This window comes from Nuphar pumila, chromosome 15, assembly GCF_984573655.1.
Source record: "Nuphar pumila chromosome 15, dmNupPumi1.hap1.1, whole genome shotgun sequence".
NCBI lineage: Eukaryota > Viridiplantae > Streptophyta > Magnoliopsida > Nymphaeales > Nymphaeaceae > Nuphar > Nuphar pumila.
In genome coordinates, this window is record NC_143263.1 from 27143812 (window position 1) to 27287990 (window position 144179).

The window sequence follows — 144179 nt, forward strand, 5'->3', positions numbered from 1 at the left end:
TTTATTCATGAATGGTGGGGGGAGGCACCGTCATCGGGTAGATGGGTGGCTGAACGCATGATATCCAAGTTGATGAACATAAATAGACCGATAGAGATACTAAAATAAACAGATATCTAATTCCTACGCCCAAGAGGGCTTAAAACATTGAAATAATGTTATTAATTTTGTAAACCTATAAAATGAAAACCTACAAAATGGGTCGGTTGTTAAATTAAACATGCTAATAGATTTTTGATATTTTTTTTAAATTCTGACCCTATAAATGTGTTTAGCATCATCAACACTTGGATAATGCTTTTGAATGAAATAATTGGTATTTAGAGCCTCAAAAATTTATAAAAATTATATGTCGTTGATTTTTGAAACCTTATAAAAATCTATCTATGCATTTAAATCAAATGCTTAAAGAAATTATTTCTAAATAATTGTTTGTGAGCAATTTTTTGTTTAAACTTTCATATGCAATACACCATCACATCATATTTATACACATCACGAGGATATTTACAAATTTGAAATCAAATTACATAGAACGATACATTCATTTGAACAAAAAATTCATGATACAATTTCACATGGAAGGCATAATCAAATGAAAAATAACTTCATGCAAGCATGAATACAGACACATCAAACATTGCAATACATTCAAATCATTTATATCAAAACAATATCAAACATGTACCTACAACAAACACACTTCAATATTCCGTTAACTACTACCATCCTATCATGGAATTCGTACTTCAAAAATAAGAATATTTTTATTCTCATATATTAAAATCATGCTCGGCATGATCTCCAAAATTTATCAAAACATGTACCTACAACAAATACACTCCAATATCCTGCTAACTACTACAATGCCTAGCATGTAATCTGTACTCCAAAAATAAGAACACTTATATTCTCATACATTAAAATCATGCTCAGCATGATCTCCAAACTCCATCAAAGCAGTCCTAGATATCAACAATTAAGTGAGTGTGTGAACAATAAAGTGTTGCATCCAATAAATTAAATAACATGTGATGCGCTTGCATCACTTACTCACCATGGGTATTTACCCAATTTGCATTATTTTTGTCACTTACTTACCACGGGTGACGAGGCACAAGCGGGATCGGTTGAGAAATCTGCAAGAGACATTGTGTTAAAATGAAGCCACCCTCTGTAAAAAAAAAAATCAATCAACAAGGCAATTAATCGTGCACCAACAACTTATCTAGAGCTCAAAGCTATAAACTAAATATTGAATAGGATTCACAAGCAAACCAACATACTATATCGGGCCCTTGGTTCTTGTAATACTTTATCAAAACAACAACCAGTCAACCATTCAATGAAGAATAATTTAAATATCACAAAATTTTGATGTTGTGTGAGGAAACTTTCATAAGAATATCGTTTGAACATCAACATAACATTAAACAAGTCTGAACTTAGTAATATAGAAAATTAATAGCATATTTACCTTTTTATCCATTTAAATTCAAATACTTTCTTATTTGTGAAAAATCAAAATACTTCACCCCTGAATTGGTTTGGTGCCAACACGAGTCAATTAATTAACTCAAGTCACAAGTTGACTCACTAAGTTTTCCAACTATGCTTGCAGGTGTGGTCACCATGGTTTGCTTAGTAGAAAAGGACCTTTCAATGATCTAATTACAACATATGAGCAGGTTTTTATAAAGCTTCAAAAATCAATGGTCCAAAATTTTTATAAATTTCAAGACTTATAACAAAATCATATTTTTTTCATAAAAAATACATAATTCAATAATCAGTTCCTAGCAAATAGACCATGTTAAACACATATATTGGGGTCTGATTTAAAAAAACATAACCTAAAACATAAAGAATTAGCATCTTATGATACTCTAAATATAATTAGTCATTAAGATAATAAATACGTAAATGGTAAATGATTAACTTTTAATCCTATTTATTTTCAGGAAATACGTTGGTGGCTCGAAGAAAAGAAAGGTAGATTTGAGCTTTAAGGTGGGATTTAGGACAATGTCTGAGGTCGAAGTAATGGACGATGGCTACAGATGGAGGAAATATGGAAAGAAGTCTGCAAATATGGAATTTAGTAACACCAAAAAAATCACAAAACATAGACGAAAAACCAAAACCTACGAGAAATTCTCATGTAAATAAATCACGATTAGGCTTCTTACCTTATGCAAATCGTCAGTAATTCCACCACCACAGACACCTATCAGCCTCAGACTCAGGAATGAACTCTGCACCTCTCTTCCCGACACAACACCCTAACAGGCACCCAATACAGGAGTCAAAATAAAACCCAACCTTAAAACCAAAAAAAGAAAAAAAAAACTAAACAGAAGGCGGAGCCATCTTCTGGAACCAATCGTTGCCGCCATCGTCCCTGCCGGAGTCATCTTCTGCAACTGAGAAGGCGACGGCTCTATTTTTACAACATCAAAAGGGGATTTCTTCCCTTTTGCTTCTGCCAGGAGGCCAATGGTGGCTGACGGTGGTCATGGTCGCTACTGACCGACCGTCAGGGCCAACTTCCCAAGTTGACGACCGACAACCATGATCAATTGTCGGTGGAGGGAGCAACCCCGACGAAAACAAAAAAAATGTGTTAACCCTTACCTTTGCTGGGGTTTCCGTCCTAGGTCGTCCTCCGGACAGGGGGTGACCTTCGTCGGGGATCACTGATTCACTAGCAGCCTAGCATTTCGACGGAGAGAGGGAGGGGGCAGTAGTCGGAGAGAGGGAGGGGGCGGTCGATGGAGAGCGGCGTGGGTGAGAGAGAGAGAGTGGCACGGGTGAGAGCCAAAAAAAATGAATTTGTGCCTTAGGGTGTTTTACATCGACATTTAGTGATGGATGGGTGGCGGATTGTTTCCGTCATAAACGTCATCGCTAACTAGCGACGAAAAACAATTTGTCGCTATATTCATCGCTAAGTGCACCAGGTTTTGCGACATAAAACATTGGTCGCTACTTAGCAACACATTTGGCGATGGAATGTTTTTCGTCGCTAATTTCGTAAATATTTACGCAATTAGCGACGAATGGTTTGCTCTCGCTAATCGGTCGAAACGTTGCGACGGAAAAAATCTGCCATAAAGTTCCGTCGTTAATTAGCATTTTTCTTTAATTGTACGACATTATTACATTTTTTATGCATGGTAACTCGAGTATATGTGATGTTTCTCACTTTGAGTTTAAAAGAAAATTTGTTTGCACTTATTTTAAGTGAATTTGGTAAATTTTTAATATGTGATAACTTGGGTATTTGTGAGGTTTTGAGGTACGAGTTTCCATCAGAAAACCTAAGTCATTCTCTATCGTCAAGTGGTGGTTCCTCCAATCATGATAGAATCCACTGCATTGCCAATGGATTCATCGGAGACTGTTTTTTGACAGGGTGATGGAGATTAGGTGTTGACTACGACAGCGACTAAGACATTTTCATTTGAGATGAATAAAATTTTTATATGAAGAAAACTTGCACCGAAATTGATAGGTGGGAAGGCTAAAAAGGTCCTGAAAGCAACAATGCTTGTGATTTTGGGCAGGGATTTTTTGAAATTTCAAGGTCTTTCAAAAAACATATCATTTTTGTCGTACAATACAATCATTTTTTGTATTTTTTTTCAATTGATTTATATGTGAACTATATAATAATGACATCATGTAAGCACAACAATCCGATTAGCATCCAACCTCGCTAAAAATGAGAGCATTATAAACCCAACCTGTTTTCTACGCAAACTTTAGAAACCTTGATCCGGTATATATCATGTGTTAATACACAATGAAACAGAGCACGATGCAATTTGGTTTAGGTGAGGATTTGAAAATTCTCCAAGGGCGTGTTTGATTATGCATCCCACGCATCACATGGATGCTAGCACAATCAAACTCGGGATGTGCAGATGCACATGATGCTATTTATTTATTTTGAAACCCTAGAATAATGTAGATGGGAACCTCGTGGAGGGGAGACAATATTATAAATAAATAACAAATAAATAAAAATGTCCCATCAGGCAATGTATCTTGAACAAGAACAATGTCATGTTAGTACTCGATAGTGTGTTCTGTCCAAGTTGGAAAAGCAGTCAGACGGCCCCTACACAACCCAAACCTTAAATGAACATACCTACATAAACCTAAAGACATTGTGGGCATCATGGAGCTGGCTACTTTTGAGATAGGTCCCAGAGCGGGTGCCTACACACAAGATGGACCATAGTTGTCTGAATTTGAAATCAAACAATTGTTTTCACATTATAAGTCCCATTTGTTCTATGCACTTTTTTTTTTGGATTGACCAGTTGGGGTTAGGCAGACCCTTACCAGTTACATGAAGTCAATTACATTCCGATGTCATTACCGGAAGGAAACTAGTCTAGTGGTTTATCCTTCCAAACCTGATCATAACCAAGGATTTTGAAACTAGCAAGATTCTTGAGAACAATGTTACACTCCTTAGGAATCCATTTACATCAACACATTTCTCTTTCTGCAAATAATTGTATAATGAAAATATCAATTCTTTTGTTAATTGTTCGCCCTTCGATAGCCAGATTAAACACATTTACTATATCATGTCTAGAAGGTTTTGCGCATTCACATCATCGGGCAAGGATCTCCACCATTTCTATTCTCTCTTTCCTGTTGAGTGCTTTCTCACTGTCCATCCTATGCAAAAATACCTCTTCCTGTTATCCCTGACAGCAAAGCCAATTCTCCATCAGATATTAATCACACTATAAATGGACAACATGATCCAACCTTCTTTAGGTGACCTCCATCTGTTAGCAAAGGCCTAGTTACCTTTAATAGGTTGGTTAGACTTCTCTATCATAGGTAGCAAGTGGTCCCGAATACCATTCAAAAATTCAGTTATCATCCTCTCAAAAGTCAGATGCTCTTGATTGAAGAGGATATAATTCTGCACTTCCCAGATCTTCCTCACAACCAACTGGAACACCAGCCTCTTTTGACAACTTATCACTGAAATTGTAAGAGCTCCATCGAATGAGTGCTTGATCCATTGAATTGTATGCTCTAATATTTTTACCAAACAAAAATCCAACCCATTTTCAAACTTTTCAAGCCAATCTACATTTTAAAAATGAACAGTACACTGATTCATCTTCCTCCATACAAATTGGACAGTAGCTAGCAAGTTGAAATCCCACCACTTGCAAACAGTTTTGTGTTAGCAGTCTGTCATCCACAACCCATCGCATGGTAATTTCTGCCCTCAGGATGCAGCTCTTAGTCCCGATGGTTTTGTAGGTGGGGCGACAATCCCTTTCTTCAATGAATTTTTCAAGCTGTCTTTGTGTGACTCTCTCTAACTGGTACCACAATAGTTGGTCCTTTCCAGACCCCGCCATGCCACCTGCATGCCTCTAAAAGAAAATCAGGAACTTGATCTATGGAATAAGAAGGGTATTGCAATGAATTGCCACAAACCTCAATGATGTCTTTCAGTGATATCCTTTTTATCCACCTAATCCCCAAGTAAACTAAAGAGAGAGAAGTGTTGGATATTACGGGTCTGGGTTCAACCCATAAGGTGACTCAGTTTGACACTGTTAGTGGGGTAGAAGCTACATAAATGTGGGTGGAGAGACCACCTTCACGTGACCACCCCTTATTTCTCAGGGTTGGGTTGTACGATGAGAGTAGTTAAGCTAAGCAAAGCCCATATCGGGGAACGCGGAGCACCCACACCCGCACTTCATGGTGTCTACATGTATGCATTTACCTTTCGGATTCTGTTTATGCGAATATGCCAACATTACGTAATGGGCTCACTTACCGTGCAATTCTGCTGCGGGTGTGGGTGTGTCGGAGCCTGTTAACGCAGACTCGGGCTTGCTATCAAAAAAAAATTTCTCGATCGCTGGCGATTCAGGTGCCGCTTCCCTGTTACTGTTCGTTTACAGAACAGCAAGGGAAGTTTTCGCCTCCCCCTTCGCAAAAATGGCTTTCGCCGGAAAGGAAAGGGGGAGACGCAGTCGGCCTTCGCTGTAGCATTCACCAGCGAGTCCAAAGCCCCGGTGGTTGCGTAGTGTCCGGAGAACCTTTCGGTTTCCAAGTGAAACCGAAAGACTCAAATCGGCAAGGCCGATCACTAAAAAAACAAAATCAGAGATCGGCAACCGATTACCTGCCAAAGGTTTTTAGCCGGAGTGATGAGGGCCGATGATCGCCGGACCTCTGCCATTTTTGGTCACTGGCGGCAACGATCATCCCTAATGGCATTTACTCATCGGAATCGCTGTCTGTCGCCATTATCGCCAGAGATGTCGCCGGCTGCCATCGCTAATCCACCCTCTGTATCGTCGCTGCTGAAACACCGATAGCATCATCGGCATCTCTATAGGTATTTTCGACCAGCATCACAGGTGAATGGTCGCTGACGGAACCCCTTCGTTGGAAGGGGGTTTCCGTCAGGGTCATCGCTAGTAGGTAATGAAGGTCGCCGCCTTATCGGCAGCTTCGTCGCCGATGTCCCCTGTCACCGGACGCCAGAACACCGAAGGGGCATCAGCCCTCTTCGGCGACAATCGGATTCTGAGAAACCGATCGGTCTTTTCTTTTTCTCTTAGCTCCGACCGGCAATCTGGCTGCCGTCACCAGGGAGCAAGGGGGCTTTTTTTTCGCAAGGCGTCACCGTATCACCGACAGCATCGCCGACGACTCTTCCTACAACTGAAAGGCCGAAAGGGCATATGCCCTAATCGGTGGCCACCCATCTGGATAGCCGGCGGCCATGCCGGCGTTGCTGGCTGCTCTGTATGCGTCGCCAGGGAGGGGAGGTGTTCCGTCTGGTGGCCGCCGGTGTTTGTCACCGTGGAGCGATGTGTAGGGGTGGCAATCGGGTGGGGTTGGCGGGTCGACACGACGGGTTGGCGGGTCGGGTGTGGCAAACACGAACCCGACCCATTTATTAAACGGGTAACCCGACACGACATGGTTAACCCGTTTAATAAACGGGTCGGGTCGAGTAAACAGGTTGGTGGGTCGGTTTCGGGTAAGCAGGTAAACTGGTTGGCGGGTGGGTCGGTGTCGGGTAAACGGGTTGGTAGGCGGGTTGGCGGGTCGGGTCGGGTCGACGAGCCACTACCGAGCCGTGCTCCAGTCCCTGCCATCCATCTTCGTCGGAAAAGCCGACCGACTCCACCAGATCGTCACCATCATCTTCGAGGCCGCAAAGCAGTCGCTGAAGAGGAAGGGGCTCCACTTCCCACCCTGGCGGAAGCCCGAGTACATGCACGCCAAATGGCTCTTCCTCTACGAGCGGACGAAGCTAAGTCAGGGCGAAGAGGAGAAGAAGGCCGCCACCACCATCGCCATGAAACCCTCCGGCCTCTCTACCACCAGATTTTTTGACGAGTTCGAGTTGCGCTTTAGAGACAATCTCAGCCGGGGAAAGGACGCCACCGGTGGTGGTGGTCAGATGAGGGTGGTGGTGACGAAGTGGACGCCACCGGCGATCAAGCCGAAGAGTGCCCACAAGGAAGGCAAGATCGTCGACGGATTAGCCTCTGTTCTCCGAGAGAAACCCTAAATCCCTAATCAAGTATTCAAAAGAAAAAAGGACCCAAAGGTAAATGGGTAAAAGGGTTGGCGGGTCGGGTTCGAGTAAACGGGTTGACCCGCCCGCCTAACCCGTTTATTAAACGGGTCAGACGGGTTGGCGAGTTGGCATACCCCTAACACGAACCCGACCCGTTTAATAAACAGGTTAGGTGGGTCGACCTGTTTACGACGCAAACCTGTTTAAGCCGAACTCGAACCCGCCTAAGAAGCGGGTCGGGTTGGCGGGTCGTGTCAGAAATTGCCACCCCTAGATGTGGTTCACCGGTGGGCAACGTGGGTCGTCGTTTGGGCGATTGGGGCTTGTTTCTCAGAAACCGCAAAGGAGAGATATCATGTGGTTACTATACTTGTGAGGGTCGGGTGCGAACCCGACCCGTCCGTTGGTCCAATCCAAACCCGATTCTTGTAGATCGGGTTTTGGATCTAAGACTAGGTGACTCAATCCCTTCAACCCGATCTGTCTTGATCGGTATCAGATTTGAGTCCAGTCTGACCTGATCCATTCTGGACCGGGTGGATCAGGTCTGGAGCCATTGTATGGGTCAGATTCATACTTGGAGGACAGGATCTGACCCATGCCCATTTTAGTTTTGGGGTTGGGTCTAATCCGTACTAGTAGAAATTGGATCCAATTGGCTTTCAGTCTTGGATCGGACCCAGAACCATGTCGGTTCTCGATCTGGGTCTGATCAGGTTTTACCGGATCTATTAACTATCGGATTGACCCAAGTAATGTATGGACCAGGTTTGATCTGGATCCAGTTTGGATCGGGTTTGCCCAAATCTTAATGGGTCGGTCCTGACCTAGGACCATACCCAAACCCATTAGGAATCCGAGGCTAGGTCTGATCTGGAAGACCCAGATCCTTTTTTGGATCAGGTCCGACCCACATCTTATTTGGATAAGATCTGAATACTGTTATGGATCAGATTTGGAATCGAATTGAATTGGATAGGATTCGTAACAAGGTTCAGACACTATTTACACCTGAACCAGATCAGTGTCTCATACAGCCCTTTTCAGAATCGGTTAGAGCCATTTTTACTGGTTTCTTTTGATTTTTCATCGATTCTGAGATAGAGAGACCCTATTTTTATGAATTCATAAAAATACAAAGATTTTTTCATTCGTTTATAGGGTTTTATGAGCATTTGTTCATGTTTTTGCACTGGTTCATAACCAGTTCAGACCCTTAAATGACCGGTTTGAGGCTGTTTCAGACCGGTTTAGGGTGTTTTTAGACCGGTTCTAACTTGAGAACCTCGAGTTTTATTCATATAAGTGTATTTTTGTTATTTTTCATGTCTTATAAGTGTTTATTCTCAAGAAAGCATGACTTATGCATGTTAATTCATGTGTTTTATATTGGTTAAGTTATGCATAATATTTTTAAGCATGAATTATGACTAAATTTATGATATTTTAGCATCAAAATTAGTTTATGCATATAAGTTGAAGCATAAACTTTTATTTTGATGATATAAAGTATATTTTTTCATGAATATACATGCATTAATATGTGTGCATGGGCATGCTTCATAATACGAATATGATTTCGGTAAAAGATCTTAATTGATCGACTTATTCAATCACCAAAATGATCTGAGTTGCGTTGATTAAGGATTCTTTAGATTATGTTAAGATTTGTTATTATGAATGTATATGACTTTATGAAACATCGATTCTACCCAAAGGTAGGTCATTGTATTTCAAATTTACACAGGATATAATAATAGATGTGTATTCTACAACCCATGAAGCATATTCGTACCCAAATGTACAATGTTGAATTGCCTTTGATTACATGATCTACTAGTTTTACCAACTGGAGTCAATTCCTTGAAAATTGAAGAGACAGAGCAACTATAAGTATTGTCGTTTCCACCAAAGTGGAACACTAATGGCTCAACTATGCTTGTCTCAGAAAAGGTGAAAATAAAGAGTCTCACTTTTATCTTTTCATCACAAGTCTCGTCTGAGCAATAATAATATCTTTTTGTTTCGTTCTTTGTTGTATCAGGTTCTTTCTTTATCGACGATTCTAGTAACATTCTCCTTTTAGACAGATCTAATTTTTCAGATTAAAAAGAAATAGTGTTATTTACTCTGGGTTATATGAACCTTGATTTGACCTTTAGAACCGACGAACCTCCTACTCTTATAGAGCAAAGCACAACCGAACAGAAGGTTGCCTCTGAGAAGTGTGAGCGCTCGAATAAACTTAGCCTATTATTTTTGCAATCTCAAGTGGCTAAGAACATTTGAGGTGTTATTCCTCATTGCTGGACAATGAAGGAATTTCTTGGCTCAATTCATCATTTTTAATAAGGCAAGGGCCAATACACTCATGTTTAAATTGGTATCTATAAAATATACTGGTAACAGTCGCATCCAACAACATATTTTGAAAATGAGAAACATTACATCTCAAGTAAATGACATAAAGTTTTCTATTTTTTATTCTTTTTTGGTGTATTTGATTTTGGCCTCATTGCTTACTGAGTATGAACCCTTCAAAATTTCTTATAATACACGTAACAATGAGTGATCTTTTAATGACCTCTTAACTAAGTGTGTTGAAGAGGAGGAGAGACTGAAGGGTGAGAGGGTGTCAAGTGCATATATGGCCTCTCATAAGAAAAAATAGAGGTTGAGGCCAAAGAAAAACTTCTTCAAAAGGAAGAATAAGAAGAAATCTTCTGTGAAGAGTTTCAACTCTCAAGCAAAAGCCAAATCTCAGGTAGAAGGATTTTCTATAAAGTATTTTTTCTGCAAGAAAAAAAGGTATAAGAAGATAGACTGCTTGAAGCATAAGAAATTGCTAAAAAATAAAGGCAATAAGGCATTCATTTCTCATGAGTGCAATTTGATTCATGTTCCATTGCATAGTTGATGTATTGATTCTAGTGTCACGGTGCACATTGCCAAGTCTTTGCAAGCATTTTTGAACAAAAGAGAACCAACAAAGCATGAAAGAATCATCTTCTCAGGAAATAAGATGTGTTTGCATGTCAAGAACGTTGGGACCTACAGAATTGTGTAGGAGTCAGGATTCATTTTGGATTTAGTTAATATATTTTATGTTTCATCCTATAGTTAGAATCTGATTTCAATTTTGAAACTTGATAATTTTGGTTTTATTTTTAAATTTGAAAATTTCAAGCTTATTATAAAAAAATTCAATGAATGTAGGTTCTGTATATGTGTATGATGGTTTGTATCGGTTAAAAGCTAAATTTCAAATTCAAGAATCTCACTCCATTGAAAACATAATGATTGGCAATAAATGTGGTTTAAAGAAAGTTCAATCATATTTGCGTTGGCATCAAAGGTTAGGACATATCTCGTAAGAGAGAGTCTAAAGACTTATGAAAGAAGCAATTCTTGGATTCCTTGATTTTACAAATATAGAACCATGTGTTGATTGTATAAAGGCTAAGCAGTTTAACACGTATAAGAAAGATGTCAAATACAATAATGAAAAGTTGAAGATAGTGCATATAGATGTTTGTGACCCTTTTTCACCATGTTATAAGGGTGAAAAGTATTTTGTCATCTTTATAGATGATTACTTACAGATAGATACAAGGATAGGCTTGTTGCAAAATGTTTCACACAGATAGAGGGCATTGATTATAATGAGACTTTTTCTCCCATCCCAACTAAAAAATTATTGAGAATAATAATGACCGTCGTAGCTCATTTTGATTTAGAGCTACATCAGATGGATGTGAAAACTGCCTTCTTAGATGGAGATCTGGATGAGGAGGTATACACACAACTTCCTGGTTTTAGTGTAGATAACTTGAATAATTTAGTTTGCAAATTAAAGAAGTTAATTTATGGACTTAAACTGGCCTCCTACCAGTGGTATAAAAAATTCAATCAGGTAATTATGAACTTTGGATTCACTAAAAACATTGTTGATCAGTGTATTTACATTAAGACAAGTGAGAGTAAGTTCATAATTTTAGTTTTATATGTTAATGATATTCTTCTTGCAACTAATTATTTGAGTCTACTACATGAGACAAAATATTTTCTTTTCTCTCGTTTTGATATGAAGGACATGGGTGATGCCACATATGTTCTTAAAATTGAGAACCATCGTGATAGAACTAAGGGTGTCCTTGGCCTCTCTAAAAAATCCTATATCGTTAAGGTTCTTAAAAGATATGGGATGGAAAATTGTTCTCCTGATTCGGCACTCATAATCAAAGGAGATAAATTAAGCCTAAAGGACTTTCATCAAGATGATATTGAAAATGCTCAAATGACAACTATTCCATATGCTTCAGCAGTTGGGAGTTTGCAGTACGCGCAGACTTGCACACGACCTGATATAACATTTGCTATGGGAAATATGAGTCAAATCTAGGTATTGTGCACTAGAAGGCAGCGAAGAAGGTCATGCATTATTTATAAAGAACGAAGGACTACATGTTGACCTAAAGAAAAGTTGACCACTTAGAGGTTATTGGATACTCTAATGCGGATTTAGGAGGATGTCTCGACAGTAAAAAATTCACTATTGGATACATCTTCCTACTAGCAAGTGATGTTGTCTCATAGAGAAGTGAAAAGTGGTCTACTACTATTATTCATACCATAGATGCGAAATTTATTGCTCTATACGGGACTTCGTCTCAGACTATTTGGATAAGAAACTTTATTATGGGTCTTGGTATTGTGGACTTAATTGAGAGACCACTAAAGATTTTTTGTGATAATGAAGCAATCGTATTCTTCTCAAATAATATTAAGAGCTCAATTTAGTGTTGACACATGGAGTTAAAATACTTTGTTGTTAAAAAAGGAGTGAGAATCATTTGATATGTATTGATACAATTTGTACGAAAGAAATGACTGCAGATCCCCTTACTAAAGGGCTAGCATCGGGATTGTATTATCAACATGTAAAGGGGATATGTTTTTTTTATTTCTTTTAATGTATGATAATATATTATGTGATCACATTTGTGAAAATGAATTAATTCTCTATTGTTTGTGTATTGTTGATTTTACATAAATGATCTCTCATTTGTTTAGAGAGAATAACATAATAACATTATTAAAGGACCAATAGAATAGATAAGAGACCAACCTATTCATAAAAGTAATCTTAACATGCTAAAGCATTAAAAACAGATTGCATTATAGTATATAAAAATATGATATTTAATAAAGAAGTGTTCATCTCCATGACTTATATGAGTCATTCTTTAGGATAGCATGTGAACCCACATAAAGAATTAAATCGAGATGATGATATAAACCTCAATTTAATGCACTTTTAGTATCAAGGAGTCAAGTGAGAGAATATTGGACATTACGGTTCTAGGTCCAACCCATAAAGTGACCCGGTTTGACATTGTTAGTATGCTAATAGTGGGGTAGAAGTTACGTGAATGTGGAGAGACCACATTCATGTAACCACCCCTATCTTCCCATTATATACGGGGTTGGGTTGTATGATGAGAGAAGTGATCAAGCAAAGCTAAGCCCATATTCAACATTGGGTTCAGGGTCCTACTCACCATCGACCTAAGGCCTGGACTCATCGTGGGTATCAATAGGATAAGAAGAACGCCTAGCACCCACACCCGTACTTTATGGCGTCTATAGGTACACATTTACATTTCGGATTCTGTTTATGCGAATACGCCAACAATAAGAGCTTCATGTCCAAGAGGCAAACCAAAACTCCACCAAACTGCCCTTCCCCACCTTTCACCTAGCACCCTCTTTAATTAATGATGAAAAACACAACTTTAATCGATTTCCACCCCCAAGATCCAAGTTGCTGTCTCCACTCGTACCTAATCGAATTGCGGAAAATATATTTATGGCTAATAAGATTTTGGCCAAGGGTTGGACATCTTTGCTGCCACATAAAAACCCATTTCTGCCAATAAAGCCATGTTCACGTCTTACGGATTCTCAAACCACCTTCTTCCTGTGGTAGACAAATAGAGTTCCAATTAAGGAGGAATAAGGGATCTATTAATTCCATTCCACAAAAAAATCTGCATTGTCTTTCCCAATTGCATAGTGATGGGCTTCAAAAGTTTGAAGCATAACATCAAGTACGTAGGGAAGGGTGCAAACACCACGTTTCTTAGGATCACCCTACCTGACATCGATAGCAAATGGTCATTCCATCCTTTCACCTGATTCTAAAATTTAACCACCAAGGAGGGCATACATCTCCTTCTTGAGTCATCCCACAAAAATTGAAAACCCTAAATATTTAATAAGGAGCTTATATACCTCCCAATGAAAAACTTGAGACTTGAGCAACTTTCTCTAGTCTCACTTGAAATGAGATCATAATAGATTTTTCAGCACTCGCTAGCAAGCCAAGCTTGGCTTCAAATTCCTTAATAACTTCAAAAAGGTTTACCACCGAGTGACCTTTGTCTTTAAGAAAAAATAATGCATCATCGACATAAAAGGAGTGGTTTCACTTTAAAGATCGAACATGAGAAGAAATTATATACTCTCTATCCTCCTCCATCATAAGCCTTCTAGACAACCACTCCATAGCTATAAGAAATAAATAAGGTGACATAGGGTCACCCTGCCTTATCTCCCTTGAGCTCCTAAACTTGGACCCTAGTGACCATTGATAAGCATATAAAACTTAAGAGTTCTCACACGCCATGACTGACTATCCATTTACTGGTAAAGCAAAAAAAATATAGCAACCTCTCCAAAAAAATCTCAACTAACATTGTCATAAGCCTCAACCAAGACTGTTTTGAAAAGGAATGTAGGAATTTTGCCATTGTATATGGTATCTACCATCTCATAGGTGATCAATACACTCTCTTAAATATTCTAGCACTTAAAAAGGGCTCTCTAGTTGTGGGAGATGAAATTCTTGAAGATCCTATTGACAATCACCTTGAAAATAATCTAATAAATAAAATTACACAAACTTATGGGTCTAAAATCTACAAGTTTAGAGGCCTCCAATTTTCTCTCGATCAAAATAATTAATGTTAGTGGAATTAAACATTCTAAGAAATCTCCCTGAATAAAAATAATAATAATCAATGCCTTGGTAACATCATAACAAACCATATCCCCAACACTTTAGAGTCCAGCAATTCACTGTCCTCGAAGCTCACTTGCGGGAAAGGATGACCCTCAAATTCCTCCTCCTCCCCCACGCCACAAGTGAAAAGCTATTTTGTAGAAACCAGTCATCTCTTCCATAATTGATTCAAGATCGACCCACCACTTTGCTGCCTTTATCCCAAATGAGGAACTTAATACTAATCCTCGTGACATTATTGTGAAACTGAGCATGAAAGAAAGTAGCATTTTTATTGCCATCATGGATCTATTTGCTTTGGATTTTTTTGTGCCATAGAGACTCTTAACATCTTCATAAGTCAAACAATATGTCCCTAATCTTAGCTTCCTCCTTTATCATGGATATGTTCTCCGGGTCGATGGAGATTTGGACTTCTAATTCACCGAAGCATTTCATAATGCTTTCTTGCACATTCCCGAAACTGCATCGGTTTCACTCTTTGAGTCTAGTCTTCACAATATCAAGTTTCGATGTGACTTCGAACATAGGACATTTGAATATACGTTGCTGCCATGGCTCATATACAATGTCCTTAGATTTGATCCCCATGTTAAAAAATTTGGAGGGGGGTTTACATCATGCTTTCCTCGATTCATAGTGGAGCACAATCCCATTATGATCAAAGCAACCCTTCGGAGTTAGCTCTAGCTATGACTTAGGGAATTGGTTAATCCATTGTGTGTTCACCAGCAGCACACAGTCCAGTTTGGACACCCAGAAGTTACAACCACTTTGCTGGTTATGCCAAGTGAATCTAGCTTATGGCATCAGTACTTCAAACAAAACACAATATGAAATCATATTATTAAACTCGTTGCTAGCGAGCTAATTAATGTTCCCACCCCATCTCTCCTCTTGATTGCACACCACATTCCAATTGTTTGCAATCACCGGGAGCCCATTGCACACGCAGATTTTCAAACTATCTTAAACTTGCGTTCGATGTAGTCGTAGTTATAGCCATCCACACCTGACACCATCATACCCCCGATGAGTCCTCTGCATAGACCGTGATAATCTGGTTTGTAATAGAGATTATTTATCTTCACTTGATGTAGGTCCCAAAGAAACTATTTGGCATAACGGGGAGCAAACAAAATTCCACACAAACTTATAATTACAGAAGCATTTCAGCATCTTGTCTACAACTCAATCTTCACTTCAACTAGAAAAGCCAAGCCTATCTTATGCTTAGCAAGAACTGATTTAATTTCTTGACGTGCCCAGGATCTATCCAAGCCTCTTACGCACCAAACTAATATCTTCGTGAGGAACAATTAGTGTGGATAGCCAAGGACATAGAAATGTCCTCTTTTTGCACTTGAGTAATCACACAATCACCATGGATGTGTTGGCCAAACATTGCCTTTACCTCGGACATGAATCTTCTAAATCTAGATTTGGATCCAATTCCTGTCAACTTCTACTCCCCTTCGAACACTTCAGCTATTTTAAGCACCTTGGATCAAGGTACCACATTCTCCATGTTACCATCCGAGTTTCGGTCCATCTTGGATAAGTCCAAATTGGGACCTGGACTTGGACCTGAACGATTTGTTAAGAGTTAATAATCATCTTGAAATCCAACCCTATTTGATGACCCAGATGTAGTAACTACATCTCAAAACCTTGGTTTTCCTCAATGTTTGGCATCTCTAGCAAAGGAATTTAAATTGGGCTGCCACCATTAGGAGTTTACTTTCCTAAATCTGACGCAATAGTTGTATCTTTACATGCATTTCATTCCATGCAAACTGTAGGAGCCACTAACAAGGAAGCGTCTTTATCTATTGGGATTTGCACAACAATGTGTTTATCCCGAACCACTGCCCTTAACATCTCACCAAAATGTAGTGACTATTGATCATAATCTGACACAAGGTTGTCATACTAGGAAGCGAAAGCGAGAAGCGATGTATTTTGAAATGTATAGGAAGCAGGAAGCAAGAAATATAAGAATTGAATGAGAGTCAAAATGAAACACAAATAAAAACTAAAATAAAAGCGACACATTAAATTTCATGATTTTTTTAGTGTAAGAATTAAAATTTTAACAAAATCTAAAAATGATGACTACCAATTTAGAGAAAACACATGAAAGTGAATGAGAAGAGTGAGAAAACATATAAAAAGTTGAGTAAGAGAACATATAAGAATAATAGATGAAGCATGTGGAAAGCATAGAAGAAGCGTGGGAGAATCAAGGTTCTCATCAAGTTTCGAAAGCGGCCGAAACGAGTTTCCGGGAAGCGAGCTTCCCACCTATTTAAGAAGCTTCCTCTGACAACACCGATGATTTCTGGTCGTTTTCCTATGACACCTCCATCACCACTTCAGCCACAACTGGAAATTCCTCATGCCTCTCCAAATGAGGTCTCTAAGATCTCTTTCATAAAATCTTTTCTCAAAACGTCGAAGGGATTTTTATCTACCTTCTATTCTTCATTCTTCTTACTCCAAACTTTCTTATGTTTAACCTATTGCCAACAATCTTCAGATTTCCTGTTATTCAGAACTGGTTGAGTAGATCTTCTCATGCATTTCCATCCACATGATACTAGGATCCTCTTGATTCGTATTTCACAACTAGACTGAAAACCACGGTTCTTGTCAAGCATAACCTCGATCTCGTTAACAGGAGAGAAGCACAATGGAACCTCAATGCAGATTCTAGCATAGTGCATACGGTTCAATCTTTTGGTGCACTCATCGATCTTCAACAATTTTGCTCCCGAGTGCTCTGCCACTCTCCAAAAGAAATCCTCTCTCCAGCATTCTATCGAAAAATCCGGAAGATGAATCCACCTTGGCACAGATGAAATCCTGACATACCCAGGTGCCATTTATGGGCTATAAGCGTTCGTCCTGCTAACCTCCACGCACCCCTCCACAAAACAATACATAGGTCCTCTTCCTTCGTCACAAACAGCCCATCACGTCCTGCAATATTGAATTGCAGATCCTCGATGCTTGCCCACCTCCTCTTCAAGTTATATGAATTTAAGTTTCATTCTTTTCTTCTTCTCCTCTCTTGCAAAGCCAGCAATTAACGTGAGTGAAAAATCTTTCACACATTCATCATGACTATCGGGCACGTAGATGACGTTCCGATTCTCAACCATCCTCGATCGGATAGGTTCTCCCTTCTGTTGGGTTTTCCTGGAAGGGCCACCCACTACCTCCGACCAGGTTTTGAAGCCCTGGTTCCTCTTGGCTACTGATTCAGAAGACTCCCCTATGGTGGGGTCCCTCATATCAGGGTGGCTCACGATGGTCCTTAGATGCCTCTCCCATCCATCTACTCTCGAGAATTGTGTTGGCTTCCAGAAGGTGACGGTTCTATGCACTTTGTTACTGCTAAACTGATGAGAATTTAAAGCATTTTTCCATTATAATTTATGTGCGTTTGCTTTGACAATTGTTTGGTATGTGAATTGGGTCGTTTTCTCTTGAAGATCATGGAGATTATCTTTATGATTTATTTGTGGTAATGCCTAAGATATATAGGCAGTACCAAGGAATTGAGCAATCAGTTACATAGAGCAATATGGGTGGCTTTGCTATATATAGGTGATCTCACTATTTTCTTATCTTTGTCTTATGCATGATTGGTTTATTTTACTTGAAAATCATAGAGATTATATTCATAATTAGTTTGTGACATTAATTAAAACATGTAGATGGCATCAAGGAGTTGAGTTGAGTTATCAGTCATATAGTATGGTGTGGGTGGTTTTCTTCTATTTAGACGCTCTCTCTTTAGAGGCCTGCATTTGTGTTTCCAAGATTTTTGACGAGCTTCAATTTTCTAATCGTGCAATACTGAGCTTTTTTTTCTTTACTTGTGTAATAGCATATTTTTCGTTTCATTTTAATGAAAATACATTTATATTTATGTGTGTGTATGTGTGCGTGCAAGTATGCATGTATGTGACCCGTTAGTAAGAACCAGCCATTTTCTAGTTTTTTAAATCCGACTGCATGGCTGTGATCTACATTCTTCAATTTCATAGGAATCGGATCTTGGATTGTCAAATTACATGATGTGAGAAGGGTTTTTTTGAAAAATTGAAAAACAATATAGCACACAATTTTTGTAACTATTCAAGCATCTGAAATGTTTGTACATTGAAAAATCAAGATGCAACATTTAATTCTTAGCTATTAGCAATGGACCATGTCGAACACATCTGCAAGGTTGGATTTGCAAAAAAAAAAAATGATCAGAGACGCATTCAGGCGAAGTTCACACGTTCATGGTCACATACTTTAGTGAGCCGTACGTCGCATTAGTTAAGCTGCTGAAATAACTAGCATTATAACAAAAACATACAAGTTTATTAAGAAATTAAAACATACTTAAAAGATATAGGATCCAGAGTCCAGAGTCTCCAGACTCTCCAAGACCTGGTCATACTTGTACCAAATCCGTCAAAGCAGATCCAGTGATCGGGCCTAAGTAAATATTGAGGACACGAGCGGCAGTTAATGAGTCGAGTTTGTATCGGGTACCCAAACTGAACTCAATTTTTTGGGTTTAGGCATGAAAAGCACTAACCCCAATGATATTCAGGTCAATCCGAACCCGAGCAGAGTTTATTATATGCATCTTCAGTAGAAGTAAAAATTTGAAATTATGCGGGACCCGGTTTGAGATTCAATTTCTGTGAGCCGGAAAAACCCAAACCCGAACCTGCACCTGAACCCGGCAATTTGTTATGTGGCGGGTTTGGGTATACCCTGATGTGTCGAGTACCCGACCCGTTGACAGCTTAAGAGGAGCTAACCACAAATATATTTCGATTCTGGGTTTGGGTAAGATCCGTTACACTTATGCAGGTTACTCCGGTCTCCGGCGTCGTGGCAAAGTCATTATTTTCTCATCATCTCTCTCGGAGTCACTATAAATAGCGATCCTGGAGCCTTTCATTCGTCTCTCTCTCTCTGGCTGCGTCAGCCATGGCGCTCCTACTCAGGATGGCCCGTCTTGCCCTAAATTCTACTGAGAGGGCGATCCATACCATCGTCACCTCCCTCGCGGCCGCCACCTCCTCGTCGCCAGCCGCTTACGCTCCGTGGCAGCCTCCGGCGATGCGATCCGCCCCAACCGGCCTCTCGAAGGCGGCCGAGCATGTCATCTCGAAGGTCGCGATGACCTCATGAACTGGGTTCGCCGAGGCTCTATCTGGCCCATGACCTTCGGCCTCACCTGCTGCGCCGTCGAGATGACGCACACCGGCGCTGCGCGCTACGACTTCGACCGGTTCGGCGTCATCCTCCGGCCGAGCCCCCGCCAGTCCGACTGCATGATCGTCGCTGGAACCCTCACCAACAAGATGGCTCCGTCCCTCCGAAAGTAACCCCCCTTCTCCCTCTTTTCCCAAGCTGTTTTCCCTTGCAGGATTTCCGGATTTGGTGGACTAGGATGCCTAATAGTGGATATTCTTTTTTTTGCATTAACCTCGTTCCCCAAACTGCTATTTTTCTTTTTGAGTTTTCATTCAATTTCTTTCTTTTCTTTTTTGCTGCTTGTGGTTGGTATTCCATGTTTACGGTTTCCTTTTAGTGTAGGATCTTGTTTATACTATTTGTGAAATCTGGGTTGTCATTCTTTAAGACGGATATTCGCGCGTTTATGGATGTTTTAAGTTTCTCTTTTGATAATTCGAAGATGGTGATAATTTTCGAGTCAATGTTGTGATAGAAGGGCTGGTGATCAATGTCTCAACGTATTCCCTTATCCATGAATCTTTGTCTGTTGCTTCATTTGAAGGGAGGATAATTGGCCGTGCTCTATAACGATATGAAGGTCATTATGTTAAGTAGTTGCTAGCTTTAAACCTTTTATCACAGCTCTGACTGATGGGTGTTGCAAGGTTGCAAAAACCAAGTTCAACGTTTTTGTTCTTATTCAACTGAATTGAATACAACACCATTCTCCATGAAAGTCTTGTCCAGTTAACTGGTCCATTCCATGAAAGTCTTATTCAGTTAATTGAGTTAGTATCCTCTTAGAATGATCTTGTTTACAAACTGTCTATTTGAATCTTCACCCTTCTAAGCTCCTAAGGTTGTTGTTCAGCCTAAGTCGTATGAGACTAGCCTATTGTGGGTATGCATACGCCATGAACTACATCATTCACCAAACCATTCACATCCATATGTATGTGGAAATTCTCATTATCTTCTGAGACAATCTGATTCTCACAGGTGGGTTTTACAGTGACGGAGAACAACCTTTCCGCATGACTGTTAGAGCCAAATTTTGAGATTCGGTCACGAAAGAAGATTATGTTATAAGAGGTTTTTCATAGTTGTTTTTGTGTCTCCTACCCCATCTCTCTCAATATAGTGTTATTCTGCCTTTTCCAATTTTGGGAAATTCTATGTTATATGTAACTAAGGATTTCTTGGAAGTTTTGGACATTATATGAACTGGTCATATCATCCTGGGAGTGAAGTTTGCCATCTTATATAGCTGATGTCTCAAATTTGGGCAGAACATTATTCATCTCCTTCGTGGGACTCTTATCACTATTACATATATCATAGGGTTTTATGAATATTAGACTTGGACTCCCACTCATGTCATCTTTATTAAGATTCTTGATGCTTGCAGAAGGGCCTGGGAGCTGGATGCTCTAATTCGGGTATCTCAATGAAGTGGATTTTGGTTGTGTCTGACTGACAAGTAACTAATGCACTAAGCCTTTTCCAGAATTGATCTGCTAAACTTGAGTCTGGTTTAAAAATTTCATATCTAAACCCTGATTAAAATCCAACAGAGCAAGACCTATTAATCCATTAAAAATGTAAGTCTATTTGAATATGGAACTGGTAATAATCTTCTAATCAAGTTCCAATATTAATTTGATTATGCTCTATCTGATTACGTATTGCTCAGTACTTATATCCTAACATCTTACATCTATCTATCTATCAATCTATCTATCTATCTATCTATATATATATATATATATATATATATATATATATATATATATATATAAGAGTTTGGGTATGGGTCTGGGTCTGGATAATATATCAATCCATTATACTCGGATCCATATATAAGAGTTGTAATGAAATATGCGGAAAAGAAAAATATGTCCTACAATGGACATTCACACATAGAAGACAAAGAACAAGTCCAAAAGAGGACATACACAAAAAGCCAATAATGGCTTGAAAGCATAAAATCTTATAAAGGCACAAGAAAGCTTGAAGAAGCCACACGTTACAAAGGGGGAGACCCCACTTATTTATAGGCAAGAGAGGAGTGAGAGAGAGTTAGAGAAGGGAGAGAGAGAGGCACCATTGGGAGTCCCAACAAGGTGTCGTTGGGCTCCCAACGGTCACAATTGTGACCGTTGGGGGCCCAACGACTCTTTTTTGGGACCCCCAATGAGTTGTGCATTTAATGCACAAAAAATAAAAAAAGAAATAAGGAAATAAGGAAAAAAGAAAAATAAAAAGAAAAGAAAAGGAAAAAATAAAGAAAGATTACAATGCCCCTATTGGGCGAATTTACAGAAATACCCCTTATCGGGTATGTGGATGAATATTTATATATATATATATACTTATATATATATATATAAATATATTGATTACATATATTTTAACACCCTCCCTCAAGCTTTACGGGGATACAACCGAAAGCTTGTTGAGAAAAAACATGAAACGAGGAGCAGCAAGGGCTTTAGTGAAGAAGTCTGCCAACTGGTACTCGGATGTGACGTAGGGCAGTGCTATGGTTCCTTTTAGGTATTCATCTCGAACATAGTGACAGTCCATCTCTATGTGTTTAGTACGCTCATGGAAGGTGTGATTGCTTGCAATATAAATGACACTCTTGTTATCACAACACATCTTCGAAGGAGTAGATGTGATTATGCTCATATCACTGAGGAGATTTCTAAGCCACACAAGCTCCATGGTTGTAGTGGTCATTGCACGATACTCCGCTTCTATTGAGGACAATGACACTTTGTGCTGCTTCTTGCATCTTCAAGAAATCATAGAATCACCTAAGAAAACACAGAAACCAGTAGTTGAGACTCTATCATTGGGATTTCCTCCCCAATCAGCATCAATATAAGCAATTAAATCAAGAGATGATGAAGAAAAAAGAAAAACTCCCTTAGTTATGGTGTTTTTAATGTATCTGACTATTCTTAAGATTGCACTCATGTGCACAGTTGTAGGTGCATGTTGAAACTGATTGACGGAGTGAACTGCATGAGCTATGTCTGGCCGAGTGATGGATAAGTATGTCAGAGACCCAACAAGTTGACGGTAGGGAGTAGGATTCTCGAGAAGTGTTCCATCTTCCAATCTTAACTTTGCATTGATAACTCCAGGGGTTTCTGTCTTCTTATCATCCGAAATTCTAGACTTGGAGCAAATGTCAGCAGCAAATTTCATCTGAGAGAGAATATACCCTCGAGGAGAGTATGCTACTTCAATACCTAAAAAATATCTTAAGAAACCAAGGTCAGACATGTGAAAATTTTCTTAATATCATGGATTCCTTGCTCATCATTTCCAGTGATGATCATATCATCAACATACAGTAGTAGAATAACTACTGAAGATCCTGCACTTTTCACAAATAACGCAGTGTCAGTATAACATGAACGAATATTTAAGTTAGTCATTACATTGCTAAATCTGTCATGCCAAGCCTTTGGAGCTTGCTTTAAACCATACAGTGCCTTTTTAAGTTTGAGAATTTTATTTTCACCAATAGATACTCCTGGTAGAGGATCCATATAAACCTCTTCGCTTAAATCACCATTAAGAAATGCGTTTTTAACGTCTAATTGATAGATAGGTCATTTTTTAACGGATGCAACCGCAATAAGAGTCCTAACACTAGTCATTCTAGCTACGGGAGCGAAAGTTTCTTCATAGTTTATACCGTATTCTTGAGCATATCCTTTGGCTACCAATCTAACTTTATAACGTTCTAATGACCCATCACTTTTAGTTTTAATTTTGAAGACCCATCTACATCCAATAGATTTCTTTTCAGTGGGTAATGAGGTTATTTCCCAGGTTTTAGCCTTTTCAAGGGCACTAAGTTCTAGTTTCATGGCTTCAACCCACTGGGGAATGTTTTTGGCTTCATTATAGTGTGATGGTTCATGATAAGAGTGTAATGCAATTAGACATGCCCTATACTTAGGTGTTAGGGACTCATAGGAAACAAACCTATTAGGAGGATTGGAGATTCGGCTGGATCTCCTTAAAGAGGTTTCTTCTATGTTGGAATCTTGGGAATATTTTTCTAGAGCACTTATGGGGACTTGTTGACCACGCCTAGCATAGGTTTGAATTGATCTATTTTCAAAATTATTACCTTCATTTTCAATATTATCAAGAGGAATATCCTCTAAATCATTCGAAACTTCCTCTTCGTGAGGAGTCACATCTTCTTGAGAGAGAAGATCAAATAAGAAAGCATATTCGCTTTCATCAATATCTTTATTTTTCTCAAAGCCGTTTTCATTTTCTAAAAAAGTAACGTCTTTGGATATATATAGTTTGTTGCTTTTAAGGTCGAAGCATCTAAAGCCTTTTTTATTTTCTTCGTATCCTAAGAACACACATTCGATAGCTTTAGGAGACAACTTATCTCTTTTATGTGTAAGGACAAAGCATTTACACCCAAAAATTCTTAATCTATTAAAATCGGGTGTTCTTTTAAATAGTTTTTCATATGGAGATATATTTTGTAGGGATTAGGATATCATTCTATTTATCAAATAGGTGGAAGTTAAGGCGGCTTCGGCCCAATAATACTTGGGAATTTCTTTGGAAATGAGAAGAGTCCTAGTGGTTTCCAAAATGTGTCTATGCTTTCTTTCGGCTAGACCGTTTTGTTGAGGAGTCCTAGGACATGACCTTTGATGACAAATGTCATTTGTTTCTAAGTACTCTTAAAATTCATTTGACAAATATTCTCCACCGGAATCGGATCGAAGAGTGGAGATATTACTTGAAAATTGATTTTTGACAATCATATGAATTTTTTTGAAGAAATTAAAGACTTCAGATTTTAGATTGAGAAAATAGATCCACACATATCGAGTGTAGTCATCAATGAAAGTAACATAATAGGAGTATCCTCCTTTTGATATGACCGGAGAAGGACCCCAAACATCTGAATCGACTAATTCAAAAGGTCTTTTGGACACAAATGTTCTATTTGGAAAAAGAGTGGATTTCATTTTTCCAAAAATACAATTCTTGCAAACAAAATGTTTCTCATTACAAATTTTTTTTCCAAAGGGAAATGAGTACATTTTTGAGAAACTTGGATGTCCAAGTCTTTGATGCCAAGTTTCAATATTTTTATCTTGGACATGATTACAAAATGAGTTAGTGGGAAGTTTCAAGTTGCTCATGTAGTAGAGATCTCCCCTCCTATGGCCTTGCTCAATCCGCTTCCCGGACTGGAGATCCTGTATAGAGCAATCCTTGGTTGAGAAGGAGATTTCACATCCATGATCACATATTTGAGAGACAGACAAGAGGTTTAAATTAAGTTGAGGTACCACCCTTACGTTTGGCACAAAGAAATCTTTTGAAAAGTCTAAAGTTCCAAAACTTTTAACTTGTAAAGATGTACCATCGGCGGTGGAAACAAAAGAATTTTTGGAGTTGTTACATAAATTGGATAGCCCATTTTCAATAGGAGTCATATGAAAGGATGTTCCAGAATCAAGAATCCACGAAGACATACCTGGAGGAGAAGAAGAGGCAATGGCGGCTCTCGAAGTTGATGGCGATTTGAGTAGAATTTGAAGTGCTTCGGATAGTTGAGTAAGGGAAAATGACTCCTTTCCTTTCATTGGCTCCTCCTTCTTTTGAGTGGTTTCTTCAATAATTGCAACCTTACCTTTTAAAGGTTCATTTATCTTAGGATAATTAGGTCTTATATGACCCGGTTCTTGGCAATGATGGCAAATGGCTTTTCTATAATTGCCATTATAGTTATTTTGTCTCCCAAAGCGTGGAGGCTTATAAGCTTTCATATGATTGCCGGGTTTAGACACGACAAGAACTTCATCTCCTCCTTTAATCATGCCAAGACGCGTTTCTTCTTGGCATATTTCGGCTATGGCATCTTCCAATGGAAGAGGTTTAGATCTATGAAGAAGGGAGGATCTAACTTGTTCATATTCGGGCCTAAGCCCATGTAAAAATTGGAAAAAGTGTTCTTTTTCCATTTGTTCTCTTCTCATTTTCACATCTTTATTAGAGACCCATTTTGGTTCTAGTAGGGATAGTTCATCCCATAAAGGTCCAAGAGTGCTATAGTAATCTCTTACACTCATTTCACCTTGCTTAATGGTACGAATTTTCTCTTGGAGAAAGAATTGACGAGCAAGGTCCTTTTGGGTATACATATCTTTCATAAAGAACCATGCTTCATTTGCTAGGCGGAATTTAGCAATGTTGGCGCAAATTTTGAGCTCCACGTTGTTCATGAACCATGCAAGAATTTTTGCATGCTTACTTTCCCAATCTTCGACCTTAGCTTGGTAATCTTCAATAGCCTTCATGCGAGCATTTCCTTCTAGATCTTTTTCTTGATCACCATCCATCTTTGTAAGTTGAAGTTGGGGTTCTCTAATGGTGCCCATAACATATCCCCAAAGCTTTTTTACCCTTGAGGTTGTTTTCCATGGCGGCGGCACACATCATATAGTTGGTACCATTAAGCTTGAAGGAGAGATCAATCTTTTGTTCTCCTTCCATCATAAACTCAAGAATGGAGGATAAATCAAAAGAGAGGTAAAGCTAGTCAACTAGCTATAAGAATCAAGAGCATAAACCAAAGCTCTGATACCATGTAATGAAATATGCGGAAAAGAAAAATATGTCCTACAATGGACATTCACACATAGAAGACAAAGAACAAGTCCAAAAAAGGACATACACAAAAAGCCAATAATGGCTTGAAAGCATAAAATCTTATAAAGGCACAAGAAGGCTTGAAGAAGCCACATGTTACAAAGGGGGAGACCCCACTTATTTATAGGCAAGAGAGGAGTGAGAGAGAGTTAGAGAAGGGAGAGAGAGAGGCACCATTGGGAGTCCCAACAAGGTTTCGTTGGGCTCCCAACTGTCACAATTGTGACCGTTAGGGGCCCAACGACTCTTTGTTGGGACCCCCAATGAGTTGTGCATTTAATGCACAAAAAATAAAAAAAGAAAAAAGGAAATAAGGAAAAAAGAAAAAGAAAAAGAAAAGAAAAGGAAAAAATAAAGAAAGATTACAATGCCCCTATTAGGCGAATTTATAGAAATACCCCTTATCGGGTATGTGGATGAATATTTATATATATATACTTATATATATATATACTTATATATATATACTTATATATATATATACTTATATATATATATATACTTATATATACATATATATATATAAATATATTGATTACATGTATTTTAACAAGAGTATCTAAAAAGGGGAAGAGTCCTTTCTTAGAAAATATCTCAAAAGAGATAATGTGCACTACAAGTACAAACTCCACAAAGGGATATGTGCACAAAGGCACAAGAACACTTGAATAAATGTACACAAAGGTACAAAAGAAAACCAGAATTGCTTCTCCTAGCTCAGTAATTTTTCGTTGATGTTTAATGGGCTAAACATATTTTGTTTAACGTCTAAGAAATTTATTGTTGTAATTGTCTTAGGAAGCTCGCTCTCCTTGATCTCAGTACCCTCTTATGTTTTCTTGTGACAGTAGGAGGCTAGATTCTAAGCTCTTGAAGCCTCAATATGAAATATAGAGTATTTCTGTCACATGGGTATGGGTACGGGTGCGGGTATAAAGGGTACAACACGGGAATTTCAAAAAATGCAGGTACGGGGGACACAACTATATATCTATCTATCTATATATGTATATATAAGAGTTTGGGTATGGGTCTGGATAATATATCAATCCATTATACTCGGATCCATATATAAGAGTATCTAAAAAGGGTGTCCTTTCTTAGAAAATATCTCAAAAGAGATAATGTGCACTACAAGCACAAACTCCACAAAGCGATATGTGCACAAAGGCACAAGAACACTTGAATAAATATACACAAAGGTACAAAAGAAAACCCAAATGCAAAAGTATATTGAATCTATATTGAACAATGGAGAACATAAGCTCCAAGCTTATACAGAGCGCGGGGGTCACCCAGAGTTACCGGAAGCGCCTAGGTAAGTGGGAAAGCGCGCTTCCCCGAAGTGCGTTTTGGAAGCATGAAATGTCGTGCTTTCGAAACACGTGGGGAAGCACCATTCTTTTTTGGGATGGGAAGTGCGCTTCGCATCGTGCTTCCCCGCGCTTCCTCTATTTTTTATATATATTTTTTATTTTTATTTATTTTTTGCTTCTCCTTTTCTTTCCTCTCGCTTCCCCCTCGCTTCATAGGTCGCTTCCGGTTCGCTTCCTAGGTCGCTTTCGAGAGGATTCCTGATTCGCTCCTAAGTCGTCCTACACTTCTCGCTTCCTAAAATTTTGAAAGTGCCTCACTTCCCGCTTCCGCTTCCCACTCCCGCTTCCTCAACTGGAAACCATGGTTTCACCCCTATTTATAATACAAGGTGGAGCCTTGGAGGAGCTCCACTAGACGTTGGAGCCCTTCCAATGGTTAGAAATCTAACTGTTGCATGTAGTGTTGCCCCCCCCCCCCAAGGTTGACTAAGTCAACAAGAAAGAAAGGAAAAAGAAAAAAAGAAAAGGGAAAAAGAAAGAAGAAAAAAATGGAAAAGGAAAAGAAAGAAAATAAAATAAATTACAATCATAGACATAAGTATGAATATGCGCAAAAGATAAAAAGACAAAAATACCCCTGGGGGTTTTACAAGAGGGGAGTAAAAGAATATATATATATATATATATATATATATATATATATATATATATATATATATATATATATAAAGATACAATTTAACACCCTCCCTCAAACTTAGGGCGCAATGACCAAAAGTTTGCCGAGGAGAAAGTTGAATCTTGTTGAGCAGAGTGCCTTGGTGAAGAAATCTGTCAACTGATATTCTGAACTCACATAAGGAAGGTCTATGCCTTTTTGCAAGTATGCTTCTCTAACGTAGTGACAGTCCATCTCAATATGCTTTGTGCGCTCATGAAATGTGTGATTTTTAGCAATATAGATTGCACTCTTATTATCACAACACAACTTTGTGGGTCCTTGAACCTGAATCCCCATGTCTTGTAGGAACTGATGAATCTAGACAATTTCTATGGTTGTAGAGGCTATGACTCGATATTCTGCTTCTATAGATGATAGAGACACATTTTGTTCTTTCTTGCATTTCTATGAGACCAGGGATTCTCTTAAAAAAATACAAAAGCCTTTGGTGGAGTGACGATTATTTGGGTCACCTCCCCAATCAGAGTCAGTATAAGCAATTAGATTTAATTCAAAAGATGAGGAAAGAAACACTCCCTTATTTATGGTCTCCCTTATGTATCTGACAACTCGGAGAATGACACCCATATGGATGGATGTAGGGGCATGCTGAAATTGGCTTAGCATATGAGATGTTTAGCCTTGTGAAGCTAAGGTACATTAGTGACCCCACAAGTTGCCGATAGGGAGGAGGATCGTTCAAAGGTATCCTATCATTAATCTTCATTTTTGATCCCACAACTTCAGGAGTCCCATAGATTTTATTGTCTATAATGCCTGATCTGTCAATAATCTCGCATGCAAGTTTAGTGTGTGACAAAAAATAGCCCCTGTGAGAATAGACAACCTCAATGCCTAGAAAGTATGTCAAATACCCTAAGTCTGACATTTCAAATCTTTTTTTTAGTGCGATTTTGATACTTTTGATTCCCTTGATATCACTAGTGATCAACATATCGTCAATATATAGCAGCAAAATTAGAATTCCTGCATTAGACTTTTTTGACAAACAAAGCAATGTCAGTATACCATGAAGTAAATCCATCTTGAACCATTACTTCGTTAAATCGATCATATCAAGCTTTGGGGTCTTTTTTTAAACCATAGAGCGCCTTTTGTAGACGAAGGACTTTTCCCTTTAGTATATCCATGCTCGGAGGAGCATCCATGTAAACTTATTCATTTAGATCCTCATTTAGGAATGCATTTTTAATATATATTTGGTATATGTTCCATTTTTTAACAGATGCAATAGTGATCAAACACCTGACAGTGACCATTCACACAATAGGAGCAAAGGTTTTCTCGTAATCTATACCGTATTCTTGACTATAATATTCTTTTGCAACAAGATGGGCTTTGTATCTTTCAAGTGTCCCATCACTCTTGGTTTTGACCTTGAAAACCCATCTACATTTTATTGTTTTCTTTCCTTTTGGTAGATATTGAAAATCCCAAGTTTTGGCTTTGTTGAGTGCTCTAAGTTCGTTATCCATTATATCCCTCTATTCTATCATTTTCTTAGCTTCTTCAAAGTTTTTAGGTTCTTCATATGAATGAATGACACTAAGACATGCCTTATATTTTGGTGAAAAAGACTCATAGGATATAAATTTAGAAGGATTTCTTCTAGATCTTTCGGTTCTACGTGAGTGGTTGGTTTGGGAAGGTTCATTAAGTTCATTATATTTTCCTATTCCACTTCTAAAGGTATTTCTACCTCTATGTGTATATGTAATTGGTTCATTAGTTATCTCTTCTTTATGTTGAATGTGTAGTGGAATACTTTCACTTATTCGCCTATCATCATTCATTTCATCATCACTGGAAAGATCCTCATTTCTAGATAATAATTCAAACAAGGAGTAATCAGCATTATCTTTATGAGATTTATGTTCTTTAAAACCACTTGTATTTTTCAAAAAATGAGTGTAGCTGAGATGCGGATGCTTAGATGGATGTGTGGAAATACAATAAAAGATAAGATTCGGAACGAAGAGATACGTAAGAAGGTAGGTGTTGCACCAATTGAAAATAAGATGCGAGAGAATCGTTTACGGTGGTTTGGACATATTCGGCGAAGGCCTAATGATGCTCCAGTTAGAAGGTTGGAGAAATGGGAAAATATATTAGTTAAAAGAGGTCGGGGTAGGCCTAGGAAGACTTGGATGGAGATGATAGGAAAGGATATGAATGCTTTGAACCTCACCGAGGACATGGCGTTGGATAGAAATGATTGGAGGAAAAGGATTCATGTGGAAGACCCAAAATGAATTTCTTTTTTGGTTCATATCGCTGACCCCAATTGTTTTGGGATGAAGGCGTAGTTGTTGTTGTTGTTGTTGTTGTTGTATTTTTCAAAAAGGTCACATTTCTTGAAACATATAGTTTGTCATTTTGAATATCATAACACCTAAATCACTTTTGTGTTTCCGAATATCCAAGAAATGCACAAGGGATGGCTTTGGGAGATAGTTTATCATTTTTGTCGGTGAAGACAAAATATTTACAACAAAAAATTCTTAGTCTATTATAATCAGGTTCTTTTTTATGTAAAGTTTCAAAAGGAGATATTTGATTTAAATTTTTAAATGGAAGACGATTTATGAGGTAAACTGATGCAATGGCCGCTTCAAACCAAAATCTTTTTGGAATTTTTTGAGAAATAAGCTCTTAGTAGTTTCAATTATATGTTTATGTTTTCGTTCGGCTAAAACATTTTGTTGTGGCATTTTGGGATAAGATCTTTGATGAATAATCTCATTATTTTCAATATAACTTTTAAATTCATTTGAAAGGTATTCTCTTCTGGAATCGGTCCTAAGGATTTGTAGTTTACTATTGAATTGATTTTGTATCATATGATAGACCTTAAAGGTAGAGAAAACTTCATGTTTATGTTTAAGAAAATATATTCAACAATATCTTGAATAATCATCAACATAAATAACATAATAGGAAAAACCTCTCTTAGATACTACGGGTGTTGGTCCCCATACATCCGAATGCACAATTTCAAAAGGCTTAGTTGAAAACATGGTTCTTTGTCCAAAAGGTAAGCTTCTCATTTTTTCAAGAATACAATCATTACAATTGAAGTTGTCTTTACATAGATTTTTAGCAAAATGTAAATAAGAAAGCTTAACAATATTTAGATGCCCAAGGCGTTTATGCCTAACATTTATATCTTTATGTTGGGCAATATTATAAAAAAATGTTTTGGAATTTGGAGAAACTCCATATAATATAAATCTTTTTTCCTAGAGCCTTCTCCAATCAACTTCTCGGACTAGTGATCCTGTATCCAACATTTATTTGATGAAAATTTGATATCACACCCATGATTCGATAGTTGAGAGACCGAAAGCAAATTTAAGTTTATCTGTGGAATAAATCTAACTTTAGGAATAAAAAACATTGTTTTTCAAAATCTCCAATTCGTTTTATTTCAAGAGAAACACCATTCGCGGTAGAGACAAAGGAAGATGATAATTTTTTTGAGTATTTAAAAAGAGCAAAAACATTTGGAGACATATGAAAGGGTGCACCCAAGTCTAAAAGCCAAAGAGTCTTACTAGGAGGAGAGAAAGTTGTCATGGTGGCTCCCAAAATGGATCCCTTAAGGAGAGGTTGAAGAGCTTCCATGATTTGATTTAGAGATAATGTATCATTGTTGAAAGTTGATGGTTCCTCTTCCTTGGTCGGTTGGAATGTTGTAGACATAACCACAGAGTTACCAGTCGAGGAAGCGGGAGCGGGAAGCGATACGGGAAGCGGGAGCGGGAAGCGAGGCAATTTAAAAAATTTAGGAAGCGGGGAAGCGTGGGACCACTTAGAAGAAAATTCTAAACCGTCTCGGAAACGACCTAGGAAGCGAACCGGAAGCGACCTAGGAAGCGAACCGGAAGCGAGGGGAAGCGAAAAAATGAAAAAAATGGGGAAGCGAGGGGGAAGCGAGGGGGAAGCGTGGGGGAAGCGTGGGGGAAACGTGGGGGAAGCGTGGGGAAGCGCGCTTCCCATTTATGGGAAGCGCGTTTCCCATAAAAGGGGGACGCGCTTCCCATAAAAGGGAAGCGCGCTTCCCAAAAAAGGGGGACGCTTCCCCTCACGCTTCGGAAGCGCGACGTTTCGCGCTTCCGAAGCGCGCTTCCCCTTTTGCCTAGGCGCTTCCGGTAACTCTGCATAACCACCATTTTTTTTCATTTAGGGCATATCGCTTTAATGTGTCTCGGTTATTTGCAAAAGTGATATATGATTTTGCTATAATCTCTTCTTCTATATTACTCACCATTTTCTCTTCCTCCTTGGTTTTTGTTGAAATGAGGGGGTTTATATGTTTTTACATTATTCCTCGGTCTAGAAATGGCATAAGCTCCCTCATCCTCATCTTTAGAGGGAATGACCAACACTTTGATTGGTTTTATTCATTCTCAATCTAGTTTCTCTCCACTTAATTTGGTAAGCACATCTTTTAGAGGATGATATGAAAAAGAAGGCAAGAGAAATGATCTAGTTTGCTCAAACTCGTGTCAGCCCATTTAAAAAGTTGAAGAAGTGATCATCTTCTAATTGCTTATGCCTCAACTCACTCGCCTCTTCGCTCCATTTGGGTTCTTAAAGCGCAAGTTCATCCCAAATGGTGAACAATTCGGCAAAATATTCTCTAACGGACATTTTCCCATGTTAAAGGGTTAATGCCTTTTTTTGAAGATAGTATTTATGGGACAAGTCTCTTGAAATGTATATTCTTTCAAGATACTCTCATACTTGAAATGCTTTCTTGAATTTCAATATATTTGCATTTATTCTTGTTTCAACGGAAGAGAAAAACCACGAAAGAATTTTATAGTTTTTCATCTTTCATTCTTCATGCCTTTTGTTGTATTCTTTAAAGGCTTTTTCTCTCTCTTCACCATCAAGAACCTTAATTTCACCCTTTTCAAAGATGGTGATTTTAGGTTCGGGTTCGGCAATGCTGCCTTTGACATATCCCGAAAGACTTTTCCCTTTAATGTGAGCCTCCATATTGCCGGCCCAAACGTGGTAGTTGGACCCATTTAATTTAAAACCAAGAGAGAAATGAGAGTCCTTTTCCCCTATATAAGCAACTTTGAGAGAGAGAAAATCTTCAAAAAAGATGAGAATCGTACCACCAAGGATCTTCTTTGAGCTTTTTCTCACCAATCGAGCAAGATAAGGAATCGGCACGTTCTTTGAGGCAACCCCCAAGAATATAAAAAAAACCGAGCTCTTCTATAAGCCTTGCTCTGATACCATGTGAAAATATCTCAAAAGAGATAATGTGCACTACAAGCACAAATTCCACATAGGGATATGTGCATAAAGGCACAAGACGACTTGAATAAATATACACAAAGGTACAAAAGAAAACCCAAATGCAAAAATATATTAAATCTATATTGAACAATGGAGAACAGATGCTCCAAGCTTGAATACATAGTTGGGGGGGGGGGGGGGGGTTCACCCCCCCTATTTATAATACAAGGTGAAGCCTTGGAGGGGCTCCACTAGACGCAATTAGAAATCTAACCATTGGAGGGGCCCAACATCTAGTGTTGGGCTCCCTTCAAGGTTGACTAAGTCAACAAGAAAGAAAGAAGAAAAAAGGAAAAGAAAATAAATTACAGGCAATCATAAGTATGAATATGCACAAAAGATAAAAAGCCAAAAATACCCCTGGGGTTTTACAAGAGGAGAGTAAAAGAATATATTTATATATATATAAAGATAGATACATATACATATATATATATCATATATATATATATATATGTATATGTATCTCTCTTTATATATATATATATATACACAAAAAGAGATACAATTTAACACCTTCCCCCCTTTTGCTCTCTCTCTCTCTCTCGGATTGTTGCAGGAAGAAGAGGAAGAATTACACACACACTCTCTTGCTCTTGGTGTCTCTCTCTCTCTCTCCGGTCAATGAGAGGGGGAAATCAAGAGAGAGAATTAGAAGAAGAAGACATAGGTGTGCAACTAGAAGAAGAGAAGGAGGAGGAGGAGGTGGGACCAGGGATCTCTCTCTCTCTGGCAGGTTGGAAGAAGGAGAAGGAGGAGAGGCCCAACCCTATCGGTATGCCCTCTCTCTCTATTTCTTTCTCCTCTTTCCTTTTTTTTTGTTCTTCTCTTTCTTTTTCTTCCTTCTCTTACTTTTTTTTTCTTCTTCTTCTGCTTCCTCCTCCCTGTTTTTCTCTTGAGAAACCCCCCAAAAAAATTGGGTTGGGTCAGTGTTGGAACTGACCTGACCTGGACCAGCATGTACCTGTGCTGCATTCGGTACCAGCACCCATGTCGAGCCATGTCAACACGGGTACGACTGGCAAACAGCCTTGTCTATGTGACATAGGAGTATTGGCTATAAAATTGTGTTCGTTTTATTTTGTGCATGAAAGTACTGTGACAAAATTATTGCTGCTTGCAAGAAAGCAAGAGGAAGAAAATAGGAGACATAAGTTATAGAAATGATAATCATTTTAGATGATTAGGTATTGATAATCCGTCTATCTCACTAAATAACATGTGGTTGTGGTTAGAAACTATGGAAAGGCCCAATGTGAGTACATATTGCATGAAGTAGTGACAAGAAATATTATAGGAATGACATTTTAACATCCCCCCCACCCCAACCCCAAATTGTGCATGGTTGATCATTGTGGGACACTGGTGTCTTTTAGAGTCCAATGTTGCACTAAGGTGAGGAGCGTTTGTGAACATATTTGCCACCTTTCAATTAATGCCCATGATTTATGGGTGAATCTCTTATTCTTTAACCTTGATCAACTGTCAATGCTTCATTTTATCCTGTTGGATGGATCTATTGAGAAGCGATAGTGTTGTGAATGTCAAAATACAAAATAACATTTGGATAGCTGATGAAGTGAAACAAATACTAAATCTGAGATACCTCATTGTTTTTAGTTGTACTTCTATATGCAGCAACCCTTTGCTACATGAGCAAAAGATTAAGTGGAGTTCGAGAGAAATGCTGTATCTTGTAATCAACCCTTTTGCAGTAGGATCTACCTGATTTTCATCAAATAAGCAATGATCACAAGATATTTGTTTTGTGATTCTCTAAAGGCTGCTTGTAAACCGATCCACATATTGTGGTCCTTTTGTAATAAGATATCCTACTAATCTTCATCAAATAAGCAACAATAGCAAGAGACTTGTCTGATGATTCTTTAAAGGCTGCTAGTAAGCCGATCCCTGTGTCATGGACCTTTTCAAGTAACATGAAATTTCCTTCGCAACAAACATCACTTGGGTCAACATGTTCATTGGAATATTTTCTTGATTAGCAAAACTGAATCCAATCTTGAAAACATTCAGTATTGGAATACCCTTACTGTATTGAGATTTTTATGGTTACATTTTGATTGGATCTTTCTGACCACTATCATATAGTCGAGGATCAACAGAAATGATTGTCTTTGTTCGTTTTCAGTGATGTTAAGGTCTAAAGCATTCTTATTTGTGCCATAAATCCATAACTAAAGTGCCACCTTGCTTCTCAATTTCTACTTTAAGAAAGCATCTGACAAGTTAGAGTTCTGCACCTAAATTTTTGTGCATTACACCCTTTAACAATTCAATTCTCTCTTCATTGTTTCTCATAATGGCTATTTCATCTACCTATGTAAACATATATTTAAATCTGTAATGACAGTAATTTGTTTGCCTTTAAGATATCCAAGATTTCTATCAACTCTGCTGAATGTTAGCAAAACAATGCTTTTGAAGCTTGCTTTAACTTGTATACTATCTTTATGAATTGCCATCTCCTTATTTATAATGTGAAGGTTACTTGTTACTAAACTGTTCAAATATATGTAAAATAGAAAAGTGGTTTTAATATCTAATTGATGTAATTTTCATTTAAAAGCAACATACTTAGTAAAGTACAAAAAAGAATGTATATTTATGAATTGCCAATCTCCTTATTTATAATGAGGTTACTTGATACTAAACTGTTCAAATAGATGTAAAATAGAAAGGCAGTTTTAATATCTAATTGATGTAATTTCCATCTAAAAGTGGCATACTTAGCAAAGTAGAAAAAGTGTATATATATATATATATATTTGTTTTGATGATAGCAAGTATTGGTTTTATCTTGATGACCGAAGCTTGCCTTTGAGCGTATCTCCTCATGACAAATCTAGGCTTCAACCTCTCTAAACCAAATCTTCTCTGTACTTGATTTTGTAGATCCATTTGCATCCAAACTGCAATTTTCTTTTCTGGTTTGTCAACAATAACCCATCTGTCACATTCATATAATACTTCAAATTCCGTCTTCATGATTGATTGGTTTCAGGATGTTTCATGTTTTATTGAAATGATATAGTTTATTTTGTTGATGAGAAAGTTGCATAAAAGCCTTTTGCAATATTGTGGGCTCATCACATGATCATAGAAACTATGTGGATGCTTTTTTCCTCCATCATGCCATTGTGGTCTAGGATGTGCATCCACGCTTTAATAAAAAAGGGGGATTTGCATTCGTAAATGTTCACATATAAAAAAAAGGGAGGGACCCGATGATATGAATCACGAGCTTGTTCAGGAGATCACGAAAGGCATCTCAACCATCATCCTTCGTCCTACAAGTTCTGTGCTTTAGGCCTTTGCTGTTGGTATTCTTCCTCCTGCTCAAATTCGCCATTTTTGCCCATTCTTCCTTTTCTTTTCATCTTCTTCACCTTAAAAAAAACATCTTTAGACGAACTTGCTTCACTTTGCATCTTCTTCTTTCTCAAAAATGCAGTTTTTATTTTCTCCTCCACTCTATTAAGTATCGTGAAATGGATTGGACCAGTTTGGGTCTGATCCAGACCCAAACTGGGATTGCGTGATTGACACTAGGGCAGGTTTGTAATATCGTGTTTGTTGTAGGACAGTCATGTCCATAATCAAGTTTCTTTGTAACCTAATACATAAATACAAAGAATCAGGTCACGTGTGGATTAAGGAAAATTGTGAACCTGTGCAGCCAAAAAACGACTCAGCGTCTCCTTTTTCTTCTACCTTTTTTATTCTCACTTTTTCTCCTTTTGCAGATCAGATTTGGTGAAAACTCAAGTTCTAACATGGTATCAGATCAAGGTTGAATCTAGGGCTCGGTATTGCTTCCAAGGTATGACCATAGAGAATATCTGATTTCGATCAGGAAAATATTCTTTCCCCTCTTCCGCAATCTGTGTTATCGTATTTACTCTCAAAAGTACGATCTCTTCTCATCCACATCCTTTCTTGAAAGTACTTTCGTGTTTTCATCTGAAACACGTCTTTTTCTCTTAAAAGTCTGTTATCTATTGCATTCTTACCTTGAAACCCTTTCTTGAAACTCGTGAATTCTATGTTTAAATTCTTATCGTGACCCATCTCTTGAATCACTACTATATTTCAAGCAAAACTCATGATTCCTTTTTTCTTCTTTCTCTAGAAGTTGTTTTCTTATTCCTTTATCTGAAAATTGATCGTTGATTAATATGAAAACACGATTAATCAATGTGATCTGATATCTGTTCACGTGATCTGATAACTTGAATATTCCCAACGTTGATTAATCGTGCTTTGGCTTGATTCATGAATATTGAATTGATAATTTGAATACTCACGTGATCTGTTAAAAAAAAGGATAGCAGATCTGAATTCTGTTATAACCAATTCTCTTTTGGACTGAATTTAAACACTGATATTATCTTAAAGTTTAAGTAGTCATTCAATTGCTTCCTTCTTAGAGTGTTTTCCATTTTATATTCTCGTATCTCATAATCATGGATTCTTCTTCAACCCAGTCTGGTTTGTCATCAAACTTCCTTAGCCAACTTGTCTCTGAAAAATTAAATAATTCCAATTTCCTGACTTGGAAGAGACAAATAGTTCCTTTTATCAGGAACCAAGATCTCTTTGGTCATCTGGATGGATTAATTTCAGTCCCACCCGAGTTCATCGCAAAGGAGGAAACAAACACTCATGAGGCTGCATCTACCAAGCTTGTTCGCAACCCGGATTATGTCTCTTGGATGAGAAAATATCAAGCATTAATTGCCTACATCATGTCTACCTTGTCTCAGGAAGTACTGGTTGCTATTCCCGACGACTACACAACGATAAAATTGTGGAACAGGTTGACACATACTCTCAGATATCTGAAGCCAGGGTTTTGTTCCTCAAGCATGAATTCCAACTTCTCAAAAAGGGCAGTCTATCTATCATGGATTATTTGAATAAGATGAAGACTGTTACAGGTCAACTAGCCATTATTGGATGTGAAGTGCCAGACAAGGATAAAGTGCAACAGACATTGAATGGTTTGGGCCCAGATTATCATGTATTGGTGACATCATTGTTGTGCTTGCCCATGCTTTCCACATTTGAGGACCTCCAGACAAAACTTCTACAATACAAAATGTCGTTGAAAGGCATTGCTGAAGATTCTGGTGCTCAATCTGATTCCCAAGATGTTTTAGCTATTGGGTTCTCATTTGGTTGTGGTCGTGAAGGAAATAACTTTAGAGGAGGAAGAGGTCGTGATAGATTTGCAGGTCCAGGTTTGCTTTCCACACCCAATATGTTATTCAACTCCAATGCAAAGAACCAAAATCAAAGAGTTATCCTGACATGTACCTGTGCAATAAAAATGGGCATATTAAGGCAAATTGCTGGTTTAATCCTCAAAATAAAGGAAAGTTGCAAAACACTGAGAGCAAGAAGGCAAATAATGTTACCAAAACTGATTGGGAGGCGGCATAACTTTTGTTGGCAGCATTGTTTGGGTTGCACTTGAAGCAGAATGATCAAGGATTATGGTATGTTGATTTAGGAGCAGTGACCCATGTTACGGGGGATGTTGGTAAGCTCTCGAATTCGGTTCCTTACTTTGGCAAAAATAGTATTGTTACTAGAGATGGATCTCACCATCATATTTCTCATATTGGTGATGCAATCATTCCTTTGTCAAAAATCATCTATCAATTTGGCAAATGTCATTCATGCTCCTAACATAAAAAGAACATTATTTCTGTGTTCAAACTTGTTGATGATACACATTCTTATTTGAATTCACTCCCTCTTCTGTGTATGTCAAGGATCTTCAAACGAAGGAGACATTCGCTGATGTGGAGCGAAAAAGAAATATGTACATCTTCAAGGAAGATCCATTTGTGGATACTAGTTCCGTCTTGAAGCCCTTATTGAAGTCTAAGTCTTTTTAGTCTGAGTCATCTATGTCAGTTCCTGAGTCTGTTTTTAGTCTTTCTAAATGTAATAAGCCAAGTCTTTGGCATGATTGTCTTAGTCATTGCAGTTATTTTTTTCTTGGGAAACTTGTTTCAAGTAAATTAATCCCTAAATCAAGTTTGACTCTTGAGGAAAATAATAAAAAGTGCTCCAGTTGTCAAATGCGTAAGAGTCATGTACTTCCTTTTGATTCTATAAATAAAAGAGCTTCAAGACCTTTTGAAATTGTGTATTCAGATGTTTGGGGTCCTGCGCCTGTCTGTTCTTCTTCTGGCATCAGATATCACCTCATCTTTATTGACAGTTATTCTCGTTATACTTGGATATTCTTTATAAAACATAAGTCTGAAACTTTTCACAACTTTCATGCTTTTGTTCGAAACCATTTCTCTACCAATATTCTGCATTTTCATTGTGATGGAGGTGGTGAGTATACATCAAAGGATTTTACTGATTTTCTCCAAAGTAATAGAATAAAGCATAGAGTGTCTTGTCCACATACGCCACAACAAAATAGGATTGTTCAAAGCATCAGCATATTGTTGAAACAGCCATGAGCATGATGCATGATAGTAATTTTTCCTATAGTCTGTGGACAGAAGCATTCTATTCAGCAGTCTATATTATAAATCATCTGCCTATAATAGCTTTACAAAATAGTTCACCATACTTTTCTTTTTTCGGCATTCAACCTAATTATGATGTTGTGTGTGTGTTTGGATGCACTTGCTATGTTCATATTGATGATTCTCTCAGGAATAAATTCTAACCAAAGGCTTCCAAGTGCAGATTCGTGGGATATGCCGATGATTACAAAGGTTATCGGTGTTATGACCCTATGACTAAACGTGTTAAAATTTCCAGGAATGTTGTGTTTGATGAGAATAATCTTGGGGATGTATCGTTTAATACATGTCAAAGAATTTTCAGAGAAGAGGTTTATCATCCATGGATAAGTGCAAAATTATTTGCAGGTGTTTATGGTGATTGCTCACCTCATCAGTGTACTCAGGAAACACAGTCGGTTGACGAAGATGACATTGACTCAGGGCAAGCATGCTTACCTTAATCTGGTGATCAGGTTGGTGGAGCATCATATGCTAAAGAAGGGGCAGGCCCACAACGATATCCTATTGATAAATTTAAAGGGTATGTGTATGTGCGAAGAGAAAAAGGTGCTCCTCCTGCTCCTCATATTGAACCAGATAATTATGTGCCTGTTGGAAACCTGAGGAGTTCAAATAGAATCAGACACCCTATTGATATCGAAGTACCCTTCTATGGATCTCCAACTCTTTTTATCTCAGGTTGATAAGCATGATAAACCCATAGGGTTTAATCAAGCCGTGAAATCAAACAAATGGATTGAAGTCATGAATGAAGAAGTGGAAGCACTTCATGAATGTCAGACGTGGGAAATTGTTTTCAGGCCTCCTAACAAAAATGTTGTTGATTCCAAGTGGGTTTATAAAATTAAGAACAAACCTGATGGCACCATAAAACAATATAAAGCAAAACTTGTTGCAAAGGGGTTTACACAGGAATATGACCAGGATTATGATGAGACATTTAGTTCTGTGGTCAAAATGGGGACAATAAGAATTATATTGTCTTTAGGTGTCAAACATGAATGGACGTTAAGTCAATTAGATGTCAAAAATGTCTTCCTTCACGGAGACTTGAAGGAAGAAGTTGACATGGAACAACCTCCAAGATATGCTGAGGGAGACCCAAGCACACATTCATGCAGACTACCATATATGGTTTGAAGCAGGCCTCACGCTCGTGGTTTGAAAGTTTCTCCTTAAAAATACAAAAACATGAGTTCTGTCGACCTCTCTTGGACCACTCATTGTTTATATTCAAGGGTAAAGGCATCACCACCATGTTGTTGATATATGTATTGTTACAGAGAACTCAATGAGCCACATTGAAGAAATAAAGAGACTCTTAAGTCAAAGGTTTGAGATGAAAGACTTAGGAGATTTGCGTTATTTCCTTTGAGTTGAGGTAGACATGAAGGATGGTTGCCTGACATTGACACAACATAAATACACACTAGATTTATTGAAGAAATTTGGTATGCAAGATTGCAAGCCTTTTGTCTACATCAAGTGTCTTACATCAAAAGCTTAGTTCACAGGATGGATATTTGTACCCAGATCCTACAAGATATCAAAGTGTAGTCGGTATGCTTCAATATCTTACCTTTACTCATCCCGACATTGTTTATTCTGTCAATCAAGTGTCGCAGTTCATGCATGAGCCAAGAACAAGACACATGGATGCAGTCAAGAGAGTGTTGAGGTATTTAAAAGGTACCATCAGAGATGGGTTGATATATAAGAAAAGTTGAAAAGGAAGGGGCATGCATGATGTCACGGTCTACAGTGATGCGGACTGGGCAGGAGATCCTGATGAAAGGAGGTTAGTTTCTGGGTATTGCATCTTTCTTGGGGAAAACCTGATATCTTGGAGCATAGAAAACAAAAGGCAATAGCTAGATCAAGTACTGAGGTTGAATATCGATCAATGGTTGCTGCAACTACTGAAGCTACTTAGACAAGGCATTTGTTGAATGAATTGGAGGAACGGATCTCGAAATCTATCTTACTATGTAATAATCAAAGTGCCATTAAAATATCTTTTAATCCTATTTTTCACAGTAATACAAAACATATTGAGATAGATCAGCACTTCATTCGACAGAAGGGAGATTGAACTTCATTTCATACCTACGGAAGACTAGGTGGCAGATTTATTTACAAAGGGTTTGATGAAAAACAGATTCTTGTTCTTGAAGAACAAGTTGCCCATGGTACATGACCATGCACAACTTGAGGGAGGGTATTAAGTATCGTGAAATGGACTGGACCAGTTTGGGTCTGATCCAAACCCAAAATGGGATTGCGTGATTGACGTGCCTACTAGGGCACATTTGTAATATCGTGTTTGTTGTAGGACAGTCATATCCATAATCAAGTTTCTTTGTAACCTAATACATAAATACAAAGAATCAGGTCACGTATGCATTAAGGAAAATCGTGAACCTGTGCAACCAAAAAACGACTCAGCGTCTCCTTTTTCTTATCACTTTTTCTTCTTTTGCAGATCAGATTTGGTGAAAACTCAAGTTCTAACACACTCCTCGTCATCTTCTTCTTTGAGTTCCTTATTAGCGCCCGTCCCTTGGATGACGTGTTCTACTAGATCACATAATTCAAAATTCAATAACAACTAACAAATTAACAAGCACATTAACATCACAATTCTAATTTCAAATAACGCCTAATGAATTAATAAGTTCACAAATGTTATACTAAACTAAAATTAATATAACAACTAACAACTTAACAACATAATTACTGAACAAGTATGGAATTCCTAAAAAAACAACAAAAAGCCATGGCTCGGTTCTTTCTTCTTTATGAACCGTACCAATAGATGAAGAAGAATCTTAGTTGTCAAAAGCTGCACTTAGTTTCCACCTAGGCCGCCTGGGGGTAGGGCCATCACCTAAGCTTATGGTTATGGGTTTATGTGGTAGGGCCCTGTTTTTCGACCTAGGTTGTCCCTGTAATGAAGTATGCATAATTATAAAACAAGGTGCAAAATCACATATACAAGTCCAAGAAAGGACAATACAAAGGCACAACACAAGCACAAAAGTGCACACAAAGAGTGGAGAACATGAACACAATCAATATAAAAATATAACTTTTATTGCTCAAACATGCTTAGAAGAAACATTAATAAATAGAGACAAAAGGTCCCATATTTATAGAATACAAGAGGGAAGAGAGCTCCCAAATAGAGTTGTTGGGAGCTCCAAATGCTCATATTTATGACCATTGGAGCTCTCAACAACTCTTTGGTTCAAAAGACCAAGGAGCCCCTTCCTTGATATAAAAGGACAAAATTATAAAAAGAAGTACAAAACTGTCCCTAGTGGACAATACTTACTACAATGAAGTAAAAAGACAAAAATTCTTCAAATAAAAAAAAACATTTGGTTTTAAATTAAGGAAGTAGACCCATGCATATCTTATGAAGTCATCAATGAAAACAATATAGTACAAGTAACCACCCTTTAATACCGGAGATGGTCCTCATACATCTGATGCACCAACTCAAAAGGTCTTTCTGAAGCAAAAGTTCTTTGAGGAAAGGGAATATATTTCATTTTGCCAAAGATACAATCTTTACAAGTAATATCATTTTCATTCCAACAAGTTTCTGCAAATGAGAATAGATGCATCTTGAAAAAGCTTGGGAGTCCAAGTCTTTTATGTCATATTTCAATATCTTTTTCTTGGACATAATAACAAAATGACTTAGAGGGAATAAACAAAAAATCCATGTAATAAAGATCGCCTTTTCTAGTTCCTTGCCTAATTTGTTTCTCGGACCGAAGATCCTGCACGGTGCAACCTTTTGATAAGAAAGATTTCACATCCATAATTGGATATTTGAGAAACAGAGAAAATATTTAAATTAAGTTTAGGAACAATTCTTATTTTTGGAACAAAGAATTTTTGGGAGAAATTTGAATTTAAATTCCCAATGCATTCAATTTTTAAAGAGGCCTCATCAACACTTGAAACAAATGATAAATTTGGGTTGGTGCCATAGGCGAAGCTGGGGGGGGGCAAAATTGGGTTGTAGCCCAGTCCTGCCTCCCGGCCCAGTTAAAAAAAAATAAAAATTTAAAAGCCCAGTCCTAGCCCAGCCTTGATTCCATATGAAATAGATTTTTATCCATTTTTGTAGCCCAGTCCTAGCCCAGCCCTAACTGCAGCAAATAGTTTGATTTGTCCATATGAAATATATTTTTATTAATAATTGTAGCCATTTTTTATTTTATCTCAAAAAAAAAAATCCGGGGGTGCTGCCCCCGAACCCCCAGACTATTACACAATTTTTTTTACTACACCCCTGTTTGCACCCCCCCTCACATGAATCCTAGCTACGCCCCTGATTGGTGCATATATCAAAAAAAGAATCCTTATAAGAGGTCATATGAAAAGATGTCACCCTAAGTCACAGGGACTCGGCAAAGCAGGTGCCGCACCCACGTCGACACGATGCGGGTGCGGCACCGGGTGCAGTCAACACGACCTTGGGTGCGGTCAACGCACCCAGGGTCATTTAGGTCCAATTTTTAGACTATTTTTTTTTTCGCTCGATGAAAAGCGAGTGAGAGAAGGAGGATTAGGGCAAAATCCTCCTGAAGCCGATGCCGACGATCTCCGACTCCTTCCGGCCGCTCCTCCTCAGTTCTCAGGTATGTCTCCTTCTGACTTGCTCTCTCTCTCACTCTCACGGTCTCTCTTCTCTCTGTCACTCTCACTGTCTCTCTCATGGTCTCTCTTCTCTCCGTCACTCTCACTGTCTCTCTCATGGTCTCTCTTCTCTCTGTCACTCTCACTGTCTCTCACTCTCACTCGCTCTTCGTCACTCTCATTGTCTCTCTTCTCTCTGATTGTATTATATGTGGGTCATTAGCATCTAGGGTTTTTAACTTTTTATTTATAGGATTTTTGGACATTTCGAAAATTTTTCAATAATATTATTTGGGGGTTTTGGGCATTCCGAAATTTTTTTAATAATGTTATTTGGTGGGTTTGGGCATTCCGAAATTTTTCGATGAATTGATGATGCTATAGAGGTATATAGTTAATGAAATTTGTATTTATTTTTTGGGGATCTTTGACTATTTGATTTTGGGGCTTTTGATTCTATGCTAAAATGGGTTTTGTGGAGCTTCTTGATTTTTTATTTCGTTTATAATCTATTTTATTAGTTGCTTATGCTTGATGACTTTAGGTCAAATGTTACTTTCATATTTTTTGAAAAGTCGTTCTATCAACCATTGCTTAAAATATGTTGCTATGTTATGGGCATGTAATGGGTTTAATTTATTTTTTTTGGGATTGATTCATTATCTAAGTTCAGTTCATAGGATTATAAGATCTACCAAGTTACATAAGTTATTGATTTGTCAATATTTTAAGGTGCAGTTGCTCACTTTCCTGTTTCAAGAAACACAAGGTATTCTCTTCATTCAAGTTCTTTTGCTGGTTGCTCTTCGTACAGGTGTATGCTTATATGTGTTTGTACTCGATTTGAGTTTCTGTTGCGTGGTCATAATTCTGCTGCAGTTCGTTTCATAACTCATTTAATGACACATGCCGCGGAAGGTTTAATGTTAGAAATATGAAGTTACATTGAATCACTCAAGCATGTATATGTTCATATAACCTGGTTAATGTACCCATGTTTTGACCAGTCCAAGACATATAGTTGACTAAGAAAATGGTCTATCTGACTATGCCAACCTTGAAACCGTCAAGGTTTCTCTTATATATATATATAAATATATATATATATATATATATATATATATATATATATATATATATATATATTAGTGTTACTGTTGCTAACTGTTAAAACTTCAAAATTATATATATATAATTTTTTTTACATTTTTGCCCCTGTTGCACCCCCACACCCTAGGTTTTTGAAAGTGCCGCACCCCCGCACCCGCACCCCTGTGACATAGATGTCACCTAATCAAGAATCCACAAAGACATACCTAGAGGGGAAGAAGAGGCAATAGTGACACGAGATGTAATGATGTTTTGAGAATTCGTTAAAGCACCTCTGATAGTTGGGAAAGAGAAAAATTATCTCCTTTTTTGCTTGTCTCCTTAGGTGTGAATTCTTATGAAAGCCACCTTGTTCTTGAAATTACCATTGAGCTTAGGACAATTAGGCCTTATGTGTCTTGGTTCATTACAATAGTGGTAAATACCTTCTCTTCCACCATAGTTTTCACCATTATAGTTACCTCCACTATAATTACCATTACTATAGTTAGTATTGTTGCTTTGCCTCACAAAGTGTGGAGATTTGTAAGATTTCACATGGTTGTTGGGCTTAAATACTGTCAACACTTCATTTTCTCCTCTTTTAGTCATGCCAAGGTGAGTTTCCTCATGACATATTTCAGCAACAACATCCTTTAGTGGAAGAACAGTAAATCTATGAAGAAGGAAATATCTCACTTGCTCATACTCGGGACAGAGACCATATAAAAATTGAAAGCATTGCTCTCTTTCCATTTGTTAACGCCTAAGCTCCACATCTTCAATGGCAACCTATTCTGATTCCAAAAGTACCAACTTATCCCATAAAGCAGATAGAACACTAAAAGTTTTCAATTTTGGAACATCACTTCAAAACCTGGTCCACCACGTCTGAAAAAAAATAAGAAAATGAAAAATCAATAAGACAATAAAAGATACAATAATACAAAACATCATATTGAGGAAATGAATAATCATTACCTAAACTACATTGTTTTTCATAGTATATGTTGTCTTCCTATGTTTTTTCAGAGATAAAAATGTATTTTCTAATTGAAGCACCGTTCCAACATACAATCATAACATGGACTCAGTGAGAGCATTTGGCCACGGAATGACATGAATCCTAAACTGAGTGCAGAATCTGTCATCTTAAATGATGTTCCCTGTTGTAATTGTATTACTTAATTCCACCAAGCCCTTTATATTTAATAACAAACAACTTCAAGATTTTGATCCTCTTGATTTTCCTATAAGAGATTCAAGGTAGATATTTTATCAAGAAGTTTTCAACATTTTTTAATTTTGATATAAGATATATCTCATGTTAATATTCAGATTTTTGGCATTGCTTTCATTTCAACTGATGTCTACCTGAATTTTAAAGAAACACTGAGAACAGTTTCTGTTTTCCCATCTTCTTTGAGATTTTTCTGGGAAAACGTAATTGGTTGATATCTTCTGAAGAGTTCCCTTTCTAAGGAAATTTGAATAACAGATTGATCGTAGGTCATAACCTAGAAGCCACAAGACTGTTCTCTGTTCTGTTTATGTAATTTGATATTAATGTGATTGCATTTCTTGGTATGTATTTCCAGGGTATTATTTTTGTGGAGGAAATTGATTTGATCTCTGTTGAGATGATTGCTCATTGTATGGATTTGATGGTGTCAGCTTTTATATGTTCAAGCTTTAAGATGTCTTAGGCTCTACTATCCTTTAGTTAGAAAATAATTGGGTATTGAATGTTGATCATATGCTCTGAATCTTGCAGTGCATACAATATGATCTCTGATTACATAAACTTAGCATCTTACTTTCTGGGAATTTTTGATTTTTTATTTCTTTTGTACTCTTTAATTTATGTATGCTTGTGGGGTGGAATACCTTTCCATGTCTCTTATTGGCATTTCAGACCTCTTTACCAAGGCCTTGATCAGCCAACAGTTTTCTCTATTTAAGACCAAGTTGGGCATGTTAGATTCACATGCTCCAACTTGAGGTGGAGTATCAGAAGTTACCATTCACGTCTTACTTTTTACCATTCACGTCTTTTACCTTTTACTATTAATATTTATCGTACTAATTCATTTCATTTGATGTATATCAGGAAATATACGTTTCCTGAACGTCTTCACATTTTTTAGGAAACAGCTTTAGCTTGAATCCAGGAGATAACATCCCAGCGTTATCAAGAGATGGGGCGCTTGTATTATATATTGTATTCATTTTTTCTGTTTTGATATCGCAATACGAGACTGTTTCAACATCTCTTTCATTTATATTTCGGATGGACATCAGAATGGCTTAAATGAACAGCTCACGATGAGTGTATTCACTGTTTTGATGGGTGTCGACATGCAAGGCGCCTCCTTTGATGTGATTCTCTCTTTTTTTTTTTGGTGACGAGGAACCTGCCTAGGAACAGAGATCACTTAGTGTTTTGTGGCTTTTAGTCTTGATGTAATGGTCTGACATGGACACTTGATCTCACGATTCTCACATTAAGGTGCTGTCAGTTTCATGCCTTGTCAGAGCTTGCTTGGAAAAAACCATGTGTCATGGCTGGAAAGGTAAGAACCAGAGAGAAGCTAGCTGGGCTCGAACTCGTTAGAAAAAAATAATTGAGCCCAGCTTGAACAATGCTTCAGGCTTGGTACATGTAAACGATCTGAGATTGAACACAGTTCAGCTCGGGTAAGCTTGATAAGCCTGATTAAGCTGGATCGCACACTTATATAAACAAATTAGATTTTATATACGTATGCACTTTGTTCATAACATGAGATCAACCTTTGAAAGCGGTGCGGGTTCAAATGCACCATTTTTTTCTCTTTCAGAGAAGTGTTTTACACAAATTTCAAAAACTTCTAAAACATTTTTAAGTTAAAGGTGTTCAGCTGGAGCCGATCTCACCCTGGACAAAGGTTGTTCAAGCTTTGCTCCAGCCAATCCCCGGCAAAGGTTGTATGCTTCTGTATGTGCTTAGCATTTTCCGAGTAATGGATGTTCACTTATTCCATAATTATTGTTGGTATATTTCTATCACTATCTCGGTTGGAGTGGACCTAGAATGTAGAAGGATGGTATCTGGATATAACAATAGTTAGGCAAAGGATAAGAATCAGCAAATGTTGTATTCATCCTTTTGTATCTAGATATAACCAAAATTAGCCAAAGGTTAAGCATCAGCAATGATGTACTCATCCTTTTAAGCAAAGCTATGATAGTTCCATTCTTACTGGATGCAAGATTTTTTTTGAAATTGTCGAAAATACTGTTGCTTTTGAACAGACTTTGAATCACAAAATTTTGCATCGCAGGTTGTTACAGGCCTATTTCCTTGAATAGGCCAGTGTGGTGCGACAGTCTTTCTTCACCGCCGCAAGCCTTTTTTATTGTTTGCGAAAGCTTGATTAATTAAAGTGTAAGAGAGCGAGAGAGAATAGAGGAAAATAAATTGCAATTACTTGGATGTAATCACAATAAGAGTAAACAAAAAAAGCTTAATGCATTTGCATTCATTCACTATTCACGGGTTTATTACAGTTGAGATATATGGGCTGCAGAGTATTGATCAACCTGACTGGGTAGCTTACATCAAGATTCAACTAAAGCAGAACATACTCTAGACACAATTGTACAAAGTAGGTCACAAGAGAATAGACTCTTCTCTTCAAATCATGCATCGTCCTTGGTGCCATCTGCTTTGTAGTATGCTCTGACTTTAGCCAGATAGCAGTTGTTCTTCCAGAATGTTGGCTTTCACGTCGGCTTCGCTATGTTGGCTCCTCTCACTGCACCAAGTACTTCTTCACTTCGCCCAAGTAATTAACCTTGTGACGAAGGATCTGACTGAAATGCTTCTCGATCTGTTGTGCTGTCGGAGCCCTTTACAAGATAGGAGCGTGTTGTGGAACGTTATGTTCCAGATCTTCCTTATCCGCATGGAACAATTTTAGGTTGTAGACGTGAAACATCGAGTGCACCTTAAAGTCTGGGGGCAAGTCCAGCTTGTAAGCTAGGTTGCTCACTTTCTTGGTGATGGTGAATGGTCTCTCATACTTTTTTATCAGTCTGCAGTGCCACCCATGGAATATATCTATGCGACCTAAATAGAGCTTCACAAACACTTGGCTCCCAATATGGAACCTAGCGGGACGACGATGCTTTTCTGCTTACTTTTTCATCCTCTTTGTCGCCTTGTACAAAAATGTCTTCGCCAACTCTGTCTTCTCATGCCAGTCTCAAACAAACTGATAGGCAAAGGATGGTCTTTCTTTCTCTTATGCGGCTGAAGATTTGCTCTTCTAAATATTATAGAAGAATTGGGCCACATCTCAGAGCTTTACCTAGTCTTTTTTATTGGCACTAACAAAGTGCCTGAGATATTATTTTAATATCTCGTTGATGCGCTCTGTCTGCCTATCAGTCTGTGGTTGAAAACTTATCAAAAATAGTAGATCAGAGCCAAATAGCTGAAATATTTCATGCTAGAATTTTCTCGTGAAGCAAGCATCGCGATTGCTCACAATGCTCTTTAGTATACCCCAATGTTTCACCACATGCTTTAAGAACAACTCCATAGTCTTCTCTGTAGGGCACTTCTTGGAAGTTGTGATGAAGGTGGCGTACTTAGATAAACGATCCACCACCACTATGATGGAGTTGAGGCCATCTACCTTCAGTAGGCTGACAATGAAGTCGATATAAATACTTTTTCAAGGACGTTCTGAAATTGGTAGAGGCTCAAGAAGACCGACAATCTTCTGGTTTGTTCCCTTGTCTTGTTGGCAGACAAGGCACGTTTGCACGTACCTCTCCACATCGTCTCTCATCTGTGGCCAATAGTAACCACGCTAATGGAGTACTAAGGTCCACTCCTGACCTAGATGATTAACCCATAAAATATTATGGCACTCGTTAAGCAGTTCGCAGCGCAGGCTTCTCCCACACGGCATGAAGACGCATCCCCCTTTTGTCACAATGAGGCCGTCTTATAGCCAAAATCACCGAGTCTTTCTCGCCTGTACTAGAGAGACAAGGTGTTGTGTTGTTGGGTCCTGCTGCATTCTTTCGTGGATGCGGTCCAACAATGTGCTCTCCAAGTGAATTTTGGAAGGCTCCTCTCGCACCACTGTCAGTTCAGCCTTGCGACCTAAGATGTTCGTAATAACGTTGGTCTTCTTCACATTATACTACAAAGCGAAGACGAACTCAGTTAGAAATATTTGTCATCGAGCTTGCATGGGCGTCAACTTCTTCTGCATCTAAAAATAACTCATGGCGACATTGTCCGTCTTGACGACGAACTGAGCACCTAGAAGATAGTATCGTCATGTCCTGAGACAGTACACCATGGTCATCATCTCACGCTCATACATTGTGTAGCACCTCTCTGTGTCCTTTAGCTTTCGATTCTCATATGCAATTAGATGGTCATCATGTATAATAACTTCACCGATGGCAAAGTTTGAGGTATCAATGTGAACTTCGAAGGGTTTGGAGTGATCTTACAATTGCAAAACTGACTCCCTCACTAAGGCTTTCTTCAAGCCATCTAAGGCATCTTGGCAAGCTCCTGTCCAGAGTCATACCTGATTCTTCTTCAATAAGTCCGTAAGGGGCGCAACAATGAAGGAGTAGCCTTCGATGAACTGCCGATAATAATTTGCCAAGCCAAGGAATGATCACAACTCTAACACTTTGCTAAAAGAGTCAACTCTATCTTGTGATCGACCTCGCGTTTTGGCAGTAGACGCTTCAGCAGTTCTTGAGGCATCACTCTCCGAAACTCTGCCAATAGTGGGGCAAGGGTCGACAACACTACTGCTTCCACATTCTCTTTTTTGGTGCACACGATAACTAGAAATGTCTGCTCCCCTCGCTTGACACCCTTCTTCAATTACATTATAGATAACATTGAAGACTTGCCTCCAAGAGGGAGGCACTGTACAGTGTGTGAAAGGTTCAACCCCATGATTGTCAATGAATTGAACTTCAACAACAACATCATATTTTGGTTGTGAATAAACTTCATACCCAAAATTATTTTGAAGTCGTCCAGGGACACCACTGAGAAGTTAGCTTTGCCGACCCAATTCCCTATTTGGATAACTACATCCCTTACTTCACCAAAGATCGACTTGGCCTCAGAGTTCACCATCTTGATGGTCCTCTACTTTGGCCCATGCTTTATGCCTAACTGCTCTGCCTCTTACTGTGAGACGAAGTTATGCATAGACCTGAAGTCTACCATTGTCGAAGTAGACTTCTCATTTGTAATGACTTTGAAATACATGAGCTCTTTACTAATCGACATGTTCTTGGTTGCACAACTTCTAAATGCGTTGATCGACTGCATGACCTCCATCCTAGGTTGCATGGTCTTGGTGTCACTACACTTTGTCTGCGCTGCATTGGCTTGTCCATCGTCCTTTACGAGGCACTTTGGACATTGCCTTGTGATATGCCTATCGTCACAGAACCAACAAGTCATAATTATTCCCTGGTTGTTGTTGTTGTACTTTTTGTAATTCTATTTTTTATTTGCATGATGTTGGGTCGATGCCTTACCTTTATTGTCGTGTCGATCTTTCTTCTTGACTCTATGGTCCAACTTTTTTCCCACTTTGGTTGATAGAGTGAAGGGCTTGCGTTGTGTATCCACTAGATGCTCGATCGTCATATACACATCTTCTAAAATATTGAGACTACTCTTTTTACTTTGAACTATGCCCACGGTTGTAGTCCCATAATAAATCAGTTGAGTTTGTCTTCATCTAGCATATTAGGTACCTCTAGCATGAGCTTCTGGAATGTTTTGACATAGTCTTATAATGTTCTAGTATGTTTAAGTTCTGCCACCATCCGATAAGCTTGTCTTTGCGCATTTTTTAACATGAAGTAGTTGCGTAGTTTCATTTTGAAGGCTTCAAAGATGTCAATTACACATTGACCTTTTTTCATATCACTACACTTCCGTCTCCCTTAGGCTATAGCATCTCCATCGAGCAGAGTTGTTGCAGCCTTTACCTTGAGGTCATCAATCGATACATTTTGGATATTCAAGTAGTCTTCCACCTGAAACAAAAATTTTTCAATGACCTTGCTGTCTCGAGAACCATTGAATTTTGCTAGCCTAGGCACATTTATCCTTGATAGCCTATCTCCATTTTTATCATTTAAGGTCATTGTTTGCTGCAATGTGTGGTTCTTCAACTGAAGCTCCCCAACTTTAGTCTGCAGGTCGGTCACTGTCATAGACAATGAAGTAACATGTTCCATCAGCAAGTTAACTTACTCTCGCAGGTTTGTCACCTCATCGTCCAGTCCTCTGAACAACTCAATCGCGCGTGAAATCGCTTCTTCATGCGAAGCCAAATCTTTCACCAGTCTATTGATAGTTGTAGCCATTTGCTCTAGGCCCCTAGGTGAACCTATCTCCTCAGCTTCGACAACTGTCTTACCTTTGGTGCTATACAGGTTGTATTAGGGTGCCACAATGTCTTGCTCACAAATCGTTGTCTGTCGGTGTGTCTCTTGACACCGACTCTTGAGTCACTTTTTCAGCACGAGAACGGACTTTGGTACCACTTGTCACATGCTTATTTTCTTGAATAGGCCAATACGCCGCAATAATCCTTTCTTATCACAACAAGTCTTCTAATCGCTCGCTTGCCGTTTGCAGAAGCTTGATAAATCAAAGTGCAAGAGAACAAGAGAGAATAGAAGAAGAGAAATTGTAATCACTTGAATGTAATCACACGAGGGTGAACAAAAGGAAGCTTAATACATTTGCATTTATTCATTATTTTGCCCTCAAACTCATTACAGTTCAAATATATAGGCTGACCCTTTAGAGTATTGATAAAACTGATCAGGACAACTTACATCAAGACTCAACCAAAGCAAAACAGACTCTAAGCACAACACACAACTATAGAGGCATTGATGTGTATTAATTCTGTAACAACAAAGTTGTATTGCATATTCATTCCAGTTCAATTATTTGAAATAAAATTCATTTACTAGGACCCACAACATTGTTATGTATTCCTTTAAGCTTAGGAACTGAAACGGAAGGATTAAAATTCTTTAATTCAAAAAGAACCTTTTAATTTCTGCGATAGTCCTTTTATAGTTTCTGAAGGTTACTATGTTTCTCTCTCTTCGTTTTCCATCTCAAGGAAATTTCCATGTTCCCACAATGATACCTCTAGACTGACTTTTACACCCTTCATCTTATTATAACAATGAGTATTATTTTGCAATCTTGCTAACGAGGTTATGCTTTAAAATTTTAGTTCTGTAGATAAAATCAATTCATATGTAAACACAGAAAAACCATGTGATCATAATTAAATCAAACAGCCATCCTATTCACATACTAATACAATTTGATTTAATGACGCAAAAACAAACTTAAAAAATGAGAATCATGACGGATTTATGGATATGTGCTTTTTAATTGAATCCCACCCAAAAAAATATGGGTGCAGACCAAAAAGAAAAAGAAGACCGTTGAATACAATTATTTAAAAACAAAACCCTATTGAAGACGTTTTCCTTTCTTTACAAAGATGAAGTGGGCACGGAGGATCCAATGAAATCGTATTGCACAGGAGTTATGAATCGGTAATCTAAGCCCTGATTCCTTCACTCGAATTTGAGCACCCCTGAACTGTTGTTCATGGTCCAAAGGGTAATATTGCATATTTTTTCATGATTGTTAAAATAAAAAATATAATTTTTAAATTATGTATTAAATTAAATTGATAAATTTGTTGAAAATTAGTTATTTTATAAGTGGCATCAGTTGGGTTTGTGAGTGGCCCAAAGCCCACTGACAAGACCTAGTTGACAAGAGTAGCAACAATAAGGATTGTTCTAATACTTCCTGATTTTATGACGAGAGAATATCTCATAGAAATCTATTCCTTTGATTTGAGTGAAGCCGCTCGTGATAAGGCGAACATTGATCCAAAATCATACTTGTGTTTTCTGTCTGGTGTCATGAAAAAGTTCAAGCATCATTTACTGTTGCTGAACTTCTTTGAAAGTTCTAATCTGGATCTTGGTTATGTTTCACTTCATGTGAAGCATGATTAAGATCAACAATGCTCATTGCAAACATTTCCTACTCTACTAATGAAGAGGCTGGAGTTCATTGGCATCACTTTTGGCACCATTCTGTTTTTTGGCTGAGATAAAAAAAATATGACAAACATGGACAATTCACAGTTCAAACTATGACAAATCTGGGCAATTGATTTTTTTTGACAGTTACTCTTTTATCACCTGAAAAATTAAGTGCTTTGTCAAACCACTTGTCTAAGTTGTCGCCTCAAAAATTCAGGTGCCATGTAAGTTGGCCTGAAAAACTCAAGCACCATGATTTCAACCAAACAAAAGAGCAAAACTGCCAAAAAATAGTAAATTGGCCAAGTGTGTTATATTTTTTAGTTCGCAGTTATGATATTCTGTTAAGAATTAGTGCCATCTACTTTACTGTCCGTATTTACAATGGTAAAATTTCTTGATCTAACGAACATTAACTGAATGACGCGCTTACATGGCTGGGTGGGTTGGCTTAAAATGTTCAAGTTGAATGACTTTGCAAGTTCGATAAGGAGGGTGTGCTACCCTTGTAGCAAAGCTAAAGCAAGAACCTCCCAACCTGATGTGGGTTCCCCCATGTAATTGATAAAAAGAAGAAGACTGATTGATGCATGTCATGCATAGCTTTGTGCCCTTTAGCATATGCAAACCTTTATATGATACCATCCAATTATGTGGTCCAATCACACCAAATAGGCACTCATTTTAAATGGGAAAACATGTACATTTCATATAATACAGAAAACAAACCACACGAAGTTAGCTTTCACACTTTTGTATAGAATTACTAAAAGGCATGTTGGGCATCAGTTGAAACATGAACAATCCATAAACTTCTATGTTGCCACTAGTAGTAGGAGCAACATGGGTTCATGAACATGGTCATGTGTCACATAATGGCAAATAGACCTTTTTATAGTGACAAACTTAACAATATTCTCTTGTTCAAAATTGTTAGCTGAACTCTTTCTCCTAGTTATGCAGGAAAAGGCAAACCGCAGAACAGTCGTCCATCTTTGAAGACGGAAACCTGCGCCTCCATTCACGAACAGCTGAGTCCACTACAATTTTTGCAGCAATTTCTTTGCTTGATGCAGACCAAACAATGGATGCTACTTGCTTGTTACTTAGAACATCCCATACCTGCAAACATAAGACACTCAATTGATACCATATTGCTAAATATGAAAGAGTAACAAGTATACCTTGTTCTAGAAGTTGATCTATGTATTTTACATCTAGCCACAATATTTCTATTTTTTGAACAAAATTCCAAGAGATGAGCTAAAACTTGAGAACTATTCAAAACATTCCATAATTGGTGATTTGTTTTTCTTTTTATTCTTTTGCAAAAACTCGTCAATTTTATCTACTATTGTTCACGAGTTTGAAAGTATAAATATATAAATACTTGTTTGTTGGTAAATTTTACATGATCTGAAGTGCAACCTTGGAGATGTTGAGATCCAAATTAGCTTGAAGGCACACAACATGGCACTCTCTTAAAATCAATAGCCTGGTTACAGAAGGTGAACTGCAATTTCACTTTTAGGATACAGCCAAGCCCTCACCTACTCGTGTTATACCGATTACTTTGTACACTAAGGTAATCTTCCATCACGACATGATTACCCAAAGCAGCACCAAAGAGAGAAGAAGAGGGTTGTGGGAAAAGAGAAAAGAAGAGGTTGCAATAACTAAAGGAAAGGGACTTGAGCTATAGAGATCAGACTAAGGGTCGCCCAGGGTATAAATAAACCCTGGTTAACAGGACCAAAAACGTTCAGACCCCAACTTCCATGCATGAGTAAATGATGGTCTAGCATGCACCCATAAAATTAATAGCCTTAATGAACCCACTAATGTCCAAAACATTGGGCTAGCTGTTTGGGCCAGGTGGTATGCTCAAATTGGGTAAAAAATAGACCTTGGTTAAAGGTCAACCTCAAAAACAGTTTTAGAATAAAGGTTTAAGGTTTTAAAACTTTTTTAAAGGGGTTTTATGACGTAGAAAAAGGTAAAAAATGAGTGATAAAAAGAATGGTCAAAGTCAAACCAAGACTAAGATCAAATCAAACTGAGCCGAATCTGAATCCTAATCCGTATATGAATCCAACTCTAAATCTAAACCTCGAAGTTAAAAGTTTAAAGTTCAATTGACAAGCTCCTAAAGAGCCTTGCCGTCAAAGTTAACTCTACACGTTTTAAACTCATTGTGTTTTTAAAAAATGATTAAGGTGTGAGTAAAGAAATTTCATGTGAAATTTTCCTCCAAAATTCATTTCCCAAAAACAGCTAAGCAAAGAGAGGGTTATATGGCCAATAAGCATGGTTCAAACGGCTAATAATTTTGAGCCAAAATAACAACAAAGCTTGGATGCCACAAAAGATTGATTATGAGGTTATCAAAAATACTGGAACTTATTAAATTCCACGAAGTTTTGGTGTTTGGCAGCATTTGGAATATTCTTCACCCAAACCAATCATGGATCTGGTTTTTCAGTCTCTAAATATTTGAAAATCAGGAAGTTCTAAATCTTTCTGATTCCCAAACTCCAATTGACGTAAAACAGATAAATCTACAGAATGAATATGACAGTTATTATTGTATCTAGGACCACAAGCACTTATTATCCAAGTGCAGTGTACCTGTAATTTCCTCAAAATGATGAAATACTTTTTGTTATTTTAGAAGATGGGATTATGTTCTTTTGTGATATTTTTAGATTTCTGAAGTATGCTGACATATTTGAAATTCTGAACAAATTCATAATTTCCAGTGATCTCATTTGAGCAGATTTTTCTGCTCATATATGCAAGAGTTGTGACTTACCCCATCAGTTGCAAGGATGATAAATTGATCACTGGTGGAGAGTCCCCGGTAAGAGATCTGTGGGACTGCAATTATCCCAAAGTTTTTCAGTCGAAAATCTCCAAATGCTCTAGCCATGGCCAATCCTGGGTAGTTGTCATTAGGTAGCCAAACTCTTTGCACCTTTGGTTCATCTGGCAAAGCAAATATACGGCCATTGCACCGTTTGATGCGTTCTGCTTCTTCTGTAAGTACATATATGCATACATGTACATGCATTTATGCATATCTATTGTTAGACTGGTTTACGAAAACAGTTGCATGCAGTGAAAATTGAAAAGCAGAATCAAGATCCTGAAAATTTACCACTTGACATGGTATATTGCTTTTGCTAGTGGCAAGTTTTAGCTCCCAAGAGTATATTGAGAAAACATTAATTTATCAGCCATGAAATTCTCATGAGAACATTGGAATTTTCATTTTCCCCTAGTTTTTTAGGGGAAAAACTAGCTAGAAAAAATATTCAAAATTTTCCAAATAAAAAAAAGGATTAAAAATTACAAAATGTTAAATACCTAACAGAAGTTTCTTCTTGAAAGATTTTGCTAGTGTATATATATATATATATATATATATATATATATATATATAGAGAGAGAGAGAGAGAGAGAGAGACTACCACTTTTTTCTTTAGGTGTCTAGGACTTTCTGAAAATCATACTTTCAAGTATTTTTGCTCGATTTGTACTACATATTTTTATCATTGTTTACTCAATAGGGAACATGCATTTTAAAGAGGTAAAAAAAAACAATGGTTGATATTTAGTAAAATTTAATGATAAAATATTTATATTTTTACATCAAATCAATTTGAAAGAAAGCTTGTTTCTTACTAGATAAGTAATGATAAACACGGTTCATAATAAGCAAAAAATATACTTGAAAGTATGCTTTTTAGAGGGTCCTAATAGGACCTAACGAAAAAAAGGGGTAGGACCATCCTCCTCTCTCTCTCTCTCCATATATATAATGAGTAATGTGTTCCATAGGCTCCTTTTTTGTGAGGACTCCTTGGGCCCCTTCAAAACTCATAGTTTCAAGTATTTTTTTCTCACGTCTAACACTGTAGATGTGATCTATAGATTTTGTTTAGTAGGAACTGACTTTTGGATTGTCGAAATCTGACCTGTATACAGATTTTTCCGCTGACCCAAAATCAATGGCTATGAAGGTACCAGTTTTTTCCAGCTCATAAAAACATGGTTTTCATCAAAAAAACATGATCTAAGAGTCGATTCCCACTAAATCGAACATGCTAAACACATCTAACAGTTCAGATCTATCATAAAACACTTAAAACCTATGGAGCAGAACGAGAAATGCGTCCTAACATGTTCAGTTCTAATATATAATTGTAATGCATTCAGTTGAATGATAAAATCTCCACACTTTGAAAATACCATTATTCTGTTAACTTTTCTAATGTTTACCACAACGTTGTGTTTTTTTGTGATATTTTTCCAAAATATAGTGATAATTGTTACTAAGGGGTGCGTATCTTTTTACATGTTTTACATGTTTTTGATTAAAATGGTTAGGGCAGTTTTTAGCCAGCACAAGTTGGGTTTTTTCACAAAGCCTGCTACAACGGATCCAACGCGACTCAATGACGGATGGCAAACTTGCATGAGGCAATCTCACAAAACATTTTTGCTGGACCCGGACAGTAAATCGTGAAATCCGCCCAGTTTCATCTACATCCAGATCCAGATATGTGACAAAAAATATGGCCGAAACAATTTGAACACAAATTGGTTTGCATTGCGGTCCAGCATCACTCTGTAAAGCTGGGTCCAAACAAACAAAGTATCTTAGTTGGGCCCACCCTCATGTGATGTATACTTACTGCCTGGGCTCAACCAGTACTTTGGTCTATGGCACCCGTATAATCATTATGGTGCTGGGCCCATTGCCACATGGATACCCATTTAACAAATAGGCATATTCTAATTAAGGGATCTTAGGGCTTACGTGGCACACTTGGCTTGAGGTCAATGGTCAACTGTATGGCGGTCAAAGCACCATCTTCCGAAATTGTCCCCAGCACAGCTCTTGAATCTCCAAGATTAGCAATCACTAGGTCATCACCCTGATATTTTATTTTCAAAACCATGCATATGTCAGGATCGATGTCTCAAATTCTTTCTTGGGAAAATGTCGGGGTATTATGAACATTTTTTGTTTTTCTCGAGAAAATATCAGCATATACAAAACTATGAAAGGTATTAAAAGTGTAAGTTTTAAATAATGTAACAGTACCAAGAAACTGACTATATCATATTAATATCGGATCGTTTTGAAAAAATCATGATATTCTCAAAATATCAGCGATATTTGTGACATAAGACAAGGTGCAGCATGATCAAGGGGTTTGTCTCCCATTTTCTCAAGGGATTCCCTCATTGGTTTATTGGCTTGAAGACTCATTATTGAATTTCTCAAGAAAAAAGTTTTTCATAATGACAATATTCCCTTGATTATAGACCAACCAGTCAAATAGGAATCCCCTCTTCTAGCATAGGCCAGTATGAGAACTTGGTCAAACTGGGACTTGACTAGGCCTTAGCCTAGTGAGCCTTGAGTAATTGGCTCTGCAACCAAATAGTTGTCACGAGAAGCATAGATACCATAATGGACCTGGGACAGATTCTTGGTCTCTATCATTTTTTTCTCAAATTTCTTATAGACCTTGAAGGATTCAGGGCATGGAAAGTTGGCAACCATAATGGTGATCCTAGACCTAGGGGTGCAAGTGGGTCCGATCCGGATCAGATATATGATCTGATTGAAGGCATTTCAGGCAGATACACTCTATAAAATAGCGTCCACTTTATAACCCGGTTGGATTTGGAACAAATAATATCAGTTTCAGTAAGATCCGTGTGAAAAATAGGTAAATAAATAGGTTCAAAACTGGAACAGAATAGGATCATTACCGGGTTTAAATCAACCCATTTTTTATCTACTGAAAATCGGCTGGACCCACTTATTGAAAATCGGATCCAGTGTCAGGTCAACCGTGATCCGAACCATATTGCAACCATTTAGGCCTAAGCCATTGAGTATCTAAAATTTTTTTAATGAGAAAAATCCCCAAGCCATTGAAAAGTTAACTGGAGTGGTTCATGGTAAAGTTGGGTTTTTTGGTGAAGAAAGGAATAACCTGTTTAATAATGGTGACTGCAGTTGTCCCACTACATGAGAAGTCCATGGCCTGTTGAAGCTTGAGCTCTTTATCCATCATCATAAACGCCTTAAAACATGACTCTTTCCACCCATCGAAGACCTTGGATGAATCCAAAACAACCTTCTTCCCCTCCACAATTCCATCTTGGGCAAGCCAGTGGTTCCATTGCCTTAGCAGCACTGCAGGCAAGCAGTCTCTCACTCTTCTACTCACATAGTGACCATTTTGGCCGTGCCCATCAAATACCCCACAGAATGCACCCTCTCCAACTCCATAGTCCTTCATGAAAATATAAAAAAAAATTGCTCTTTTCAGAATAACACGCACTTGTTTTTTATTCTCATAAAATGATAAGGAAAAGAAACAGTTCTGTTTTAAAAGCATCTATCTTTAGCTTGAAGCCTATCCTTACTATTTGAATTGGCTGTAAAGAAAAATACTCAATCTCTCTCTCACTTGAACCCAGAAAAGGGATTTACAGAAGTGTATTTTGTGGATATAAGGATTCTTAAGAACTGGGAATGGGTGGTGGTTTCAATTGATCTAGAGTAAGTTGGTTGTAATTGAACATGGAAGACCAAAATGCTGCAGAAGGTCAGTTTGGAATTCAAGCCTACTAATATATGCACACTTCTGTGAGGATGCATCTAAACAGAATAGAAAAATCAAGAAATATCTAAACATTTCCATTACTTGGTGTTCATCATATGCAAAAAGTTTTTCATGTGATAATAATTATTTGGGAATTGATATTTTTTCAATAGTCTCTGTTTGCGTTTTCTTTCAACAAGGTTTATTTATTAAGCAAAGTTCTTCGACCTTCTAGTAGTCGCCATTCTTCACCAATATTAATTTGAGAGCCTTTTCGCTAAACAAAAAAATTGAGAACCTAAAACAATTTTTTGAAAAACAAATTCCAAAAAAGTATTGTGAACCTACAAAACCCTCAAGTTGGAGGATGCAACATGCTTTGAGAGAGAGAGAGAGAGAGAGAGAGAGAGAGAGAGAACCTGGCAGAACACTACTGCGTCTTGGTTGGGGCCTTTCTTCCCTTGTTGAGAATAGAGGGATACATTCTTAGGCGGTTGATTGCAATAGAACCTCCTTCCTTCTTCTGCATTGTCCAGATCTCCTTTCTCAACTTCTCCTTGGTTAGCCAACAAAGCATTATCTTTTAGCACTCCATCACCACAACCGTTAAACTTTGTTGTAGAGATGCAAGCACCCATATCAACTTCATTCAATATCTACCAACCATCTCAAACATGAGATTGTGCTCAAAACAAAGGCAATTTATGGAGACCAACAGTGATTCAACTGGCTGGTGCAGTTAGGAAAGGTGCACACAGCCCATTGCGTACTGTTCTACAATTGCCCTAAGCAAGAGGCCAAAAGATACTAAAATATAGAAGAAGAGAGAAAAAAGCAATAGTATAAAAAATAATCAATCTAGAGGTGCTAAATGTAAGCCCTTCTGTCCTGATGTTTTCACATGTTTGCCAAAAATCCCTTGAGTTGAAAGACTTTTTCAACATCAGCCATGATTATATGCATTACTTGGCCAGGTAGTATTAGGATGAGCCCACCATTTCCGCTATCAACCTTGAAAACTGGAAAACTTGACACTTGGGGGGCCTTCATTGCAAACTGATCTACGGCTGCGGATAAAGTAACATATCAGGGCCTTCAAATTTCCGAGGTATATAGTTTACATCATGGGCTCATTCAACATTAATGTGCAAAGTGTCCATGAAACCCTACTTCTTTCTTATCATCACCCACCAGTGCATCATGTTCTCAAAAAGCAGCAATTATTATCTTTATTTATTTCATGAAAGTTCCCTTGGGCCCCACCATAACTTTAAGGAGAGCAGTCGTTATCTAAAGGCATATCTCATTATTTATATAACGGAATTGTTATTATGAAGCTGCATCTGATTGTATGACCATACGGTTATAACATGTAAGAAAGTGATTTATTTCGGACAATAAGACGCCACGGCTCCAAGCCATTCAGCCATCACATTCGATCCTTATCTTGGAGATATGTTACCCATGAGAGGGGTCCAAACATCAGCAATTACAAGGACAAATCACATGGCAGCATTGCTTGATCCCAGCAGCACCAGTGTTCAGGCCTCACTCAATTCAAAACCATGTGATAGGAGTCATGTGGTTGCTTATGAGATTGCTCATGTTGGGATCCTTGGCCATTGCCAACGGATACATCCGAGAAACAAAATCACTTTCTTGGGAGTGGCATCCAAGGCATAGGTAGCATGCATACTCTCTCTCTCTCTCTCTCTCTCTCTCTCTCTCTCTCTCTCTCTCTGGCGAATTGGGTTAGTCAGGAGAAGCCTGACCTGATTGTTATTTGTGAAACTAAGATGGATGAAGTTTCTCGCTCTGTTGCCTCTAGTATATGGAGGGGTGCTGACTATTTTTTTAAGCCTGCGGTCAACCATGCCGGTGGCATCCTTATTTTGGGGAAGCAATCTTTAAATATTTCTCAACTGGACATGAGTCTGTTTTCTTTGTCTGTTGCCTTCACTTTGCAAGACAGTGGCAGGAGGGTTGTGGTCACTGTTGTATATGGCCCTAATCACGCTGTCATGAGGCCTGCTTTCTTGAACGACTTAAATAGGATCGTCGTCTCAAACGGGGAGTACCATTTTCTTATGGGAGACTTTAATTGCCTTTTGTCTATTCAGGATTCTAATAACCCCGTTCTTCCAAATCCATCTATGCGAGGTTTTCAAGATTTTGTTCATCGGCATCATCTGTACCCAATCCCTTTTAGTGGGGAGCGTTACTCTTGGTCGAATAGGCGAATCCGCCCATGCTGCAGAGCTCTTGACAGGGTTTTTGTCACTCCAAATTTGTTGGATCTCATTCCAGATGTCAAATGTGTCTTGCTGGCTCCTTCTATCTCGGACCATGGTCAGTTAATCACTACTTGGGGGGGTGGTTTTAATTCCGCCAGGAGTTTTGTGTTTGAACAATGGTGGCTCCAGGAGCCAGATTTTCATACTATTATTTCAGACTCTTGGAACAAGCCCTCCAATGAGCAGTGGGCAGCTATTCGGTGTCATGAGAAGTTGTCTCGTCTCGCTAAGGATATCAAAGCTTGGCTCCATAATCGAGACGTGGTTAAATTTCAGCAAATGACTGCTTGGGAGCAAGAGATTTCAGCATTGTATCAAACTATGTCTTCCCCGGAGTCTCTATCTGATTCACACTTGCAAAGTTTGCAGGCCAGATCTATTGAGTTATCAACGCTTTTGAAGAACTGGAGGGTCAAAGAGGAAATTAGATGGAAGCAACGGGCAAGGGTGAAATGGCTTGCGGCCGGAGACGGTAATACTAAATTTTTTCACTCATATGCTTCTCATCGTCATAGGAGAAATGTCATCCCATCAATCACTATTGGGAATGTTTCGTTCCTTAATCAACACGTTATTTCAGCTGTCACTCAGTATTTCAAAGATTTATATTCTGTTTCACTTACTGCGAATGGTGTCATTGGTCCTGTTTCTGTTGGTTCGATTCGGCAAGATCAAGCTAGAATTATGCAAATGAAGTTCTCTAAAGATGAGATTTTTAGGGCAATCAAAGGTTTGTCAGGGTGGAAAGCTCCAGGTTATGATGGGTTTCATGTGGATTTCTTCAGAATTTTTTGGCCTTGTGTGAAGCTTGATGTTATTAACATGTTTGATGAGTTCTATCGCAACTCCAGATTGCCTATTCAAACCCACTTGGCAATTATCTCTTTAATTCCGAAAGATGATGCTGCTACTGATATCTCTAGGTTTCGTCCGATTTCTGTTATGAGTGCCCTTTATCGGATGATTGCCAAGGTGTTGGCTAATAGGTTGAAGGTCGTGGCTCACCAAATTTTTTCTAACTCTCAGTTTGCCTTTATCCACAATAAGAGGATTCAACATTCATTCATCTTGGCCTCTGAAGTCATTCACTCCTTACATCTTAGTGGTCAGGCCTATTTTTCTCTTAAATTAGATTTTCATAAAGCCTTTGATTCTGTGCATTGGCCCTTCTTATTTCAAATGTTATCCAATTTTGGCATTGGTCGTCGTTTTTCTGGGTGGGTGAGGGAATTGGTCTCTAATGCTCAAGCCATGATTAAGATTAACGGCACTAGAGGTGGTCAGATCAAATTGGGGCGTGGACTAAGGCAAGGCTGCCCTCTATCGCCTTTGTTGTTCAATGTCATTGCTGAGGGTCTCGTGGTGTTGCTCAAGCGTGCTGCGGAGAAGCGCCTGATAGATCCTCTAGATCTTCCAGATTTTTCAGACCATATTCTTATTTATGCTGATGATATGATTATTTTTGGGCGAGCAAACGTGCAACAAATGCTTAGATTCAAGCTTATTCTCCAGTTTTTTCTTTCTCTTTCTGGGCTTTCCCTAAATGATAGCAAATGCTCTATTTCTATGTTCAATGTTCAGTATCCTATGCTTGCAGCGGGTCAACGGATTTTCAATTGTGCAATCTCTGAGTTGCCGATGACGTATTTGGGCCTGCCGTTACAAGTGAAGCGCCTATCTTCCGCTGCTTGGGCTCCAACTATTCAAAAAGTGAAAAACAAGCTTTTTTCGTGGCAGGCGTCTTATCTCTCCATTGCTGGCCGTCTGACTTTAATCAGACATGTTCTTTCTTCTATCCCTGAATTCTTCATGTCAATGTTCGTGATGTCGGTGGGCGTGGAGAAGCAGATTTGTCGTTTAATGACGGATTTTCTTTGGTCTGGGTGTCAGCTTAAGAGTAAGCGCCATTTGGTTGGTTGGCGAACGTTGGTGTTACCTAAGCGTATGGCTGGCTTAGGTGTTTTTGCTCCAAGACAGAGGATAATTGCTCTTGTGGCCAAGCAATGTTGGATGGCCCATCAACCAGGTTCTCCTTGTGCTCGTTTGCTTCATGCTAAATATGGTGCTCCTGATTTATCTAACTCTCGTCATGGAACCCGGGGGCTGGCGATCTCGCACTTGCGAAGCATGTGGCTGAGAGCCTTATCGTCCTTCAGAGATCAAATTGGGGATACAAGTAATTATGATCAGTGGTTGCATTGGGCTATTGCACCAAATGGTGCGTTCCTCACCCATAAAGTGTATAGATCGTTGCTCGCCTCAGGGGCAGATTGGTTCCCTGAGTGTGCGTTATGAGGTAAGGGCCCTACCCCAAGATCTCAGGTCTTGGCTTGGTTAATTTTGCATGATAGGGTTCAGACTCACAGTTATTTAAAGAAGTTGGGCTTTCAGTTCCCAAGTTGGTGTGTGCTGTGTCAAGCTGCTGAAGAAACTACTTTTCATTTATTCTGGTCCTGCCCAATCTTCGTGGCCCTATTTAATAGCACGTGGAGATCTCCGAACGTAATTGTTAAAGAGGAGTCTTTTGCGCTTGATCTGCTCCTAGGCCCTATTGAAATTAGACGTTGCAAGCGGTGGAGACTGATCTGGAAGACATGGTTGCTTACTACTTGGTGGTTTGTTTGGATGGCACGCAATGATGCTACTTTCCCCCAAATTCCGGTCATCCTTAACAATCTTGTCCATAAAATCTTGGTTGATGTATACGCGATTCTACGTATGCATCTTAGAGACCTCTTCTTCCGTCTGAACAACGTTCACTCATCGGTGGTTCCTTCTTTTCCAGAGGATCCTGGTTGAGCTTGGCTTTGTTGTTTGTTGCTAGCTGGCTGTAGTTTCTTTTCCTTTTGCTTTTGTTTTTCTATATTTTAGTTTTGTTTTCTATTTTGTTGGGTTCAACATTTTGTTGATCTTCATGTGTGATAATGTTGATCCTCTTTCGGCTCTCTCTCTCTCTCTCTCTCTCTCTCGCTATATATATATATATATATAATTGATTATAGATGTTGCAACATCTATAATCAATGATGATCAGACGGCTCTCCCTCTGGTACTTGAGTGTTTCATCGATCAGACTTTATATATTTATTTTTTATAATGATTTAATAAGACATATGCTTTACATGAAGATTTTACAACACAACCTAGACATGTTTTTCGAAAGATGAAAAATGGATGGCTCACAATTTTACAATACAAAGTATTGTCAGCTTTTGATTCTTACCTCTTTAAAAAAATGCATCTAAATATCAAAAATTTCATAATATAAAATTTGTTTCTTACTAAAGAATAAAAATGCAATATGTGGAGTTTGGTCGATAAAAAACTTGATCACTAGAGAAAAAACAATATTGTCTGATCATCAATGGTTATAGATGTTGCACATTCCTTTTGTTGTACGGTCCCCCTTATATATACTGTTCAAGTTGGTTCAATAAGTACATTGTAGAACACCTACAAATTATTCTTTACCATTTATTTAGTGGAAAACATGTATTAAATTGGAAAATTTTCATGCTTACATGGGTTTTCAGAAAGATCTAAACATCTATATTGCACCAAAGTTTTTTATGAAAGAATCAAAATTTTAGGTTAATTTATTTTGACAGAGCATTTTTTAAATGAACAAGAGTTGGGACAGGACTTGATCATGATGATGAACTATGGTTTCTGAGACCGAGTTAGGGTAGAAGGATACATAAAGCGGTTAGGACTTATATCTGTTAATTTGAAGCAGCATCCAATATTATCCCGAGAGAGAGAGAGATTTTATTTAATGGACTGAATTTATTAAATGAGGAATTTGTTAGGTTAAGACATGCTTTCAGAATAATCTAAAAATCAATGGTCCATGTTGCACCAAATCTTTGCAATGAAAAAAAAATCAAGATCTTCGACAAAACAATTTGATCCAAGACATATTTTCACATAAATAAATAATGATAAACACATCTACTCATCGGTTCTTGGCAATTTTCTATATTTGACTTAGGAGAAGATAGTGGACGATAAAAAAAAAGGTTAAAAGTCACATTAGATGCTATTAATCAGACACCCACATGGTTCATTAAGAAAGGACAACACTTAGAGTTTAGGAACTAGAATTTAGAACAATTAAAACAGCAGCTAATGACTGAATTTGTTGAAGCTTTAATGACCTTGACTGTTGTCTTCTCTTTAAGACAGGCAGACCATACAAAGTACAAACCAGTTTTTTTGATAACCTACGTGTTGTCTTCTCGCTAAAACAAGCAAACCATAAAATGTACTAACTGTTTTTTAATAACCAAACATTTTTATTTTAATTTTTTATTACGGTATGTAGCTCTCCTCTCAATCATAACTCTTAATACCTCTTTTTAACTAACTTTAAACTCTACACATGAAAGTGATATACACACAATTGGGAATAATATGAAGGACCTTGATAATTTAGGTTAAAATATTTGTGGTTCAAGCCTAGACCTTGGAAGAAGTATTTGACTTAAACTTGTGTTTGATCCAGCCAAACATATGTAAAAAAGTTTGTGTCTTGCTCAGTCTTAGCACGAATCCTGTTCAATATCTAGGACCTTTCTAATTTGGCCTAAATCCAATCCAGAACTTATTTGAACCCTGTAGTCTCCTTTTGGACCCAATTTCGATCCAAATCCATCCAAAGTTAACCCATTTGGACATAAGTGTCGTCCTAAACCTGCTCATACACATCCACACTTATCCACTACTTGAACATTACTCGAAGTACGTACCCATTTGACCCAGGCGGTACTAACCTATCAGACTTAATTGGATTTATAAGCATTTACAATTGGATATTTCTTCTTTGGATCATATATTGCAAGAGAATCCATTTAGCATTGTTCTACACCAACCACCACAGAGAAGTAGGGCCCAGATAATTTGGATCATAACAAAACTGATCATGCTACCATCAGTCTCTTTGGCAGTGCTTAATTGATCCACACCCATTAGAGATGGCATTGCCTTCATGGCCTTCATAAGTCGAGTGAAACAGGAAAAAACAAAAGCAAAACCAGACTTGAGGCCGAGTCTCTTTCTCCAATATGGGGAGAATGATGCACGAACAACATAGCATGCAATCTGGGTCCATAAGAGATCTATTTGGATCCAGCTTAGTTTAGAGTTTTCATTTGGGTTTTATTTAGAATTGATTTTTTTTACTGTGATGAATCCATCTCGAATCCTAAATAGGCTTAGGGTTTCTCGTGTTCTCCTATAAATACTCATTATATATAGGGATTTCTCAATTAGTTGTTGGAATGAATTATTATTATTTTTCTGAATTTTCTTTATTAGTTATTTGATTTTTTTCTAATTAATCTTGCTTTAGTAGCATAGTTTGTCGGAGTATCATAACTTAACTGTTCTTTCACTATCTCGAACTTTGGGATTGCATCATACTGCTAAGCAATGTCAGGCATCTCACACTCTGAAAAAAATCTTGGCAAGGAAAATCATTATGATATAATTTTTTTGATAACCAACCTTTTGATAATCTGACATTTTGGTTTTTTCCCAAGAAAATCTTGGGTAATTATCAGTATATATAAAATATAGGAATATGTAAAATTTGATTAAAAGTATAAATAAGATAGGAATACAATATGATATTGTCATCACGGCTTGCACGTAAGATTTTTTAAGTCAACCGTACAAATATAATCCCAATCAATTATCCGAGTTAGATGGTTAACTTTTGTTGCATGAGGGTATGGTTCAGCTCCGGATCCAATAATGCTTTGATCCAATTAGTAGACAACCATATTCTCAATTTAGTGCCTTAGAGTGAGTAAGAAGTCCCACCTGTCTTATCATCCGAAAAGTAGGCGCACAAAGTGGCTCTGCAAAGTAGGGAGCATGAGTTTGTGGCTACACTAAAAAAAGCTGAACAACCTAACATTGGGTTTGACTATTGGTTAGGATCCAGTCACATCCAACCTGGTCTTTACCTACTCTACTGGCCCCTTGCTGGCTGTACAAGATCAGATAGGGCCGGATCTGCTTTGAGGTGACCCCTTTTTCTTAGCAGCGCCATTTCAAACGAGAGCAAATCAGGTTAAAGGGATGGCACCCAAAATCTGTCAAAAAAGAATGGTCCCTACACAAATTTTCAATGCCATTCACTTGCCAGATGAACCACATCAATGGCTGAAAAAAATGAACGGCTGAAGTTCCTTCAGAACTTGAAGCTTTTGATGGGTTCTGATCTCATTTATTTTGATGATGGACGGCAAGGTACATTGGACAGTTTTCTGTTTAAGGTCTCTTGGATCTGATCCACTCTCATTTCAAATGGCACAAGTGGACCTGTTCATGTGGCACCTGTTGGTTGGGAGCATGGCATGAGATTCTACTCGTGTATACGTGTATGTATATGTATGTGAGCACGCGTATAAATGCTATCATCTAAATGATAAACGACATCCAAACACCTATGAAGGATTGCTTGTTTCTTAGATAGGCCTCTCTAGATGAACCACATGAAACATATAAGATAGACAGCTGTGACTATAGGAAAAAATGAGTGTTCGGCTGCTTTTCATCTGATGGGGAACAACATCCAAGAGACTCCTGATATGTTACTGTCAAGGGTTCCCTTACCTGATTCTCTCTCATATCATGTGTATCCCCAACATTATATGTTTGAAAATAGATCTTTGAGAGAGTCATTCAAGGATATCAAATCCTCACTTAAAGAAAAATTATGGACTCTGACGAAATGACATTAATTTTTATTACAATTACCATGACTGATAGCAAACTAGGAAATATAACAAACATGGCAATTTTATTGTTTTCTTGGCAATTTTGCCATTTTTTTTGGCGCCTGAATTTTTTAAGTGACAACTTGCATGGCACTAGATTTTTTTCAAGAAACAACTTACATGAAGTTTGATTTTTTCAAGTGACAACTTACACAATGGCAACAAATTAGACAAGTGATTTTTAAGGAGACAAGTAATTACATGGCCCCTATTTTTTAATGCAACTTAGTCAGGCATGGTGCATGATTTTTTCAGGTGGCATTTACATGGCACATGATTTTTTTTAGGCAACAACTTAGACTAGTAGTTTAGACAAAGGCATCTAACTTTTTGAGAGACAACCATCACAAAAAAATTCAAGTGAAAATATTTGATATATTTTGAGTAGTGAATTGATTACTAAAATATGCCATGAAGAAATCTTTTTGTCATTATTTTGTTCAATGTGGCTTTTGTAGCGGGAGTTACTAAAATACAAAGAATAATGAACTCTCGTATGGTCTCCATCTTGACTGGGAGTTGCCCCTGTGAATACCTACATGGGGTTAAATATTGAAACATAAGTTTTTTTTGCTTAAACTGATTATTGAGTTACTGAACTTAAAACATGTTTCTTCTTCGGATTAATCTATGCATACATTTGAATTGTCTTTACTTTTTAGTATATTAATGTTCTCCAATCATGTTTCTTGCTATCGGTTTTTGCATATTCGTGGATTTTTCTTTAATATATAATATAAATTCATGACTTCTAGACTTGTAAACATTGTATTGTAAATGTTAAATATTATGTTTTTACTTGAAATTGATATGGATCCCTACTAGGCTTTCACAAGTCTAACCTTTTTTATGGGCAGATGATTTCAAGTAAAGAATATGACGCAAAGCAGATGAAAGATGTTGTGCCGTTGTCGATGAGCCAATCATTTTCCTTTTAGGGTACCAAATTCATATACATGATATTATTGTTGGTTTTGTAATATTATGTTCTTTGGAGTGAAAGTACTTTATATGTATCATGTTATCCATAATCATTGCTAAGTAGAATGTAACCCGCCCAATGTTTTGAACCCCAGTATGTAAACCAGTCAAATATGTAACTGGTATGCATCGAGATTTTCATAGGCTTTTTATTTTTTCTAAAATTTTACCATATGGATGAGATCTAGATGCATGGCTTTATAAAAACTTACTCTTGAATTATTCCATTAAAATGTATAAGAAGGATCCTTTAAGGCTTGAAAATCAATGGCTCAGAACTTTTATAAATATGCATGCATAAAAAATTATTTTAATTCATTCGATTATGGTGATCCAATAATCAGTTTCAAGCAAATGGACCACGTTGAATGCATCTGCAGGGTTAGATTTACGAAAAACCTATGGAAATCTATGTTCATACCAATTTATATATTTGAGTTTCCCTATATGGATAACTAAAATATGTAAACCAATCAAATATGTAAACAAGTGTGCACCAAGATTTTCATTGGCTTTTTTATTTTTTTCTTATATATATATATATATATATATATATATATATATATATATATATATATAGCCCATAATGTCTAACTCATAAAGAGTTCTAGATTACATTAGACATGCCTCTGTTCATATGGAACAAGGGATTTAGCAAAGATCGTGACCGTCGCTAAAACCCTTTTTTGCCCATAGATTTAGCTGCAATCTAACCACTAGGGATGCACATTGAACCGAGTCGGCTCATGTTTGGCTTGGTTAAAACTCGGCTTGAGCTCATCCACTTTGTAAATGAGTCGAGCTTGACTGGTGTATGAAGCTTGGATGAGCTATCAAGTCAAGCTTGAATAACTTGTTGAGCCCGATAAGGCTCGATTCATTGCAAACCCAATATATATAATATCTTTGCAAATAAATTTAAAAGTGCATTATTACTATAATGTGTAGGGTGTTAGTCTTTCTTCAGCATGTGTTGGGTTTGAATCTCATCTTTTACGCCTTTTTTCGCTGAAAAATTTTAGTATGTATACAATTTTTTCATTGATAATAATAAAAAAATGTGTTTTGGCTTAATTGTAGGTCACTTAGTTAACGTTAAAGAGGTTGGGGATCAATTAAATCCCTCGTTCGTAAAAATATTTTTTATTGTTGAAGCTTAGCACGACTCGGCTCAAGCTCGAAACCAAGCCGAGTTTGGACAATGCCTTACAAGCTTGTTTCTGAGCTCAAGCCGAGCTTAGACAAAGTCATTTTGAATTGAGCTGAGTTCCAACAGCCTAGGTTCGGCTCCAACTCGGCTCATGTGCATCCCTACTAATCACCATTAAATGTTCATATACACGACACTTGGGTGTTGCTGGCAGGGCCGATTTTTATTCGATGAAAGGATGTTTGATGTTATATATATATAGAGGGAAGGGAGACTGTCCAACAAAAGGAATATCCAAAATATACAACCAATAACGATCGGGCGGCTCCCCTTCTCCGATGCTTGAGTATCTCATTGATCGGACCTCACATATTTGTTCTTTATAATGGAGACTTTAGGACATATGGGCATGTTTTTTGAAACGTCAAAAATGGATGGCTCACAATGAATTTAAAAACTTTATAATACAAAAGATTATGGGTCATTGACTTTTACTGCTTTAAAAACAAATCTAAACATTGAAATTTCATAATAATAAAAAAATATGTCGCTCACTAAATGGATGATAAAAATCCAATATGTAAAGTTCAATAAAAAAAAATTAATTGTTAAAGAAAGAATGCTGTACATTATCATGGGTTGTAGATTTTGGACGGTCCCCCTTTCCTATATATATATATATATATATATATATATATATATATATATGAGTAACCCGTACCATTGAATACTCAGTGTCCGACATTACGTTGGACGAGCATGTGTCGTTCATCGCGAGCGCTCGTTTTGAGTAAAATAGGTTTTAGCATATTTTCCACTAATTTTTCTTATTTCACATGAAATAAATGAACAAGCTTCATTCAACGCTCGGTAGAGGAAAACCTGTATCATTAAATGGGTGAAAGGATACACAATGCTCGGACGAGCGGCTAAAAAAGGGTTTTTATAGGCAGGGGCAGAGCCAAATATCCAAGTTAAACTGGACACCAATGTATATATATATATATATATATATATATATATATATATATATATATATATATATATATATATATATATATATATATATAGAGAGAGAGAGAGAGAGAGAGAGAGAGAGAGAGAGAGAGGGTGGATTGCAGGGGAGAGAGGGAAGGGCACAACGTTACTGACCCAAACCTCCTATCGGGGATTTTCAGTTGCCCACCCTGACAAGTGTCTAACTTCGCCCCTGTTTTGGGGTGTTTTTTTATCGCACTAAAGACATTTTTTCCCGCCCAAGTCTTTATGGCTGGTCTTGACTGCCATTAATAATCAGCACAAATTTGTGTGTCGCTAATCAACCGCACCATCAGTAGCACAAAATCGTTTGCTTTGCATCAGATTTTTTACCTGTTTGATGATGATGATATATATATATATATATATATATATATATATATAGAGAGAGAGAGAGAGAGAGAGAGAGAGAGAGAGAGAGAGAGGGTGGATTGCAGGGGAGAGAGGGAAGGGCACAACGTTACTGACCCAAACCTCCTATCGGGGATTTTCAGTTGCCCACCCTGACAAGTGTCTAACTTCGCCCCTGTTTTGGGGTGTTTTTTTATCGCACTAAAGACATTTTTTCCCGCCCAAGTCTTTATGGCTGGTCTTGACTGCCATTAATAATCAGCACAAATTTGTGTGTCGCTAATCAACCGCATCATCAGTAGCACAAAATCGTTTGCTTTGCATCAGATTTTTTACCTGTTTGATGATGATGATATATATATATATATATATATATATATATATATATATTGAGTCGTAGGTGCATGATCACTTACGAACATGACCAAAGGAATATGCATGGAGCATCCATCACTCACATGATTGACGCTCAGCATGCGGTTAAGCTGAGCATTCGCGGCAACAAAAATCGCTGCTAAAGGTCTCAGACCTTTAGTGGCGACAAAAAGTCCCTGCTAAAGGTCCTACTAAAGACCTTTAGCAGCGATGGACGCTAATGCTCTATTCAGCAGAACCGCATGCTGAAAGTCCATCACGCGCGTGATGGATGCTCTACACGAGTTGGTTTTTGTTCATGTTCGTAAGTGATCATCCACCTGTGTGTGTGTGTGAAGCCCTAATTTGAAGTTTTGAGCTTGACCATCATCTCTAAAAAATGAAAAAAAGGTGGTCAAATCCAAATTAGGTCTTGCCATAATCTTTTCCATGTGCAAACGTTATCATTGAGTTTGAAATCCATTGTTGTGTCATTCTCTCTATCAATTATTCTCTTTCCATGATCTCGTCAGTCATTGTCAATGCAAAACCCAAAGAGAACAGGATGAGAAAGCCCCTACATTATAGTGGGTCCACATTACGCTTTGACATCAACAAAAGGGTGTTGATGTTAGCGTAACCGTGACAGGATGCGGTTTGGAGCAAGTTGGGAGGTTGCTTCCTCTTGCTAAATTTTTGTTTGGGTTGCTCTCGTTGTTGGGTCCCTGATCCATCCTATTCTTTGCAGTCTCAAAAGAATGTTCACAGAATCTTAATAGAATTTGGGTTATTGATTTTTCACTTCGCTACTTAATCAATATTCGGCAACTGATGCAAGACCAAAGCAAGATGTGTCCAAGTCCAGGATTTATTGGGATTAATGATTCTATTTTCTGTATTTAATTCAGATTTTGGGTTTGGATTGTATTTGTGGATTTTAGTAAATAATCGGATCCACCTCAAATTCGTTTTAGAATTAGGGATCATGTGTGGAAAGATAAACCTCTGGATTAGTTTCCCTCCTCTAAAATGTAATTGAGAATCAGATATGTAACCTGGTAGGGATCTGCCAAACCTCAGCTTGCCAATAAAAAAAAACATTGTAGACGGTCTTCTCGACATGTTTGCATGACTGAATTTATGATAAAAAAATGATTTTTTTGGGATAAGCCACACATAGTGGCAATTACCCACACATGATAACTTTTCCCTTATAGTGTCCCTTCCAATAAACATAAGAAAAACAAGAAAGAAAACAGTTATGTAATTGTTTCCCTTGCTACAAAAGGGTATCCATGAGTGACCCTGCCATGAGCAAGCATGTAGAGAAAAACACAGAAGTGGATTTAAGGAAATCACCTTTTTCAGGGCATTTTTCATAAAAAGAGGAAAAAGGGATCCTGCTCACCGACTGCTGAAGGAGCCTGAGCTCATTGGAGGGTTGTAGTTCGACTGAGGAGCGAAACTCACCCTATTCCAGCTACCAGTGCCACCGTCATCAATATGGTTCTCCGATGGCTGCATCAGGTATGCTCTCCACCGCTTTCTTGTTGTTTTCAGTTTGTGCGCCGATGGATCCCCAACATTGGGTTATGGGCCCACAACTCGCGTTTGCTATGGGCTCGATGGCATTTTCCGGCGACTGTCGTCATGAAGCAATAGAGCTTTTTCAACAGAGCGACATCGCCATGGGGCGACGTTGACATTGCTGGCAATTGACAATAGGTTGTCGTGGGGCGACATGGTGTCATCGGTAGACAGCGACTGCCGCCGTGGGGCGACAAAGTAAAAAAAATGTTATGGATTATTTACCTGTGGGCATCGGGTTACAGGGTGATCAATCGTCGCCAGGGTCACCGGGGTTCACCACCGATGTCTTTCGTCAGCATCCAAAAAGGGGTTTTAAAAAAAACCTTTGCTACTTTGCTTGATCGTTGGGCGTTGAGGGGTTATGATCGTCGATGTCACTGACAAAACAATCTATCGTCGGAGTGTTGCTATTGCTGGACCTCCATGCCGTTTGGATTGACCGGCATCTGGATTGACTGGCCGCTGATGGGACCCTTTCGTTGAAAGGGGGTTTTCAGTAAGAGTCATCATCAGAAGATGATGATGTCGACACCAGGATGCATCATCGTCGTGGGTAGGGGGGTGTTTTCGTCGGACTCCTCTCCGTTGATCATCGAAAAGGGGTTTTAAAAGCCCTCTTTCTTTACCTGAGGTTCCTCTGTAGATCAGGCTCATTAGATTTTTTTTCGACATGGGACGCCGACAGGCGGGTCGTCGAGCAGGCAACATGGATCGTCGGAAGGCAGGTCACCGGCAAGCGACATAGGTCACCAACAAGCCAAGAGGGTAAACACCCTTTTTCCGTTTTTACAGAAAACAGAAACCCTCAAGTTTCCTATTTTTCTGATTTTAATGAATGATCTGGATCGGGCCCGGGCCTGGGTTCATTATGGTTCATATCGGGTCGGACCCAAATAAGGTTATTTCTGGGTCTGACCTAGATTTGCTTAATACCGAGTCAGACCCAGATCCGGTCAGTAACTAGTTCAGACCCGGATCCAATTATAATTGGGTCTGGCCTAGATCTGGTTAATATTGGGTCTAACCTGGATCAAGTTATAATTGGATCAGACCCGGATCCAGTAAGGGTTTAGTCACTATTTGGCCTGAACCGGATCCAGTAAGGGTTTAGTCACTATTTGGCCTGAACCGGATCCGAGACTGATTTTGTTCCTTCTGGGACCGGTTCAGAGCCATTTTTGAATGGTTCCTTCAAGTTTCTCACCGGTTTTGAGATGTTAAGACCATGTTTTCATAAATATAAGAAGATATAAGGATTTTAGCATCCAATTATAGGGGTTTTATTAACTTTTATTCATACTTGACACTGGTTTATAAGGTTCAGAACCGGTTTGAACCCTTGGTTGACCAATTCGGGGCTATTTCAGACCGGTTCAGAGTGTTTTCAGACCGGTTCCTGCTTGTGGACCCAGGGTTTTACCCATTGAAGCTTGATTTTTGTTATTGTTCATGCATTTATTTGTAATTATGCATGAATAAATGAATGTATAACGTTGGCATCAAGGATAGCAAGATGACTTAGTAAATTCATATCACCAAAGTAACTGAATACACGTATGTTATCAAAAAATTTGTACTATCATATAGATTTTGCCAATATTACTATTGTACTTAGATTCATGAAACGATAAACAACCCAAAGGTAGTTTCATCATGTTTGAAATTTAGGTAGGGTAAAATGAGGCAAATGTATTGAGATACATTGTACATATGTATCCAAAGGTACTATATGTTGATGATCTAGCTTCACATGAGCCTCAATTTTACCAACTATGGTCGGTAGGAAAATGTATTGAGATACATTGCACATATGTATCCAAAGGTACTATATGTTGATGCATTGCATAGTTGTAGTTGTGGTAATTGATGCTATGTAATTTTTTAGAAGCACTTGATAGTCTTCCATGGGTAAAAGATCTACTCTTGATTGCTTAGAACCACTTTATAAACCAATAAAATTTTCTGGTGTGAATGGATTTCTGTGGTTACTTTTGTGCTCGTACAACTGCTTCGTGAAGTTAATTTCATTTTCCTGTATCTCATCTAGTTGAATCATATGATTCACCAAAAAACCTTGTCTACTATGCCTGGGAAATATCTTTCATGAATTACATGTGACATGGCCATGAACCCTGATCCTTTCAATTCTTCATGCAGCAATTCAATGCTATAATAGATCCCATGTTATGAATCAAATCTTGAGAAGCAAGAGACCCTACTGTTTTGAGAATATCACTGGCTTGGTGTTTAAATTTTTGTTGTTTCTGCTGCATCCAAATTTATGATGGTTTAGCTGCGTCTTGGATATTTGGCAAACTAATTGATCTGACATTCTTTTCATTCCTTGGACACTGAATTTACTGTTCTTGGGAAATGTATCATGAATTTATTGTTGTTAAGGGGTATAACTTTGCTAAATCAGTTAGATCTACTTTCCATGTTCCTGCTTGTTTTTATGAAACATTTTGTATATTCATGATTGCAAGATTTTATGTAATCAACTATCAACTGACTTTTCTGTAAAGCATTACATGAATTTTGGGAACAAATTCTTTATCAATTAATATCTTTGTTCTAATCTAGAATCTTTGTTTTCTCTGCAGGGGATAAAATGAGTAGTCTTTTGGCAAATGATCAAGGACAAGGTAACCAGTGATGGGCATCTTTCATAATTGGATTTCCTCTTCATAACATTTCTCAGTTTGTTAGTCACATTGTCTAATTGTAGTGCTTTGATGTATATTACAGTTAATTTTTCCTTTCCTTGAGCTGGACATAAAGTATTTTGACCTTGGGCTTCCTAATCGAGATTCTACTGATGACAAAGTTACTATTGAGAGTGTTGAAGCTACTCTGAAGTAATGTTCATATTCTTCACATTCTCTCTCCTCGTCATTCACTTAGTTTATTTTTCTGTGCATAGCAACTTATGCAGGGGGCATTAGGTTTTAATGAAACTTGAAAGCCATTCTGTTTGTTGCTTAACTTGTTTTTTATTTATTAATTGAATCAAAGAAACCTTCTTGGGATAAGTTGCTGATCTTTTTAATTTCCATGTTTTCTTACATACTTTTTGAGTAAACTTGCACCTAGGAATCTCCATTGTAGGGGTAATTCAAAGGCAATTTCTACCTCTGTTCTTCAAAAACTGCTTATTTGATCTCATAGTTGTGAACCTCGGTGTTCCAATGTTGACATGTCTTATCTTCAGGTATAATGTAGCTATCAAGTGTGCAACTATAACTCCAGGTATACATCTACTGTAATTTGCACAATTTGTTATTTAAGTCAGTTCATCTTCATCTTTTTTTGCATAGCTATATCTTCACCAGTTAATGCATGACAGATGAAGCTCGTGTCGAGTTCAACCTGAAGTCGATGTGGAAGAGTCCAAATGGGACTATCAGGAATATATTGAATGGTTAGTGATACTCTGCCTTCTTTTTGAAAAACTGAAATTGGTGATTCTTATTCAAGCGGTTCTTGCTTCAGGCACAGTTTTCAGAGAACCAATTATTTGCAAAAACATCCCAAGGCTTGTTCCAGGTATGAAAGATAAAAGGTCATGTTTTGCTATTCATGTATATTAATACATCTTGATGTTGTCAGTGTTTAATGACTGACAATGTTGACTAAAAACTGCCAAGTCACTTTGCTTTGCCACTTCCTAAGAAAAGCTGGCATTTTTCTAGACTGCCCTTTGTTTAGTGTTCTTATTTGAGTCGATACAATAATGTAACTTAGCATGAGGACTGTCGATTGTGGAATACAGTAATTTTGCTTTTGGGTTTTGACCTCATCACTTTTAATAAAATTTTCAGGATGGACAAAGCCCATATGCATTGGAAGGCATGCTTTTGGTGATCAATATCGAGCCACAGATACAGTTATCCAAGGCCCTGGAAAGCTCAAGCTTGTTTTTGGTAGGAAAAATCATATGGCTAAAGGCATTGCTGTATTCTGTAGTATTCTTTTGGCACTCTACTTGATATGTCTTATTATGCATGCAGTTCCAGAAGGAGATGGTGAGAGGACTGAATTAGAAATCTGTCAGTTCTTCCACACTTAGGACCTTACATTAGGAGATTAAACTGCTAATTAGCTGTTTTTATCTGAATTGGTTTTGCAACAGTCCATACATGTCTTTGCTGAGGCTTCCATGGCCACAGCTTATCAGAAGAAGTAACCTCTTTATCTCACTACTAAGAACACTATTTTGAAGAAATATGATGGCAGGTATGAGATAATGCCTTTTTTGTCAATTTTGTGCACATTTAACATTTAAAAACTGAGTTTCCAACTGATTACTGTGGCAATAAATCTGAAATGCCTCCTGAACTTTTTCCCTCTGAACTCTTCTTCCATTTAGAGACTGGCAAGTCACTTTGTAAGTTCTGTAACTGGATATGTGTTGTCTCCACATTCAGGTTCAAGGATATTTTCCAGGAGGTCTATGAGAGCAAGTGGAAATCCAAGTTTGAGGATGCAGGGATCTGGTAATGTTTATTCTTTGTTTGTTCAAACAGTGGCCTCATTGAAAATTGTATGCCAAGTATGGGCTTCTTGTATGATATTTTGATGATGTCAAACAGGTACGAGCATAGACTTATTGATGATATGGTAGCCTATGCACTTAAGAGTGAAGGTGGATATGTGTGGGCCTACAAAAATTATGATGGAGATGTGCAGAGTGATTTCTTGGCTCAAGGTTTGTATACTTTTGTGGTTGTACTTGTTTGCATTGTGTTCCTTGGTTAGTGCTTGAATGCAAAACCGAACTATGGGCCTCATGCAGATGGGACTTGGTGTAAAGAAACGGCTTTGAATACATTCGGTTTAATAATGAACCAATACACATGCACATGAAGTACGGATATACCCACTAAAGGGGAAAACACAAGCACATAATGTGCTAACACATAAACCCACGAAAGGGGCAAAAATGCCTATAAGGCATAAGTTAATATTATTAAAGAAAAGAAGGGTGTAACACCCATTACAATGGAGCAAAAGCTCCTTCAAGAATTTGTAAATACAAAGGGGAAAGCCCCTATTTATGCACAAAGAAGAGAGGAAAAGGAGAGGCCAAAAGGGGCTCCCCATAGAGACGTTGGGAGCCCCCAACGGTCACATTTATGACCGTTGGAGGCCCCAATGAATCTATGTGGGGCCCCCACTTGCGTGAAATAAAAAACAGAAAATATAAAAATATAGAATAAAAACTAATTCTAAAAAATAAATAGTTGTTTTCTAAAAACAACTATATAGCAAATGCAAAAAGACAAAAATACCCCTATCGGGTATTGCACACATATATGTATATATATATATATATATGTGTGTGTGTGTGTGTGTGTGTGTGTGTGTGTGTGTGTGTGTGTGTGTGTGTGTGTGTGTGTGTGTGTGTGTGTGTGTGTGTGTGTGTACGAGTACACATATTTTAAGATCCCCCTCAAACTTTGCGGGAAAAAAACCGAAAGTTTGGAAAAACAAAAGAAAGTCTTGAAAAGCATTCCAATTCTTCAAAAATCTTCAAGTGAAAAACTCCATCTTCATGACACTTGACCTAAGTCTTCAAGTCCAATTCTTCAACATATGCTTTCACATGTAAGTCTTAAAAAAAAATGTCTTTATTGGCAATCATCCACATAGTACCTCCATTGATCGAGTCCATGATGTATCTAAGGTACCACATCTTAGTGATCCTGTAGAGAAAAAAAACAAACCAAGAGAAGACTCAAAGTATACAAGAAAAATAAAATATTCTAACCCAAGAATTGCAACACTAATATATTGACAAGCAAGAGTGGTTTTAAACAAGATAGTAATAACTTTTCAAATCATTAGATAAGGGGCAGCATTCCTTAAGGATGACGATAAATCATGATTTACTAAGATAAAATATGTCTATTAAGAGACATTTAAAACAAAATCCAATGTATATGAAGTGCACCAACTTCCACAAATCGTTTTGCACAAAGGCCCAATAAGTACTCAAAGGAATTTATCAATACTTGAAAGGAAGAAATGTGGGCACAAAAGAACACGGATACAAATGTCGAAAGGCATGACGAATATGAACTTCAATAAGAGAGGCTTTATAAAGGCATATTTAACACACATAGATCAACAATAGAGTTTTTCACATCTTTAGGGAGAAGATCTATGTCAAACAAATGTCATATATAAGAAGCATGTAATGAAGTGCCGAATAAGAGAAACGAAGTCTCCAAAAGCAAACAAGAGAGCACGCACATACACAAATTGCCACTAATGGGCAAAGGAACGACAAAACCACAAAAGTGACAAAACACCCAAAAAAAGAGGAAAAATATATATTCCACTCAAGAAGGCTTCAAAGAAGCATGATTTGACTAAGTATATTAAAACATCCACCCAAGATTCAAGAATGAATGTTATTTGAGTAGAAAACCTTACATATTTAGAAACATCTCACTCAAATGATTGCAATTCCAAAAACTCATTTTGCATCTTAAATACAATGGTGGTCAAAACCATAAGCACTTAGTATGTAGATTAAATGCCAAAAAATCAATTTGATTTTAAAATATGCATATCAATGATATTATTCACTTGCATCTTTTAAAAAGACAAAATATGAATGAAATTTCACAAATTTCAACAATAGTTCATTCATTACAAGCAACTACCTCATTAGTCCTCCAAAACCCACAAATCAAGTGTATAAGCTATTAGAACAAGAACATAATCATAATGCCATTAAAGGTCAAAAGACACACACAAAGGTGTGTATAAATACCTATTGTCTACATGTAATAATACTTGAAATGAGTGTATTAACGACAAGAACAAGAGGATACACGCCAATATGGACCAAAAGCATCTCTTGTCTTCATAAAAAGACACTCAAAATCAAGTATGTTCAGCTACTAGAACAAGAGTATCAAGCCAACCATGGGCTAAAACACAATACATCTCTTGTCTACATAAAATGACACTTAAAATGAGTGAAAGAAGCCAACCATGGGCATACATTTCAGCGACTAGAACAAGGACACAAATACCAACATGGACTAAAATCACACACCATGGTGTGAATCAACGTGCCTTGTCTATATATAATAACACTCAAGACAAGTGTGTTCAACTACTAGACCAAGAGAACAAAGCCACCAAAGGGCTACCAACACACAAAGGTGTAATAAAAATCTTGTCTACATATAATGACACTTAGATAAGAGTTATAAAAGAAGAAGAATTTTGAGACAATAAAACTTGTAATGACAAACATATAAATAAAACCTTGAATAGAACCAATAGAACAATATTCGTGAAAGTATCTTTAACAAGATATTACAACCAATAGAATAATATTTTTTTTAAATAAATATGTGCACATACGCACAACAAGAACACTTGAAACACTTGTGCACAAAAAGCACAAAACACGAACTCACAAATGTGTAAATGCACTCATAAGATTCATAAACAACAAAAGGCTGGGCAATAGTCCCAAAATCCTTGATTTTAATATACCTTAAAACATTTAAGGTTTCAAACGCCATATATCCATCACATTTATATATAAATAAGAGCATCCATAAGATCAATGGTCAAACAAAAGAGAAAATGAGTGACACACTCATAATTAGAGATCATATAACAAATCATTTTAGAGTCCCAAGGTGCCCATAACTCACCTCAACAACCATCTTTAATATAGTAAGTGGACAATCTAAAATGGCATAACACAAGGTTCCCATAACTCACCTCAACACTCATCTCTAATATAACAATAAGCCCATAAAAAAAAGGATTGATGCATCATATAACTTGTGATGGATAAAAATAAATGTCATAAAAAAACAATGAACACTTAGGAAAATCATTTTCCAAATATGTGATTTTACAAAGAGGGCCGATTCAAAGGTCTAACATAATTAATCACATCAATATGCTTTATAACAATAATTTTGCATAAACACGAAATTATGTTCAATCATGATTATTATAAAAAAAACTTAATACACACAACATGAAATATTTAAGCAATGTCATGTGTGAGAACGAATTTGGAATAATCCAAGAATAAAATCACGCCTTTATAAATTACAATTATATGCATACCAAGATGTAGAGTCGCAATAATCTTAAATGAGCAAATTTAGGACATGTAACAAGATATTGCGGAAGCACTTACATCAATAAAAGAAACAATCTCACAAGTCCACTAAGAGAAAAAACAAACCCTAAAGAAGGCAATATAAACATCTCTTTATTGAAAAGAGAGAGAGAGCTCTCAAGCATTCATAAAGATGGTAATATTTAAAAAGTCTCATAAAAAAAACCAATATTGTTATTTAAAAAAAAACTTATAACAATCATGAAATCTTCTAAAAAAGTATATACTCATAAGAAAATTCACAAGGATCAAAAGTTCTCTCAAAGAGAGATCCAACATAAAAAAAAATCCCCAAATGAGGGTACATACGAAAGGAAGAGGGAAAACTTTATTAAGGTGGAGAAAATCTCAACAAAAAAGAATAATAGGATTGCATTATGGCATAAATCTATAAACAAAAATTCATAATATTATTAAAAATATATGACTTAATAGATTATAACCAACTCCTAATGTAATAAGTATGCAACATTAATGAAGACCATAAATTTTATAATAAAACATATTTTTTGGAATTGAATTAAAGAGAATAACCATATTTCATGAGATCATTTTTAAAACTTAATTCAACCGGTATTATAAAATGCCTTCTTAATAAAATATTGCTCATATGAAAAAGAACTCATAAGGTAGGAAAATAAAAAATCAATAAGAAATTTTTCATAGTTAATATATGGCAATCATTTTTCAAAGACACATGATATTATGAAAAGCCTCATATAAGACATTTTAAAGGATAAACACATACCTTTAATACGAACCAACAATTATGATAGAGAGTATGTGAGCAATGCTACATATCTCACAAACATTTTACTTTTAACATAACTTTCTCAAAAGACTTATTTTTCAAGAAAAGACATACGAAAAAGAATAATATACGAAAAAAATATTCAATGGAATGCTAAGAACCCAAACTCATAATGACAAGGAGAACACATGCAAAACATATCTATTTCTTCATAATGCACAATACTTAAAGAAATATAATGCATACCGAATAATTTTAAGAAACAAAAGAGAGAAATGAGAACTTCACCATTTTTCTTTACAATTTCTTGAATAGCACGCTTCCCAATACAACAAAGAGCAACTTGATCCCAACCTTGCTTTGATACCATGTAAAGAAACGACTTTGAATACATTCGGTTCAATAATGAACCAATACACATGAACATGAAGTGCGGATAAAGTGCGGATATACCCACTAAAGGGGAAAATACAAGCACATAATGTGCTAACACATAAACCCACGAAAGGAGCAAAAATGCCTATAAGGCATAAGTTAATATTATTAAAGAAAAGAAGGGTGTAACACCCATTACAATGGAGCAAAAGCTCCTTCAAGAATTTGTAAATACAAAGGGAAAAGCCCTTATTTATGCACAAAGAAGAGAGGAAAAGGAGAGGCCAAAAGGGGCTCCCCATAGAGACGTTGGGAGCCCCCAACGGTCACATTTGTGACCGTTGGAGGCCCCAATGAATCTATGTGGGCCCCCCACTTGCGTGAAATAAAAAACAGAAAATATAAAAAATATAGAATAAAAACTAATTCTAAAAAATAAATAGTTGTTTTCTAAAAACAACTATATAGCAAATGCAAAAAAACAAAAATACCCCTATCAGGTATTGCACCACACACACACACACACACATATATATATATGTGTGTGTGTGTGTGTGTGTACGAGTACACATATTTTAACACTTGGTTCTCATTGAAGGTGTGCTGCCAACTGAGCACGACATAGCCCCATCTCAAGTAATTGGTGACCTAAATCTCCTCATACCATCTAAGAGGCTTGGCCACTCATATCTCTTCTTTGTTGTGTCAACTCAAGTTGCCTGAACCCAAAAAATTGTCATCGCCCTTTGTAAATTGAGGATAATAGTTATAAAACTGTTACAATTGGGATTGTCACTCGAACTCTTAATCTTTTTAGTATGATGCAGAATGGTGGATCATTTAAATAAAAATTAACTCTTTTTTCTATTGTTGCAGGTTTTGGATCTCTTGGGCTGATGGCCTCTGTGCTGGTACAAATGCACTCAAAATGCTTTGCCTGTTTCTTGCTTGCTGATGTTTACTTACATGCATATCCTTCATAGTTACTGTTGCTTAACTGAATTGTTTTTTTACAAATAGGTTTGCCCTGATGGAAAAACCATTGAGGCGGAAGCTGCTCATGGCACAGTTACTCGTCATTATCGTGTTCACCAGAAAGGAGGTGAAACCAGTACAAATAGTATTGCTTCGATCTTTGCCTGGACATGTGGGCTTGCACACAGGTACTAATAAACTTCAATTACTTGGTATCTTGATGTCTTTTTTTTGTTTTCATGATAATGAAAATGAAACTTGAGAAAGCTTGCAACTCATACGGCATAAATTCAAGTTACTGTGTGACCCCTCATACATCCTCTTGAAAGGGATAAAATGGATATTTTAATTTGATCCCATATTTACTCTCTGTAATGAAGGGCCCCAAATCTATCTGACTGACATAGGGTCATTATTCATTCAAGTTGCTAAATTTAACACCTAATTCAGCTTAGTTACCGATTGTATATGTACACTCCAAATATTATGTATGTGTGTGCATTATTCAGAGGGAGAGAGATGATTTCTACTTATTGAAATTCACATTGATAACAAATTTGTGGTCATTGTAACTTTGATAGGGCCAAGTTAGATGATAACGAGAGGCTTCTGGATTTCACAGAGAAATTGGAGGCTGCTTGTGTTGGAGCTGTAGAGTCAGGGAAAATGACCAAAGATTTGGCTCTTCTCATCCATGGATCCAAGTAATATTCTCTGTGTGCTTCTTCTTGCATGCTTTTTTTTGTGTTGTTTAAAGATCTGAGTTGCAGCCCGGAACCAGGGCTACTTAATCCAATTATGCATGCATGTGTTTTGAGTGTTTTGTACAAGTACATGTTTTCTTGCTAATCCTGTCGACTACCAAAATGGTCAGTAGCAAGCGCAGACTATCAATAGTACTTTCTTAGTGAAGCCAATTATGTAAATTTAGTTGTATTTTCAGTTATTTTTCTATTACTAAAGTTGAAACATTCATATTGATATTGCCTGTAAGCCATACTACTCGATCTCCAAGAGTTGGGGAGAAGGATGGAATTCATTATCACTTCACAGAGCGTGATAAGATGGAGAATGATATAAAAGGGAAGTTTTTTGAATCAGCTTCTGTTCATGGGAATCTCTATGGTACAAGTATTGTTGCCTTGGAGGCAGTAGCAGATGCTGGAAAGGTATGCATACAAGTTGTTCCTTTGTGAGCAATCCCTCTCCTTTAAACCATGAAGTTTCAGTTTACACTGGGCATCTTTGGTTGTGTTGTAGAGGTGCATTCTTGACATCTATGTTCAAGGAGCAAAATCTGTTAAGATGAGTTCCCTTGAAGCAATATTTGTCTTTATCTGCCCCCCAAGCTTTGAAGTGCTTGAGAAGGCCTTCGTGAAAGGTAGTTTTGAATATCTAAACCTCTAAGCTTAGTCCAATTATTTATCTTCATCAAGCTGAATGCAATTGTGCTGATTATAAACAGAGGAACTGAAACAAAGGAACAAATCCAGAAGCGTCTTAGAAATGCAAAACCAGAGCTTGAGCAGGGTAGATCCTCCGGTGTCTTTGAACATGTATTGATCAATGATGATCTTGAAACCTGCTATGAAAATCTCTAACATGCGTTGTACACTGCATTCTTCAAAGTGGCACCTTGTCCCTTCTGAGAAATTTCTAACTGAAGAAAATTTTTCTGTCCTCTGGGGTGCATGGCAATAGTAGTATGCTTTCTACGTGACAATTTTTTATTGCAACATAATAGGCAGTTTTAGGAAAGATGGATGTATTATGATGATAAAAGCAGAAATGTTTGACATGGATTATCTCCTCGTGTTGCTGGTATTGGTGGGCGTATACTTTCTATGATTGGTATTGAGCAAGTGCCAACAAATTCTTTGTGAGCAAGTGTTGGGAATATTCATCATGGTGATACATCACCTTTAACAACTCCCCTTGCTGGATTGGCTCGGTCATCATCTTGGTTCGACATGAAGGCTGGTACAATCTTGTCAGATGTCTCTTTAAGTTATTAATACAGCCCTTTTGAGCTTCTAGGTCTGTCATTTGATTTGAAAGCTTGTTAGGATGTGAACTAGTACATGCGCCTCTAGAATATTCAGACATTATAGATACAAGTTCAAGTTTGTTTATTTTTCATCAGGTCTTTTGCCAATGACGTTCAAGACTCCTCTTGCTAGCCCTCCTCGACAAAACTACCTAACTGGAATGCGAAGAGTGTATTCTTTAGAGTTCAGGCCAAACCAACTAAATTCTTCATACTCTGGATTAGCTGATTCACTTTTAGGGTCTGTTGGGACTTCTGGAGTTTCAGAATGTTGCTTGCTTCCACAATCAACTATTTATAACCAGAGTTCAGGTCACTTCTCAACGCCTTTGTTGACCTCAGCGGATGAGAATGAGAAAGCATTGGTGAAAAGAGAAGAGAGGGAGAGAAATGATGAGTTGTGGGACCTGATTCAAAGTTTTTGCCCTTGCAGTAGGGGAGTCCGAGGGCTTTCTTCGGCGTGGGTCCTGTTGTGCGGGCAGGGGATCAGCGCCCTCCGAAAGAATTTTTTTTGTATACGTTTTTTTGTGTTCTTTATCTATACACAACTTATATAATTTGTATAACGAGATTTTTTTTCTCGATATTTATATTTCAAACAAATTTTTTTATTTTTTTTTTATTTTGTGACGGATTAGCGACGGATATGTATCTGTCGCTAAAATCCAGCAAAAATTCATGCATAAAATAACGATGCAATTTAGTGATGGATATTATCCGTCGGTAAATTTTAGCGATAGATTAGCGACGGATTTATATATGTCGCAAACACAAAATCAATTGTTATTTAGCGACAAATTATGGCATTCGCTAATCCCTCATAATTTAGTGACAGATCTTTTCTGTTGCTAATTAGCGATCAGAAAATTGCGACAGACGTTATCCATCGCTAACAATTTTAGCGATGGATAACATTCGTCGCTAATCCATGGAATTCTTGTAGTGTAAAGGTTGTGATTAAAATTCAATGCCCTCGGCCATTTACATCATTATTGTGCACACCCTTCAATCTCTATTTTCTCGCTCTCTACTTCCACTATGCATCCGGAGTCCGACACTTATGGTACCAGAGCCTTGCATCCAACGATCATAGAATAATCCTTGCTGTAGTTTTCATCTATGCTGATGAAAATAACATCAACAACCAAAATAACAGTATGATCGGATTGAACAACACTTCTTCAAGTTCCTTTTCTATTCTCCGTGCACCGATGAATGTATAATATTTTCTATCGGATAAGCTTGTTGTTGATCGTTTGAGAATCACAATTTATCCCACTTCTTAGAAGCTACAGTCTTATGAGGCATATTGATGGATTGTTACCCTGTCCCCAAGAGTTCTTGCTTGCTGAGCCCGAAAAAGAAGCTACCCAAAATCCTGCATTTTAGATTGGGATAGAATGGATTAGCTCCTATTGAACTGGATTTTTTCGCCTTTAACTGATATGTGCACAGTCAAGTGGTTGGGCTGAATACCACTTGTAGTGTTTGGATTGCTCTCAAGCGAATGTATGTTGCCTACTCCCGTGCCTAGATTCAACAGTTGAACTCTCAACTGCCTAACCTTCAAAAGGGGTCAAATTCCGCAACAGACTATTTTCATAAGGCCAAGAGTCTTGCTCACCAACTGACTATGGAGTCCAAGCCAGTAAACGATGACGACCTTATTCTGCACACCTTATTCTGCACACCTTATGAGTGGGCATAGTGATGAGTTGTGGAGCCTGATTCACTATTTTTTCCCTTGCAGAAAGGGGGGTCCGGGGGCTCCCCCCGGCGCTGGCGGGGGGTTATAGGGGGGCAACCCCCCCCCCCCCCCCCAAGAAGAAATTTTTTGGGGGACTTATGTTTGGGACCCGGTTTTCAGTGGATCTGACCCGATTTGGTTAGGGTTAGGGTTGTCGCCCTTGCCTTGTTTATATTCTCGCTTTTCTTTCCCCAGCTTGTAACTGTCTGTTAAGAGTAATAATATTTCTCTCTGGGCGGTCGTGGTTTTTTACTCTCTCTCGGATTTGAGGAGAGGTTTTTCCACATAAATCTGTGTTCTTCTTGTGTTTTGTTTGATCGTTCTTGTTCTTTGTTTCCTTTTGGTTGTCTCTTGCTCGTGGTTTTCTTAACACATAGGTCTCAAAGGACCTCTTTAAACACACATGATTATCCTTGCGGATCTTCTTGCCATGCTTTTGGTCCTTGAAGCTCAAATCCAGGAGCTTGATTCTAATGGATCAGACGGTTCTATGGCTAATCTCGTCATCAAGCAGTCAAATCAAAGACAATGCTATGGGAACCAGGGAAATCGTGGAAATCAGAACAGGATGAATAATCAAAGATGCAGGTTCAATAATCAAGGTCAAAATTGAAAGTGGGAATCATAACTTCAACCAACAGCCACCTGGATCCTCATCTAGTGTTGTTATTCATGCGGGAACCCAGGCTATATAGCAGCTGGATCCTCATATATGTCAAGCATGTCGCAAGCAAGGGCATGGTGCCCTTCAATGTAAAACTTATGGGATTCACAAGGACTCTTCAAGACCTGAAGCATATAGTGCTGTTGTTGTGTATTACAGTGATGATAGTGGGTGGTATCCTGACTCAGGAGCTACTCATTGCGTCACTGCTGATTTCAACACCCTCTCAGTGCAAGCTAAATATCAAGGGAATGATCAAGTGAGAATCAGCAATGTCAGTGGTCTACAAATCAAAAGCATCGGCAAATCTATTTTTGGTACTTCAGATTGCAATTCTACCATTAAAGATATTTTACATATACCATCTGTATCGAGAAATCTTCTCTTTTCGTAAATTTGCTAATGACAATAATGTTTTCTTTGAATTCTATTCTGATCGGTGTTATGTGAAGGCATGCAAAACGGGGAAAGTTCTTTGAAGGGTACAAATGACAATGGTCTTCAATATTTCATCTCGAATCCAAAAGAGGCATCAATCCCAAACATGAGAATGTGGAATCATGTAGAATTGGTTTCCAATTCTACAGTATTCCTTGAATCCAAACAGGCCCTAATGGACGTTAAAACTATAATTCCCCAGCAATGTGCTCTTGCCGAAAATGGGATTTATGCCTCTTTTACATTCGACAAGTTCTAGCTTTGCATAACAGGTTTTTTTATTTGGAATGCCTACTTTGGGGGCCGTATTCAAGGAGAGACAATGAGTTAGAATCAATCTCAAACATGAAACATAGAAAAAGATTCTGTTTCCATTATTGAATAGAAACAGGGGACCGGGAATCTCATTCCAATTTAAAAAGTTATCGAAACAAAGAAATTGGACTCCTTGAGAATTCGGTTCCAGGAATTCAATTCCTTGAATTGTATTCCTCAGGATTCCTTGAATCCAAACAGGCCCTTATAGTTTTAACATCCATTGGCGGTTTATCCTCATTATTTAAGCAAATCTCCATTCTCATGTAACCATTCAACATTAAAGTCTGCCCCGTTGGTGACGGTTTTACCAACGGAAAGCAAGCTAATTTGCTGTCAGTGATAAGTGGGTTTTCACTTGGCCTAGCCAAAAAAAATAAAAGTGGGTGCCCATTGTTCATTTCGTGTGGAATGTGAAACAAACTCCCAATTCCATGGAATCTTACAAACCAAACAGGCCAGACAAAATCAAAGTCCAAACTTGTCCAACAGTTTTACAATAGGAAACGGCAACCTGAGTTTGCATTTTGAATTTTTATTTTTGATAGGAACTTGTAGACATGATTGTTAGGCAGGTTAGCTAAACGTAGGACACTTTGATGAGACCGTTAGGCAAACTTTTTATACAAAGCATCCTACACACAAGTAACATTTATCCTCTGTTGTAGGACCCACGACTAGTTTGAGTACCAAATTGGACAAGTGTCTTTACATTAACATTGTATACCCCGTTTTACCTGATCCGCTCTCCACTTTGATGGCTTAATATGGCCCTATCATAGTGACAAAAGTTTAAAACGGCAAAATCTTGGGAGTCAGGAGATTTTGAAATTTTTCATAAATCTTGCATTTTTTTCGCAAAATTTCAGCAATAAAAAATAAATTAAAAATATAAAAAATTTAAATTTTTATAGGAAAATATAAATAAAACACATTTAAAAATGAAAATCTCACGATAAATATCTGCCAAAATGATAAATATTGTGATATTTGTCACGGATTGAAATTCTTGCAAGAAATTGTCATTTTAAACTTTCAGGCAATTTCTTGCGATATTATCATCACGAGATTTTTATAAATCTCACAATATTTGTTACAGAGGGCCTTATGACGAACTAGATGACCTGCCAACCAAGAAAAAGATCATTAAGACCAGAGCTACAAAGGGAATCGACTGAGACTGATGCAAATCGATTGCCCTATTCTCGAAATCTAGCAAGCTACGAGCTACGTTACACTACCAAATTAAGAGGGGAAAGGTTTTAGAGGGAATATAATAGAAAAAATAATCAGAGTTTATACTAATTCATTATAAAAAAAAGACTAATTACAAATGTCCAAAATAAAGTATTTATATGCAAAAAGACAAACCCTAAACCTACCACGGATTTGGAATAAATCCAAAATCCTAACAAATCCAAATAAGTTGCATAAAATAAATGAATCTACTTGAATCCAAATAAGATCCTGGACCTGGTACTGTCGTAGCTTTTCTTGCCTTTCTTCTTTTTTGTAATCGACCCGGACTCAACTTTGCCCTGCATAATTCTCTCTGAGTTGGATAAGACTCGTCCTCGAGTTGGATTTCGGTTGCACTTCCTCCAATTTCTTGCAACATATACAAACCGTTGAATCGATGCAGCTCCTTGTGTATGGAGGTGTAACAATGGTGGGGACCCGATCTCTAGAAGCCCCAAGTACCAAAAGTATATGGATCCTATAATCTCTTGGGTGACAAAAAAAAGTTTTCAAATGAATCCAAACTATATGAGTGGTTAGAAACAAGGTTTAAAATATGGGTTTGGGGTGTGGTCAATTTACACACAAGTTATGAGTCAGGCAGGCTTAGATCCAAAAGAGGGTGTAAAAACATTGAATGCTGTGGATTTTGGAGTTGAATTGGGTTGAAATATTGGTTTAAGTTCCAATCTGGGTGCTGTGGAATGAAAAACAGTTCCAAACAGACATCATATGGCAACAAATTAGTGGGAACCGAGTTCTTAAAATAAAACACGGATTGATAGGGTGAAACAGATCAGAGGAACTGGGTCATTATTGAACCTGTTCCCTTATGAGGAGCGTCGGGAGGCCTCTCCCACACGACCCTAACATGGCAAGAGGAAACGCCCGTCCCACCGCTTGATTCAGAGGGGGACAAATCTCCGGCCACGGCATGAACTTTGATCTCTTGATGTGCCACCATGGATCGCATTTTATTGGGCAGATTTTGATTGGCATTGTGTGATCCAAACTGTGCCATCAACATTGTCACCATCCTCTTGTTTAGACGTCATGTGTCAAAGTTTGGCATGTTTTCCTTCAACTCGCACATAACATTCTCCAACCAATCAACGCACCCCTCTACAGTCTCAACAACATTATTTTAGGAAGCTTGTGACATTATGATGGACGAGTGTATGAACTTGAGCTTTGATACCAATTGATGCAAATGAGTAGTTGCTTGATTCGTAAAAATCTACCAAACTATGAACTGTAAGCTATGTACGAGTTGAAAGGGTTTAGAGAAAATGCAAGAGCGAGACTAATCAGAGTATAGAATAATTCATCAAAAACTAATTACAAAGCTCCAAAATAAAGTGTTTATATGTGAAAAGATAAAATCATAATATTATGATAGATTTCAGATAAATCCAAAATCTTAACAAATCCAATAAAGCATAAAAATAAATAAATCTATCAAGATCCAAATTAGATCCCCTTACCTAGTACTCTTCTGGCTTCTTCTTGCCTTTCTTCTTTTTTGTGATCGAAGCTGTGCCCTGCATCATACTCCAACAGCAAAACAAAAAATGCAAAGCATCCATCTAAAAAATGATGAACCTCCTAAGAAGATCTTCTTGCACTTATAAAGACAAGGGCTTCTCTGTAACTTAATCTACTATTCAATAAATTAATGTTGCCAAGTTTCCAAAATCAGGAACATGTATCATTCTTGTATGATGATGAGTGTTAAATACCATTGCCATTCATTTGCTGGTTGAAAATTTTAGTTACTTTTTAGGACAAATTTTTATGAGATAAAGCCACAAGAAGTACAACTTCCTATCTAGGAGCAACTGTGGTTTGTCACTTGACATGGGACAACTATGATTCGAAAATTGAGTGCATTTGTTACCGTAGGGAGGACCTCAAGGGTTTACCAACATGGGCCTGTCAACGTGCCATGAGTGATGAGGAGGTTTTCAATTGGACTAATAAAAAAACATTTCTAAGAAAAAAAAAGATATAGACATCTTACCAAAGGTAAACTGCAATGCATCCAATGTAGTCCGTGGTACTCCAGCATTCATTATCATATGCTTTACGCACATGGGTAGTATTTTAATATGGGTTAACCTTTTGAATTTTGTCATAATTAATTCTCTGGTGATTTTTTGCGGTTAATCACTTTTATTTGTTGCACATACCATATGCAGGTACCAACATTTGTCTGTCTTACGAACACATTCCTTGTGTCTAACTTGGATTCATATTCCTTCATATCAAGATGGCATCCACATTTCTATTCTACTACATATACATATAATAGGGTTTCTCATATTCCCCATATTATTATTTTTTTCTTTTCGCTAGACAAAGGGAAAAAAGACCCACATTTACCACACATTCACAGGCATCTAGCACAATTGGGATCAAGTACAATCACATTGTACAAATGCAATGTGCCACTGCACCCGATTACCCTTCATCTGCTGTTGGACCTCACTTGAGGTAGACATGGAATGGGAGAGACTTGCGGGCTTGAGTAAAATTCAAAGGTGGACATGATTCTAGAATACTATAACTTACATATTGCGATTTTTTTTTATTTGAAAAAATCGTGCTAAATTAGCTTTGAGCATGTTGTTGTGAGACCAGGGCCTTTAGGGCTTATGCCATCCCAAGATTCAGATCCAATCACATGGTTTTCGCTGATTCTGGACCCAACCAACTGTGGACCTATGTCACATGGGTGCGGGTGCGGGTGCGACACGGGTGCGGCACAATTTTAAAATTTTTGGACACGGGGACTCGGCAAAATATATATATATATATATATATAATTTTATTGAGCTTGTTGAAAACATTTATACGGTATTGACTTTTCCTGTTATGTGAGATTTTTGTGATTCATCTTCTCAAAATTTACTAAGTGTGTTAAATAATTTCTAGTTTAAAATATCATGGAGATGGAAGCCTTTTTATTAACTGAAACATTCTTTTCTTTAGGTATTGGATTTCTTCAATAGTCGCATGGATGCACAAAATGTATTTATTTTATTTTATTTTTAAAATGCCACAGTGTGACTGTGCACAGGCACAGTCCACAGCACTGTGACTGTGCATAGTCACAGTCACAGACTGTGCGATTGTGCACTGTGCACAGTCACAGACTGTGCACAGTCTGTGACTGTGCACACTGCACAGCCTGTGACTGTGCACAGTCACAGTCTGTGACTGCAGCACAGTCACAGTCTGTGCCTCTTTTTATATATATATTTTTTAAATAAAAAATATAAAAATTTGATTTTTTAGGGACATTTTTGGACTCGGTCAAAGTTGACCGAGTTCAAAATGTAGACGGACTCGGCCTGGACTCGTTGACCGAGTCTGACTCGGTGTTGACCGAGTCCGGGCCGAGTCCGAAGCCGCACCCGAGTCCGCACCCGTGTCGGGGCGTGTCGACTCGGGTGCGGCACCTCCTTAGCCGAGTCTGTGTGACATAGCTGTGGACCATTATCCTCCATTATATATGAGACTCAAACAAACGAGTGATCTCCCAAAACCACATAAATCCAAGGTTTTATAGTCCGAGGGATGTCAAACCAGAGATCCAAGGAATTTGACATCATATGATCTTGGATCCCTAAGACCAGTGATTGCCTAGGATCTGAGCCAATCAGACACAAACTGAGTTCCATAATGTAAATGGGTTGAGCTCGGTTCGGATATAGGCATACTGAATCTGACTTAATTGGGTCTTGCCTAATTATAGCCGAGTTCATACTTTGAAACGAAAGCTAATTTGATCTTGCCTAATTAGATCTGAGTTCATACTTTGAATCAGATTAAAAACAACAATACTTAATCTACATTCGATTAGCTAGTTGGACATATTTTATATGTAATCATGTTGATTACCGGCTCATTGGATTGGCTTGAATTCACAATGGGATTAAGATAAATTCGAACCCAATTATTGAATCCAACGGCACTGGATTTGCCGAATGTCACTAATCAGGTCCTTTATTTGATCAGATAACCAACGCAATTCCAATTCATTGACATCCCTAAAAAGAATACAATTTTGGAAAAACAAGTGAGAGACGGGGCACCAGTGCCGTTATTGTTATTACGTTAATTTTATTATTTGAGAGAATTATATTGTGATACCAATGCAGTCTGGCTTCTTTTAAGATACTAAGAGAGAGAGAGAGAGAGAGAGAGAGAGAGAGAGCAATGCACCATCAGGGATAAATTGGGATCAGGTGAAATCACATTGCACCTGATCTGCCCTCACATCACGGATCCCGTCATATTGACATGTGATGGAAATCATTTTATATGGAACCTAGCCATGCAACCAACAGTTGGGATTAGTTCACATTTTCACTGTGAATGCCGACTAATGATATACTGCCTAGATGCATCATTTGAACGGCTAGGATTGATATAGGATCCTATAGCATCATGTGCCGTATGATAGGATTCTTTTTCATCTTAAAGGTAACGTGGGAAAATTTTATGAATAAGTTTGTCAAAGTGGCGATGAAAATATTTGAGAAACAGAAACACAAATTAAAATGTATACTTTAAGCCCCTGGGTAATCATATATATTCTCTCTAACGACTATTCAACGGGGAAGAGAGAGAGAGAGAGAGAGAATACATAATTTGAGAGAAGCAGCAGCACAAGTTTGACACTGCTTCTAAAACACATACACAGTGAAGCTCACTCAAAGGAGCGAGAAGGTAGCAACAGCCATGCCGAAGAGGGCAGCGACCTGAACCTTAGTGGCTGCAGCGCCGCCGGTGGTGCTGTCAGCTCCGGGTGCCGGTGAAACTGCAGAGGATGGTCCCATGCTGACTGCCGGTGGGCTCGGTGGGCTGTTGGGGAGTGGTGAGCCAGCCGGTGCTTCAGATGCATCATCATCAGGTGAAGGAGCTCCGTTGGAAACCGGTCCGGCTGCAGGTGAGGTGGTGGTGACGGTGGAGGATGGAGCACCGGCTGGGGTGTCAGAGATAGGGGAGCTGGCGGGGGAGGAGACGGGTGCGGTGGCAGCCGGCGACGTTGCAGGAGATTTGGCGGGAGCTTTGGCGGGGGTGGCGGCAGTTGGGGCGGCAGTTGGGGAAGCAGTGGGGGTGGCAGTGGGAGCAGCGGTGGGAGAGATGGTTGGTGTGGCAGTTGGGGCAGCAGTGGGGGTGGCAGTGGGAGCAGCGGTGGGAGAGGCGGTTGGGGTGGCAGCTGAGGGAGTCGGGGCCGCAGAGTTAGAGTTTACCGTGGATGGTGCGGCAGCTTGGGAGGGAGAGGAGGCCGGGGTTGCAGCGGGGGCCAGCGCAGAGACAGAGGCCACGACGGCGAGGAAGACCACAGCTAGGGCGGAGAATTTGTGTGCCATTGCTGGTGCTGCCTCGCCGGAAGGACGAACTTGAGCAGTGAAGGCGACCGGATCCCGTCAATGCAGTACTGACCCTGTTGGTGGTGAAAGGGGTGATGGGGGTGGAAGGTGGGAAAGATGGTAATGGGGGAAGGGAGGAGGGAGGGTTGATATAGAGGGGCGTGGACAGACTGTAATGGCCCCAAAGAGTAGGGGTGGCCGTTTGTATTGTTTAACTGTCACGGGTTCGTGGAGAGGGAGAGGTCAGGAGACCGGATCAACCGGTCAAGATGTGTGTCCTGAGTGAGACAGAGTTGTTTTTCCAAGAAACACTTGGCCTTCTTTAGTCTCCAGAATTAGGATCCTAAGACCAAGACCAATAGAAAAATAACCTTATCCAGGTCATACAAGTTTTGTTAATCAAAAAGACCATTGGCATTTTTAGTCTCCGACCAACAGAAAAAATCCTTTCTCTCTATCTCTGAAAGGGGTGTCAATGGTCACATCCAGTTCAGACTCAAGTGAGTCCAATCCGGATCTGTCTTTGAGGTGCGGGCACTGGTTTCAGTGCCTTAATCAAGAAAAACTATACCTGGGTCCTATAAAGATTATATCTGACACCCCTATCTATATCCCTAGCTTATGATCAGTTATTTGTGCCACCAAGCAAGGCGCTTCAGTCACCTGGTAGAAGCATTTTGTGCACGTGACCATGTGATGGGGGGCGTTGCAAGTTCGAAATCCACTAGGTAAGTGTGATAAGAGGAGGGGGCCTTAATTTCCCCACCTGGGCTAAAAAAACCTAATAATAAAAATAAAGTCATTGGTGTGAATGACTTATGACCTTGCAGCAATTGAACATCCATATTATCTTTTTCTATGCGCAGTATTCATCACCACAATGAATACATGATTGCAGCAGCTTATCTATGTAGATTTCAAAGAAATAACGATAGATGCATGTTAGAGTTTATTTTGAATTATAAGTATGAATATGCACAGTGTTATTTTTAAAAAATTAAGCAAATGAACATCATTACATTCATGAGCTCAAAAAGTAAAAAAACATATGTTTAGTTGTTTGATATTTTTGTATTCTTTAGTAGTTTGGCTCAGACACAAGTTAAAGTGTTTGAGTTTCATGTAAAAAAGGATAACGAAAAAAATCACTTCTTTATCTAAGTTGATGTTTGTGGCCTATTTGGTTCGAGCGAGTAGAGCCTAAGGAGTGTTTACACCTTTATGTTTAAAAAATATATATATTTTGTACATCATACGAACAATATTGACATAAAGTATGTTATTTGAATTTTGATTAAGATGCATTTGTAATCACCAAAGTGATCAAATGTATGCTTAATTAAGTTACTCTGTACCAATAATGGAATGAGTCAATATTGAAATTATGTCAGACTTAATGAAATGACGAACTGCCCAAAGGCAATGATGTCATGTTCAAAGTCTAGCAGGATAAAATGAAAAGAGTGTATTCTAGCACATGAAACATGTAGCACCCAAAGATGCCATGTTGACTTCTTTATGGCTACATGTCTTTTCAGTTTTAGCAAATAGTGGGAGGCGAAGTGCATTTGCGTGTTATGGGTACTCACCAAAGTGGGATCATAATGACCCCTATCACTTGCCTAGAAAAGTGTAAATGATAAAGATGTCTTATTATTGCATTTATCTTTTCAAATCTCGAATGTGCATGAATATTTATGAATGTCCTTTTGTCTTTACAATGTCCAATTCTATGGTTTATGATGGTCCAAGTCTTATCCCTTTTCTAGATAGAATGAATTTTAGTGATTGGAAGAAAACTGTATAATTCACATTAGGTTATATGGATCTAGATTTAGCCTTGCGTAAGCCTGAGTCTGTCGTTAACTGACAATAGCACAGCTGAACAAAAAATTGATTTTGATAAGTGAAAGCGCTCGAATAGACTTAGCCTACTGCTTCTGCAGTCTCGTGTGGCTAAGAATATTAGGAGCATCATACACACATGTAAAACACTAAACGTATTTCTGGAAGCTATAGAGGCACAATTTGTCAGCTCACATAAAGCAAGAGCTAGCATCTTGATGACAAGATTAATATCTATGAAATATATCGGTGGAGGAAATATCCGACAACACATTCTAGAAATGAGAAATATAGCAACACAATTGAATAACATAAAAGTCTGCATATCTGATTCCTTCATGATCCACTTAATAATGACTTCTCTACCTAGTGAATATGGACCCTTCAAGATTTCTTACAATATACATAATGACGAATGGACATTCAATGACTTGATGTCCAAGTATATTGAGAAAGAACAGAGACTGAAAAGAGAGAAGATATATAGTGCTCACGTATCTTCTCATAAAGGTCACAAAAGGCATGGACCAAAGAAGAATGTCATTAAGAAAAAGGTAAAGAGGACTCAGATACATCTGTGTCCAACGGGTCAGGCACCAAGTCCCATAAAAAATCTTCTATCATGTGCTTCTTTTGCAAGAAGAAGGGACATTTAAAGGCAGACTGCATGAGGCACAAGAACTGGCTGGCAAAAAAAGGTAATTTGTTATTCGTTTCTCATAAATGTAATTTGATCAACATTCCAACTAATAGTTGGTGGATTCATTCGGGTGCCACTGTCCATATTGCCAACACCTTGCAGGTCTTTCTGAATAGAAGGGAACCAACGGATCGTGAAAGAAGCATCTTCTCAGAAAATAATATGCGCTCACATGTTAAGGTCGTTGGAACCTGCAGAGTAATTTTGGAAAATGGTTTTATTTTGGACTTATTTGATACATTTTATGTAGCAACTTACAACAGGAATCTCATTTTTGTATCAAAACTGGATTCCATTGGATATTGTTTTAAATTTAAAAATTCAAAAATGACTATCTATAAGAATTTAGTTCTTGTTGGTTCTGCGAATGTATGTGATGGATTATATTGTCTGGAAACTAATGTCCAAAATTATAAAACCCTTTCCTCGGAAAATATGTTGATTGGCAATAAATGTGGCTTATTAGATGAACAATCTGATATGCTCTCGCATCGTCGTCTAGGTCATATCTCTAAAGATAGGATCCAATGACTTATGAAAGAATGGATTCTTAAATCCATTGATTTCATAGTTAAGGAACCGTATTTGGATTGCATAAAGGACAAGCAAACCAACACATACAAGAAAGGTGCCAAAAGGAGCAATCACAAGTTGAAAATTGTTCATACGGATGTATATGGACCCTTCTCTCCTTGCCATACAGGAAAAAGGTACTTCGTCAACTTCATTGATGATTACTCTTGATACATGTATCTTTACTTGTTACTTAAAAAATCTTAAGTCTAGAATATTTTCAAAGACTTCAAGAAAGAAGTAGAGAAACAAACAGAGGACGTAATAAAAATAGTCAGATCAGATTAAGGTGGCGAGTACTATAGGTGTTTCACTGAGATGGGACAACATGAAGGACCATTAGCGTGATTTCTTAGGGGAGAAGGAATTGTCCCTCAGTACACCATGCTGAGAAGTGCATACCAAAATGGTGTAACTGAAAGAAGAAATTGTACGCTTAAAGAAATGGTACGTATAATGTTGAACTACTCAACCATTCTCATTACCCTATGGAGTGAAGTACTGTGAACAGTTGTACATGTCTTAAACAAGGTCCCTACTAAGGTTGTCTCAATAACTCCTTATGAGTTGGACAAGTAAGAAACCATGTCTAAGTTACATGCACATATGGGGTTGTCCTTCAGAAGCAAAATTATATAATCCTCACATTAAGGCTTTTGATCCCATAAATAGGTCAAAATTTTGGCTCCAATAAATAGGTCTAAGTTGGGTTTAAGGGGTCACAATTGAAACAGGTCAAGTTTAACATATTCAGGTTTTATAATGTTGGAAAAATGGGTTTCAGCACAAAATTTGTATCTTCTAGCATAGATGTTCAAAAAATTTGAAAATTAGAGGGTCAAAATTAGAGACGTTCAATAAGCCACAGTAAAAAAAATGAGAATCAAAATACAAGTATTTCATCCTAACCGTTCACATTTACCCTATCATAAGGGATATCTTGGGTTAGAAGCTAGTCTGAGCTCAACTTGTTAAGCTTTTTTCTTTTCTTTCATCTATTTTCATCCAATCCCATTCAACTTGTTAAGCTAATAATGCATGCTAAGCTTGAAAAGTATTCAAGCCAAGCTCAAGCAACAAGTATGGCTCGATACAACTTGATATGGTTTGGTTTATACTTTTATATATGAACTTTATTTTTGTCACTGATGCTTTTGGTTGATTCTCATGGGCTTCCTCAACTTCTTCTTCAAACATTATTATTTCTACTTCATAAAACCTTTCACTTCAAACATGGTGTTCATCTACCAACGGGGGTTCTGACCATCTGGTAGGATCAGTTTGTGCAAGTCACCATGTGCTGGGACGTTGCAAGTTCGAACTGCACTGGTATACCGATGGTTGAATAACTGCCTGGTAGTTTGAACAGGCCAGAGGGTTGGGTTAAAGGCAGTTTGAAAAAGGGAGGGGAGTCTAATTCTCCAGCACTGTTATTAAAAAAAATGGTGTTCATCTAGACGCCTCCATCTCTTCTCACAAAAAAAAAACAAATTCTAAGGCTCCACATGGGAGTCTTGCATTGAGATGAAAGCACCATTTTTATGTATTGTTAAAATATGATTTTGCCAAAATTTGGTGTTAAGGATAGAGTTGCCAAAAACATCCTCTTATAGGTATTGGATGGAGGCGTGAGGATAGAGAGCACTAATGGAGCTGCCAACTCCTTTCCCAATTATGTGTTTTAAGAACATCACTGCTCTCAAACAACATAGAGCATGGGAGCACTAATGGAAACTAAAACAAACTTCCATTTCAAGGCCATCTTCATCGTGTCTTTTTTTCGTGATTGGCTTCTTTTGAAATAATTTCTTCATTGATTGTCGTTGTATCAAAATCATCTACTCCACTAAATGTCAATGTGAGATTATATGAAAATGATAAGCTTGAAATTTAAGTTCGGACTCAATATAATGCTCAAAAATTGTAAAATCTATATCGAGTAAAAACTCAAAAAAAAATAGTAAATGGTCATAACTTTGCACCTCAAACTCAGAATTGAGTGAGGTTTGGTATGTTAGATTCATGTCATAGAAAAAAATCTGTTTGTCCTATGATTTTGACCAAATTAGAAGCACATAAATTGAGATCTGGCATACCATATCAAAAGAAATATTTTGATAAAATATAGAGAATGTATATTTATTAATATGAATATAATTGTGTGATGATGAGATCATATTATTACTACTGTGAGAGACTCGACCGCAGGTTAGAGTTTAGCACTTGCATTCAAGATAAGAGATATTATAAGCATGTCTAGTTAATAATGAACAATGCTTTTGTCTACATGTATGAGATAGTTGCATGAAATTATATATACTTGAGAATGTAGTCTTTACCTTGCATGTTATGTAACTGTATTTTTAGAAATTATACATCATTGAGAGATAGAATGAATGCATATGAATTAGATATCATGCAGAAAATGATTTCATGTACTCTCGAGTTTCAATATGATATGCATAATTAGAAAAATATTATATTTTAGACAAAAATATATATTCAGTCTGAGAACATAAAATTACATACATAAAAACATAACTGAATATTTGAGTAATTTTCTTGAGTCCTTCTTTCAGTTATGCTTATTGTGAGATTCAAGTTATCTTAGCATGCTAAACTTAATCCCAGAAGAGATGACAGATAGAAAGGGCAACCTGATAGCCATCAGAGTAAGAGTCGTCATAAGTGTGGGCCACTGATGATTTATTAATGTAGAGACACTACATCTTTTGCATGCTTAAATATTTATAAATATCATAACCCTAAAAATATTCTACAAAATTTACTTGAGATAGAGAGAAAATGAACTTGAAATAGTTCACGTGAGAAAGAAAGAGTTGCATAAAATATCCTAGGGGTTATTTTCACACAGTGAGTGAGACTCTAGGCAGATCAAGATGTAGCATGAACCACGGACCTTAATGACAGATATAGCTTCTCAATTTGACTATCATGCCAGCTACTAGTGGGTCCTTTTTACTACAGTATCTAGTGATTCCGGTCGAGATCATTTAGAGTGGTTTATAGTCTGTCCAACATCGTAGAATTGAGGTATTCTACAAAGCTTGGTATGCCCATAAATAGTTATTATCAGTATAATCAATCCAGTATATTAGTGAATGCTAACTTGTGAGTTTGAGAAAGTTAATTGAAGAAATTAAAAGAGACAAACTTATATGTTCTGTGATAAAAACTAAAGTAAAAATAGGTATTTAGAGCCCATTACAGTTGTAAGTGAGAGTCTTAAATTATTTGTAATTATTCTTTACTGAGTTTTAGACTCACTCCTTTAATAATTACAACTGTAGGTTTCAGGAGATCGACTTGAGGCAAGTCGACATAATGGCTTTCGTCCACAGGTGTTCGCAGATAGCTAGAGAGACGTGATGAGACTTTTACTTCACTTCTTGTTTATTGAACCTTATGTAAACATGTGATTTTGAGTTGGATGATGTAATTGATATCACCTTGGTTATAAAATGCTGATATTTTAATTTTGAAAAAAAATAATTTATGCCAAGTTTTCTCTGTGCTTACCTTGCATTTTTCTTTTCGAGAAGTAATACCCACGAACCCAGACTCAAGACATCCTAGATCGGAGTGTTAAAAAAACAAAATTAAAGCAAGTTCAAACTTAGTATGTTTCTCTTATGACAAGCTCAAACATGATCTTGAACTTGATATTTCCTAACAAAACAAAATTTAAACAATTTAAATGTATGCATACTTTCATTGTGCTTAATACAACAAGAAAGTGCTTTCTCTTAGTGTGCACGGCTAGCAAGCATATGACAAGTGCTTTTTGAATATTTTTTCGTAAATCTTGAGAAAATATAAAAAATCAAATAATTTTTCAAAAATAAAAAAATAAAAAATCAATTAAAAATAAACTAATTACACAATTTCACATGAAAAATATAAAATCTATTTTCAATTTCACTAACCATATCATCCATTGTTACCTTTGTTATAGAGTAGGAGTGAACAAAACTTATCAACGAATGATTTTGAATAGAAAATCATTAATGCAAGCACGTGCCATCTGCACGAAACGTTAAATGAATGTCCTACCAATTTTATATATGCCATGCAAAAATGGAATAAAAAACCCATCAAACTGTGTGTTTGACAAACCTTTTTATAAGCTGTTGGAACTAGTGTCACTTGAACTGTTTGTTCTCAGATGATTTAGACGTTACCAGAAAAAAAAAACTTTTGCTGCCTTGCGAACCTCCCTTGTGGCCCCCTAGTAAGAAACCACCACCGCCGCTACTCTTTCTGCCTCCTCCACCCCAAACCTTCTTTCTCTCATGTGCATGTGCCCGCATGCGTGCGAGTTTCTCCTTGTCATCACTCACTCACCGAAAGCCCAGCTCACCGGTGTCGATGCCTTCCCTACCTTCGAACCCTATTTTCTCTCTCCTCTCAATCTCATCTCGTCGGAAGCCCTTGCTCGCCGATTGTCTCTTCACCGAAACCCACCACTACTCTCTCCCCAAAACCCTCATCTCTCTCTCTCTCTCTCTCTCTCTCTCTCTCTCTCTCTCTATATATATATATATATATATATATATATATATATATATATATATATATATATATATATATATATATATATATATATATATATATATACACACACCACGAGACTCGCACATACTCAGTGGAGGTCGTTTCACAAGAGCGCACCTTGTTTACATTATGGCAAACATTGTGCCGATATATCGCAAGATTTATAAAATCTCGTATTTTTTCATGAGATATTGTCACAAACAAAAATATCATGATGTTTTGTAAATCTCACAAAAAATTGCCATTTTTAACTTTTAGAATATTATCCACAAAAATAAACATGAGAATTTTTGTAAATCTCACAATATTTGTCACTATGGTCTCTAATGCACAAGCAACATGCCATGGCTATGCTTTTTTGTAGCTATTGATTGTGACGCAAAAGCAAGCTACCAAACAAGTCACAAAGTTGTAAAGCCCACTTTCACTCTTAGATTTCTACAACTTTCAAGCTGCCTCTGTTTGCTCTTTTGTTTGCTCCCTTGAAATGAAATTTGTACATGTCATCTCCCTCACTCTTCTACTAAAACAAAAGAGAAGTCAAGGCTCCTTATGGAGGGGGAACAAATGAGTCGAACCGTCCATAGTGAAGGACCCTATCCTTCTATAGACTTACCCACTCTCTTTACCTTAATTCGACTCAACTTCTTTACACTCTTACTTTCTATAGGGATAGCCAAGTTCATGATACAAGTGTTTGTTTACAAAGGATTGGCACTAGACATAACTCACCTTGGTTGGCTTCACGTTTCTCATTAACATGAGTTTAGTATAAGTAAAAATTGACCACTGCAACCTTTATTTAGTGGGTACCAGAAGTGATATGTGAAGTGAGAAGAGATTACTTAAAAAATGTGTTAATGCAAAAAGTGAGGTGTTTAAGAAGTATAAGAGAAAGTGAGCAAGAAGCTATAATGAAAGTAAGAAGTAATGCATAAAAAAAAGGAAGCTTATGGATTTTACTTAAATGTATCTTTAAACCTTTTGTTCAAAAATGTCCATCATGTATAAAAGATGTATGTTATTAAACCTTTTAAAAAGCATATTCTTTTTAGCATGAAAGTTGCATTTCTAACATTAGTAAAAGTTTGATTTCATAATGGAAGAAGCAAGATTTCCATAAAGTTTTGAAAGTATCAAAGAAGTATATGATTTCACCCTCCCCAAACAAGCTTCTAAAGTTTTTAGAAGCTTCCAATATCTACAACAAGGATTATTCCATGTAGTCCAAATTTATGTAATGGATCCATCTTCAAACTTCACGGACCAAGTGCCAAGTGGAGTATAAAAGTGGGATACAATCATAAATAAAGTGTCGGACTCCAATACTATCATTCTTAGGTAAGATATTTTCATCTTCTCGTAGTTGTTTTTCGGTATATATATAAAGAGAGAGAGAGAAATGAGTAGCTGTGAAATTGAATAATGCTAAATGGGTTGAGCATGATTGATTTACGAGGAATCCATACCTGGATCATGTGTTTTCAATGAAAAAAAAAAGATATTTTGAGCCTCAAAATTTTACAAAGATTTTGGATCATTGATATTTTGAACCTTGTAAAAACCCACCTATGTATTGGAATCGAACACTTCAAGAGTTGATTCCTATAAAATCAAGTACATAAATCACATTTCTAAGGTCAGAATTTAAAAAAAAAAAAAACCTAAAAAACTCATTTAACACATGTAGAGAGATAGAGCGCCACACCTTTATACTTTATTATAACCTCGCTAATGATCCGACCATATTCAGAGCCACATCCTTATACTTTATTAGGACCTGGATATGTTTCTTCTACAGGCAGTTCTAGGTCCATACTAATTATGATAGGGCCAGGATCAGATCCGTTTGACTCCACCATGGGTCTGCACTGTTCAGACGATCACGGCTGGTGGGTTGGTTCTAATCCTTGAATCTGAAACCACGCCCAACTCTGAGGTTCCAATATCGGCTTTGAATATGGTGGACCTGGCCTGTTCAGGACCAGACCCACGTGCAAACAGGAGTGGTTAAAGCCATAGTCACAAATATTGGTGAGAAATAATCTTGCAGTATTTTTGAAAAATTTAGTTCTTCCCGAAAAAACAATTGGTATATATAAAAATGGAAAATAATACATCATTTACGAAAATATGAATAATATAAAAAACTCTAGAAAAACTATTTTTATTGCAGATATTTTTAAAATAAATCATTTTTTGAAAATATCACATTTTTTCAGTATCATGTCAGACTTTTAAATGTCAATGTTTTTAATTTTGTCACTAGTTTTCTTTTTTCTTTTTTCTTTTTTTTACGAAGGAAAACCTCACCGAGAACCGGGTCACTTACCTGCTCCAACCGTGATAAAGCAACAACAGCCCCATGCGCCAGTGAGATTCGATCCTGGGCCTTCAGATTGACACTAAAGCCAGACAGTAAGGTAAAACACCTCTAAAAATATTTGGGTAAAAGTAAAACCCTTTGAGGAAAACATTATACACTTTTTTTTATGGGTATCCCGACGAACCCTTGTTGGCCAACGTCTGAAAGAATTTTGCTCCAAATGTTAGTTGGACCTCAGGTTTGAGTAAAGGTGGATATTGGGTTGGATATCCGATGGACTTTTGGCCATGGATCCATGATAGGCCAGGTTTTGGGCTACCTGGGCAGCGAAAAAACCCAGTATGGGGTTGACCAGGTCTAAAGAATAAACCAAGCTAAGCCCAGGTCAGGTCTCAATGGGCCAGCCAAGCCCGGCCCAGGCCTGTCGAGCTTACCCATGTATATGTGACCGGTTTCCTGGGCCAAGGCTTAGTAAGGAATGTATTGACTTGTTGACGAGTCGGGGATGCACTAATGCACACGCACCCAACCAACCTGATTCACCCCCTAAGTAGCTTGGATCCTATGGATTCGACCCGGTTATCAAATCGAACCCACTGTGTCCGTCCCGATTCTACGAGAAGGGTATTTATGATATTACGGAAATCATCAAGGGCATTTTCATACAAACTTGACCTAAACACACCCAGGTTAAAGAGAAGAAGAATAAGAGGGGCTCCGCCTTCAGACGCTTCTCTCTCTCTCTCTCTCTCTGTGTGTGTGTGGTGTGGTGTGGTGGCAGCAATGGCGACGCTGACGCAGAAGGAGGCGGACATACAGATGATGCTGGCGGCGGACGTCCATCTCGGCACCAAGAATTGCGATTTCCAGATGGAGCGCTACGTCTTCAAGCGCAGGACCGACGGTATCTTTTCCATCACCATATTACCTCTCCTTATTATTCTTCTTTGCGAAAATTTGGGTGTTCTTTCCGTAGATCCCGTTAGAGAAGTGACAGAGAGCCAAAGATGAGTTTCTTTCACATAAAATCAACGTTACCCGTCGTTTTATAGAAAAATCAAACGGGGCCTAGGGAAGGAACACTAAAGTCGCACCCAATAAAAGAAGACACACGCACACACGTTAATTGATTGGTGGTTTATTTGAACTTGTGTGCTTGTACTGTTATCGTTCCTTTTAGTGATGTTCAGACATAGATACATGCATATATAGTGATTTTTTTTTTGAAAAACGTAATTTTGAATATATTTTTATGGCCTTGTATATGTAGTTGAGCTTAACAGAATCATATGTCAGTTAGTTTTTAGTTTTTGGCTCCATTTGTATGCTTGTATGTGAGGCTGTAATGGATAAGGTAGTTTACCTGAGTTTTTCAAAATTGGTGCTTTTCTGTACTCTTTATCTTTTATATTGGATCTGCAAAGTAGAAAGAAAAAAGGAAAAAGGAACGGTGTTTTAGCATGAATTTAGCCTTTTGGTTGGTTATGGTCATTGGTAGGTCATGAATCCGCTATGGCATAGCGGTTCTCAATTTATCAAACTGTCTATAGGACCTCTATAAATTGTTGGTGTCCATTGTGGGTGTTCCTTAATTGGGCGTGAACGAATTACTGCCATTTGCGTTTGAGTATGCTTTGGTAGTTGCATAGTTTAAATTGCAATTGGTACATATTTTGAGTTGGGTATGTTTCCGGATTACCATTAGACTTGAACCTTCAGCTACTCTTAATATTTTGGTGTAATTGATGCAGATTTGGTATTGATTGATCACACAACCAAGCAACACGTTTTGGAGGGGAATGTTGGATGACACATATAGCTAGCATTTCCATCTTTCTTATTTTTACCTACTCTTTTAGGGTCTATTTGGGAGGGGAAACGTGGATTCAGTGAATCCCACTACCCCACTTCTGTTTGGAAGCTTGGATTTGGGAGATGGGTGTGGTGATGAGAGTGGAGATGGCTTCCCATCTCCCCATTTCATGTACATCCTAAAAAGGGATGTAGTTGATAACTCCACTTTCATTGTGCATTTCTCTTCTCCACTCCCATTACACCTCACTTCCTCTCCAACACCGGCTCTCAAACAGAGCCTTATTGGAGCAAGTGGAGTCTAGAATTGTTGGAAATGCCAATGAATCTTCACTATCTCACATTTATCTAATATTGAGTTGGTTATGTGTGGTGTGGAGTTCTTCTAATCATGGACATAATTGAAAACAATAAGCAAATCGCATGTGCTGTGTCTAGCACAACCAACTTTTATTGCTTTTACAATTTTGGAAGCTATTTTTTCTCTGCCATCATTAGGCATAAGCCCAGATCCTTCAATGAAAGTGGTGGATGAGCTTCTGACCCTTCAATGGAAGTCCAGTTTCAATTGGTTTTAACAAAAGGGTTGGGGTAAATTGGTAATTCCATCATGCTTAACCATCGTTTTAGTTTGGTCAAATCAGGAGGTGGGTGATTGAGAGTTTTTTTCTTAACTCATGCCGCTATCCGTAAAATCTAAAAACTTATGTTGCTCTTTGTAATTAGGTCAAAGATTAGGCGGGTTTTCATAAATTTTTCTAATATATATATATATATATATATATATATATATATATATATATATGAATGAATCACCTGATGCTATTTAAACACAATGCAGTCTCATAATTATTAAAATCTGATCTTTTGAAATCCTTGTTGTGTGATCTGCAAAATTAACAAGACCAACTTTGTTCCATGGGTACGTCTTTGGGCAACGGGTATTTGTATTGGATTTAATGAGGGCACCCACATGTATATTTGTACAATTCTATGTCATATGGTACAGGTATGACACGGCAGTTTAAAAAAAATGAGGTTTTGGGACACGGTTATATATATGAGTAATGCACTGGTTCTGCCCACTTTCTCGTTCTACCCCGTTCTGCCCTCTCAAAATCGTAGTTTTTTAGTGTATTTTCTCACATTTAACACAATAGATGTGATCTATAGGTTTTATTTAGTGGGAACCGGCTTTTGGATGACTGGAATCTGACCTGCATACAGGTTTTCTGGTGATCCAAAATCAATGGTTATAAAGGAATCAATTTTTTTTGGCTCATAAAATTGCATTATTATTTTTGAAAAATTATGATCCAAGAGTTGATTCCCACTAAATAGAGCATGCTAAACACATCTAATGGTTCAGATCTATCATGAAACACTTCAAACTATGGGGCAGAATGAGAAAAGTGGGCTTAATATGTTCAGTTCTATATATATAGAAAGAGAGAAAGAGATAGAAAAAAGATTGGGCCTGAATCATATGTGGATCTAGACCCAAACTCTTTACTCTATCTGAGGAAAGAGTTACGAATAACCCATTTCTCCAGTCTCTATAAAGCCCTTTCCCCACCGTCTCTCTCTTTCTCTCTCCACGAGGGATTACGAGAAGACGAAGAAGTAGCTCCCAGCCCCACCACCTCTCTCTCTCTCTCTCTCTCTCTCTCTCTTCCTCTTTCGTCTTCTTCCTTCTCCTCTTTCTTTTTTTCTTCTTCTTCCTTCTCCTCCTCTCTCTTTTTGTTCTTCTTCCTCCCCCTCCTCTTTCTTCTTCCTTCCTGCCTTTCACCGACATAAAAAAATAGTTTGGGTTAGGTTGGAACTGACCTGGATCAGTGCGGGACCCGACCCACGGCATACCCGCACTGCGTCTTTTACCTGTCCCCGTGTCGATGCCTGTCGACAAGGGTACACCGACCAATAAGGCGTGTGGTGTGTGCCGGTTACATAGGTACAATGGGTTACTGGATTCAATTTAAAAATACAGAGGCAATGTCATGTTTATTGCTAAAGTGTTAATATTTTAAATTTGTTTGGTATTAGTTCTCCAGGTTCTTAGAGATATTATCCTATCTAGTGTTTTTTTATCCTCGTCTGAAAAATTATGTTATGCAATTGTTACTTCTTTTTCGCACGATCTTTTGTTGTCTCAAATGTTCTCGAGGATATAGCCTAATTGTGGTGAAAGATATTTTCCTTCTTTCAGTGATTTCTGAACTAATAACCATTTAAAAGTTAACTGCTTGGTCTGGTCAAATGGTTAGGTTAGCATGAAAATGTGATGTAAATAGTACCTGAAATGTGGTAGGTGATGAAGTTGCTTGAAGACTTGGGTTCAACTTGATAAGCGGATGGTAAAGTTGACTATCATAACTGAGAGGTCTTGGGTTTCGAACCCCATGGGGGTTATCCGCCATCTTGCCTTGAAAAAAGATGTATCTTCTGCATCATTTTCTCTGTTTTCAGGTTTTTCTATTATCATTTGTCTTTGATTTCTCCCTTCTCTTCATATGAAGTGGATTTAAATATATGTTGACCATCGTTGTTGTTCTGTTCATTTTGAAGGCTTCATCGCTTAACTATTTTGTCAGGATTGCAATCGTTAGTCATTTTCTTTTTTGGGATGGGGGGAGCCTTTCTAATATTTCTGCAGATAGCTAGAAGACCACATATTATTATCAACGAAATGAAACTATTAAAAATTAGATCTTTCTGCTGTTTTGCTCTGCAATATGTTAATTATTTGTTCCAAAATTCTTAGGAATATATATCATAAACCTTGGAAAAACATGGGAGAAACTTCAGCTGGCTGCAAGGGTTATTGTTGCAATAGAGAACCCTCAGGACATCATTGTCCAATCTGCAAGACCATATGGTCAAAGAGCCATTTTGAAATTTGCACAGTACACTGGAGCTCATCCAATTGCTGGGCGTCATACACCTGGAACCTTCACTAATCAGCTTCAGACATCATTCAATGAGCCACGCCTCCTTATTCTTACTGATCCCAGAACAGATCACCAGGTAGGTTTGACAGTTTGATTTCATTACTACGTGGGTTCTTACTCGATCTTTGCTGGTTGTGCTTATAATAGAATTTGTCTGCAGCCAATCAAGGAGGCTGCCTTGGGCAACATTCCCACCATCGCTTTCTGTGACACAGATTCACCCATGCGGTATGTGGATATTGGCATTCCTGCTAATAACAAAGGAAAGCACAGCATTGGTTGTCTGTTCTGGTTGTTAGCCAGAATGGTTCTGCAGATGAGGGGTACAATTCCTCCTAATCACAAATGGGATGTTATGGTATGGAGCATGCATCTTTGTTCAGCCTTTGCTAGTTTTCATTTGTAATTTTGAATCATATAGATTATCTTTCCTCTTTTCTTTTCAAGCTTCTTATTGTTTACTTTTGTGGCCTTAGCATCTTATAGGGATAGCATTGTGCATTTACATATTAGATATTTTTTAATCAGAAAAGCATACAATAACAGTATACATTTACATATAACTGGAAATCACCAACCATGAAGTGGACCAATCATGCTTTTTTCTTCTGTTCCTTTTTCACAGTTCTTTTTTCTATTTTTGTAACTCTTGCAAACAAAGTTTGTATCTTTTAATCTTTTTTTTTGTGATGTCTATCAAAAGCATTAGTCGGCACCTAGGTACCAGTCTCCTAAAAGGCCTAGTTGGAGCCTAGGCAGAACTAATCGGTCTAGTCAGGACCGAAAAAAGAAAACAATAAAAAAGAAAAAATTATGATAAATTCATAAAAATAATAGAAAATACATATTCAACACAATTTATGAAGCTAAACTGAAACAAACACATAATTCAAGAACAAACATAAACAATTAAAACATAATTTCATTTCTAACAATCAAACCCATCTAAATAAATATTTGTTAAATTGTGTAATAGACCCACAAAAAATATATAATTATTTAACATAAAAACTTAAAAGTTTGAAAAACACTAAAAACTTTAAAAATACACAACCAAAACATGATTATAATGTTTAAAAAAATAATGATAAAATATCAACCTTGGTGTCCCCCTCATCTAGGTACTCACCTAGGCTCCTAGTCAGTAAGGCTTTGACTTCAGTAGTCTAGGCCGGATTTTAACTACATAGCTATCGTTCTATGTGCTTTATTAGGAGATACAGACGTGCTTGACTTTGAAAAGCATCCATAGTATTCACACAGAAGCAACTTTAAAAAGATTTTCCACATCTTTAAGATGTATTTGGATGCCATTAACTCCTGGATCTCTTTGGTTTTCTAGTTTCCTACTCTGATGAGACGTGTAGAAATTGGGAAGTAATTTTGTTTTTTGAAGCAGGCCACTAAAAGTTGAGAATTCCCTTGATTTTCGGCAGCATGCATTAATAATTTACATATTCTCGAGCTGCAGGTCGATTTGTTTTTCTATAGGGAGCCTGAGGAAGCCAAAGAGCACGAAGAGGAGGAAGTTGTTGCAGCTCCAGATTATGGTGCAGCAGACTTTTCAGCAGCAACACTTGGCCTTCCAGTTGATCAATGGCCTGGTAATGCCCAGTGGGGCGGGGATGCTGCCCCTGCTCCTCTTCCTGATGTGACACCAGTTGAGTGGGCTGCTGCTCCAGGTATGCTTCATCATTTGTTCATCTTTTAGAAGTCTTTTACGAAGCAGTACTCATTTGGCAAGTGTCTATATCAAACCTGTGAATAAATTTTCTTTCTAAATAAGTTTTTATCTTTTGCTGGCTTTCTTTCTCTTGGAGTATGCCAACCTTGTTTTTCCTCCTGGTGTTGCAGTTGGTGTTTCCGGTGATGGATGGGACGTGGCCGCCGCACCACTGGCAACGGCTCCTGATGTGGATGTTGTTCCACCACCATCAGGATGGGATCCTGCTGTGTAAAATGGGGGCAAGGATTCAAATCTAAGATTGTCGTTTTTATTGAGGGACAGCTTTACTTCCTTTTATTGTTTCAGATGAGCCAGTTTTGTATGCTAGAATATGCAGAGGCGAACTCTAGTTTTTCAGATTAATTATTTTTTCATGTTGAATTGTGGTATGTTTGGAATCTTAGGTTCTTGATGATTCTTTTTATTTTCTCCCCTTACCCATGACCTTTATTTTTTTTCACACTTGATGATTAGGTGGTTTGATTTAGTTGTTTCTTGTCATGGTTGTGGATGTTTAAGACGCTGAATAAAGTCGATAACTAATCGTGAAGATATTGTTTAGAATAGTTCAAAACATCCTGTTTTTTTTGGACAGGCAAAATGTGGTTAGGCAGACCTCCACCAGTTATACAATGTACCAATTGGGTTTTGAGCTCGCAACGCCCCAACACAAGGTGACGTTCACCAACCACTCTTATCAAATTTTGTCAAAATAGGATTGGAGGACTGATAATATATCAATAAAATGTAAATATACCATATGAAGGCTTTTTAATAAAAAATCTGAATACATGTATTAAATATTTTTTTACTCGTCATGTCATCATTACACGCATGAACTAAACCGCTTATCATTATAGCTATGATCAACACACGATTCATAATCAAAACCTAAGAATCTCACCAAATCGATTTTTTAAAAATATTATTTAGAAATATAAAAAAATGTTTTTTTATAGAAAACATGTATTAAAGGTTGTATCAGAGATACACGATTTGATATAAAATATGGATCTCATGCATCCAGGTCTATTACACATCTAACTCGAAATTGATTCCATGAAAGACTTTCGAATCTCTCCAAAAGTGATTTTGGATTGTTTTACCAAAACCTCTATGATATCAGCTCCGTTAATATAATTGATTGATATATTTGTGTTGCTGAGTATATGTGAATCATTCACACGATGCACATGCATTCCAATATCATCTGCACATGCTAGAGTACCTATCTCGAAAAGCTGAAAAACATGAAATCAAACCAAACATTGAAATAATATTTCAAGTTGAAAAACATGAAACCAAACATCGAAAGAAGGTTTAGAAACCGTAGACGATAACTCGTATTGCACACCTCATACCAACATGTGCACCTTCAATAGAGGCTTAACCAGCCCTCGACTAGACCTCCTAAAAAAAGGAAAAGAAGAAAAAAAGAAAATTTAAGGAGAGGGAGAGTTTTAGAGAGAGAAAACTTGATCCCAATGGTCTGTCTCCTTTATAACACCCACATGGGATATCTTAATCCCATGTGGACTCTCTTATGTAGAGTCCTAATTGACTATCACTTCTGTCTAATTAATGATACCTTAAACCACTTGGACTTTAACCTAATTAGGTATTTTAGATCAGGAGTGATCAGTTATAGCAGCTGGCGATTCTCTTTAGCAGAAACCATAGGCATCCAACCCAAGCTTTAAAACATAACCCCCTCCCCCTTACCATACTTTGGAAAGTAGCGAAAAGAAAATTTCCTTGGTTGCACTTTGAATGGCTTAAATTCAGACAAGGCAGCACCCTCATAATCAACAGTAGAGATATTGTTGCACTGTCTACGCTCTTCGAGCAAACTATCGAAGAACGAAGAATTCATGTCTCCCACTTTGAGCCACGTAAGATGGGATTTTTGTTGCCACAACACTTCATGTAGCGCTACTTGTACATTGGATCTAATATTGAATTCCTCTTTAATGACCCTATGATCTCCTACATCTGGACGAGGTTGTAAAAGAACAAGTTGTATTTGTTGCACCCTATCATTGACTTTTCCCAACACCTCACTCAAAGGCGTAGCTAGGGGGGGGCAGGACTGGGCTGTAGCCCAGTCCTGCCTCCCGAAACAGTTAATTTTTTTATTTTTTTTTAAAAGCCCAGTCCTAGCCCAGCCCTGATTCCATATGAAATAGATTTTTATCCATTTTTGTAGCCCAGCCCAGCCCTGACTGCAGCAAATAGTTTGATTTGTCCATATGAAATAGATTTTTATTAATAATTGTAGCCATTTTTTTTTATCTCAAAAAAAAAAAAAATCGGGGCCGCTGCCCCCGAACCCCCGACTATCACACAAATATTTTTTTTTGCTACACCCCTGTTTGCCCCCACCTCACATGAATCCTAGCTACGCCACTGACCTCACGGTTCCAAGATCTTAAATTTTTCTTCACTTCATTGAGTTTGAACAGCACCCGCTCAACCTTTACACCTAACCTTCCAACTGGATCCAACTATTCTCTGACAGTCATTGTGAATTAGCCAAATTTTCAAGAAACAAAAAGGTTTGTAGCCTGAAGGAACAGGACACTCTGAAATGGTCGGACGAACTGAACGAAAGGACATTCAAAGTGTTGATAGCGCCCATGATGACAAACCAATTGGAAGAGGTAAAGCACCAAACCAGTTTGCTGTGGACTTTCGCCAACCCTCTTTGATTATTGAACCAGGTAATTAAAGGTATAAAGTTGGTCGAACACCTCCATCAGATTCTCATTCATAATAAACTCTTTGAACTCCTGACAAATCTCTTAGGTTTAGGATCGGGGTGTGCGTAGGGAAGTCTTGAGGAGAAGCTGATTGAAAATTGATTATCGGCCTGCATCAGGAGGGATCCTTGAACCTCTTCAGTGTTCTCTACAGAGGCAAGGGCTGAAAGATTTAGCATCCCCTACGTAGCCGTTATCCAGCCTTAATTGTTTCATTGGATTCCCAAACATGCTGGGAATTCAATGTGTAATGAGCCCCACTATTATCCTGGTGGTGCATATCTCTGTGAGACTCATTTGGCCACACTAGATTCATACCAGGATCCAATATCTTTCACTTGTTCATATGGGGCAAACACCCATATTTTATCATAACCAGTGCATTATGTATTGAACTCATGACATTATGAGGTTTTACATACACTAGTTGGATTTCTCATTCATGGTATATCCCTATCATGAGGTTATTTATAAACTAGGTTGTTTTTCCATCATGTCATAAATTTCAAGTATTCATCATTAACTGCATACTAAGTCATGTAGTTCATAGATTAAAATGAATACATCATAATATGGGTCTCACATAGTCATGGAGTTCTTTGGCTCTTTCATGACTATGCACACTAGTGGAGTAATATAGAATTTATTAATTCATAAATCTATGATTTGCCAAACATAGCAAATACTCTCACTTTTCATGTACATTATCATATGTTGATCACTATCTGATCATTTCAGATCAGTATAACCGGATCCAAATAATTATAAATATAACTGAACAACATCATTTAGCATTTCATGCAAAACTTTAAAACATGAAAAATATCCTTTCATGTATTCATATCAGAACTATTCCAATGCATTGCATTTAAACAAGATTAATCTATGATATCATGCGGTTTTACATACACTAGCTAAATTTTTCCTTCATGATATATCTCCATCGTGAGGATACTTATAGGCTAGATTGATTTTTCATCATAAAGTTTAGTACTATCCAAATCTAATTTGGATATACACGAGATCCATATCCAATGAGAGTTATTTCATTATCATTTGGATATGCCAAATATGATAAGTCAATTACAAGGCTTTAACCAAACCACAAGTTTGAACATTTAAGTTCAAAACCATTATCAGATTCATATATATATATATATATATTGGATTTGTAGGAGTCCATATCCAAAACCAACTTGAGATGTTATCTATAAAGTCCAACATGATCCATATTAAAATGGATCTCCATAAAACCATGGATCTTACAGGATTTGACCATAATCCAAATTCATATCTAAAATCAAATATTGCAAATACAAATGGATCCATATTAAATATCCAGTATTCTACTTATCTAAATCTAAGTGTGTCAATCCCGGATCCATATATATATATATATATATATATATATATATATATATATATTAGATCCAAATATCTACTCTGATACTATCCAGATTCAACATAAAACTTAGATCACATCTAGATTCATATAGTATATGTATATATATATATATATATTTAGATTTGTTTCTAGATCAATTTTGAATTCATACTTATTCAGATCCATCACAAAACTGGATCAAACTATATTTATATCCCATATCCGAGCATAACACTCATCCGGATCCAATCTCATACACTAGATCAAACTAGATCCATATTTCATATGGTAATAGATTTTTCTAGATCAATCACAAACTTGGATCTCCTATGGTAATTATACTTGTCCGGATACAACACTAGATCCGCTTAAATTCAACAAGATCCAATAACATTGTTTGGATTTAAAACTAGTTCAACTGAATCTATACCCAATTAATTTGAACTATCTAGATCCATGTACATTCAACCATACCAAATATTGCTTTATTGGATCCAACTATGTCTATGTCACCTTACTAGATCCAAACATCTGATCTAATACCGATTAGATCCAATCTTAACCCAAACAATTATATTTAATTGATCTTACAATTAAACTTAATTTATATAAAAAATTGGATCAAACTATACTGGATCCAGATATTAACATGAACAGAATTATAACATATGCAGACACAATACATCTGAATCCAAAAATATCAGTGTAGAGATATAAAGCAAACTATAACTCGGTTTAGAAAGTTATACCAGATCGAAACATGGCCTGTAAGAATCTACCTAAACAGCTTGACCCAATCCATATCCAAACTTGTCTGAGGTATTCTGCTAACAAGAATCACTTTTCTGCAAAATCAAACATTTCTAGGTAAAATCAACAGTCCAGAACATAATATTCAGAAAACTCTAAGTTAAATAGAAAACTTCAGGTGGTATTCTGTAATTTCTAAAAACACGTCATTTTCGGTATTAACCAGAAGACAGACCAGCTTTTGGAATTTCCAAAAACTAGAAACTCTATTTTTTAAAAAATAATAGAGGTCTCAAAAGATAATATCAAAACATTTTATGAACCCACTGAGTAAAGAATAATTGAACTGGTTCCTTAAAAAAAATAACGCAATTTTTTTTTATGGTTTTCCTCTTTAAAAAAAGAGAACAGGGGTGGCAGCTGCTTCCCCTTTTTAAAACCCATTTTTTCTTTTTTTTTCGTGTCGCCGTTTTCGTAAAAGGGGGACTTAGGGTTTCTCCCTTTTACAAAGGGGAAAATAGAGAGGAACTAAAAAAGAGGACGGATAAGGGAAAGTCGCCACCTTCACCAGGAGATCCGACAACTGCTCGGCGTGTTCCGGTGTAGCCGTCGGCGTGATCTTTATCCTCTACCTCTTACACCTGCAGTAAGGAGGCGTCCGGCTCCAGAATAACCACTGCCATGGATTCTGGCAACCGTCGCCCTCCGGTACTAGGGGATCTTTCCCACCCTTTGACAGTGTCGCCACCCTCTGGCTGCCATCGACCATCGGAGGAACTCTACCATTTCAGTTGGTCGGAGCCATGTTGTTCGTGAGTAGCAAAGGCATCATCTTCGATGGGGCACCAAGCACTATCATCGTCTGCTTTAAGTACCAGCTCCCCGACGAGGATTTGGACACCCTCATCTCCGTTTGCAACGATGACGATCTCGAGCACATGATGCTCGGGTACAACTGCCTTCACTGCTCCACCAAGCCCCCTTGACTCAGCCTCTTCCTATTCCCATTGACTCCTCCTCGCTTCTGCCTGCTAGAGAAAACAAGCCAGACCAGAAGTGGTTCGTTGATGCGCTGAATCCTGACCCCGTCCAGCCCCTCGACTGCTTTGGCAACCCCGATTTCCTCTCTGATCTATAGCAGCTCAAACTTCTCAATTAACGACCTCGAGTGATTCTTCAATCTACTTTTCACGGCATGCCTGTCGTAGTTGGCCCACCGCCAGAACGTCTTTCAGTGTCTCATAGAGGTCCTGTCCTCATGGGGGTTAGCAATCTTCGCCTATCTGATGGATGGTATCCGGATTGAGAGTTCGGGTTGGGGTTAGGATTTACGATGTTCGCAGTGCCACACGGGAATGTTGTAGGTTCAGCGATGAACCTAACGGAGATCACCAACGTATTGAGGTGGCACGTCGTGTGGTGCAAGATGTCCTGGACAGACATTGAGAGGATCAGAGGTGTCTTCTCATTGAGCGTCAAGAGGAAGCTGAGATCGTTCGGCCAGGGTTCGTCCACAAATAAGCTGACGGAGAACAATGGGAGAGTACCGAAAACTGTGCATTCTGGACGTTCAGGCCGAATTTGAGAATCGGCTTTGGGGCGCATTGGGTGCACCAGATTCGAGCTGGCCAGACAACTATGACAGATTCTTCAGATCGAATCTAAGGTCGTTCACCTCTGCATATGGCTTCAAATTTGTCCCACCATGATCGTCGCTACGAGCAGGCAAACTGCTCAACACCGATGTGATCTCGTGAGTGCTACCCAAAGATCGAGGTCGTTGCACACCCTCCTTCTCATCCCTTACCCTTGCTTGTGAATCGCTCGGATCACCACTGTCGGGGACCCCGACGGTTGCCTTGCTGAAGGGGCCGCAACATCCTCCCACATCGGTCTACCTCTTTGATGCATCACTAGAACATACAAAACCTTTGTATTGGCATTTCGTCATACACACTGAAACCTGACTCTGATACCACTGATAGGTTTAGGATTGGGATATGCGTAGGGAAGACTTGAGGAGAAGATGATTAAAAATTGATTAACGATCTGCATTAGGGGGAATCCTTGAACTTCTTTAGTGTTCTCTGCAGAGACAGGGGCTAGAGGATTTAACCTCCCCTGGTCTATAAGAAGCTACCTGAATAGGGGCTAGAGCATGTTTGAGAATCCAATGAAACATGCTGAGAATCTAATATGTAATGGGCCCCACCATTATCCTGATGGTGCATATCTCAATGGCCCACTAAGTGGGTCATTGGATTCCATGTGAGACCCATTTAGCCACATTGGATCCATACCAGGATCCAATAAAACCAAAGTCGAGGGGTGCACAATCACTTTTATCATGGGGACCCTTCATGGCGTTAAAGTCCTCCATGAGGATCTAAGGTTGATCTAGAGAATTCAGCTGACGAAGGATATCACTATATGATGCAATCTGTTAACGTAGATAATTATGAGGATATAAACCAAACGCCTGGAAATACTTATTCTTTGGAGGTGAATGAAGTGCCCCATCAGCCAAAAGACATCACCAACACTTGAAACCAACAAAATTCGAGGCTCATCCCACAGGCATATAACTCGATGCACACCAAGAAAATCCAAAAGTCTTTTGAATGATTTGTACATTCAAAACTTTTTCTAAAGCTGAGTTAGTGATGCAAGAGTCAATCGACCATCAATTAAGAAGGTAATATAAGGCTTTTGTGTGTCAAGAAAACATTCGTAATCACACTGGGTAGCAGCACTAACAACCCTTGGGTGTTCCATGAAAGAATTTTCATGGTACGCAAAGGGGGGGTGGGGAACTTGATAAATTATCCTTCATACCGAGGCAAGTGCCATTAGAATGAGCACCTAGATCTGACCTAGCTGATCTTCCCTTAATGATAGCAAAGTTTGGAGAATTACTAGATAAATTACCCTTTTCCTTCAATCGCTCCTTATTAGACAATATGCAGGAAGAATAGGTAGCCACGACGCCAAGGTTCCCTATATCTCCAAGTGGGGGAGCCAATCTTTGATATGAGAGCACATGCGATCCTCAACTAGATAAGGAGAACTTACCGGTTGCTTGTACTGAGCTCTACATCTGATAGGACAAGATGATTAAGATAATTTAAGCATGATTGATACATTCGCTGAAAGGTTAGTTATACCTAAGCGACGGGTTGGTTGAACAGGATCCTCTTAGTAATCAACCTCTACATTCTCTCGAAGGTCAGTTGTACCTTGGCCACGGGCTGGTTGAACAAAACCCTCAACTTCTCTTTATTTTGCCCATCAACTGGCCCCCATAGGTGGGCAATCTTGAGAGGGACATATAGCTGATGTTGAATTATGCGATTGGCCCCAGCACTATTGGTGGCATCCTTAAAGGTGGGAGCTATATGTGACTAACTTTATTCATCACCGAACAAAAGTGATGCACATGTGCATTGCGGCGGGGCCTATGGTGACACGCATATTGCTAAGTAAAAAGCTCATGTCTTGCCTATGGCATGCGGCAGTGGCACGAGGCAACACAACATTGCTTGTAATTAGCTTAATAAAAAATATTAGCGTGCATCTCAAATCTCAAGTGCATATGCTTAGCTCCATGCTTTATGCCACGGAGTCTCTTCGGCCACTTGCGGTCATGTGCCATACTTTGGGGCTGCTACGCCACCCACGACCCATCTCAATTTTGTATCCACAAACGGAGGTCTTTTATGCAGAATTCATATGCTACAGTCGAGTATTCTCTTGCACAACCATATATAGGAAATGTGTCTATGAAGTCAAAACATAGAAAGAAGGTACTTTATTCAGAGGTGTCATGTCGATGCATATGAGGCCTTGCCCGAACTTCGGGACCATGTATCTTCATGCACGTTGAGAATCTTCGAGCCAAAATCAAAATCTCGTCGACCCATTCATATATGAAGAAGACCTTGGTGTGGTGATTTCGGTAAAATACGAAGTCTACGTTTGGGAACACCATTGAGGACAAAACTTTAGATTTTTCAAGTGATATTAGGGTTCCTCTTACTGCCCGAGGGTCAGTGCCCATAACACCTATATAGATGACCTTCCTCTTGACTTGCATTGGTGCACCACCATACAGTCTGAAGTGGACATTTGAGTGCACGAGATGCTCACGAGTGTGCAAATCTCTCACTTCCGCATCTCAGGCATGCACAGGGTCTCGCCCACCTTGCCGCCCAACCTCTCACCCTTACGAGAGGCTTGACGAGTTCTTGTTGAGCGACGATGATTCCTCTTGACTAAGGAGTTTCACTACATCATATTAACAATTGTTTTTGGTTGGAGAACGAAAGTTCTTCTCTATCATGACAAGGGGCTCCCCATGGGCCACACTATACACTCTTTGGGGCCCGTAAGTGTCTGAATACAATATGATTCTTGTTCGGTGCCTTTCGAGAACTCGATGCTCACTCCAATGTCTGTAATGCTTATTCGAATGCGTAGTTGACTCTACGACCCTCGATTGTTCGTGTGCTCATCATATGAAGGCAATATACCCATCCCTTATTTGCCTAGATGTTCATATGCCAAAGACTTTGCAATCACCCCCCTACCATCTCGTTCGACACTACTACTTAAGACAATTCTGATGTACTCGGCGTGCATGAGATATGCACGACCTCAAATCTACTTATGCAAATCTTATGCATCTTCTCATCACTAAGGCAAGTTGCGTGCCGCACGACCCAAACAACTCGCCAAGCTCTCTCTCTCTCTCTCTCTCTCTCTCTCTCTCTCTCTCTGTGCGAGACATGAAGTGTAAAAAAAGGTCATGAGAATTGGTATAAGACCATACCATAATTGGTATTAAAGCTTACTAAACTAGTCTCAAAAGTGCCCCAAGTTGTTATCAGAGTTTGCTTTCTAGTTTTGATTGTCATCAAAATCACCCAGATTGTTATTAGAACACAAACTATCTTGGTTTGTGATTTTCTACTGATTTGGTCTCTATTGGTACCATTTGTGAAAATGCTTCGAGTTCTCTACATCATCTCTCACCAATCAATTTATGGCAGATTGATTGGGATACAACACACCACAAGTGTGAGTTATGGTGAAGTTTACACTATTTTGTTCATCATCTTTGTTAAGGGTACTTGCAATATTGTTGGATACAGATTGTTGCATGATCAAGTTTCAAGATTCAAAAGTGACTCCTACACTTACTTCACTCCCTATTGTCTGGAGTCGCATTTGAATAATCTATGCCTGCTACTTTCCCCCTTCTTCTAAAGACGGATGTTGCTACCCAGTTTAGTAAAGCGGTTTTGAGACGCTTTGTAAGGCTTCATGGCGATATTTGTTATTGCAGTTGCTCACTTTTGCATGGTATATATCTCATCGGTTGGGCACCTTGGTGCGGTGACTCTTCCCTCTTTAAGTGCATTAAGAAGATGTGTTATGTTTTAGTGTGATATTTCTTGGGCAAGTCACACATGTAGTGCTTACTTGCTTTCATTGCTCCCATGATGATGTGGTATGGGGGCTGCGTAACACAATTGGCTGATTCTATGTAGTGTCTCAGTGGAGAAGACTCATTAGCATGCCTCTCTTTTTCCACACAATCGATCTATCTATTTGGCACCTTGCCATGGTGTCACACACTCATTGATCTTTGGGTTCTTCAGGCTTTCCATTATCAACATCATATGTTTGGTTTGTCTTCACTCTATTGGTTTCTTCGCATACCTTGTGCTAGGTCACAAATGACATCACCAAGATTGCTAGTGCTTAACATTTTATCCTTACAGCCTGACTTGGTGTCACATCTCGATGACTATTTTGGGAATATTCACCATATACTCGGATGATGCGCGTATATAGATGCTCCATCACTCCTGTCATGTTCACAAAGCACACACTCTAGACACTCTGTGCTATGCCTTCGATGGTTAAACCTCCGCTCATTAGCACATGTGAGAGAACTGTGAAGACACTCAATGCCCAACCTATTAGTTATGCTTTGCTGAGATAAGTCGATGCTCTGCAGCCCTCTTCGAAGGACAAACATATCTGCTAAAAAATGCATCGCATCTTTGACCCATGTTGCTATAATCTTTTGAGCCATGTGTTGCTCGTGGTGCCGTTGCTCTATTCAACGGGCCATTGTGGGTTGAAAGACACCCACTCTTCTAGGAGGACCAAACCACCTCCAACATCAGTGGTCTTCCTTTGGCCGTCTCGAAACTTCATGGCGACTTATCCAAGCTAGACATCTTCATGGGTGACAATTCCCACACTCCATATTAACCTTACCTTGGTCGTTATCAGGAATTTCATGGCAGCTTCAGCTTCCTCCTAATTGGTGAAGTATCGACGAGAACGTTGAGTTTGTTCTAGTAGGGGAGAATGTGACAAACTTTATTCATTACCAGTGGGTCATATCGCTATATTGCTTGGGTCATGTTTGCTCGTGATCACGTTGATCTCTTTAACTGATCACCTTAGTTGCCAAACACCCACGGGCGTCGAACACACGCTCAACTCAGAAGGATCGGAACACCTCTAACATCAAAACACCATGGCAGCTTGCTTACGCCGCACATCTTTGTGGGTGGTGATTCTTACATCAGTGCATCATTAGTGACTTCTATATGCCACACTCTCAGGGATTGACAATGAGCTTTATCTCATAACCCGACTCTACTATGTTGCCTTGCACATGGTCTTTTGAAGGATATTTGTTCTGCATCATTTTCTGCGGTCCAATTTAAGAATCCTCCTAATTGGAGAAGTATCGATGATGATGTCAAGTTCATTCTAGTGGAAGAGAATGTGATGACTTTTTTCTCACCAGCCGAAAGTGTGTGTGTGTTGCAGCGGGGCCTATGGTGACACACACATTGCTAAGTGGAAAGCCCATGTTTTGCTTATGACATGTGGTAGTAGCACGAGACAACATAATATTGCTTGTAAGCAGCTCAACAAGCAAGCATTAGTGTATTTTTCAAATCTCAAGTGCATCTACTCGTCTCCATGTTGTATGCCACGGGGCTCTCTCCGACCACCCGCGGCTATGTGCCATGCTTCAGGGAGCTACGTCACCCAGGACCCGTCTCAACTTCATGTTCGTAAATAGAGGCCTTTCATGGTGAATTCATGTGCCACAGTCGAATATTCTCTTGCACAACAATATGCGGGGAACGCGTTCGTGAAGTCAGAATACATAAATGAGCTACTTCATTCGGAGATGTCATGTCGGTGTACATGTAGACTCGCCCGAACTTTGACGTCACGTATCTTCATGCACATTGAAAATCTTCAAGCCAAGATCGAAATCGCATCGACATATTCATATTTGAAAAGGACTCTGATGCACTGATTATACGAAGTCTATGTTCGAGAACACCATTTGGGACAAAACTTCAGAGTTCTTAAATGATATTAGGGTTCCTCCTACTGGGGGCGTCAGCACCTATAACACCTATATAGAAGCCCTTCCTTTTGACTTGTATTGGTGCACCACTATGCAGTCTAGAGTGGGCAATCCTTATCTTATATCTTGTGAGTAGTACATCGGAGTGCACGGGGGTGCTTACGATTATGCAAATCCCCTACTTCGGCATCCCGAGCATGCACTGGGCCATTCTTGTCGCTCGCCTTGTCGGCCAACCTCGCACGGGCTCGACGACTGCATGTCGAGCACCAGCGATCCTCTTGGCTAGGGAGTTTCACGTCATTCACGCAACTGGCTTCGGCTGGGGTCCGGAATGCCTTCTCCATTGTGAAGAAATTGGTTCATTAACTTCCAAAGTGTCACTTGGCATGATCACAGTGGCCCTCTCAACTGAGTTGTCACTAGTGGATTTGAACGGTTGTGTAATTACCTCGTTCATCCGGGTCGGCCAGCACCAGGATCAAGTGCCATCACATGGCACACTTTGAGTGTGCCTCTGCACCTGACTGTCCTCCATCTGCTTTTGGGTCCCACAACTTACAGACTGTCAGCCAAAGATGAGGCTCAAAAGCAGATGGAGTACAGCCAGGTGCAGAGGCACACTCAAAGTGTGTCATGCACCTGATCCTGGCTCGGTGGGCCACGCATGAACGGAATGGTCGTCGGATTCCAGCATAAGCACATGACTTTGAACAAGCGATGCATGCAGAATGTCGACAATAGGGTGCACATCTTCAGACACCGACTCTACGGGAGAAGAGTTATGCTTCTCAGAGATCATGTCACGATCTGGATCTGCTTCCTTATTGGTTTTCATACTTTCATCTTTTGATTCACTCTCTTGAACTGACAAGGATTAGGGTCGCATGCCTATTGGTGTTCTGTGCAACAGCTTTAGTTCCAAGAGGGTGTTGCGTGTGCACCCCCAGAACACACACTGTACCGGGGTCCCCACTGAGCGTCACGTGGCATTCAGTCAGGTGTATGGGAGAGCCGTACACCGCCATACATCAGCCTGCAGAACATACGGCGGTGTACGGCTCCCCCGTACACCCCACTAAGCGCCACACGGGGGAACATATAACCTGCCCGCTTTAGTTCCTGCTTTCCAACAATTTCTTTTGGCAGCTTGACCTCTTTCCATTTGTTCGTGGCTTTGGCATCTTGAATCTATGTTTTTTTATGGAAGCAACGGAATTCCAGTGAGTGAGACATGGAGCCGCACTTACTGTAATTTTGAATTCAACCCTTGTAAATAACTTCCTGATTAAAGACGCGACCATTTTGGACTCAGATTTCAATAAAAGGGTGAGGAACAAGGTCAGGGGCACATCAATGCAAATAAGAGGCCCTATCCAACACTCCATTTTTGGAATGACAGATTGTTGAGGAATATTGTGAATATAAGATGATTCGCAACCTGGACCAGCACGAATTAGGCCCATCGGCCAAATAGGCTTTCTACTAGAGCCAGGCCTGGCACGGTTGGTTAATGGGTTAAACTTAACCAGGCTCGACCTGTCAATGGCCGGTCAGTCCTGTCCACTTACCGGGCTAAGCCAGCCCCAGTTAAGGTCTTCAAAATGGAGTTATTGCTGAATTTATGCAAATTTCTCATGCGCACCCATTTTTTTCTCATGCACGCGATCCCAGAGATAATTTTTTTTTCCTTTTTTTTATTAACGTTTTGTGGGGTCACCAACAGGGCCTCGGCTCGTCTGGTAAGGAGATCGGGGCACATCACCATGTGATGGACGTTGCGAGCTCAAAATCCACTGGTACGTAAGAGGTTGAATAACTGTCGTGAAAAGAGTTAATTCCTCCACCTCTGTTTCGGAAAAAAAATTATGCGTTGAATGATATAGTATTTTTTTTATTATATTTAAAACTGCACCCAAAATTAGAGAACTGGTCACACCAGTTGGGGTACATGGTAGTTCTCACCATCATAACAGAAGAGTCGGGTTTGAATCCCACCTGGACTAACATGTGACTCCAAAAGTTCAAGGACACCAGCGACCTAACCATGACACCGCACAGATGGATGATCGAAATAGCGTGTTTCATAGATATCACAATCCACAAGTCCCTCCTTCCCATTTGGTTATCTTTCATTCACTCTAACAGGCGAAAATTACTTAGCAGTCTTCAGCTCTCCACAAGCTCGATTGTCAGTTTCCCCTCCATCTTACTCTTACCTTTTATTGATACATAAGCTGTGTTGATTAAACAAAGAGAGAAAGCATCAAACATTGAACGACAAAACAACTCCCAATAAGTAAATCAGTGTTCTCTCAGTTGAGCCATCCGCCAGGCAGTTTTGTAGCTCCATATTTAATTCCACCGATTTGGGGAGCAATTAGCTGGAATTGGTTCGATGCAGATTGATTCCGTTGATTCCCCAAGAAAAATAAGGCAATTTTTGGGGAAACCAGTTTCGGTCTCAATATCACCTCAAATTGGCACCAACTCGCACGGGCATCAATTTTAACAAATTGATTAAAACTATGCAAAATGAGAAATGAGTTGCCCCTTTATTCTCATTTCCCCTCAATCCAGGCCAAAGAGACATGTTTTGATTGGAAAAGAAAGACAAAATGGCATGCCTGTGTCTTTAGTTTAAAGGCATACTTCTCGTAACACCTCTCAAATATACGCTGGTGAACAAACCGAGCAACTCCTAACTCGGTTTCGTTTGATCCAACAAAAAACTCGTTCAGACTCATTAAATAGTACCTATGTTCAGCTCAAGCGAGACCTAATGTTCGCATTGATTAAGTCTGGCATTGTTGAATCATAGGCATTCCTTGTAAAGATATATCACAAAAGTGTACAAAATAGTTTGTTGCAAGCATGCCTCGTATTAAGTACTGTACCCATTCGGTAACAAGCCTGATAGGATTGGGAACTCACATGAAGGCAAATTTCCAACTTATTGAACCAAATTGATCTAAAGCTTGAACAAGATCCTATTGTTTCATCTACCAGCCATACCTCATCGAACCTTGATGAACCATGCGCTTAAGTCTCCCGGTTTTTGGCTTTGAATTCAAGCTTGAACTTGTCAATTTTTTGGGGCCAGAAGAGCCAAACATGATCAAGAGGGGTAAGGAACTCAACTGGGCAGAATCCTAAGACCAGAATAAGAGCCCACAGCTCATCCAAGGGTTCCTGATCACATGGTAGAAGAATCAAGCCTGGGAGTATCTAATAGCCCAAAGCCAAATTCGGTTATACCTTGGTATTGGTAACACTGGTCGCCTATATTTTCACGTAACAAAAAGAAATATAGGTTCTGACAGCAAACCAAATGGTTTGTAAAAGAGAACTGATCTTTTGGATGCATTTCAAAGAAGAATAAGAAATAAGGAATGAAAAATGTCATCACATCAAAACACCGGATAGGGTCTCAGGCAAATTCAAAAAACAGCAAAATTTGTGTTGATTCACTCACTTCCTAAAGGAAATCTTGGTGTGCTGCCTGTTCTTCTTCTTGGGGCCAGATTTGGCAACCTTAAGGCTCCGGTGCACGGCACTGAGCCTTGCTAGAGCAGCGTTCGCCAGGTCTGGCCTGTAGTAGTTATCAGAAACCTAGAATACAAGTGAAAATGGACAAAGTTAACACCAGAAACACAAAGATCGTAAATGTCACGTCAAATCAAAATTAAGCAAGCAGCTAATTATCCCCTCATCAATAAAATCCAAAGTTAGACAAATCAAACACTAAAAAAAAGCAGTTTTGGAAGACTACGTAAAGAATAAGGGAGGCAAGACTGACGTTTGACATCAGAAACGGCAACAGTTACTAGACCACAAATTTAAAGGTAGAACAAGATGCCTGCTCATCATCACACAAAAGTTAAACTTATGCCTCACATGAACAAGCAGGACATTCAGAGGAACCATGATCACTTCTGCGACTACTGTCACACCATAAATTTCTAGTGAAGTGCTCTCATCTTCAAATTTTTTAGGAGAACAGAAGAGGTCATTCATCAAAAAGTAAAAAAAAAACTTGAAACAAACACTAGCGTACTTAAAAGAACCTCAAATAATTGTAAAGAGAATGTGTTTCTAGAAAACCAGCCATTACGACCAACCAATTGACTAAGAACAACAGTTTTGTTTCTAAATGGAAGATAAGAAAATAACTCAAAATAGAGCAACAATTAGAATCCCCAAGCTTGGCAGGCGAGCAGCACTAGAAATTCTTACTCCTGAAGCTAACAAAGATCAACAATTCCTTTGAGAAGTACTGCCTGTAATTATCACACATCACCGCAGCAATGGAAACTCCATAATAGACAGTTGGAATAAAACATCAAATCCATCCATGGTTCCTTGGCAGAAATTACCAAGTCTGAAATTCTTGTCGAGTTAAGAGGAAATCCAAAAGGACAATACTCTGAACTCTGGATTCATCAAGAGGATCTGAGAAACCCAATGACTTCAAAAAAGTAGGCAAATGAGTTGTGGCTCAAAACAAAACACCTCACTCTATCACTCTATGGAGGTCAGTTTTAGCCATACCCCAAGTGAAATGTGCAATGGGGACTGAATATAACCAACTATCAGTTGTACACAACATGACTATAACAGATCAACTCAAATACTTAGTCGTGCAGGCTACAGGCATGAACTCATGACTGAAGGTTGATGAACAGTAAAAAGAAAAAACCAAAATGACCAAAAAGAGAACTGCTCAGAAGCCAAGCGTAACAAGTATATTTCATTGAATTAACCCCTTTGAAAGGATATTCTTACATGTTAGCTTTTCATCATAGCAAACAGAGCTCGACCAACATTCCAATAACAACATGAAACAAAATAGACGAAGGCATTCTAGCAACAACCACAAGAATAACATGAACCAACTTGAGTCGAAGTCAAAACCAAATCAGCTACAACCATGAAACAAAAATTTTCAATAGTACAGTGAACTACATAATGTATCTAGTTTGGAACCGCTGGTGGAAAATGAAAAAGATGTAAAGTAGACATTAAACTTAGTAACATTTAGATTTCACTATTTCAATGCAGACTTTGTTCAGTGACTTCCAAGGTTGCACAAGGGGGAGCCAGTTTAGTAAAAAAAAAGGTGTAATTGGAAGAAAAAATAAAAGGTAAAATATATATCCAGAAAAAAATCATGCAGAATAGCCATATGCAGGCTGAAAAATAATGACCAAGTTGAACACTGTTTGACAAGGTAAAGAACATGGGCTAAACAATCCTGGGTGCAATAGTTGCTTCAAATGTCTTGCAATGTTGCAAACAGCTCAACATAAGTTACCTAATGGAACCACCTAAATCTTGAGTGGTCACATAGGTAGAAGAGGCTCATCTAAACTTGCATCAAGTTCAGGATCTTTCCATGAATAGACTACACACAAAATCCACAATCCACGATTGCCAGCATATGCATGCTAGAAAGAGTTAACAACATTTGTCTACTCCACAAGCCAGAGATGAACTCAGCACAGAAAAACAAAAGATGCCAGGAAAGCAAATTATAAGCTTAAACAGAAAGGAAGAAAAAGAAGAAGAAAAGATAACGAAGCATTTACAATGATAGAAGTCACTAACCTGATTAAGGACAGCCTTCGCCATTTTACGGAACTCTTTCTTCATAACAGACTTGTGGTGAACCAAAGCAGGCTTATTTTGCTTTCTGGTTTTAGTTGTTGACAGAACAACAGAAAGGTCAGTTCCATCAGGTTGAATCGACACAGTCTTCTTGTTCGCCAATCCTGAAAAAAATTATATTAACTATACATGAATGGCAGAATGGGTCAAAAAAAGACGAGCAGTGATCATCTTGACAAACTTGCTTGCTTAACCAAAACCAAAAATTGGCATGAACAGCAGCAATGGTACATCAATTAAGTGAAGCGATAATAGTTTCATCAAGGACATAAAACCTCTTGCGCACCAGAGCATTTATAATTTCAATTTTTAAAAAAACAAAATGCAACATGTTTTAGTCTATGCCACATGGGTGCGGGTGCGGATGCGGATGCGGATGCGGATGCGGATGCGGATGCGGATGCGGATGCGGATGCGGATGTAAATTTTAAAGCAAAAATAAAAAAGTAATTCTATTGAAGTAACAACACAAACTTAACAAAATATAACACATAAATAGATAAAAATAGACTCGGTCAAAGTTGACCGAGTCCAAATGTGGACGGACTCGGCCCCTGTATGTTCTTAGTTGACCATGTCTGCCCCGTGCCCGAAGCCGCACCCGTATCGGGGCATGTCGAAGCGGGTGGGTGACACCTTTTAGCCAAGTCCGTGTGACTTAGGTTTTAGTAAATAAAAGCGCAGAGGGGACGGGGAAGCCAATTAAATCATTAAAACACCAGTATTAATGGATTGATATGCTTTCAAGACCACCATAATTGCATATCTGATGCAGAATCCACTAATTATGGTACTGGAGTCTCAGAAACCCCATATCAGCAAACAAAATAGCCAATAAAATAACAAGGAAATTAAAAAAATGCTTCATAACTAGAACAAGGAAAAGGGACAATCAACAAAAGCAAACAACAAGACGTACAATAAGAAGGATGTCACAATTTCAATGACAGGGAAAAAAATACAATAGATACTGACATCCAAATAGGCAAAATACAAACCTGAACTCAGAAAGAAACCCCTAAATGCATAGCCAGTTTCATAGAAATAAACAAAACCCAAAACCTTTTTAATGCACTTCCATAACTGTAAGAAACAGTTCGAAAAAGGTTGCCAGACTAGGAAGCACAAGCCGGAAATGACACGGGAACCAGAAGTGAGAAGGGATGCATTTTAAAATGCATAGGAAGCGGGAATAAAAGAAAAAGCAATATAGGAATCGAATGGGAATAAAAATGGAACACAAATAAAAACTAAAATAAAAGTGACTATTCTTGAATTTCAAGATCTTTTAGTGTAAGAATTAAATTTTTAACAAATTCTAAAAAATGATGACTACCATTTTAGAAGCACATGGAAGTGAGTGAGATGAGTGTGAGGAAACACAAAAAAACATGAAAATAGAGCAAGAGAACATATAAGAAGAATAGATGTAGTTGTGTATAAAGCATTGGAGAAGCGTGGGAGAATCGAGATTCTCATCAAGTTTCGAAAGCGAGGAGTGTTGCACTTAAGATGCTAGTTTTCAGGAAGTGGGCTTCCCACCTACCTAAGAAGCTTCCAGTAACACTGGTTCAAAACACAGATCCAAGTACCCATTGAAACCATGATCACAAGGCATTCCGATAACAATCCCAAATATATAACTGTTTACAAGTAAAGTAAAAACCATTTTTCCTCAAAGCACGAACTACTTATAGTTATAGGACAACTTAAAATGCACCAAGAAAAAAACGCAATAGAAAGCCCACAAACCACCAAAGAAAATGTGAGAGCCGAATCCACACTATCGCTGAAAACGTAGTTACATATTAACAAGAATATTAATAAGAAGATCACAACTCCTACTAACCAGTACTCAATAAACAAATCTATAAAGCACAAAAGCAATCCTGCTTCCGAATAAGGTAATGCACAAATCAATGAAAACAAGTCACACTCAAGGAATCTGGATACCAAGTAATACTGGAAACACCCGAGAAAAAATGAAGAAAAGAATACACAAACATTATAACCTAAACGCTACTACCGCAAGAACGAAAACTTTAACATCCACAAACTCATGCTACCGCCCATCGTAATCGCGAACAAAATACTTAAAAAGAGTACCACGACGATCTTATGAGCCAGACTTACCCGAATACTTGAAGGAGTTGAGGTTGTAAAGGTTGTTCTTTTCCCTGCTGAACTGGACCTTCGCGGTGCCATTCCCGAATTGCTTGACGATGAAAGAGTTGTTCTTCTTCACGATCTGCCAAGCCAGAGCATCCGAAATAGTCGCCATCTTTACCTTCAGAGACGCCAGAATTTAGCAGAATAAGGAAATGTAACATACCAGAACGGCCGAAATTCCAGAAATAAGTCATAAATCCCAAATACAAGACCAAACCACATCGAGGAACAAGATAATCGATATAAACTAACAAAGACCTCTTAAATATATTAAAAATGTCCAAAAAAATTGCAAAGTGTATGACAAAATCGAGCAAATGCGATCTCGTAAATACGTAAAAAATAGCCGAAAAATTCTCGAAAAAATACACTCTAAAGGTAAACCAAACTAAAACAGAGAGAGAGGGATTCTTACAGTAGTATGAATGAGAGAATCACTCTCTATTACTATTCTTCTTCCGTAAAACCCTTCTCTTCCTGAAGGGCGGCGAGAGAGAGAGGAAATGAAAGCTCCTGCAGATCGTCCTATTCATATATGACGGTCCACCTGAAAACCCTAGCTTGTGTGATTTTGACGTATGACGAAAATACCCTTATTAGTATCCAGAAACTACAGGGAGATCACGAACGGTTTCGATACGGGTCGGATCATATCAGATCCGAGTTCGATACCAAAATACGAACAGTTTATCCGAATCTGAGTCCGGATGCGAATCATGAAGAGCTAGAGTAAGATTGGGACCCGAATGGGGATGTAAACGGTTCGGGTTCAGATCAGATGCGGCCAATACCATATTCGACTAATTGGATGTTGTTTAAACAGATTCGAATTTGGAATTGGGTGTTGGCTAAAGAGATTCTAATTCAGAATTGGATTTGGATGGTGACAAGTTCATACCAGATCCGTTTTTTTACACGGATTCGGATATTTCTTAGATTTGGTAGCAAAAAATTGAAACCATATCCTCATTGGATTATAATCGGATATTGTTTTGGCTTACCAAATGCAACTTAACAAAATCCAATTTAGTTAGATATCAGATAAAATCCAATTCTTTGACATCCTAAGATCCAAAACATATGTGGTAGTGATGGATCTGGTAAAAAAAAGATTAAAACCAAACTATTTACATGTAAAAATTCGATCACATCAAATTTTATTTTAATATGCATTCAAATTAGATATGACCTAAAATAATGATCCATATTCAATCCATATCTGAAAATAATCTGATTTCACAATTCCAAATCCAAGCCAAATGCATATTCAGATCTTACTTTAAGGATCCTGGTCTGGAAATAAAATGCCGGATTTGAACTAAATATCCAGCCATATGTGATCCATTTGCACCCCTAAGGTCATTAGATGCGGGGAAGTCAAGTGACCAAGTCTAGGCCTTATATCTAACCCAGAATTAGATCTGAATCCGATCAGGTAAAAGGCAGGCGATCGGATCTTGTTTTGTGGTTTTGATAACTGAATCCATTGGATCTTGGATCCGATCAACATCAGAATGATGCACGTGGAAATCCGGCGCCAGTGAGAGTGGAAAAGTAATTTGGTTCCATACACAAAAGTGAGGTTGTAAACGGGTAGGATATGTTTTAGAATTTTCGAAATTGGATTTCATTATTGATCAATACCAAACTCGAATCTCATTAGAGTTTCCTATCCGGATCTGATCCGAGTCTCTGCACTTCTGGGTCAGCTCAAAATGCACTAAAGTTGTTGCATTTTCTCTGGAAACTGGTGAAACGGGTTGGGTTCTACTTGGTTCCATCTTAAATCCATCTAAATGGACGAACCTAATTTTAATCAAGATTTGACTAGAAGACACAACCCCACCAAATCCAGCATGGATTCAGATCTATTCTACCCAAATCTGACAATATGAATCAAATCTCGTCGATCCAAGTCCGAACTCTGACCGATTTGCATCATTATCATCAAGCCTGATCCCAACTACACCGGGTAGGCTTTGTGAGTCCTACTTTTCCATTCTTGTATATCTTAGAGCTGCAATTTCGGCCACTTTACAATCCTTCTTGTCACCTCCCATTGCTTTCAAGTCTTCAGTGGTCTTCATTTTTTTATAGCTTCTTTTACTTGTATTATATCAACCTTTCACATAAGAGCACAACTCCTACCGGTTTGCATACCTATATCCTTGTTGAATCTTACTGAATGGAGTTCTTATTCAACATGATATCCTAGTTTAATGATCTTCAATCTATCAAAATTTGCATTGGTCCTTGGAATCATGCATGTGAATACTAGATAGTGGCACAAAACTTGTTTCAGAAATGATAAATTAAAGTATCACATGTTTAAGCAATTGGTCTCAAACTAAATACATAAAAGCATATTCCAGTGTGAACCTCTTTGATAGCTTGAACAGGAAAGGTGTGTACCGCTGATTCTGTAGTTCAAACGAAACTGACTTATTTCAGCTCAATTAACATGAAAGGGAGGGGACTATAAAGCGATTTCATTTTCTTCAAGGGCCAAAGTACGTACCGATGCCGGGTCAAATTAGATAGCTGGATGGTTAGGTTGCACCATCATAACCAAGGGGGACTTGGGTTTGAATCCCACAGGGGTCATCATCCTATCTAAAAAAGAACTAAGCAGTACATATGAATAGATTCTGCAACTAGAGAATTGTGCACCTATTGTACAGGGGATTTTATATCGTATTTCTCTTGGCAGGTAGAAACTGATCCTCATAATCTTTCTACAATGAATCATTTTTCTATCCTAAATGAATACTTGCCAAATGGGAAAAGATAAAATTAGATTGAAGATAGCACCTATTGTACAAACAACCGTAGCTCCGGTTGTCAATCAGCTTAGCAGAGGACAGGCAAGCTTGACAATGAATCTGTATTGCATGATGCTGGGCCTTTAGTCTCTCTTTAGATGCAGCGCAAGCGTGATCAGATTCTTTGATATGATATCAAACAAGAATTATTTCCATTTTTCGAGCAATGTCAGCTGTTTAAACTTTAAACACACCCGTGTTTTTTCATGGCATGAGCAAGATTTAAGAAACCAGATATATTCCCATCATGAACCAGAGTCCTGAAACATGAAAGAGCAAATCATGAAAAATTAACAAAAAATATCAGATGCAATTCTGGATTCTGGAATCTGGAATCATCAAAGCACGTTCATAAGTTTCGCCAGTCTGTCATTAGAGAGTGATTGATTACAATAGAAAGACCAGCTTTCGTGTAGCAAACTTAATGCTCAACACTGATGTGTAGGAGAAGGGACTACAAACTCGGTGGAAAACACATAACCCAAAAGTGCAAGATTTGTCAGCTGGACCATATATATTTTGTAATGGTTTCATAAAAATAGGAAACAGATTGCATCAACAGTAGGCAACTTAGTGAATGTACCAAAGAATTGGCTGTAAGGTTCTTAACCAAATTTTTCCAAGCGCCCACGACAGAACAGGCTGAATTTGGTATTCGCCAAGTTCTGATGTCCATCCAAATCACAGTGCACGGTACAATAAATGTGCTCCAAAACACGTTGCAGAAGCAGAAACACATTCAAAAGGGCAAAGGAAAATACTGTTCAGGATTCATACTCTGGGTTCTCTTTCATGAATCCATAGTCATTGGTTGCTTTTATTGATTTCTGGTAGATCTGCTTCATGGATTCCTAAAGATACAAGAAATAGAACGTCAGTTACAAGGAACAGCCATAAAAGTTTGCATATTCTTATTGGCATGCAATTCAATGATATTCATAAAACAATTGTGCTAAAGATGCACTTGAATAGAGGGTTGCCTAGAGAAATCCAGTGATAAATCAGAATCCTCACTAATGAGGTTTCTTAATTTCCTAAAAGATTGAGAATATGAAAATCAGCAATGTTGGTGAACCCCATGCTTCCTTTGAATTCTTGGAATTGTCATTACCACCTCGGGAGGTGGTAATGAGCATTCCCTTAAGAAAATGCTCCATCCCAGTTTTTGGAAAAAGTAAGAGCTCTTTCCCCACTCACTCAAATAAGGAAATTGTGGGCATCCTAGTTTTTAGGAAAAATAAAGATTTAAGAGCTCTTTTCCCAATTCACCAAAGAAAATGCAGGTGCAGCGAGAATTCTCATTGGTGACAATTTTATTTTTTATTTTTGGTAGGCAAGCTGGGGTTAGGCAGACCCCTACCAGAACAACAGCCACCCCACGTGGCAGATGGATTTGATCCTGGGCCTTCAACTTGACATAGGGCCCTACTTACCACATGAGATACCACCTCCGTGGTGACGACAATTTTAACCTGCAGTACCCAAACACATCTTAATAGTATTTAAAATGTAATTCCAATTTCCAGCCACAAGGAGACTGGCAGTGCAAGAAAACAGTGTTGTGAGAGCCTCGGCGTATGCCTCAGAGGCGAAGCGTAAGCAAAAAGTATCGAGGCGCTGTAGTGAGGCGTTTGAGTCTTGAAGCGTACGCTTCACATGGGTGAAGCATATGTCTCGCATCAAAGCACGCTTCACATCTAAGGCATACACATCATGCTACTCTTCCCTCTTCGGTGCGCGGTGGAGTACCTCGAGATGACGGAGGAGCACAACCACGGCAATCTCGTCGCCAAGACGAAGGCATTCCTGAGCTAGACGTTGTCAAGACCCTAAGCTCGTGCGAGCGGCTTCTGTCGGAGGTCGAGGAGCTCAGCATCACCAAGCGATGCATCGAAGCCATAGCGATTAAGGCCGCCACCAACCTGTCCCTCTTCGGATGGTCGGTGGCGGAGGGGGCATCCGACGATCTAGCAAGCCCCAACGACAATGTCCCCTGGAATGGGATCAAATTCGACCTCTGGCAACGAGGATCGGTGAGGTCTACTTGGTGGTTACCTCATTCTTATATAATACAAACCTGCTCCGTGGAAACCGGTCGTCGGCGCTGGAAAATTTTCCAATGAGGCAGGGGTTCTGGAAACGACAATCTCAGAAGTTCCAGAGAAGGTATTCTGCTTCTCGATTTTCTTAGAAGATGAAGGCTCTTGAACTGTTATCGATTTTTCTTTGTTGGTCTGCGGTTCACGAACTCCACTAGCACTGGGGGCATTAGATTGTGGTGGGACCTGTGTTTAAATATCCATCGCAGCAACCGAAGCAATTACAGTAGAGTCGTCTCTCTTTGTAGATTTGGAATCTTGACGAGTTTTATCGTTCTTCTCAAAATCATTTAGGACCGAAAAACAGTTGGTTTGATTCTCTCTGTGAACCTTTGCTTGAACAATTTTGGGTTTTTGATGCATCTTCACTTGGGTTCACTCATCCTGGGAGGCAGATTGAGGAGTCTCATCGGAATCAAATTTCTGAGCAGGACAGGTCATCGTCGAGTGGTTCATCGACCCACATTGAGAACAAAACTGTATCTTCTGTTCGTACACTATTTCTTGTTGAAAGAAGCGTCCATTGAGAATAGCTATCTCAATTTGTGGCTTAGCAACAAAGTTCAGTGGAACCGCCACGCAAATTCTGGCAAAGGCACGTCTATCCTATCAGAATTCTCTAGAACGATGAACAAGAAACTGCAGGGAAGAAAGATAATGGGGCTGTAACTGCTCACATTTTTCAATTAGAAAAATTGTGATCTCTTCCTTTAGTTTATAAAACAAAACCTAATACATGGTACTTTACAAGTAACTCTAATAGGTTATAAGTATATACAAGTATGCCTCAATATTGGTTGGACATGTTATAATACAAATGCACGATATCTGGCCTGTCTAACAGTCCCCCTCAAGTTGTGCATGATTCAAAATCATGGACAACTTGCTCTTTAGGAACCAAAAATGACACTTTGTGAGTCCCTTAGTGAACAAATCAGCCACTTGGTCTTCTGTTCTAACATAATGAGGCTCAATCTCTTTGTCTTCAATCTTGTGCCTGATAAAATGCTGATCAATCTCAATGTGTTTGATCTTGCTGTGATGAATAGGATTAAGAGATATTTGAATAGCACTTTGGTTGTCACAAAGAAGGAAGCAACTAGCAATCGGTTCCTTTAATTTTGTTAACAAATGTCTAGTCCATGTTACTTCTGCCGTAGCAGCAACCATCGCCCTATATTCGGCTTTCGTGCTAGATCTAGCCACTGCCTTCTGTTTTTTACTACTCCAGGAAACAAGATTGGCACCAATGAAAACCCCATATCCTGAAACTAACTTTCGATCATCAGGATCTTCGGCCCAGTCTGCATCTGAATAAGCAATAATGTCATGAGCATTATTCACGGATTTGCTTTTGGTATACAAAAGTCTATCTCCAACAGTACTCTTCAAGTACCGCAGTATCCTTTTTACTGCATCCATGTGCCCGTCATTGGCTCATGCATGAATTGAGAAACTTGATTGACTGGATATGTGATATCGGGCCTTGTAAAGGTGAGATATTAAAGCATTCTCACTAGACTCCGATATTTGGTGGGATCATGATACAAGTTTTTGTCTCGCACACTTAGTTTTTGGTTAATTACACTAGCAAGAGACTTGCAATCTTTCATCCCACCCTTTTCTAATAGATCTAGAGTGTATTTATGTTGAGTCAAAGTAAGTTTATTTTCTTGATTATCCACCTCTACTCCAAGAAAGTACCAAAGATTTCCAAGGTCTTTCATTTGAACCTTTGACTCAGAAGATCCTTAGTTTCTTGAACATGGTTCTCACTGTTTCCTGTAATAATTATATCATCAACATATATCAACAAAAAGGTAGTAAACTCCTTACCTTGAAGAATAAAGAGAGAATGGTCCAATTGTGATCGATAAAAAACATGTCTTTGAATTTCTAGGGAGAAGCTCTCAAACCAAGATCGAGACACTTGTTTCAGTCCATAGAGTGCTTGATTTAGTCTGCATACATACTCCTTTGAATCTCCTTCTGTATATCCTGGTGGTTGTTCCATGTATACTTCTTCCTTCAAATCCCCATGAAGGAAAGCATTCTTTACATCTAGCTGACTTATTCTCCAACCATAATCTACAGCCAATGAAAGAACTATACAGATTGTGCCTATTTTTACAACTGGACTAAAAGTTTCATCATAGTCCTGTCCAAACTCTTGGGTGAATCCCTTTGCTACGAGACGAGCTTTGTATCGTTCAACACTCCCATCCGGTTTGTATTTGATTTTGTAGACCCATCGTGACCCAACAACATTTTAATTTGAGAATCGAGGAACAATTGTCCATGTTTGACACTGGTACAAGGCTTCCATCTCTTCATTCATGGCTTGAATCCATTTTTTGGAGTTAATGGCTTGATGAAAATGTCTAGGCTCAGTCTCTTTCTCAATCTGTGATAAAAATAACTGAAAGACCATGGTAAAATTCTCATAACTGACCCATCTTTCAATGGGATGCCGAGCCCTTTCAGATCGCCTGATTGGAAGTGCTACTGTATTAGATACTGGAGAAGTGACGCCATTGGATGAATGAAGCATAGGAGCTTCTTGTTAAATACCATCCAGAGTCAAGAGTGAGTCCCTTTCGCTTCTCCTATAAACTTGTCCAACAAACTTGTTAATCTCTGGAGAATGTTCAATTTCAAGTTCCTGTATGCCACTGTTTCCATCTTGACAGGATATTCCTTGATTACAGGAGGAAGAGCACTCATTATTTGTTTTAGAAAAAAGCTCTGCACTGAGCCATGGATCATAAAATAGTGCACTCATATTGGTTTGGGCAGAAACATGTTCTCCATCTCCAAAATCACTTTCATCAAAAACTACATTCCTAGATATCTTGATTCATTTGCTGTCAGGATCATAACACTTGTACCCTTTGTGATGATCTGCATATCCGACAAATTTGCACTTTGATGCCTTAGCTTGAAACTTGTTTCGCAGAGAAGAGTCAATATGAACATAACACATGCAACCAAAATTTTTTAGTTCATCATAATCAGGATGTTTTCCAAACAAGACAAAATCAGGGGATTTATTTTCTAAAAGCTTCATGGGCAAGCGATTAATAATGTAAACAGCAGAGTGAAAGGCCTCTGTCCAAAGTCCTATGGGAGTACGACTTTCGTGCATCATGCTCATAGCGCTCTCCACAATGTGATGGTGTTTTCGTTCTGCAACTCTATTCTGTTGGGGTGTATGCGAACAAGATACTCTACAATTTATCCCACTATCTTGGAGATAATTGATAAAATCCCTAGAGGAGTATTCCCCCCAACCATCATATTGGAAATGTGAAATATTACAAGAAAAGTGAGTTTTGACAAATGCATGAAAGCAACGAAAAATAGAGAAAACTTCTGATGTATTCTTCATGAAATATATCCAAGTGAAACAAGAGAAATTATCGATGAAGATAACATAATATTTGTTGTCAAAGTTAGAGGGATTAGGGGTTGATCCCCACACATCAGAACAAACGATTTCAAAAGGCCTTGAAGCTCTCTCATTTATTGAATAGAAAGGAAGAACATGACTCTTACACATTTGACAACTTGAACACATTTTATTAACTGAACTAGGAATCAAGCTAGATTCAGGAATAAGACCATCAGATACTAATCGCTCAACAAAGACTTGACCACAATGACCAAGACGCGAATGCCTAAAATCAGGCTTATTACATTTATTCGAAGATTGCAAACTGAACACATAAACATTCTTTGACGACATAGACTGAGGAGAGGACTTCAAGGTAGGTCAAACACAAGTAGAAGGATCCTCCTTGAAGACATACATATTTCCCCGGCATTCCCCTCTAGCGAATGTCTCCTTCGTTTGTAGATCCTTGACATAAAC

At 38.2% G+C, this 144179-nt stretch overlaps 3 protein-coding genes, 1 non-coding gene and 1 pseudogene across 5 annotated transcripts; 2 read left to right on the top strand and 3 right to left on the bottom strand.

Annotated features, from left to right (window-relative positions):
• Positions 1–56428: 56428 nt before the first annotated feature.
• LOC149814911 (putative protein phosphatase 2C 12) lies at positions 56429–62744 on the bottom strand. The gene is made up of 5 exons (XM_089990444.1): positions 62526–62744; positions 61492–61794; positions 60300–60417; positions 58290–58513; positions 56429–56599 (listed from the first exon to the last, which is right to left on the bottom strand). Exons 1-5 carry the CDS (start codon positions 62742–62744, stop codon positions 56429–56431), a joined length of 1035 nt encoding a protein of 344 aa, XP_089846570.1.
• Positions 62745–63902: 1158 nt separating this feature from the next.
• Positions 63903–88515, top strand: LOC149814912 (isocitrate dehydrogenase [NADP]-like; annotated as a pseudogene).
• A 20974-nt stretch (positions 88516–109489) lies between these two features.
• LOC149814913 (small ribosomal subunit protein uS2-like) lies at positions 109490–115631 on the top strand. The gene is made up of 5 exons (XM_089989365.1): positions 109490–109668; positions 113338–113600; positions 113685–113882; positions 114996–115206; positions 115379–115631. Exons 1-5 carry the CDS (start codon positions 109548–109550, stop codon positions 115480–115482), a joined length of 897 nt encoding a protein of 298 aa, XP_089845491.1. The 5' UTR covers positions 109490–109547; the 3' UTR covers positions 115483–115631.
• Positions 115632–130906: 15275 nt separating this feature from the next.
• Positions 130907–135907, bottom strand: LOC149814914 (large ribosomal subunit protein eL28y-like). Of its 2 annotated transcripts, none has more exons than XM_089988482.1 (4): positions 135803–135907; positions 135352–135505; positions 133159–133322; positions 130907–131163 (listed from the first exon to the last, which is right to left on the bottom strand). In XM_089988482.1, exons 2-4 carry the CDS (start codon positions 135497–135499, stop codon positions 131023–131025), a joined length of 453 nt encoding a protein of 150 aa, XP_089844608.1. In that variant the 5' UTR covers positions 135500–135505; positions 135803–135907; the 3' UTR covers positions 130907–131022. The 2 variants fall into 2 exon arrangements, with proteins under 2 accessions (XP_089844608.1, XP_089844609.1); XM_089988483.1 differs by having other exon boundaries at positions 135352–135499; positions 135803–135861.
• On the bottom strand, positions 132270–132360 carry LOC149814915 (small nucleolar RNA R24). The gene has a single exon (XR_016428177.1). It is a non-coding gene; the product is annotated as a small nucleolar RNA R24 (small nucleolar RNA).
• Positions 135908–144179: the final 8272 nt, after the last annotated feature.

Bases quoted from the DNA above. Each gene is read 5' to 3' on its own strand.
- LOC149814913 (XM_089989365.1), top strand. From the start codon at position 109,548: ATGGCGACGCTGACGCAGAAGGAGGCGGACATACAGATGATGCTGGCG. The intron at 109,669-113,337 runs GTATCTTTTCCA...CAAAATTCTTAG, and splicing joins CTTCAAGCGCAGGACCGACG to GAATATATATCATAAACCTT. The intron at 115,207-115,378 runs GTATGCTTCATC...CTGGTGTTGCAG, and splicing joins TGAGTGGGCTGCTGCTCCAG to TTGGTGTTTCCGGTGATGGA.
- LOC149814914 (XM_089988482.1), bottom strand. From the start codon at position 135,499: ATGGCGACTATTTCGGATGCTCTGGCTTGGCAGATCGTGAAGAAGAAC. The intron at 133,323-135,351 runs GTAAGTCTGGCT...AATTTTTTTCAG, and splicing joins CAACTCCTTCAAGTATTCGG to GATTGGCGAACAAGAAGACT. The intron at 131,164-133,158 runs GTTAGTGACTTC...CTTGTATTCTAG, and splicing joins CGAAGGCTGTCCTTAATCAG to GTTTCTGATAACTACTACAG.
- LOC149814911 (XM_089990444.1), bottom strand. From the start codon at position 62,744: ATGGGTGCTTGCATCTCTACAACAAAGTTTAACGGTTGTGGTGATGGA. The intron at 61,795-62,525 runs GTTCTCTCTCTC...ATTTTCATGAAG, and splicing joins ACGCAGTAGTGTTCTGCCAG to GACTATGGAGTTGGAGAGGG. The intron at 58,514-60,299 runs GTAAGCCCTAAG...ATGTACTTACAG, and splicing joins CCTCAAGCCAAGTGTGCCAC to AAGAAGCAGAACGCATCAAA.